The sequence below is a fragment of the Clavelina lepadiformis genome, chromosome 6 (genome assembly GCF_947623445.1).
Source record: "Clavelina lepadiformis chromosome 6, kaClaLepa1.1, whole genome shotgun sequence".
Lineage (NCBI taxonomy): Eukaryota > Metazoa > Chordata > Ascidiacea > Aplousobranchia > Clavelinidae > Clavelina > Clavelina lepadiformis.
The window spans coordinates 2,589,535-2,722,124 of NC_135245.1; the positions used below are offsets into that span (position 1 = coordinate 2,589,535).

The 132,590-nt window shown below is 37.1% G+C and overlaps 18 protein-coding genes across 20 annotated transcripts; 8 read left to right on the forward strand and 10 right to left on the reverse strand.

Moving 5' to 3' along the window:
* Positions 1-597: 597 nt before the first annotated feature.
* Positions 598-2,396, reverse strand: LOC143463344 (uncharacterized). Its single transcript, XM_076961812.1, has 2 exons — positions 1,600-2,396; positions 598-1,351 (listed from the first exon to the last, which is right to left on the reverse strand). Exons 1-2 carry the CDS (start codon positions 1,830-1,832, stop codon positions 964-966), a joined length of 621 nt encoding a protein of 206 aa, XP_076817927.1. The 5' UTR covers positions 1,833-2,396; the 3' UTR covers positions 598-963.
* Positions 2,397-4,362: 1,966 nt separating this feature from the next.
* Positions 4,363-5,614, reverse strand: LOC143462449 (uncharacterized). Its single transcript, XM_076960625.1, has 4 exons — positions 5,324-5,614; positions 5,016-5,159; positions 4,743-4,859; positions 4,363-4,593 (listed from the first exon to the last, which is right to left on the reverse strand). The coding sequence occupies exons 1-4, from the start codon at positions 5,391-5,393 to the stop codon at positions 4,490-4,492; spliced, it is 435 nt and encodes a 144-aa protein (XP_076816740.1). The 5' UTR covers positions 5,394-5,614; the 3' UTR covers positions 4,363-4,489.
* A 133-nt stretch (positions 5,615-5,747) lies between these two features.
* On the reverse strand, positions 5,748-7,966 carry LOC143462448 (uncharacterized). 2 transcript variants are annotated; one of them, XM_076960623.1, is made up of 5 exons: positions 7,948-7,966; positions 7,094-7,155; positions 6,683-6,820; positions 6,391-6,504; positions 5,748-6,053 (listed from the first exon to the last, which is right to left on the reverse strand). In XM_076960623.1, the coding sequence occupies exons 2-5, from the start codon at positions 7,140-7,142 to the stop codon at positions 5,857-5,859; spliced, it is 498 nt and encodes a 165-aa protein (XP_076816738.1). In that variant the 5' UTR covers positions 7,143-7,155; positions 7,948-7,966; the 3' UTR covers positions 5,748-5,856. The 2 variants fall into 2 exon arrangements, with proteins under 2 accessions (XP_076816738.1, XP_076816737.1); XM_076960622.1 differs by lacking the exon at positions 7,948-7,966 and having other exon boundaries at positions 7,094-7,244.
* A 1,430-nt stretch (positions 7,967-9,396) lies between these two features.
* Positions 9,397-19,988, forward strand: LOC143462447 (tenascin-N-like). Its single transcript, XM_076960621.1, has 29 exons — positions 9,397-9,578; positions 9,682-9,795; positions 10,047-10,150; positions 10,242-10,407; positions 10,549-10,671; positions 10,752-10,892; positions 12,193-12,364; positions 12,589-12,680; positions 12,885-12,933; positions 13,116-13,188; positions 13,460-13,593; positions 13,724-13,755; positions 13,842-13,958; positions 14,251-14,384; positions 14,518-14,682; positions 14,823-14,925; positions 15,022-15,142; positions 15,215-15,345; positions 15,438-15,608; positions 15,960-16,049; positions 16,164-16,240; positions 16,433-16,526; positions 17,141-17,342; positions 18,282-18,448; positions 18,583-18,715; positions 18,830-18,963; positions 19,034-19,127; positions 19,261-19,455; positions 19,885-19,988. Exons 2-29 carry the CDS (start codon positions 9,708-9,710, stop codon positions 19,949-19,951), a joined length of 3,369 nt encoding a protein of 1,122 aa, XP_076816736.1. The 5' UTR covers positions 9,397-9,578; positions 9,682-9,707; the 3' UTR covers positions 19,952-19,988.
* Positions 19,989-23,744: 3,756 nt separating this feature from the next.
* Positions 23,745-39,167, forward strand: LOC143462023 (TOG array regulator of axonemal microtubules protein 1-like). Its single transcript, XM_076960019.1, has 24 exons — positions 23,745-25,980; positions 26,366-26,510; positions 26,697-26,786; positions 27,187-27,402; positions 27,562-27,683; positions 27,848-28,300; positions 28,493-28,623; positions 30,286-30,439; positions 30,576-30,759; positions 30,839-30,895; positions 31,602-31,730; positions 31,865-32,044; positions 33,226-33,307; positions 33,381-33,493; positions 33,696-33,898; positions 34,019-34,117; positions 34,383-34,522; positions 34,689-34,809; positions 35,018-35,182; positions 36,532-36,702; positions 36,844-36,975; positions 37,228-37,438; positions 37,741-37,827; positions 38,277-39,167. The coding sequence occupies exons 1-24, from the start codon at positions 23,857-23,859 to the stop codon at positions 38,492-38,494; spliced, it is 5,727 nt and encodes a 1,908-aa protein (XP_076816134.1). The 5' UTR covers positions 23,745-23,856; the 3' UTR covers positions 38,495-39,167.
* Positions 39,168-39,227: 60 nt separating this feature from the next.
* On the reverse strand, positions 39,228-43,480 carry LOC143462024 (TNF receptor-associated factor 4-like). The gene is made up of 9 exons (XM_076960020.1): positions 43,171-43,480; positions 42,684-42,831; positions 42,437-42,541; positions 41,944-42,165; positions 40,808-40,903; positions 40,519-40,674; positions 40,204-40,381; positions 39,849-40,015; positions 39,228-39,651 (listed from the first exon to the last, which is right to left on the reverse strand). The coding sequence occupies exons 1-9, from the start codon at positions 43,389-43,391 to the stop codon at positions 39,502-39,504; spliced, it is 1,443 nt and encodes a 480-aa protein (XP_076816135.1). The 5' UTR covers positions 43,392-43,480; the 3' UTR covers positions 39,228-39,501.
* A 1,493-nt stretch (positions 43,481-44,973) lies between these two features.
* On the forward strand, positions 44,974-52,454 carry LOC143463140 (coiled-coil domain-containing protein 170-like). The gene is made up of 17 exons (XM_076961524.1): positions 44,974-45,095; positions 46,005-46,155; positions 46,862-46,935; positions 47,107-47,146; positions 47,284-47,406; positions 47,495-47,605; positions 47,719-47,864; positions 47,976-48,126; positions 48,396-48,581; positions 48,648-48,776; positions 48,849-48,941; positions 49,021-49,116; positions 49,355-49,555; positions 49,828-50,001; positions 50,463-50,705; positions 50,905-51,141; positions 51,256-52,454. Exons 2-17 carry the CDS (start codon positions 46,033-46,035, stop codon positions 51,577-51,579), a joined length of 2,451 nt encoding a protein of 816 aa, XP_076817639.1. The 5' UTR covers positions 44,974-45,095; positions 46,005-46,032; the 3' UTR covers positions 51,580-52,454.
* Positions 52,455-54,140: 1,686 nt separating this feature from the next.
* On the forward strand, positions 54,141-55,987 carry LOC143463335 (equilibrative nucleobase transporter 1-like). Its single transcript, XM_076961802.1, has 2 exons — positions 54,141-54,513; positions 54,583-55,987. The coding sequence occupies exons 1-2, from the start codon at positions 54,324-54,326 to the stop codon at positions 55,731-55,733; spliced, it is 1,341 nt and encodes a 446-aa protein (XP_076817917.1). The 5' UTR covers positions 54,141-54,323; the 3' UTR covers positions 55,734-55,987.
* A 3,017-nt stretch (positions 55,988-59,004) lies between these two features.
* LOC143463336 (equilibrative nucleobase transporter 1-like) lies at positions 59,005-61,249 on the reverse strand. The gene has a single exon (XM_076961803.1). It carries the CDS (start codon positions 60,695-60,697, stop codon positions 59,294-59,296), a length of 1,404 nt encoding a protein of 467 aa, XP_076817918.1. The 5' UTR covers positions 60,698-61,249; the 3' UTR covers positions 59,005-59,293.
* A 1,976-nt stretch (positions 61,250-63,225) lies between these two features.
* LOC143463115 (WW domain-binding protein 11-like) lies at positions 63,226-66,827 on the forward strand. 2 transcript variants are annotated; one of them, XM_076961491.1, is made up of 5 exons: positions 63,226-63,560; positions 64,297-64,664; positions 65,087-65,145; positions 65,345-65,494; positions 65,682-66,827. In XM_076961491.1, the coding sequence occupies exons 1-5, from the start codon at positions 63,333-63,335 to the stop codon at positions 66,422-66,424; spliced, it is 1,548 nt and encodes a 515-aa protein (XP_076817606.1). In that variant the 5' UTR covers positions 63,226-63,332; the 3' UTR covers positions 66,425-66,827. The 2 variants fall into 2 exon arrangements, with proteins under 2 accessions (XP_076817606.1, XP_076817607.1); XM_076961492.1 differs by having other exon boundaries at positions 65,685-66,827.
* A 412-nt stretch (positions 66,828-67,239) lies between these two features.
* On the reverse strand, positions 67,240-71,055 carry LOC143462876 (dynein axonemal light chain 1). The gene is made up of 8 exons (XM_076961180.1): positions 70,930-71,055; positions 70,607-70,645; positions 68,787-68,896; positions 68,436-68,491; positions 68,233-68,288; positions 68,063-68,152; positions 67,720-67,810; positions 67,240-67,531 (listed from the first exon to the last, which is right to left on the reverse strand). The coding sequence occupies exons 1-8, from the start codon at positions 70,930-70,932 to the stop codon at positions 67,404-67,406; spliced, it is 573 nt and encodes a 190-aa protein (XP_076817295.1). The 5' UTR covers positions 70,933-71,055; the 3' UTR covers positions 67,240-67,403.
* Positions 71,056-73,267: 2,212 nt separating this feature from the next.
* Positions 73,268-81,507, forward strand: LOC143463574 (uncharacterized). The gene is made up of 2 exons (XM_076962095.1): positions 73,268-73,365; positions 74,077-81,507. Exon 2 carries the CDS (start codon positions 77,517-77,519, stop codon positions 80,667-80,669), a length of 3,153 nt encoding a protein of 1,050 aa, XP_076818210.1. The 5' UTR covers positions 73,268-73,365; positions 74,077-77,516; the 3' UTR covers positions 80,670-81,507.
* Positions 81,508-81,530: 23 nt separating this feature from the next.
* LOC143463575 (U5 small nuclear ribonucleoprotein 40 kDa protein-like) lies at positions 81,531-82,839 on the forward strand. The gene has a single exon (XM_076962096.1). It carries the CDS (start codon positions 81,531-81,533, stop codon positions 82,578-82,580), a length of 1,050 nt encoding a protein of 349 aa, XP_076818211.1. The 3' UTR covers positions 82,581-82,839.
* Positions 82,840-83,143: 304 nt separating this feature from the next.
* LOC143463576 (tropomyosin-like) lies at positions 83,144-85,774 on the reverse strand. The gene is made up of 8 exons (XM_076962097.1): positions 85,589-85,774; positions 85,109-85,234; positions 84,683-84,840; positions 84,318-84,411; positions 84,019-84,089; positions 83,760-83,898; positions 83,548-83,617; positions 83,144-83,456 (listed from the first exon to the last, which is right to left on the reverse strand). Exons 1-8 carry the CDS (start codon positions 85,700-85,702, stop codon positions 83,371-83,373), a joined length of 858 nt encoding a protein of 285 aa, XP_076818212.1. The 5' UTR covers positions 85,703-85,774; the 3' UTR covers positions 83,144-83,370.
* Positions 85,775-99,304: 13,530 nt separating this feature from the next.
* On the forward strand, positions 99,305-101,359 carry LOC143463119 (uncharacterized). The gene has a single exon (XM_076961495.1). It carries the CDS (start codon positions 100,135-100,137, stop codon positions 101,101-101,103), a length of 969 nt encoding a protein of 322 aa, XP_076817610.1. The 5' UTR covers positions 99,305-100,134; the 3' UTR covers positions 101,104-101,359.
* Positions 101,360-101,762: 403 nt separating this feature from the next.
* LOC143463118 (uncharacterized) lies at positions 101,763-103,334 on the reverse strand. The gene has a single exon (XM_076961494.1). The coding sequence runs from the start codon at positions 103,282-103,284 to the stop codon at positions 102,310-102,312; it is 975 nt and encodes a 324-aa protein (XP_076817609.1). The 5' UTR covers positions 103,285-103,334; the 3' UTR covers positions 101,763-102,309.
* A 15,637-nt stretch (positions 103,335-118,971) lies between these two features.
* Positions 118,972-120,365, reverse strand: LOC143462244 (uncharacterized). Its single transcript, XM_076960324.1, has one exon. It carries the CDS (start codon positions 120,316-120,318, stop codon positions 119,404-119,406), a length of 915 nt encoding a protein of 304 aa, XP_076816439.1. The 5' UTR covers positions 120,319-120,365; the 3' UTR covers positions 118,972-119,403.
* Positions 120,366-124,905: 4,540 nt separating this feature from the next.
* LOC143462527 (uncharacterized) lies at positions 124,906-126,197 on the reverse strand. The gene has a single exon (XM_076960731.1). It carries the CDS (start codon positions 126,053-126,055, stop codon positions 125,108-125,110), a length of 948 nt encoding a protein of 315 aa, XP_076816846.1. The 5' UTR covers positions 126,056-126,197; the 3' UTR covers positions 124,906-125,107.
* Between the last annotated feature and the right edge of the window lie 6,393 nt (positions 126,198-132,590).

Genomic DNA, 132,590 nt, shown 5'->3' on the forward strand with positions numbered 1-132,590 from the left:
GACAGTGTTTAATTACTGGGCTGCTGTCGTTCGCATAGGGTTGAAATTATTTTGGCATATAGATGCACTTATACTTACGGCTTCCCGCTGTCATCTAAATATAATTGAAAATTATAGCAACTTATGAATGAGTAGCCAGGCAAATTGAAATGGGATGCAATTGGGAGATTCTACTCGTGAAAATTACCAGCAAATGCGCCTCCATGACGTGTTTGGGTTTTGCGGAAATAATAAATTGAATATCATTAGGCCTATGGTTAACCCCGAACAGGAATGCAATACAGCATGTATACGATACAGCAATCATTAAAACAGTGCCAACTTCTTTGTTTCGTCATGTTAAAGTAAAATTAGCAAAAAGGGATCATCATTCAAACAAGTTTTTTGTATAGGTTATATAAAGTGATTTCACCAAATTTTAAGCCCTTTTTACCTACAATTTGCATGCAAGCTTTCGTATACAAAAGAACGTCAGCTGTTTACTCTTTTCAACCAAAAACGTTAAAAAAAGTATTGTATTTTAAACTAAAAGTATTTTAAACCAAGTATTTTAGTATTTTTAGTAAAGTATTTTAAACCAAAAAAAACTATGTTACATTCACGAGCAGGTGTTTTATTTTCTGAGACAAGAACTTTTACTTTTTACGAAAATTAAGAAAAGAACATATCAAGAACGTTAAAAAATATTTCCTATTCGACTTTTAAAACAAGCAATTTTTTTTAGATATAAAATTGCATCAAGTTTGTAAACAATGTGCATGGCATATCGTGCATAGATAATACAATAAGAAGGCGACATATGACACGAATCGCATAAGTAACAGGTTAAAATGTAATGAAGCAGCGTTGATTGAAGTGCTCGTGTGGATATATGATGACATATTTGTTTATGGCATTGATATATTACTATGACCCCTAAATCAGGGCGTTATAGCTTACTCTGTACGAAGGTGAAAACTCTTTTCAGTTGTCACCGACTTGATGATAAGCTGGTGGAAGATCATAATGGTCGTGAGAACAACTCGGACTTTCTCCGCTCGTGTCGTTCACGTGAACGTCAAACGTTGTCGAGTCTCGTTTTGTGTCTGAAATCACATCGGCTTTTAGTTCCACTTTCTTCGGCGATGGATGCTCGTTTTTTCCGGCAGAAACTCCCAACACTCCGGGAGCCTCTAAGGTGAGAGTTGTTTCTGCTGTCTTCGATGTGGTTGCCACCAAACTGTGATGGTTTCCAAAGTCTGCAATACCAGGCGCCGCCGCGCCAGTGACGGTTGACGTTAGGACGATTTCTTGAAATAGGGCCGAACTGTGGTTGTGAGGTTTCTTTTTTATGGTCAGACGCTTGCGGTAGCTAAAAACCAAAATAAATATTGTTTTACTATTGCTTCTTGAATGGAATGATAAGTATCTACAGCTTATAAATTAATAATTTATCTTTAAAAGTCCCACTTGCCGCAAAGTCAACCAAAACAACTAAAATATTTCAACATAACACAAATGGAAAAAATTCGAAAAGAAAAAAGAACCGAAAATCGAAAGAGTTTAAGGCTACACCAAGCAATGCCTATTACCTGGAGGCACTTATCACAAACCACTCACCATCTGTACACCACAAAGAAAATGTATCCAAACATCAATATGAAAAGTATCATGGCAAGAAAGGACATCCACGTGATCAGATGATGTGAGACGTGATGTTCATCCCCGTGATGAGTTGAATTGCCGTGATGAGTGGAGTTGCCGTGATGTGATGACTCCCCATGATGGGTGGAATTGTCATGATGTGATTCACTTTGACCCGTGATATGAGTAGCGTAGGTGGTGTTGGACATTTTTCCTATCAACTGGTATTAAGAAAATTTACCCTTCAAGCTTTGCTGAGCTTCGAGAAGTTCATTGAAGGCTGGTTTAATTTTAATGACACGTGATAAGGTCTTCGGTTCAGTAACAAGAGGGTCACTTGAAACATTTGGCAGCTGACTTGCCGGTATCATTCACCTATAACCTAAATGGTTAAAACAAACTGTGTTTAACACTCTTGGCGTTTGCTACAAAAACTGCATGAACCAGTGGAAGAGCCATAGCAGAAATTTCTAAAGAAAAATTGTGTGACGCTATAGTTGCCACACAAAATAGTTTTTCTATTAACTCAGGTTGACTAACGACATAAAAATCTTACTTCATGGGGCTCATGAAAAAATTCAATTTATGATAAAATTATCTTCATGCTTTTTTGACATGTACCTTCCGCTTACCCCCTTTAATTTTGCTCCATTTCGCTTTTATCAGGGAGCCATGACCCTGATTAGGAATCACTGCTCTATGCCAACTTACTGTAGATTAACAAATCTTATTTATATCTTATGCCTTCCTTTGTTCAACATTTTATCAACAAGCTACATTCAATCGCTGCTGATTGTATACAACATCAACAAAGCATGTCTGTGATTTAACCATCCTAATATCATCAATAACTATCGTTTTATTTGTAAACGAACGAACACGGGACATAATATAATGCAGTGTTGCGGACGAAATGAAAGTAATTGAAGCGTTAAAGCAGGGTGCTTGTTGGTGAAGTGAAGCGCAATGAGGTTAAGCTGATCATTGTGGCCGTTTTTAGACAACAATTGCAACGCTTTTTACGTCAGCAGTGACAAAGCATTATATTTCGATCCATTTCAAAGATAATTCTACTCAAGTCGCCAAAATTATTCCTTCTTGTTCGCCCTCTGTAAATAACATACCGTGCACAACAAAAGAACTAAACAAATTAAGTAAACATTTGTTGAACAGTCGCCACTTTGTTCACTAAGAAATGTCAGTCCCTGTTTTGTCAAGACATATTGTTAGAAGTAATTCCCTGAAGTTTGTTGTGGTACCACAAACAGTTGCGGTTGTATGATGCTTTCCAAATTTATTTACAGTGAGTTAATAGTCAGTAAAAGCCCAGAAGTGTTCTTTGCAAATTCTAGTTAAATTTGATTATTTTCAAATTTCAAGCTTTCCAAGCCCTTTTCGGGTTATCTCAGTACGGCTAATCGCCATGGAAGTTTACCAAAAACTTACCGGCGTAGAAGTATTAATACGTGGTAATGGGACTGTACGAAGCGACCTATGCGCATGTTTTCACGTCCTGAGCTTTCTCGAAAGTGGTGGAAGCAATTCGCTTGATGCGAAGTAATACCACGCGTTAACAATGTGTTGTTTAATATACAATATAACTTAGATAGTCTGTGCGACGGCGGATGTCTGTCAGTAACAGAGGCACAACCGTGACGTATTTAATGCCCTGTAATCGTGACATAACTAAATCATCATTCAAGACGTGACGTGATACGGCCTGCTACTTACATCTGCGAAACTGCTAAGTTGGTAAAAACGCTTTATTAAGCATGCTTATGTTCAACTAGTCTGATAGCAAGCCATGAACTAAACCTCACTTAGTTACAACCGTTATTTTTGTGCTCTAATAACACACCTGCATAAAAATAAAATAACCATACACAAGTTCCTGACTCACATCTTACTGCGGTAAACTTCAAAGTTAAACTAAGCTGCAAATTTACCAAGACATTTGTAGAAGCCGCTCTTACAAATCGAAAAGCGACTTGCAGCCTACCTTGTACATTGTTAAGTCGCAGCACGGCAACTGTCATACAATACAACACAAACTGTATCGCTCAAATTGACCAACATTCCCTTTTTCCATAGTTATCTGTCGATGTAAGTTTTTCAAGAAGGCTGCCAAGCTAATAGGTGGACTAAGAACAACCGCAATAAAAATACTATCCTAAAACTTCTTCCAAAGCTTACATGTTATGTCTAGTTTCTAACGTTTTCCGAAAGCCTACCATAGCTCTAGAAATGAGCTATAACGTATAATAATAGACACATATAGCTTCGTTATGTGCACAGGAAGCTTACAGGATTAGTCATGCAGAAAACGTACGAATCAGTCACGACTAAATTGGGAACAAAGCTAGTTGTTTAATGATTATTTCTACAACAAAAATTCACACAGTCTCAAATCAATACAATAGTCAACATTTCAAGAACTTTTTCATCCCGTTTGCAGCCTTTTCGTTGCAAAGTGGTCGCTGGTAACACAACAGCCCATCCATAGCCTACTGAATGAGCTATTTCATATTATACAAACTTATATGTAAATGCATTGCATTGCTATATGTCTGTGCTCTTTACTCAGGTCTGCAAACTACGAGACTGAATGAAGCCTTCAAAATCATGACTTTAACAGTTTTATTACCGCTCTGGCTTTAGAATATATGAGCCTTCTGGCAGTTTTCCTAGCACGTAAACCAGTGGTTTCAGTTGTCTAGAATTATACCATTCAGTCATGCGGCACATTTCAAAACGTTTTATTTGAAGCCAAGTTACAACAAAACGGTTGAGGGTACGCCAGGTAAAAACAACACCCAGTGTGAATCCAGACGTTATGTAAATGACCGAAAATCAGCAACGTGTAAAATTAACCCATGTTCTTCAACAAGAATTGACAGAAAATGGTCAAAACGACCAGCAGGGTTAAAGAAGATTTCAGCTTGGTTGTTCCTCCACCTCGGTTGCACCCGTCTGTATTTTAACAGGGAAGAAATATAACATACTATGTTTCTCAAATATTGCTAATCACAAAATTAACCAACTGCGGTTATAACCAGAATTATCAGCTGATAACATAACGTGATAACTAACTTACCATCCTACTAATAAAAACAGGTCACCTTTATTGCAAGTTGTCGTGAATGTTTCCAATCCTTGGTCGTCGGTCCCTTGTCCATCATTCGCTTTTGTGTCGGTACAGCCGTATTCGGTTCTAGTTGTCCGTCTCGTAAACACGACTGTGTATATATTGGGAAATCAAATAAATTTGTATTTCCTTCAACAGGTTTTGTCTTCCTGCGTTGCTATACACCGGTGCAGTGACTCCCGCTAACAAAACGCTAGGATAACAGTAGTTTATGATGCTGATGTAGGCTAGTAAAGGAATCACCTACCTTTCTTAGTGACCACGATGCTACAAAAAGTTTGGTCGAAGTTACAACGGGTTGCTCGCGTGGTTTTGCAAGTATTAGAAGTTATTTGCCCTTCACCACCCTCAACTATGCTGCATTTGTAGCAACTGATTGCTTTTCCCACGACTGTATAAGGAAAACTTAAGTAAGAAGTTGTAGTATAAACAAACGGAACTTTAAAAGAAAATAATAACAGTTGAAATTTGAAGAAATGCTCTTACAGACTTATACACCCACTTTATAAACGTTTGAAAATACCTGTAACCGTTAAGACAAGTTGTTTAACTTACCAACAAAGAAAAGCATAAACACCAGCAGAGTTAGCCCATGTTTGCTTATGTTCTTAATTTTACCTAGCATTTCAACTGCTGTGCAGATTAAAGGCTGCAGCTTTCCCCACTTAAACGAAATAGTTTAATAAACAACGATTATGCTTACAAATCTGGCCCTCTTCGCTATTTGCGCTTTTACCGAAACCGCCAAAAGAATTGCTAAAGGAAAGGGTAAGGTTTCTGCTCTTAGCTATTCTGTTTTCTAACAATATTTGGCTATAGCTGAAATACCATGCGGACAGTCTTAATATCAAACAGCCTGCTGCTGTTATATGAGCTTTGGTCACGTTTTGAATGTTTCAAGCCACGATTTATGTCGTTGGGCAGATTTCAGTGCATGAATTACTCTCAATATAAATCGAAAAAAATCAGACGTTGTATATCGTTTATGTGGCGTTATTTTATTGTTTATCAATTTAATCACATCGATAAGAAGACGAAGCATCAACTACACAAAGTTGGCATCGACAAAGCTTAAAGTAGTCTTTAACTTAAAAAAGAATGAAAGCCACTGATGACAACGTCGTGAAAACAACGGAAATCAAATGAATTCTTGCAGTTGAGTCCGCTCCTCCTCCATCTCCTCCGTCTCCTCCGCCTTCTCCGCCGACTCTGTTTCCGAATGGTCCGTTTTGGTTTTCAGGTCCGCTCTGTGGAAAGGTTTTAGGCCGTGGATCGTTGCAGCCATCTGCGAAAAAACAGTTTGAGTGGTTACAGCGGTTTCCGGTTTTACCATTGTAGTGGTAGAGATAGTTTTGCATTTGTAGCAACTGATTATTTTTTAAACTTTTTGTTGATTTGTTTATTTTTCATGCTCAAAGAAAAATATTACGTTATAATTGTTGTGGCCATATGAACTTTGATTAAAAACGCTTCTTTTCAGGTCGCCGGTATAACATTGTTCTAAGTGCATCGTACACTTTATTTAACACTAAATAACATTGTAACCCACGCACAAGTGCTTACGTGGACAAGCTCAAAAGTGAAAGACAGCTGTGTATGAGCGTACTTTATAAAAGACAAACCTGTTGTACAAGTTGTAAGGCATTCCTGGGTTCCTTGGTTCTCAACGCATTCCCCGTTGCCAGACCTTGAGGAACATTTTCTTGTTTCTGTGACGTAGGGAGACCCAACGAAGGCTGTGATGTACAAAAATAACACTTTTTCGTCTTTTCTAGTAGAAATTGTTTGTTTTCAGGTTCTTAGCTATAGGAGTTTTTATGTAGGCTAACAGTATACCGACTTAGTCTATTGGTCTTAATTGCATATTCGTTGAAATACAATAGCTCTTATAGACCAGCGTGTTATTTTCCTTACTGCTGGATTGAGTGAAAGTTTCACAAAATGTCTCCCCGAAACCGCAGAGAACTGGGGCGGTCACGTTCGTGCACTCGTCCGTCGTAATTGCGCCATCTACCGTGATCACATTGCATACGAAGCAATTGAGCGCATGAGCTTAAAGGAAGAAAAGAGTGATTAGACGTAAAAAACTACTTAAAGTTTAAAAAAATAGATTGACATAAGATTGTAGTCTATGCCACCTTGGCTATCTCTTTAGTTTTCAAAATATAAATCAAAGAAAGAAATGTTACTTTTCTGTAATTCACTTTCTACAAATCGTTAAACTGCATAAAATTGCAAAGACTCAGTTTATGATGAAAGAACTAATGTAAGTTTAACTAACAACACGTTCTGACTCAACTACTAAACCATAAGTAACAGAATTACCTTGAAAAGCAAGCAGCAAAACGAGGCCTCCAATTTGCAATCCGTTCATCTTATAAAGAACACTTAAACAACAATTGAAGTATAGGCTATAAAGTTACGATTTACCCGAAATAAATCTAAATTTAATAAAAAATTATGTCATTACTAAATGACATTAGTACAATGGTTTATTATACTGATATTGTTTTTAAATAAATTATTACCCATAATATTTTGATTTAATATTTTGAAGATTTTAGTTAATCAAATCATTTTCGATATATTGCTTTCCACTATTTTGCCTTTAGTCATCGATTTACTTTTCTATGCTATCTCTGTAATTTACAAGTTTCATCTCAGTTTATATAAAGTATCTACAATTCCTCTGCTTAAAAGTGCGAGTTCCTCGTAAAAACTACACGCTTTTAAAGTTATGATATTTCAAGGAAATGAGGTTTTATTGCGTAATCAAAAACTCCTTATTGCACTGCCTTGTGTTGGATGTCCCTATGACACGACTGCTTGTGTTAAATTAGGATAAAGCAATTAATCTTTTTTGCCCAGCGCTGTTCGGAAACGCGAAAGAAAAACGTGGTAGTTTAACAAGATCTCTTGTCTGCGGTTTTTTTTACCTTCGTTAACATTTTGTCGACTTGGAGATTGTTTTAATCTAAGTTTAGTTTATAGGAGTTTAAATATTTCTACATGTCTTCAAAAAAACAACTTCATTGCGTTATTTAGAAAATCTGTTTGTCGCTTTGAACAGTATTATAACTCACACTTTCCTAAATGAGTGTTCCAAACTAAAACGAAAATAAGAAGGAAAAAGATGAATTCTTGAAAAATCAGATACGAAACGATATTTTTTACTTTACCTACGTGACGTTTTTCACATCCGCTGTATCAATAGTGACGGATGGATTTTCCCATTCGTATGCAACTGTTATATTTGGAAACTTTTATATCCTACTGCATGCCTTACAATAAGCTGGTAAACATAGTCTGAGATTACCTAATAAGCCTCAAAGCTTTCGTAATCAGCCAACTTATTTCTAGATCTCAATTCTGTGAGATGTATGTTCGTGTTGTCTAAGATCTGAAAGGCGCCAAGAAAGCTCACGACACACTCAGACATGCTGATGAAATAGGTACAAAGAAAAATGCAAATTTTGTTTAATTATCTCATTTCAAAGTTCATTTTGCAATCTATGTCTTTGCAATCATTTGGCGTGTCACCACGAGGACAACTTTTACACGGAAAATATGAACAAAATTGCGAAATTTGATATAGGAAAGTGTTGCTATAAAAACTTTCGTGTACAAGTTACAAGTAGGTCAATTCAAGTATGAATTGGTTTAATTAAAAAAATCTAAATCTTCCTGCAATTTCAGACTTACTTACTAGGCTATAGGCTATTGAAATGTAAGAAAAAATTAACGCGGTTGTTATTAACCCTTAAGATTACTTGAGATTGTAAAGCGTTGCTAAAAGCACATTGGTATATGTCACAAGCAAACCTATATTCAGCTATTAGTTAATTTAATAAAAAACACTTTAACCCTTTTGCAATCACTTTAAGCTGACTTGCCAGTCTATTGAAATGTAACGAAAAACATTAATATGGTTGTCATGCTTCCACTTTCAATCCAAGAAAAAAATCAAACAGTTCAGCTTGTTCTCATCAATTAAAAGTAACGTCTCACGCAAACTTCGTCAGTCATTACACACAATACTTCCCGTGATTGCAAAAGTTCCCGAGCAAAATTATAAAAACCATGCCAATTTCGTGACAACGTTTCAAATGTTGTTGTCAGAACACCGTGTCTTGGAGCGGCATCTAGCGCTTGCAGTATATCACAAAAAAGTTTTTTTTTCAAAGGAGCATGTTTAAACTTTTGTGTTGAGCAAGTTCTCCAGGATAATATTTTATCTATGCGGCTCTTTAATTCAGCATGTATTTTTACCAAAACCAACTTAAGCTTTTAGTGATTATGTAAAAACCAGAAAAGCTAAATCCGTTTCTAAGTAGCTTATATAGAGGCAATTATTTCAACATACAGTATAACCTCCTTCTGCGTTGCTCGGTATGACAAGTAGCCACCTTACTGACGACATTACGGTTTTACGTATCCTGCTCACGCAGATGGATTGGGTACGTCGCGACGTCACAATTATAGTATCGATAGTTTGTAAACCTGTTTCTGTTGCTCGAGGCGGTTATGACGCGGTATGACGTTGTCCAATAAAAAGTCAGCTTTGATGAGTTTTGCCAAGACCGATTGAAATAAACTTCAATCTAATCGGCGTAGAGGAAGTAACTTTACAAGAAGCAGCATTAAGTATTTTTACAACGTTTCAGTCGTTAAATTGTTCTATTCGTGCCAAGCCAGGAATCAGTGAAATAAAATGAGGAACAATCAGTTGCTTCACTATCCCCAGTAACAAAACCATCAACTACTGTAGAAACGATGCTGCGTAGCATGTGCTAGGAAAAGAATAGCTACTGTAGGTGCCTTAAGAGAGATATAAGTAGGTCTGTGCAGTTTGATTTCGGATTATTTTAGGAATAACTAAAGAAGATTTTGTTTTCTGATAATGTTTGTCACAGATCACGTGTTTCTTTGATTATTCACAATGGATAGTTTGCAATCCAAAAGATATTGTTTTTTATCATTTTGGATATATACATTCTGGATGCTAGCAATCACAAAAGGCCAGTTCGGTAAGTGATACTTTCGTAGAATCTTAATTTGTAAAAAACTCGTTACTTTGACCATAGCAAACCCAAAAAAACAGAATAAACATAAAGATAAGAGTTTAAGTTTGTTTTAGGAATGTAGTAGACCTCACAGAATATAAGAAATTGCTTGAGTTATGGTGTTAAGATTATGGTAAGTATTATTACAGCGTTGGAATTAATGTAGGGAATCTTTATGAATGAAATAGACATTTTATATTTTTCCATTTTTGTAGTTGAACTGAAAAGTCCACAAAACGTAGAAGTATCGCCTGGTTCGGTAACTCACACTTCGATGATTGTTACATGGGACTTGGTTTCGAAAGCAAATTCTTACTCAGTAAGTTGAAGTTTTGTCTATACGAGCTGCGTTTGCTTGTCTCTTTGTCCCACCCATCACTTATCTCAAAAACCTTTGATAACTATTGTAGGTTTCATTAAAGCCTCCAACCATTTCAGCAACTGGCGTCGGAGTTGGAATTGAAGAAAAGTTCACTTTTATAGAAGGCTTACGGCCTGACACTGAGTATTTGATATCGATTACGGCTGTAAGGGGTGACATTTCTAGTAGTCCGTCGGTCATTGCTCAAAGGACAGGTCAGCTTGAGCGAGTCCATACCAAATTTTAAAATGTCACAAATAGACACAGTTTTCAACATTTTTGTCACATTTTAGCTATTTATTTCTTTATAGTTTTTAAACTAGATTCTAACAAGTGATTATAAAATTAATTTCTAGCTCTGCCTTCGCCGCAGAATGTTTGGGTTGTCCAGGAGTCAGTGTCCGCCGACTCGATGACTGTAGAATGGGCGCCGGTTAATGGGTCTCAATCTTATACCATTGACGTACTGCCAGCAGCTGGTGAGTAAACGATACACTTACGAGAAACCGAGGCTTAGAATGTTGAAGTCTTTTAAATCTAACAACATGGCTTGCTACAGGTGTAAGCGGCGCGGGAAAAGGAATTTACTCGAGATCCGTTCGACTGCAGGGCATGTCGGCAAACACACAATACACAATTTACGTTTTTGCAGTAAACTGGGTAGGAAAAGGAGCAAAAGCCGAAGTTAGGCAGTACACAAGTAAGGAACTATATAACTTTGACGACTTTTTAAAATGTTTTTTTTTTTAAAACCCATATTTTCATGACAATGTTTTCTCTCATATTTTACTTTTTACAAAGTAGAAGTGGTTATGCCGACAAAAATTATGGAAAATTAAAATATTTAGCTGTATAATTTGTAATAAAAAAGCCTAAGTACTGTCCAATGAGCCTATGCTTTGAACCATTTGCAAGTTCCTACTTCCTGCCAATGGTAACCTTCCAAGTAAAGAACTTTGATAAACCTGTCACCTTGCTTCTTGAAAAGATTTCAATGGGATTAGTCTGATAGCTTTCAAGCATTTAACTTAAATATTTAATTTTTAATCTCGCTTTCCTGTATGTGTATAGCAACCTGCGCGCAGTAAAAACTAAGTTAAAGTCTAAACAGAATTTCAACACCCAGAATTTTATCAGTTAACTGCTTTCTGTTTGGTGATAATTACGTTTATATAATCGACCTGATAAAAGATTTCAACGATGGCTTATTCTAAAGTTTAATTGCAGTGATAATTGTCTATTTTTATCCTTTGTTACTCGACTTTTTGTCGTTTTATCGGAAAAACTTTCACTGATCGTTCGCATACTTCTATACAACCGACTAGACTTCTGCTAATTTTCTTTGCAAAAACTCCTATTCGTGATGAAGAATTGACTAAATTTAGAAATGATGAGCTCAAAGAAAGTAATTAATTTTCTTAAATTAACAAAACATATGTCAGATCGTGAATTAACTTTTGACAAATCATGCCTTTCCACTACTGTATTTCCAGTACCAAGTAGGCTACTGATGACAAATATGCTGCTAGTTCTCAGTCCTAAAGCCTGACATGATTCATGAAATGTATCTGCTATAAATTGTTTTTTGGATTACTATTTTTACATGAAAGTAACACTAAGATGACGATGGTAATTAGCAAAAAGCAATTAAACTAATGTCCATATTCATATTCATACCTTCTCCACTTATTGTATATTATATTTTTCTGCAGTAGTATGAAATTAGGGGTTTCCCCACCAAGACGACTGCATTTCGTTTTTTTTATTTCTTTTTTGCCCGCCCTGCACTGCAAAACTTGTACAAACTACGAACTAGAAATAATATCGGCAGCGGTGGTTATTCTAGGAAGTCTTTAGCCTGATAATGTGGAAAAGTACCCCTCGAATACATCTTGATGTACACGTTGCAAGCATTCACAGGATAAGGATTTAAATGGAGTGACAGGGGAGCTTTAAAAATCTTATTTAAAGTTTTCTAAATTTTTGTTTTGGTACAACAGAACTAAGATCTCCTAGAAACTTGAGAATACTTCCAGCGACTATTACACCAACTACTATTGGAGTGAAATGGGATGAAGTGGTCGGCGCTATTAATTATATCTTCAGAATTACCCCAAGTTATGGAGGAACTGGCTTGCCACCAAGGACAAGCGAAACCCACTTGATATTAAGGTTGTTATACGTTCTAAAATATACTGGCATGTTAAATACTGATCAAATCATTAACAGTTTATTACGTTTACTTTACTTAGCTGTATAGGCCTTTTTCTGTACATATACACACCATGTTTATTATTTAAAATTATAATTTGAACAGGTTTCCAGTTAAAATTTTCAGGAGTCGTTCCTCCTTGATTTGTGAAAATCATTTTTAAACTGTATTTTATACTTTGCAGTAATTTGGAACCAGATTCGCTGTATAGGATTGAGGTTGCGGCAATGAACGCAGCTGGACCAAGCAGATATGCAGTGGTGCAGTCTAAAACATGTATGCTTCAAATTGTAAATTAAGTGCTGTTAATCTCCACGGGGAATTTTCCAGACTTCTATTTTGCTTGTTTGGAGAATATTCTGACCTCACAAAATTACTTGTTTTGTTTTTATTTATTTTTTATGCATCTCGTCTGAGCATCATACAAAAAATGCAGTTTAGGAAAATTGCAATAATACTTTTTTATTTTCTTTGTTTCAGTGTCTATGTGTTACGCTGTTGCAAATGACTTTACAGAAGACACTTTTGAGTGAGTTTGTAATATTTTTAAGATGACCTACTGTTATCGGCCAGTCTTGTATTAGCTTTATTTAAAAATTGAACAATAAACATTGTCGTAAATTTTGTTATTTTTTTGCAATCACTATCTGTCTATCTAACTCACACAAAAGGTATTTAAGATTTAGGTGAAAATACGAGTAATTTGTTTAGAGTCTTATGTCCTCCACAGTGTGGTGCAAGTATGTTTCAGGATCAAGTTTATGGAACACGAGAATACACATCTGTTAGTATTAATATAATTATACTTATGAAAAATGTTGCAGATGTGAAACACAACAAAAATTTGATATGACAACGACTGCATTTGTGACATGTGTCTTTTGTAATAGTACAGATTTTCAAAGGATTTAACTGATATGCATGTCTCTGTTGCATCAAGAAGTTTTCCAACTTCACATTCTATTGTCAAAACGCTTCAGTTAGCTTGTAGACAATATACAGTTTTGTAGTTTTCTTGTACTATTTTACACTTTTAAATGTAATTGTGTGTTCAGGATTCTCGAGTCTGTGTGGCTGCTATACATGATGGAAGGGTAACCAACAATGCTGGTGGAATTGTAAAGGTTAAAAAGAGGCCTGGGCTTGTAGATTTTGTGGGAACATCTAAGAATGGTGTTATCACAAAAGAGTAAGTTTTGCTTGTGATATCATTATAGTGTCATTATAGACCGAGTTTTGGCACAGTGACTACAATCCCTGCTTAATTTTTAACTGCGTTTATGTATAACTTTTCATTATCATTCTGTCTTTCGTTACAGTTACAAGACGTGGCATAGATCTTTTGTGTTTGGTAAGTTGTCACATAAACATAAATGAAAATTCAACATTGCTAGTTTGTATGGTTGTAATTTTGTAAAAGCTTTGTTTTTAATTTAGCTTTGCAAGCTCCACCTTCATTAATGGTTCAATCGGCAAAATTTAACCAGGCAACCATCACGTGGGGTGCAGTAAGCGGTGCTGAGGCTTACCATGTCAGCATCACACCCAGTCAAGGTTAATTAGAATCAGTTCTACTGTTCTTACCGTTTAGTTCATTGTAGCTTATTGTTGCTTGGTGCTTATTTGTACGATACCTGGTTCATGAACACATTCATGCACACTTTTATATCTGCATTATCAACAGTATTATTGTAACAGTAATAACAACTTTGTATGTTGTTAACTTGCAGAAAAAATATATATGATCTTAATATATTTATAAACGCTTTTGATTTAATTTATGTACATCACATATATATATAACAAATATTTATAGTCTAAAATAATGTTTTAATTTTCTATCTAGGTGTTACGGGCATTGACTCCAACATAGAAGATACAAGAATTACACTGAGTGGGTTACAACCAAAAACAGAATACCGGGTGTATGTCTCAGCTGTCAATCATGTTGAAAGGAGTGATGCAAGCACTATTCTACTTGTACGTGAGAAAATTGCTACTAAAAAAATATTTCCAGTAGTTGTTGTAATCTTATACTGTATCTGTAAAGTGTGTACTGTATCTCTATATATGCCATTATACCAAAAGCACACCAAATAATGTTAATTTACAGAGAACCACGTTGCCCGCACCAACTGATGTCCATGTTGTAGCCAATTCTGTCCTTTTTGATCGATTAACGGTAGCCTGGGATGCAATGTCTGGTGTGGCACATTACTTAGTTGTTGGAAGGACTGATGGACATATTGCTTTCAAGGAACAAACGGAATTTCTGAGGGTATGTGACAACTTCTGCAATAAGGAAAGAAATTTGAAGAATTACAAAGAGATTTGTTGTCGTAAAGTTTTAATAAATTTTTTGATAAATAATCTTATCGAAATTTTCCTAAACTATGTTTTACAATTTAATGTCCACAGATGACTCTGCGGAATCTTACCAGTGGTATTTTTTACAACATTTCTGTGCAAGCAGTTAACGAAATTGGCCAGGGCCAACCTGCCTATACATCACAATATACAAGTAATGCATTGTGCAGTAGTGGTTTGCAAATGTTTAAATTGGGACAGTCCTGAACCTGATGATGGTGACTCTTTTTTATTTCCACATTTTTTGTAGAACTTCATCCTCCACAGAATGCTGTGGTGCTTGGAGTAACAGAAAACTCCATAGAAATCACATGGGATCCCATACTCGGTGCAACGCGGTACAATGTGACAGTGTCGCCATGTTGTTATGCGTAAGTACGAAGAGAGGTCTAGTTGATTTTCCCTTAGACCTCAGTGTCATGTAACTACAATTGTCTTTTCAGAAATGTTATACAGACGGCTGGGTTTTCAAGAACAGTTAGAAATTTACAATCTAGCACTTTATACAACATTTCCATTTCCGCCATTAATGAAAACGAGCAAAGTTCCTCTGTCATAATTCAGCAAATGACAGGTAAGTTGATTTTTTCCGTTATTCAATGACCTAAGTTTCCACAGTGTCTTGATAAATGCTTGGCATGTCATTGATATGATCCATGCATTTAGTACCAGAAGCACCTAATCTTCAGTACGTTGCTGATTCTCTAACCCACGACAATGTCACCATGGCATGGGGCTCAGTGCCTGGTGCATTGAATTACAGTATTGAGGTTTTTGATATCAATCGTGGCAACAGCAAGAATTACTCAACTGATGAAAAGAGGTTTAAACTGACTGGTAAGTGGGTATATGCGCAAATTTTTTTTTGAAATAACCTAACGTAACATTGTCGTGGTTTATTAAGCTAATTCTTTTTCGCACTATTTTTTCAAGTTTATGATATCTGTATATTTATAAGTTTCATATTCCATGACGTTCTTGATTTTGCACCCATATATATCATATCCTGTTGCGTGGGAGCCTTTTTATTTGGTTTAGCTGTAATAAGTAATTTGTAGGGCTGCTTATTAGTAGTTATCACAATAAAGTGTTTTTCAATTGTGTATGGATATAAATTTGACATGTGTGCAATTCCCAAGGAACCATGTTGCATTCCATAATAAGGTGTTCAAGCATCCCCATTTGCAGGTTTAACACAGAGAACAACATATGGTGTGAATGTGGCAGCGTATAACAGAGCAGGATATGGAAAGAAGACCACATTATCATTTACTACCTGTAAGTTTATGCTTACTAGGTTTTTACTGCAATACTGTTGGAGAATTTTGTATATACCTAGAATTAAAATTTAACGACATGTTACCAATTGTTATATCATTTTTTGTTTTGAAGTGATTGCTCCACCAACGAATGCAAAGTATACGTCTGATGCGCTGAGATCAGACGTTGTCTTTATCACATGGGAAAAGGTGGAAAACTGTTTTTTAATGAAGTTTTTCCTTTTAAAATCCACCGGTCTTTCTACTCAAGCATTGCATTACAATATATAAGTATAAATATGCTTTAAGTGTTTTATAAAACTTTGCAAAGGAGATGCTGATATTGCAGACTTGCTAAGCTAATTTTCTTACCGGTGTGTAAAAATTCTACAAATTTCTAAGGTTACAGAAGCAAGGCAATATTATGTTGGTTGTGAACCATCAGAGGGCATAACCGGCTTTGGCGCTACTGATAAACTTGCTGCAACACTGCAAGGTAGATCAAATTGTTATCGATGGTAATAACTTAGGTTTCATTCTCAATGCAAATAAGATTACTTGTAGTGTATGTACAGTGGACTCCGCTTATTATGACCACCTTGGGACCAGACCATTCTGGTCAAAGTATCCGAATGTTTACAATAACCGAAGCTGCTACAGTACAGTTAAGCCACATCGGGATTAATACAGTTAGGTGCAAAGTGACAAAATATCAATTTCTTCATTTATTTCGCTAACGTTATACTTCGACATTAAAGTTAATGTTAGTTGATGAATCAAGAATATGCATGACAAAAGTGCCTCTGTCTCGTTGCATAATTAACACGAAAAATTTGAAAAAGATGGTAAAAGTTGTAATAATATTCAAAGACTCGTCATAGTAAAAACAGAATTTTATAGGGGCAAAATTCAGTCCTGTACTTAAATAGTCATATAAAACGGGTGGTCATATTATCTGTGTTCATGTTTGGTAGATTCTATTGCAACCGGCTCCGGTTAGTGATTTCTTATTGAAAAATATCATAGATACACAATAGAAGTATTTTGTAACAATTACTGCAACCGTTGACATTACTACTACACAGATTAACGATTGCAAACATACTTTAGGCTTACAAATGGGTGTACCTTATACTGTGAAAATAATGGCACAAATCGAAGAACACAAAGGAATGAATGCGACCCTTTTCTTGATACCTGTGCTCCCCGTTCCAAAACTTGTATCCTTTCATTCAGTTATATTCCACACGATAAAGATGACGTGGGATTCTTCAAATTTTAAAATTTCCAAAGTCGTTTATGATACCTTAAGGTATGATGATTTTAAGATTAGCGAACTATTTGTGTTGCTAGAATAGAATTGTTTCTTTCAGTTGGCAGTATATTGGTATATTTCGTTAATTTTGTGAATTCAGTAAACAACGCAATTGTGAGACAACTCGAATTTTAACCAAGTAAAATCATACTTTTGGGAAAAACAGCAACAAAGTTTTGTTGTACCATGAAAAAAATTACTGAAATGAGCTTGCACATTTCCATGATTTAAAGCAATATCTTAAGGATCACAATCTTATTCTTTTATTCGTTGAATGCCTTTACCCTCAAATATTTCATGTAATGTTTATACTAATGTCTGACAATGTCATGCTTATAATAATACAACAATGTTTTACCAAGATTTTACCCTCAAATGTGTGTCACTATAGAAGTAGAGGATAGAAGCTACTCTTAAGTTATTTTTTTACACCAGGTTTACTGGTGTAAAACGTAACGCTATCTTTAACTTCACTAGTAGCAATTTGATCCAATCTTGAATTATGATTTATTGAAACTAAGTGACTCAATTGTGCCTGATTTTGAAAAAAAATGTTGATTTTTACTGTTCGAAGGCAGTACTAAGTCCACTTGGGGCTCTAACTTTAGCAATTAAATTTTTTATTGGACCTAGTAAGTTTGGTAGCAGGTGTTGATTAGATCAGCATCATAAATTAGCGTCCTTCCTTTGGATAATGCTAAGATATTGCCAAAGTGGCACAAGTCAATGTCGGTCAGTATTGAAATATGTCCCATCATTGAAAATCCTTGCAACGCATGTAGTAATGTCTTTTCTACAGTGCTGAACTACAGTTTTGAGTTTAGCTATTTATACAACATCGTGATACCACTAATACCATCTTGATCATGAGACCATAACTTAGTTTTACCATTAATTACTGTGAGTAATTTATGTTTAACGTATTTTTACCATTAGCACCAGGGCAATGGAAATGGCTCCTTACAGCACAGACAACCAGTTGATATTTGACAATTTGAAACCTGATGAAGAATATCGGTTTAAAATTTTCTCAACTGACAGAGCGTTCCTGATCAACGATGGCCCACAAAACCAACCTCTTCTGACAGAATCTATGAGAACAGGTCGGTTATTTTGGACGCTATCACAGCTAAGTACATTATTTTAAAATACATTTATACGGTAGTTATAACTTGAGGTAATAAGTGAGATATTTTCTGAATTTTAGTGCAGTTTTTTAAGCCGACTGTAAATGCAGGTTCAAATATCACTACACGCAGCTTGTCAGTGTATGACGTTCAGCTCTTCTGGCCCCCTATCCCGGATGCAAGTAACTATCTTGTCATGGTCAACCCACACACGAGTGCAAATAAAAACACTTCAATGAATTCGTGAGTCCATGTTGCATCATACTTGAATTGGTTTAACTTTTTGGTAATTAATTTCATCATGAAAAGTGTAGCATTTTCTTTATCAACTCTCCGTAATTCGCTAATTACCTGCAGGTTGGTTTTGAATGACTTCAACGTTCCTTTAAAATATATGATATCAGTCACTGCTGAAGCTGCTACTCGGGGACTAAGCAGTGAAGATGCAAGTGTCATTATACAGGAACTCGGTGACGGTAGAATTGATGAAGGTAAGGCAATACACGTCACTGCCCTAGTACTAGTGCCAAAGGTAATGACTTTATGGTGAACCGTTTCAAGGTGGTGACTATGAAACCGATCACACCGGTCAAGGGGGAGACACATATTATCCGAATGTTGGCCCTCCGCAAAACAACAATGGAAATGAATACAGGTAAAGGGCAGGTAGTACTATTCAGTTAAAGTTGTCATCTCAGGCCATACTACGTGTTGTAATGGCAGTAGCGTTAACTATTGGTGATTGTTAAAAGGTTTGTGTGGTTTTCATTTTTTTCCGAAATGTTTAGCAATAACGGCGGCAATGAAAACAACTATCCTGGTGCAAACAGCGGTGGCGATGCTGACGTGATAGATGAGGAAAAACCGAACAACATGTGGATTGCCATTCTGATTGTTGCTGTCTGTCTTGTGGTTTTGTTGTTGGTAACATTTATCGTATGTTCATGCTGCTGTAAATGTTGTGGAAACAAGCCGTTGTTGAGGTGAGCATGTTATCGGAATAATTACCCTCAGATTGAGGTAAATCTTTGCACGATTTAAACTCAGCAATGATCGCTCGCCGCTCGAGCCCCGGTTACTGAGCTAGTCTGTGTACGTTTTCCCAAAGAAGTTATTGTATTTGAGGTTTTACATTTACTTTGTTCTTGTCCGCATTTGAAACTCTTCACCATTGGGCAGGAGCAAGCCTCGTTAGCACCTTGTCCAATGACATTACAACGGTAGAGAAGCTCAATATGGCTCTAAGCGCTCCATTACTGAGCTGACCGATGCATATCATTAAGTCATACATTTCCTGGGTATTTTGCTTATTGCTAGGCCCATACACTCGTATTAATTAACGCTCTTTGGATAAAGATAATCGTGTGAAAGGTTGTCCGATTTTTTAAACATTCTCGTTCATTTTGTTACAGGCATTATGGTTGCTGCCTATGCTGTCATAGATGCTGCCGTTCGGACAAATACTACGACGTGTATTAAGGAGTTTTGAACTACAATAAAGTTGCGTGGTTTTGTGCGCGTTGCCTCTTTTGTTAGGTTTTGTCAACTGGAGCTTCAAAACTAGTCCTGAAATTTCCTGGTGTATAATACTGTTAATTATTGTACTGAGACATAGCTTTTTGTGTAATTTATACTTAAGTTCATTTGCATACCGTTGTTTGAATCTATACCTGAATGGCAATGTTAAGAGCCATTGCAGATAGCTTTTAACTGAACCTTTAGAGCGCGAATGATCATATTCTTTAAAAAAATATTGGTTTGTCTCATTTATTGTTTTTGCTTTTATTCATCTTGTACATTTTAAGTGCAATAAATGCGAAATCTAAGTTATAATTACAAATTTATGAAGCGAACTTTAAGCATCTCTTCCAAAAGAAAAATTAGCACCTTTGAGAGGTTTAATTTTATGAACATGAGCATTAAATTTCAGTCAAGGATTAAACTTCGACTTTAAAGATTGCACAATGATCATAGATCTATATCATTCAACTTATCTCCGAGCGTACACTTTAATTCACGATTTAAACCTGGATGGGCCAATTCTACACCAGCATTTTTAAAATTCAGTCACCAGGAAAAAAAATTAAATTTCCTCAAATGATGCCCGCTTAATTTTGCTGATTTTACTTATAATTTTTCATCACATTACAAAAATGTAGTGATTAGGATATTAAATAACGATATTTCTTAGATTAACTGCAAAATATTATGGAGGTTATAAATATCTTGATTAGTTCAGGGCACAAAACGTTTCAGAACTGCTGATCTTGACTGACCGCTGAACCGCTAATTAAAACTGAGCAGGCTTATCCATTTAAATAGGAGTATCTTAACAAAGCTTAACTTCGGTTAGTCTGGGACATGACAGGATAAAGCAAGAATGATTGCTTACATGAAAAGGGTGTAAAGATGTCACACGCTTAGCGATTTGATAGCATCATCGTACGATTGCAATACGCTGATGAGCATTCATAGCATTTTTCGTATGAAATTTTCTAACACATTCTTTTTCCTCTAGGACGTCACCTAACCGCTAATGGAATTCGTAGATTGGGCTTGCTTAAAACGATCGTATATGGCTTTTTTGTGTACACGTTACAGTTTTTAAACGTGAAAATTGTTTTTAAAATTTGAAGAATATTTGTAGAACAAAAACCCAATAAGTTTTCATTAAATAAAAACAATAGCAAATTCCAGAGGAGTAATTCACATTTCTGCAGTTGCATTTCTCCTAAACATTATTTTTATGAGGATAATAATATATCATGTATTTGGTGTAAACATTTTGTTGCAACAAAATAAAAGAAGTTTTTTAAATTTTTTCTAAAGTAACGTAATAAAAAATCCATTTTTATTAAATATTTAATTAAAAATAAGTTTGTTACTTGCTGTTAAACACTGATGCAAATAAAGAAATAGGTTAAAGGTTTTACAAGTGCATGATTTATTTTGTGTTTATGCAACCTTATCTTCTTCTAGGTTACCTATGCAACAACCTAAACTAGCCTTCAAGAACGTTAATTCTAGTTTACGGGCCGGTCTGGTGCTTGGCAACTACCTCGCATTGCTGCAAGTTTGAAGCTTTTGATACAATTGCATCACGTTTGTGAATTCTGCGAATTAGCTATCAAACATTATTCGATTAAAAACTTTAAATTGTTAAATGAAAAATAAGCTAGGGCAAGGAGAGTTAGCTTAAGAATTTGCCAGTAGCCTAAACCGCCAGTAGCCTAATCGGTCAGCAGACAGTTGGTGCTCGGAAGGTGGGATATAGACCTAGGCTACATGCGCCGCTTGCTTAAGCTAGTTTTAGTGGTTGTAAAACAGTTAGTTGGTTGAATGAAAAAGTTGCACATTTCACACTATCACATGAAAGCACACATAATAGTGAACAAAACGGAAGGGTCTAGTATACAAGTACACAACCACAAGATACTTTGTATACTATAGTCCCCAGCTACTCAAATTGTGACACCATCTAATTGTGCACTTGTAAACTAGACCCATGTGCTAAGTGTACGGGAGGATTAAAATTAATCTATTGACTACTGTTCTATCTTGAGCATGGAAGACTTTTCACTTAAAAACATCAAACTTTCAAATCTGGCAACATACACACTTTCCAGTTGGGGATTGTTCTCTATTAACAAATGAATTTTTTGCTATCAGTTTTTGTATTTTTCAGGTTATGTTATTTTGGTCGCTTAGATTTTGCAAGTGATTTTAGCATCGAAGAGTGCTGGTACCATTAGAAATATTTGCTATTTTTGTTTTCAGTAATTACATGATGTTGGATACAATGCTAAATAATTTTGCGTATACTGCTATTTTTTTCTGGTACATAGTTGTCTTTCATGTCTGTATGATTTAAACATTAATGGTCTTAAGACCAGACTGCTATTTTTTGGAAATCATGTATGGTGAAGGCCTACCAGTTTTTTAATTAAAAGATTTTGCTCCTACACCAGGCTTGTATAGTCAGAACCCTGCACATGCCTGACTTATTCTGATGATAGACTCATAATTGTCTGACTGAGCTGTTTTCTTTACAGACTCGAATTACTTAATAGAAATATATACAGCACTGTTACCATGTGAACACATAAAGCTAAGTGTGGAAGATCTTTGGCTTACTATACAAATTTAACTGTTGTGTCTTAAGCCATAATCGAAAGTTTGCAATGTTCGCTTGATTTATCATCAGTTCTATTGCAAATATCCAAATATTAAAACCATCTCTCTGCACAGTTTGGACTAAATTGCATTAATCGCAATCGCATTTTGGAATGCGGCTTATCTATGTTTTTTATTTACAAAATGAACGGGATCTGCACATTTGACTGCGGTTATTCAAACCTCTTTTTCAAATAATCAACATCAATCGCTTGCTTAACCAAACTTTCCAGTTTGCGTATTGAGTTTAAGTAGTCACCCAATTGATATTTCGTAGTTATATTAAAAATGCACGATTCAAACTTTTTATTGTCTGAAGTTAGTGTCTATTTTTTCTGAACTTCAGACCTGTCACTTCAAAAGTTGGTTTAGTCAGTAATTGGTAGTTTAAATTAAAACTTAGTTAGCGCAATTTAAAATATTTAAGTTTTTTTCAAAGCTAAAATATTTGTGATAATGTTAAGTATGATTATTAGTTACTTATGGAAATTATGTTATTTTATTGAAAAAATATCTCCTTTAAGTTATTCCTTCATGGCAATGCAGATTATTGTTGCTAATAGAGGAGCTACTTTATAAATGTGTACAGTAAACTCCAACTTAAAATAACTTACAAGAAAATTGCGAATGTTAGTAAGTAGTTTATTTTTGGCTGTTTTTTACTCGCCACTGCCGCTTCTCACCATCACAACCCTAACATAGCAAATAAGTTTTGCAAAATTAGAGTCATAATACAATGTTTAGCCTTTTAATAACACGTGTCTTATATAAAAAAGGTTAATATTTATGTACATTATATGAACAACTTTTACTGGAATAAATGTATGGACTACCCCAAAAACGTGCACTTTGCTGTTAAATTTTACACACAGCTTAAAAAATGTTTTTTGTTTTTTATAACATGACACACTCCCCACCACAATCCCAGAAAATATTCTGAAGGCAAAAACCTGTATTCGTTGCCTGTATCCCACATGAACTTAACAAGCTTGGCAGTTTGGCCGAGATGTAGTCATCTTTAAATGCTTAATTTGTATGCAGTACAGCATTACAAGAATTAATTGTCATTTCAAAATTTATATAAACAATTTTAAGGTAAATACAGTAGATGGCCATTGTTATGCTTACGATAACATCAATTGAATTTTGATGGTGTTGAGACATTCCATGCTTCTTATTATGAAGCAATAGGAAAGTCTTAATGTAGACTAATGGCTGGTAAAATTGAAAGCTACATCTCTCCATTGATTGCTTTTGATATGAAACCAGCTCAAGCTTCACACTATCATGACAAGTCCCTGACAGGCAAAGGTCCTGTGAAAATTATGGAGGAATACCTTTGGAATCAGTTTGATGAGGACATTTTACTGGATCTTCTTTCAACTGAAGTAAAACGAGCAGAAGGCTTGTATTATCTTGAACAACATCTTCGTGAAAATAGTGTCTTGGCACTGAAAGAAAAACATAGTCTATTTAAAAAGTTTTCCCAGGCGTTATCCGATTCAGATCAAAAGATTTGTGCACAATGCACAAAGCTGATATCCAAACTAATTCCACAGCTCGGCAAAGACTTGGACAAGCACATGTACCAAGTTTTATCAAACATAATCGACAACATTGGAAGTCAAACGGTCAGCTTGCAAAAGGAGTCAATACAGGCTTTGCACGTCTACATGAAATTGTCAATTGACGTGGATAGAATTCTTCACATGATTGCCTTTCATGGCATAGAGCATAGTGACCATAGAAAGAGAAAACAAATTGTTCTTTCATTTCCGACATTGCTCTTTGCTGATTTCAAGCAGGAAGACTTTTTCGATGTCGTGCGCTGCTTAATGGTGAACCTATCAGCCGAAGTAGTTGATCATGATGTCATACTTCAAACCATTAAAAAGGTAAAGGAATTTGTTGGCAAAGAAAGGTTTAATGAGTATGTCAGTCGCCTATCAGCGCCATTGAGAGAAACTTACATACAAGCTCAGCACATCCTACATGATGCAAAGGCCGTCAGCAGGAGTTCTACTCAGTCTAAATATTCTCTGCCAGATGGCAACCATGATGATATTGTGTTTTCTCAGAAAACTTCACCTTTGTTAGAACGGTTCCCAAATGACCAGAACATCACAAACTTTTCAAAAAGTGGTAATTTTGATACTACCGGGCGAAGGCGGCAGAACAACATGTACACCAGTGTTTCAACACTGCCAAGCTATGGCTCTTCTAGTCCTGTTTTAAGTAATCAGACTGCCATGGTCAATGACAACTCTAATTCAAGTGAAATTGGTTTTATTTCAAAAAGTATCATTGCACGTTTATCCAGCACTGAGCTTCCAGTACGACTCCAGGCTGTTGACGAGCTGAAAAGAACATTATCGGGTATGCAAGACTTTTCAGTTTTGAAACAAAATATCATTCCTTTGATCAGTCTTCTGCAGCCAATGGTTGATGATAAAAATTATCGTGTTGCGTGCAGTGCCTTACAAGCTTTCAACATCATCTTAACGAAAATAGGATCATCCTTAAAGAACTATTTAAAGCTATTTATTTTTGCTGTCTCGAAAAAGCTTGGTCATCAAAAAGATGCAGTTCGTTCAGAATGCATGAAAATTATATTACATGCAATGGAAGTGGTGGAGCCGCAAGTTGTGCTGGATTTATTTTGGCAGAAAGCCAGTCACAAGCAGTGTAAGGTCCGTGAAGATTTTATCAACCTTGTGATTGCCGCCTTGTTGAAGTTTTGCTTAAACTCAGACAACAATGTTAAGCCATTAGACCTTGAAAAATTGTGCAGTCACGTTGCCCCTCTGCTGGTAGATACAAAGCAATCAATCCGAAGGGCAGTTTTAGATTGTTTTGCTGTGGTCGGACATCTGCTGGGGCCAGGGCCTGCATCTCTTCGGCCAATATCGAATGCAATAAACGAGGTTGAACTACAGTATGACAGCGCAAGTGGAGTTATGTCAGCAATACACGCACGACTCGTTCGAAAGCAATTGCCGCGTCTTAACGAGAACATGTTGGTGGAATATGCAATTTTCCTGCCTTCCACAGCTCCAGTTACTTCTCCACAAGGAGCAGATTTACAATGGATACTTGCAGCTGACAATGGTAAACATGGAATCAACACCAAAACCTTGTACAGTGTCCAGGATAATGGAGTAAAGCGCTCTTTAAAGCATTCAAAGACATCACCACAAGTTAACGCTGAAACGAATTCGCAAGCTCAGCCACGCAGATATGTTAGTGCAGGAAAACAACGACAATTTCCTTGGTCAAACCAAGATGATTTGGCAAATTCGAAACATCCCAGCAGCGCACCTGTCAACAGCACGAAGGTTATTTGATTGTATTCTCACTGTTTTTATATCGACATGTTTTTGTATGTTTCTTATACATGTAATTGTATACAGTTATTATATGTTCCTAATACTCAGATATCCATTGCTAGTTGGTGGATTTATAAAACGATGTATGGGTATAATACATTTCGGGCCTTAACTTATCCAGTAATCAATGTCATATTAGACTAAGGCGTTTCTATTATTTCTGTAAACTGGTATTGTACGTAGGATATATATTCGTATTGTTGTAGGTATAAGTGAATTTTTGTTAGGCTATTTTTGGGATTATTGTGTTGATGCTGTAGCTTATTATTTGTACATATTTTGTAGACCTAGCTTAAGTAACTCTCTATACTTTATGTTTTGTTTCATGTCATAGACACAACATAATATGACCGAAAAACGTCCCCCGTTCCCGATTCGAAATACCTGGGGCCCAGAATCTGAGTTGTCTCCAAGATATCACAGCCGCTCAACTAAGAATGCAGATGGAAATGAAACAATCGTTAGACCTCCTGATAATGGTATAAAACGCACAGAGCATATGCGGAGCTTCAGATATATTGCTTGTTTTCTCAGTTGTTATATTTGCTTTGTTGTTGTACTGTACTTTGAAGTTCCCATACTCAGTTTGGAACGCGTTCAATTCTGAGTGTTTGCATTTCTGTGATACAAGTGCCTGCACTTTATTATTATGAACACTTGTACAGGACCATCTTATCAAGAGCTGTATAAACGAAAGAAAGAAGCTCAGTCACATAAATCCTCTGTTTCCTCTACTTTGTCAGCTGGAAGTTCCCGTAAGTATTCCATTGATTTACCACCTGCCAATTTGTATAAGTAAATTATGCATATGTATATGTATGTGCTGTTGATATAGATTTGCATTCAAAAGATAAATAGCAGTATTTCATATTTTACTTACACAACATCGATGTTATGTATTAAAATATATATAGAGAGAGCGTGTCTTCCAATAGCTAAGCAATGTGATATTTAATAGTATTAAAATCATGTACGAGTTATCAAACTTATCACATATTAAGTATATTATGGACTTACGGAGTATTTATTGGTTTAATTCTCAAATGTGTTTTCTTAGACATGTTTATACTGCGCTCATTCCTTATGCAAACTGGTGTCTATGTTGTATTTGCACAATAAACAACAGTCAGTCTTTAACACTTCAGTATACAATAGGGACTGATTCTGGTTACAAACCATCGTTTGCTTCAAGTGGTCATTCTGGGTCTCCAACATCAGCACCAAACAGCAATGCCTCTGGACCCACCACTTTGTCTAGTTCCTGCCCATCATCATTCTTTGAAAAGAATGCAATTTCTCGGCCACCTTTTCAAAGAGGTCGCCGAACGCAACGAGCAGATATTTTAAATTCATCTGCGTCATCGGCTTACGGTATAAAGTTTATTTTGTCCTTTAATAAAGTTTTAACTTTTGTACTTTTGGTTGTGGAAATTTTAATGTTAATTTTTGGAATGTCAGCCGTTTGAATACGATGGCGCGTGAACTTGATGATATGTTATTCGGTGGTAATGTGATTTCTAATGACTTTAGAATCAGATGAACCCCTGGCAGATTCCCCGATAATCCAGAAGCCCACCCTGGCCCGATCAGCTTCAAAAAGAAGGGAGCTTGCTGTAAGAGATTCTTTAAAAGTGGACGATCCTGTTGAAAAAGTACGATGAAATTGTTAAAAATTACTGTAAAAATAATTGCGGTGTGATTGAGTACTTCATATTTTAACGTGAAAAATAGACAATCATTTATAATGTTTGAAATTGTTTGATCATAGTTTTGTTATTAAGTGAAACAGCTGATTTAAAGTTTACCATTATTGCAGGTTCCTGGTAAGTTGAAGAACACTTCTGCATCTCCTCGTTTTGACCGTCTTGCTGCTGCTGCTGCAGACATTTCAGTTGGTCAAGTGCGCCCCTTACTAAAACAAAGTAATATCGCTTCAGCAATCAGTGATAAATTCCCAGGGCCAACGTTTAATGACATTCCGACAGCAAACAGCATGTCTACCGGTGGTTATTTACCATCTGGAATGCAGAGGAACAAGGATGGGATAAGAAATGAAAACAGTTTTAATAAAGGCACTTTGTATGGGACGTCTGATCCTTTAAGTCAACATGCTCAAGTGAAGAATGACCTGTTGACTAACGGGAATAATAACTCAAACAAACCAGTCGAAGTACCAAAACACAAGACACATGGCAACGCTCATCCAATTGTACCGTCTCACTTCTCTCCATCTAGGCACCAAAAGTCATCTACTGATTCAAATGATGACGTACGTGTTGCTTTTCAGGCTGAAATTATTAAATGCTTTTTGCGATGATACTTCTTTATAAAGACTTTCACACACAAGCACACAATCTCCAAGTTAAAACGGAGTTATTACGTACTGTGATTTATACATATCTCTGTTTAAGCCATTCTTTAAAAATCCTGTTGTAAATGTCCGGCATGTTTTACTTTACAGATCCAAGACCAAGTGAGTGCAATTAGACGAAGTGCACAGAACAGACGAGATCGAATGCGGAGCCAGCCTACCGGGGAAGATTCCTTTAACATGTCTTCGCCTGACCCAACTATGCCATCTAAACCATTAAGGTATCGTGTTTATAAGTATAAAGCAGTATGAACCTGTACATCTGCATATAATCAACTTTTAACGTATTCCGATACATCTGTTGTACAGCACCAAGCATAAAATAATTGTACGTCACCATTAAGAAAATTTTAATTTATATGCTATAGTCAAAATAAGTAATTAAATATCATGTTGCAGTAAAAGCAAAACCAAGTATTCCAGATACATATTTTTATGAGTGATATATGAGTAGAACAACGATATTTTTGTATCATGTCACAAAAAATTGGGCTTATATTGTTGCTTACAATGCGTTGCTTTTTGTCGGATAGTAGCCGGCTTCTATCAGTTGCAGTCAAAAAGCTTTGTTTGCAGAAGAAAACCAGTGGAAGATTGTTTACCACTTTCATTGTTATGGTTCGTTGGAAATAGGTCATGCAATACATCAAGTCTGTCCATGCTAGTCATGTAAAGACAAAGAACATAGCTTTGCCTTAAAATACACACAAGCTCAATCATTTTGGCTACTTGATGGTGGCCTAATACTGTCAGCTTATGTTGATTGATTTTGCAATAAACAACACTGGCCATATGTAATGGTCACATTTTCAGATTGATTTCATTCTTTTGTCTACCGGCCTTGCAATCATTTCAAAGAACTTTAAGGTTTTGCACAGTGGAGGTCTTTTTTGGAATGTAGCATCTAAGTTATTCCACGTTGATTGTTCTCTGCAAAACATTATCTTGCGTACATAAAGCAACTATCCGGGTCTTGTTTTTGTGTTGTGTTATTTAATACCTTCGGCTCGCGAACAATTACCCACAGCGTGTAGAGCGGTTACTCGTTGTTTTAAAAGAATAGCCGGCTAACTTTTTTAACGAATGACTATCAAAGGAAAGTAGCGTTATATATCGCAAATAGAGCTTCACAGTAGAGTTTGAAATTACTCATTTTTGGCCTTATTTAATCAACAAAGGCTGTTGATTTTAATATTTGCTTTCCTTCATACTTATGCTCTTGTCTGGAGTCGACCGACAAAAGGTTAGCGAAACACTGTCCTTTATTATCCATAAATAGAACTCTTTTGTTACCTCTGCTTGCTTGGATATGTGCTATGCTCTATACTCCATGTTTGCTACCTTTTCAAAGACGTAAGGTGAGCTTAAGGCGTAAGCTAATTGACTTGCCACTCCTATCCTAGGCCATTGCTTGGACATTTATGTGTGCTTTGATGCTCTGATTTTCAAACTTTAAAATATAAAATGAATTGCATCACATATTGGTGATCTCTTGATTTTTTGCACTCACCGATACCTCACTTTTAATCTTTATGAAGATCAGTTGCAGCGGTGATAAAGTCGTGGAGATATTTTCATGTAAGAACAAGATTTCATAGCAAACTGTAGTCACAATTCACGTGCTATGATATCTGGAAAATCATGCCATGGCTGAATCTGTTATTTTACAGTGATTTCAAAATTGTCACATACCAGTCATAGTACTCGGTTATGAATGGTTGTGGTTTGCATCAGACAAACTTCTCTTTAACTGTACAAGAAGATTGTTTAAATAAAAATTGTATAACGTTACTTAACTATTGTTTTTAATTCATTGCATTGTTTTTCTTCTGTATTTATACCATAATCTTTGAAAACTTATTATGTGTTTTTCTTAATCACAGTCCACTTGACAAGACTTCGGATTCTATCATCTCAGTAGTGCGTTCTTCCTCCCAGTCTGCCTTGTCAGACACAGTGAGCATCTCTTCTTCAAAAACTGAGGTTCCTTCATTCAAGTACAACCCTAATATGGGTGTGACCTTTGACCCAAAAAATGTAAGAAATTTTTGACAATTACTTAACCTATATAGCGTTTTACAGTAGAATACAATTTACAGAAAAAGCAGTTTTTGGCTGAATAACGCAAATACTTTGGTTTTCATGAATGTAACAATGCATATTTCACCCTCAGGTTGATTCAAGTGTGTCTGTGGTGGGGGTAGGATATAGTTCAAGCAGCACTGACTTGAAGGCCACTCTTCCATCTCCCATTTCCACACCATCAACTATGAGCATATCTTCTCCATCGATGACTGGATTCAGCAACAAATACTCGCCAAGTAACACAGTCAACGAACGACATAGAACTCATCGAGGTTGGTCATCAGATGCACTCTACGTTGGTGTTTGTTGTGGGATATAACATGATTACCATGATTTTTGCGTCTTCTTTAGGAATGGCTTCAGTATCTCCGGATTCTACGAGTACTTCGTTCAACATCCAGGGCAAAGGTAGGTTTTGTGTCATCATTTTGTTAACAAACTTTTCTTTGAATTGGCGTGTATAAAAGTATGATCAAGTCTTTATTTCATGCACATGGTGTAATTGCAGTGAGTTTATGAACTTCGCTTTAATTTATTTAATGTTTTGATGGCACTGATACATATCGCTTTCCTTGGAGTTCGCTGTGTAAGTAATATGTGCAAATTGTTGTGTCCTGTTATCTCTTGTTCTTCTTTAACCCTTGACCTGATTTATGACTCTTTAAGACGATTTTATGGGCCATTGCCATGTCATACTGCCTCTTTATTATGAAATAAAGCAAACATTTTCTTTTCCATTATAAGCCAATGTTCCCTTTCTCTTAACTCTGTGTCAATGTTGAAAATGTTTTGTTAAAACGCTCGCTTATAATCCATCACTGTTTCATGTTGGTATTGTTGGCGTCTTGGGGTTTTTTTGTTGGGAAATTTTAAATGTCTTTAAACACATTTTTGACCAAGATACTAATAACAGCTTGTATTTTTGCCTGTGGTGAACAAGGGTTTCATACCAAGGTGTGTTTCTTCGTTTGTGGTTACATTAGCTTTGGTTTGTCTTGCTAAATCATTTCACAAATGTCAGTTAAAGTGGTGTTTGTCAGAGTTGACTTGTACCATCATGTATGCAAAATAAGGGAAAAACATAGATTACATGGGTTCATTTTTTTCTTTTAAGGTGTGTTTATGGCCCCATCGACGTCATCACTGTTATTAGCTGATGAATCCAACGAGTCTTCACCTGTTCCAGCAAAAGAAGATCACCGGATGCGATCTTCGACAAATATTGGATCGACTAAACCCCTGGGTACATTTAACCTCAAAACAGAAGTCTTGTTGCCTTGAGTTTAAGTTACGGCTTCTGTGCTCTTTGCTGTGTTAAGTTATGCCTCCCGCATAACATAATTCGCAAAGCAATTACAACATTGAATTTTATTCAAGATGGGGTGTGTGGTGTTGCTGTTCGACAACCGATCCTCACCAACGATTCCGGTCAATTTTCGTTGAAGCAATTAAGTGAAACTGAAGTTTCCCTGGCTGCTTCTCTAAGGCAAAAACAGTTCGAAAAGAAAGAAGTCTCCAAGTTTAACTCTTTATCAAGAAAAAGCAAGCTCTCACATGGTAATGTGTTGTCATTTAATTAAAATTGTAACACTTGCGTAGTGTAGATTAAATTGTATTGATTGTAAAAGTGTAAGTACTTTTAATAATTAATAAGGTTTTACGATAGCTTATTGTTGAAAGTAGCATTTGTAGTTAAGATCTTGTGCTTTTTGTTGTCTTGCTTGTTTGTGTAAATTATCCCCAGAAATAGAACACCCGTGTAAGTATTAATAATTTAAGCCTTTTGGCTTATTGCAAGTTTTTGGTATGCACGGGTTGATGTTTGCAAGCCTATAAAATTTTCATGGGCTTAAATTGAAATTGGATTATCTTCATGCACAGTCTATTTAACAGGAATGTTTATTAGACCATTTAAAGCAATTTTCCTTTTCACTATTTTAACACGGTTATGTGCACATGTATGGCCTACCAAAGCTCAAGTGTTTGACTGTCAAAACATAAACATTTTATGTGAACTTAAACGTTTCAAGCCAAGACTGTCTGGCTAATATCTTGTGGGTAACACTTCAATGCATTTGGATGAGTGACAATAATGCGGTAACATTTTCTGTTGTCTTCTTTATCTAATTTTGTCTCCCATGAATTTTCAAGCCTTTTTGAAAATGAATTGGCCCCTGTATAAATTGTGCCAGCTTATAGAAACACTTCTTTCCGCCATAATTCCTGTCAATGTACAGAGGAATTAAGGTGTGAAGTGGCTTCCCTTTTAAGGCATTAATGCCTTGAAAAATAAGTGATTTGCAAATACTTTTAAGTCATATGTTCAGTTGTTCACCTTTTTTTTGCTTTGGTTCTATTGAAATTCAAAACCTTTACTTGACACTGAGTTGAGATGAGTTTTGATTATTTCATAAAGTTGGTACGAGAGAAATTCTTGATATGAAGTGGTGAAGGTGTGCGCTTGGACAGTCTGCGTATAATTTTAATTTATTTAACTTTTCTCTGTAACACAGCACTGGTTAATGCTAATGTTTGTCTTGCTATGATGCATTTTTTAATGCAAAATAAAAATAAATATAATTTTCTAATCTTTTTAGACACCATAAATGTGTGTACCGTAATAACATTATGATGTAACTTAGCTGTATTCGAGTGATATTGTTTCATATATACTGTTGCTATTTTGCACTGTATCATACTTTGTGCAAAATTTGCATTGAAGCTTTGTTGTTTTTTAGATGCCGATATGGAGATATTACCTCAGACCTGGAAGTCTGATAAAACTAATGATACTTTCAACCTATCAGCTGATTCCACATTGTAAGTAACTTGTAAACCCTTGTTCTATTCATGCCAAGATTACCTATCTTCCTAACAGGGGTAATATTTACAGTTTGAGCCGAAAAAGTGTTTCCCCAAAGAATTTTATTTCCACATCACACGGTAGTTCACTGGGAAGGGAACATCAAATGCCAAAAACTACTTCACCCAAGTCCGGCTCAACAGGTATAAAATCTCTTTTGTCATGATAAAATTGACTGTAACATGACGTGGTCGGCCTCACAAATAATAAAGCATTTTACATTGAACTTGTCAATTCATTAATAACCGCAAAATGTTGGGTTGCTTTTTTACCAAATTTAAACGTTCTTTATGTAGTCAGTGAGACATTTCTGATCCAAGTTTTTCGCTCCTTTATTATCTCCAGTATCATCCTTATCAACTGCGAGCATAAATCCTCTGGATAATCCGGAGCGTGCCCTGGCTGAAGCGATTACTTCGATCGAGACGGACTCGGAAGAATGGGAAATTGTAACTCGCGGCTTGTTTCTCATTCGTAGATTGGCTGCCCATCACCCAACTGTCTTGACGACAAGATTTCGTGAAGTTATTGCGTTACTGAGCAAAAATGTAGGAATGCCACTGTAATCAACCATTAATTCTGAAAACCAATATAATTCATTTGCTCTGCTAGCAATTACATTGACTTTGAGATGCCCAGATCTCATGTCTTTGTTTAAACTTGTTTAGGTGCATAATCTGAGATCTCAGGTGTCGAGGACTAGTGTTGTCACGTTAGCAGATGTCTATGCCAATCTGAAGAAACCGACCGTCGATGGTGATATTGAGGTAATGGTTGCCATAATTTCGTGATAACTACATTTTTGTACTCCCTTCCAGTAATTGTAAATTCATGGTCGCTTTTGAATTTTACTCTGGTTTATCGGCCATCTCTCTGTCTTAAGACTCTCTGCAATTTTCATCTAAGCTGCTTTTGAGGTCAATGTTACATAAATAGAATGGGAAGGAACGGGCATAGCCGTATATAACTCCCATATGTATTCCAGTGAAAACTGTCAGACTGCGCTTATTATTTAAAAAAATTCTTATTCAGACAACTGTCCGTGCTCTTCTCACCGAACATGGAAAGAACAACAGTTTCATCAAAGATGAAATTAACAAAGCTTTACAGAGCATTGTGGGCAGTGCCACATCCAGCAAAATCTTAAACGCTTTGCTAAACACTGGCTTTAAGTAAGTATTCTAGACTTAGGCAAAATCAAACAGCAGTGAAAAATAACACGGTATGTCACCCTTAGAATAATTCTATACGCCGGTTGTTTTAGCTTGTTGAATGAATAGACAGCTGAGACAAATTTTTTGCTGATTTTGTCCGACCAGTAGATTGTTTACAATGCAGGCATATAAACAAGAAAGTACGGAATACAACTGCACGATTTTGCGCCGACCTTGTGGATAAGATGGGTCCGGGAAAGTCCCTCAGTGGCATTAAGGACACAACAGATCGGCTTCTTGAAGCTGTAAGTATTTGTAGAACGTTTCTTTTAACAGAACACTTTGTACAACTCAATTTCTTTACTTTTTTTCTCTCTGCTTTACTTACCTGAAGATATTTAACCAACAAAATGAAATCAGGGTTGCTTTTCAAATAAAAATTTCTCTGTAACTGATAAAGAAAGCGTTGAAACGGCACATTCCCCTCTTTAAACATTATCCGTTTTTTAAAAGATTGCCACTTTCATCACGGATAGCTCCCCTGATGTCCGGTATTATGGTCGCTACATCGTGAACGAACTGATGGTACACGACGACTTCAATCATTGTCTTGATCGATTCCTTTCAGCCAAGAATGCCCATGATTTGAAGGAATGCGCCAACACCATCAAACAGAGGGTTAGTTTTGCCCCGGTTAATTTTCTGCTTGTTTGCTTTGCTTTTTGCAGGTTCCTGTTCTTGATTATCAGTTTTTGAAGAATCAGTGTCGATTACTTTCCGATAAATCTGTGGTGGAACTACAATACTTGAATTTTTATTGTATCACTTACAGCTCTTTATTAAGTATCGAACTATCCATAAATCCACAAAAAATCCCACAAAATCTTAAATGTTGACAACTTAACAGTGAATAACATTTGAAGTAAAGTTAATGCTTCCATCGCTCATGAAGTCCTACACTCTAGACTCTACAATCTAGACCAGTGTTTCTCAACCTTTTTAGCCCGCGGACTATTTTCCCATTAGCATAAGTATTCGCGGACTCAGGTAATAGGAACAAAAATAAGTTAGTTCAACACTAAACAGTAAGATAAAAAAGCAGAAGCGATTTGTATATTGGGCACGTATGCACGTACACGTATATAAATCTTGTTCTTGAAGTTAAACTTGTGAAAACAAGTTTGTCGAAATCAAGAATTATGGTCGTCAATGCACATATTATATCATCTTCCGGTTGAATTCGGTTCCGATACTTGCATGGTTTTAAACACTGCCAATGTTGAAAATCCAACTTCACACAAGTATGTAGTCGGAAAAGGCAAAAGAGCTGTTGTTGCTTGTTTGCAGAGGTCAGAAAGATTAGTCTCCTTCGACAGAACATTCGCCCAAAATTGAGTCAGAGAAACAATTTTGAACTTGTCTCTCCACATCTGTCGACTTTTTTAAAACCCTTTTTACTTCCCATCATGGACGGAGCGCCATCAGCGCAAACAGACACACAGTCAGACCACTCAAGCTGATGTTCTTTAAAGAACGAATCCACTTTCTTAAATATTTGTTCTCCAGTGGTATTTTTGGCAAGTGCACAGCAAAGCAAAACTGCTTCTCATAGCCATTTGTGTCAACATTTATCACAAAAACCAATATCTCGAAAGAAACAAAAAAGGCGACGACTTCTTTTAAAAAAGAGAAAAAAGAAGTTGATTCGCGCGAAAGTAGTTGGAAGGAGAAGAGAACAAAACAATTAAGGATTTGGATTGCCACCAGCGTAACAAGAGAAATAAGCAAGGCTCTTCTTTGTCAGACTATTCTAAATTATCCAACACACCAAGGTATCTCTTGCGACCCCTACTTTTTGAGGCGAAAAGCCGTCGCGAAAATTATGACCTATGCTTAATTATATAGGGTAATTAATGGGCTTGCGGACTCACAAAAACCTTATGCGGACTCAAATGAGTCCGCGGACTCGGGGTTGAGAAACACTGATCTAGACTCTAGAGTACTGGCATGGCTTGTCTCTCATTTAGGGTCTCGGCTCCATCAGTTCAATCGGATCACGGAAACCTCCTGGCAGTATCAGGAAGAGGAATGGATCAGCATCCAACACAGTGAAATCAGTGGAACAGTTCTCTCCGTCCTCATCATCAAGTGCGCACAACAGGAGAAAAATGGCTGGATCCAAAGCGTTCAACGAAATGGTCTGAAACTTATTGATTGAGATGAAGTTTGAATAAAAGTTTTTTTGCTGCAGATTTTCTTTACTACACAGAACAATGCTTTTGTTATTTTGTGAAATTTAATGGCACGTTTTTGTATGTGTTGCGTTGTTACTCCAATAGGAGCAGGAGGAGGTGAAACAACTGTGTAATGAACTCGCGAAAGGGAATCTTCTGGAAAGGAAGTCGGCCGTGAAGTCGCTCTGTGAAAAGATTTATTCTGAAAGGAGATTCATTGATGATAACATTGTGAAGGTAATTATTTCTAGGCAATTTCTTCACTCACGAAACTAAAGTATTTTTCGCAATTAATATTTTAATTTTCGATTTCTTTCCATTTGATTATTATCATATTTATTTTACAAAGAATGGTTGATTTAAATTGTCTGTTTGTAGTCGTAATTTTCGTTACATTTCATTTTGCCTGTTTCCCATTGCTTCTTAATTACGTAAAAACATATTTATTTCAAAACTATCTGCTTATAGTCTCACATTTCGTTTTCCCAGCTTATGGATTCATTTGCTGCTCTCCTAACCACTTCAAATACCAAACTGAACGGGATTGGCCTCGAGGCTTTTCCGGATATTATCAAGGAATTAGGGGATTCCCTTCGTGACGTCCTCCCCTCTCTCGTGTCGGCTGTCTTCAAATTAGTTTTAAACAAGCAACACAGCGACCTTGCACAGAAGAACGTGGATGCCCTCGTTCGATATATCGGTATTTTACGGAGAAAACTTTCGTCCTTTGGAATGTTTTAAGTTTATTTAGATTGGCCAATCAGAGCACTGGTTAGCAGACGTTAGCAATCCCATTTTTTTTGTCATCTCATGCTGTGGCCTGGGAAAATTTTATAAGCATTTATATGTAAAAATCCTTTTTCCACTGCCATGTACTTGTAAACCCGATATATGCGTTCAACAAGATGACACCCTTTAAAAAGGAACTATCGGCCAAGTCCAGAGCTTCTTTGAGACTTGCATGTCCTTAGTCAAGTATTCAACCATTTTTTCTTCATCTAGATCCGATGCTTCTACTTCAACCAGTGGCAAACGCGGCTCAATTTGGAACAGCCAGATCGAAGCAGATCGCCATCCTTAAGCTGATTCGTAAGTATTTGACTTTCTCTTGTCAACAAGCCGCCATTAACTAGCGCTACGTTGTCGAAGTCGATTTTCCAGTAGACAATATATGTTGATCCGTTCCGTTGATATTTAAATCAAATTGGTGTAGATTTGCACCGATTCCAGTAATGAATAATCTTACTTTGGCTACGTTGTTTCCTTGGTGTTCACAATAGCGTCCAAACAATGTATCTGGGTATAACAGTGGTCGGATAGGGCTTCATGCGTAACTTGGCGTTGTAAAGTTGTTGGTTGAAGTTAGCCATGCATCCAATTATGTACTGGTAGACCTGTGTATGCTTTGTGTACCATGGAAATGCGTTTGCTGTTTAGAATCCGACAGCATAGAATTAGCGCTAACCGGTTGAAGCATGCTGTTAGTACGCACGTAACCGTACTTGGGTATCACTCAAATGAAACTATATTAATCATAGAACTGACCGAGAGCATATCACGGCGCAAAGCACAGACGATTGAGAGACACGTCTTGCCTGTGCTTTGGAGTCTAATGGACGCCCCGTCTGGCCTTCAACTTCGCAAGGAGATGGCACAGCTGGCGTCCACATTATATAATGTTTTGGGAACGCGCTTGTTGGAAATTGCTGAGGCGAATCGCATGCAAGGCAAAGTAAAGGATATGCTAGGTGTGTGAGGTGAACCTAGTTACTCGTGTGTTTGAAGAAGACCAGTAAGTGTTCCTTGCAGAACATCTAGCATTGTGCGAAAAAACACTGTGAAACGACGTTACTATTCCCTACTGAACTCTTCCATAGAACAAATGTGTGTGACGTAGTGAAAATTTTATGAGAACTTTTCTGATTTTTGTTATTTCTTGTGAAAATTTACTTGTTCGTAAAATTTAATTTTGTACGTTTCTATCTTTCGCGCTCGTTAAGTGGCGAAAATCTTGATTTAGCGCGCATTTCGCCCGGTTTGTATAACCACGCTTTCAGGTTCATATATTTTTTTGTACAAAATAGCTTTAGCTTGGCTGAAGACGAAACCACGTGACAGATAAGTAATGTGTTGGTAGTCAATGACTTGACTTGACTGCTTACCCAAAAATTTTATTTCATTAGCTAAATTTTCAACTTTTTTTCTGTTTTCCGAATTCAACTCTGAATAGTCTTGTTACCTTGTAGAGACATCCTCTACCGCTTTTTGTTCAGGCATTTTGCCTTTCATACTCTGTGTTTACAATTAATACTTAATTTTAATACTTCTTGAATTTGCACTACGACTAGTACGCCTGTGATATAACATAATACTTGTTACAAATGGTCCACCTTTTATCAGTATATAATATACATACATATATATATCTATATTTGTCGAGTTGCGATTGAGCTCTGTAAAAATAAAGTAACAAAGATACACTACAGTGATATTGACAAGTCCCTCAGGAAACTACTATTCAGTTTATCTCTCCGAAAAAAACGCAACAAAAGCACAATTGAAAATACTCATGGATTCCCACGATATAAATACTTGACCGAGGCAGGTTGTAAGATGGTGACAGTCACTCCGCGAAGCTCGTATTCCGGCAAATGTACACATTATCATCAAACACTAGTGACGTAGGAAAAATTAGCGCAGTCGAGGAAAGAGGCAAAAAATTTTCACGGCTAAAGAAATTGATTCCTTTGAAAAACGTCCCCTTTACATTTCGGAATTTACGCAAACTTTGATGAATACGACGTCATCCCGCACGTAGTCACGTGAGTTCAGCAAAGCGTGAGAGACAAACCGTTGCGGCCCAAAAGCAGGATTAGCTCGCGATGTAGGCCTGCCCAGGAACGGCAGGTTTTCCTGCAATTTACAAAAATCGACTAGAAACGTACTTAACGACAAGTCATAAAACAATGACGCGTTTGACTACATGTTTGGAATTTCAATCGAATATCATCAGTTTGTAATGCATCGTATACGTCTTCAAAACTATCAAAAGTTACTTAAATTCACGCTGTATATATCGAAACCGTGCTTTTAAATATATGAAACCTCACCTTGCATGGGTTTGGACGCAAATTGTAAATGAAATCAGTCTTAGCCCGTGGGTCTTGACTCTGGTCGACGAGAATCAAATCCAGGCCGTGAGAGAAAGGCCACTTAAGGAGAGAGTCGTAATCGCCGGTGCACACACGAACGTAAAGAGACACAAACTCGCCTTTTGCTGGTGATGCAAAACATTTTGTTATCACGGCCGTTGGTTTTTAGAAGATAATGTCGGCTGCATCGCACTGCTAACGTTATTAACACAAAAAGACTCGTGAAAACAATTCTGTTTTTGAGATACAGCAAGTTGTTTATATGACGATTAAATCTTCTGTATAAAGAAGTCAACGCAACTTTCGATACAACCTTTGTTGTCCCCATTCGGCAGCAAAGACAGTGATAGTTTGTATTGATGACGTGCTGTATAAAATGGTGGGCTGTGGATGGCGATTTTTTTTCCAGATACAGCTTGGGCCATCTTGTTTTCCCATTCATCCACTTTCCATATCATTTCGGCTCCGAGTTTGTCCGAAATGGCCGACAACTTTTAATGCACAAATTCTTAACTTAATATTTTTCAGTACAGTAACGAAAAAATATATGCCTGTAGGCAGACATCAACCACCATAAACTGAAAGTTACTATCATAATTCTCGCTTGGAAATATTAGTACACCCATGCCTTGTTTTCGTGCTCAGCAATGACTTGCATGGAATTGGTCAAATTCGTTTCGTGCGTGGACAAGAGACTGCTATGATTTAGCACCCCTTCACAAAGAAGTTTGATATGTTGCTTCAAACATTCCTCCACGTGATCATTCAAAGCAGGTCTCCCGCCCTGGAATAGTTACAATGAAATCTTCGTCAAAAAATGATGAACAGCAACCTTTTTTGACACAAGAGAAAACTGAACGGGGAACAGAAACTAAATAACATTGGAACCGTTGATGGTAATGCTTGCGATTGATTACTTTGAATGTGCAACCAAGCTGGTTATAAGGGCAAGGTACATCAGCCATACTGCACTCTTCCGAAAGATGGCGCCCGATCTCCTCACGCGCTATATCCTGTCGAACGATAAATTGACTGTTAATAGGAGAATAAATAATTAATTAGACTACGTCATGATAAGTAACTTGGGGGTAATAAATGAACGAATTCAGCAATTTAACATGGTAGTAAACAACTCGTGTAAAGCTGTATTAGGCTTGTGCGTTATTGTTAATGCTTTTTTGGCAGTAAGATTGGTTTTAGCAAAGTTTCAGACAACACACTTTTCTAGCTTTATCCAGGTCGTTTTTTTCGCGCGGTTGACGGAAAATGGAATTCTTATCGTTTAAGTCATACGTGTCAAACTCCCGGCCCGCGGGCCACATCCGGCCCGCTTTACAATAAAACTTGGCCCGCAATGTTATTTTATACAATGAACTATTTCCGGCCCACGAGATCATTGTACAGTATAATTTACTTTTTTCAAGCAAGAACAAGATTATAACAAATCGCACAATACAGCAGTTGCCCCATCATACAATAGAATAAATCGATCTATTCCAACGCTCGTAATTTAGGCTGTTTTTTTCTTTATTGTTTCTTAATTCGTTAATTCTTTTGCTAGGAGATGAATGAAACATAATGATGTAAGATAAGAATAATCAAAAATAGCCCTGTCAAAAATCGTCAAAAACATCAAAAATTTGGTGTTGTATCGCTGCCTGTTTCCAATTCATGCACTCTTGTCACGAAACGTTCAATCAACTTTTATCCTTACGGCCCGCGGCGTTAAATAAGTTTTGAGTTTTGGCCCCTGTAACGATTGAGTTTGACACCCCTGGTTTAAGTGAATTGCCTTGATAGCACTTGACACGTAACAAAGTATGTCACGTGACCAAATTACAACAATATGTCTCTTGGCAACTGCCATCAAATACAATCGACTTTACCGCAACCTTTAATATGGCGTTTCTCTTGCTGATTTTCTGTTATAACAGCTTGAATCGGCGAGCGCACTTTAAACCAAAACTGGAATTACGGGATTATTTGTCTGAATGGCGCGTTTCACCGCAAAGGGCGATTTCTATGTAATACACACGCCTTGAAAACTACTCACCCTTTTACCACACGCTTTCGGGCAAGCTATGGGGAAGCGGGGGCAATTTTTCAAGTGTTCAATTTCCATTTCGGCTCGGACGTGACGTTTGCAAAACTCGCACGTGACCAACCGTTGCGGACAATCCACGCTGAGGTGGGCGTCCATGCTTCTCTTGGGACCACGGAAGTTGCATCCAAAGGCGCAAAGTTGTTCCACGTGATCACATACGTCATAATGATCCTGTTCAAAGAAAAATATTGTTTAAGCGATTTCTTTCAGGCGACGTTCGTGTAGTGCTTGTAAGATAATTTTATTCAGAATTCGCCACGAAAGCTTGCAGTGACGGTTTTCGCCTTGTTTTTATCATTATGGTTAACCAATTCAACCCTTGGTTAATTCGGCGGAGTCAATAACACTTTTCGTTACGATTACGCGATAACTGAGAGATTAAATGGACTAGCGCTGAAGTGACGTGGAACCACGTTTCAGCTATCTGTCCCGGCCTTCTTGCCTTGAAGTTTTGTAACCGTCCACTCCAAATACAGCCGCTATCCTTATATGGGCATACAAGTTCTAGATTATTGAGGTCAAATTGCAGTTTTTCATCAACCATCGCCTGCAATGTAAACGTTAAAGTTTATTGTTTTTTTTTCTTTGAAAAAGATGACTTGATATCGTTACGAAATTATGAAAAATTGGCTTAGATATGCAGAATTCTGTGAGGTCTTTTGCCGGAAAGTATAGAACAGCAAACACACCTCATCCCGAGTAAATCGCTTTCCGTCGGCAGGACAGACTCGCTTTCCACGGCATAAGTCAGCCAGGCAGCTGCTACAAACATGGTGGTCGCACTTTGGCAACGACACAGGATAGGAAAGAACCTTCAAGCAGGATGCACATAGAAATCTTAAAAAACAAGACTCGACATTAAATATGATTTTAACGTCAAGAAAAAGATTAAGAGAGTAGTTAAAGTTAAATTAGCTTTTAGTTAAAGTTTGATAATAATCATGAAGGTCAGTTAGCATATGTAGCGTTACGTCTAAACGTGTTTAAACACGCGTAGGCTATATAAAGAAACATGTTATCCTACAGTACAAGAAGGTCCTATTATAACTAATATTGAAAGAGAAGATTAAGCATGTTGAGGAAAAACTTTTTTTCAAAACTTTTATTGTTTTATTAACAACGTATAGAAAAAAAGTAAAATATTTTCTTTTCAGCCGTCTAAATGAAATGACTGACCTATTTTCTAAAGGAGTTGTAAATAGCTTCGCTGTAATAACTCCCTTCCACTCTTCATCTACATCAGCTTCATACGAAGAATTGATGGAGAATGGAATGGACAACTGACTCCCGCATATGCTAGAGTCTCTGGAATCACTGCTGCAAGTTCCACTGGAAACTGATCTACTCTTCTTGAATTGGAACCTTTTGCTTATGCTGGATGCGCGAGACGAAGTCATTCTTACGGGAAAGCGACCAAAACTCTGAGTTATCAAATCCCAAAGCCGCCTTCTCCACTTATGCGAACTTAGTGGTCGTGGACAGCAAAGTAAATGTTAAACGACTTTGGAATCACTTTAAGTTCCTATTAAATTCAAAGTGACAGTGGAATTAATATCCTTCAGTTTAACTAAAAGTACAAGAAAGGTTATGAATAATTTACAAGCCTTTGGTTCTGTTGCTTTTATTTCTTGTTTCTTGACGACAAGAGAATGCGGTTAATGTTATGAGCCAAACATTTCCAGATGGTATATAATTTAAGAGAAAAGAGTTATTTTATTTCATGAATTATTAAGCAGACATTACTGAGCCAGAAATTCAGATGAAGAAATTATTTTCAAGTTTGTGTTATAAACTACTTGTCACAGGAAATTGGAAAAACATCACGATAGCAAAGTTTCTGACTGTTTTTTCATTTATTTCCCGGCACCACCATTTTTTTCATTATCCTTGACACTTATTGAAATAGCTGCAATTTAAACTTTTCATTGTACAATGAAATGTAATAAGATTTTTATGTACTGTAGATCAAACAGTTTTGTGTTTTGATAAAATCGCCAGGGTCAAAAATCGATCAGTAACAGACTGTAAATAAATAGGTTTATACTCTACTTGTATTAAATTTGTTTTGATTGAAAATAGTTTACGTGTGGAATTTTTAAACCTTTCACGAGCATCTTTCACCTTACGTTCAGCTCAAACTTTTTTTGTTGAAATATGGTAATTTACCCAATTTTGAAGTATGAAATTATGTTACATATAGCTGCTACATATACTGTATTACGCCGTACAAAAGGCAAATGTCTATTGTGTTTATATATCAAGATAGCTTATTTGCGCAATGATCTGAAAAACGACTTCAAACATAAACTATCCACAGCCATCACTGAATGCTTTAATGCTCGATAAGATAGATTTGTGTTATTCGTTATTGGAAAATAGATTTTTCTTTCGTTAACTGTTATCAGTGTCATAACATCATGAATTCAAGAGCATTCAAGGAAATTCCATCTAGTTTTGTAATATTAACAGTTCTGTATGGTAGGTTACAAGTGTAACAAAGCCCTTGGTTGTTATTTTACAAGTTATAACTTATAACTGATTTCCATGTGATTATGTAAAGTAATTCGGGAAGGTAAACCGCACACTAAATATTGTTATCGTTTATTATAACCAACATTTTTTTGCTCCAAAATTAACACTTTTACTGGGTTGATTTTATGAAACCACAAAATGAAGTTTACTTAAACTTTTTAAAGTACATTGCAATCCCGTAACTTGCGTGGTGATGTCATAATACGGCTTAGTCTTTAAATTATATCTTTACAGTGGTTAAGTACGTTATGTTGTGATATCATCACGCGTATTGTGCTTAATATTTTCAAAGCTTACGACTTAAAAACGTGTTAGCCTAACAAAAAGAGCTAACTAAACTGTAAATACCAAAATTTGGATTAATTTTAAAGCATAGACATCACATTCTTTTCTTTGCGTCGTGCGATGAAGAAAAGACTCGAGGTGGCGCATCGAGTCGATGGTCACTAGGCAACAAGTTTGCTTTGGCAAATGTTTGTTTTGTTGGTCATTGTCAGTTGTCACACTTTCATGGGATACCGTTGTTATACGGACGCTATCAAACAGAAGAAAAGGTGTAAAAGCAGATGGTAATAATATTTATTTGTAGTGACGGTTTCTATTTGATTACTTGGTATTATCTTGTCGGAAGCCGTAGCTTGTTGGTTATTCTGTATTTACCAGTACGGTCACCTACCGTTTATTCTGATTTGAAACAGACTTTAGGTCATCAGGCTAATGTATGTCATGTCTTTTTGTACATACCGGTTGGCTTTATTTATGGCATAAGCATAGCTGCCGTTTGGGTAAGAAATTTTAGACTAGCACTTTACGATAGCCCGGACTACAACGTATGGCCGTTTTCAGCGAGACCTTGCGTGTGTCGTACAACCAAAAATGACAACTGAACGTGCGCAAAAATGCTCAAACGTACTTGATGTGCGCACTTAGATGTGCAGTTTACACATTTCCACTAATTCAGTCTTGAAATGAATTGAAAATTGGGTGAGTATAAGCTCTATGTCCAAGTCAATAAGTGCACCTAAAGTGTGCCATTGTAGCTCATGGAAAACAATATTGAGCGCACCCATGCCAAACTTTGCAGTCCAGAGTCTGTAGCCTAGCAAAATATTTTCCATTTTTCTTACAGTTCTTAATAACCTAATTTGTGTCGTCGCACGCTTCTTGTCTTTCATAACACTGATGTATCACTACAGCGCTTTTGTACCAAAAATAAGAAATCAAACCACATTGTCAATTTCTAAACACGACAAACCTTGAGTACAATAGTGAGTTAGCTAGTACTCTTTCAGTTGTAGCTAACTTGCAGAGAAAATATAAATATCACTGCAGTTTTATATTTATTGTGTCCCATTAAACATGTTAGGAAATTTCATACTTTCTATATTTGTATAGAAATATATATTTAGTTTTAGCTATATAGCTGGTTTCCGTATTTTTCGGGCCAAATTCATAAGTTTAATTTTACCAATTCACAGGTGTATGTGAACTTGTGAATTAAAAAAAATGAGTTCCCCGTCAAAGGGCATGAGAAGTAGTCACCTGATTGATGTCAATCAAAACTTAGGGCTTCTTTCCTCATCATATCGTCCGGGTGGAGACTTAACACAATGTCCGCAAGCAGTTGAGGTGCGCTCATATGAGAAGAAGTTGTTGCTTTAATAATTGACTTGTTAATAACTATTTGTACATATACATGACCTATAGACAATGTATATAACTTCTAAATGTAATGTATTTGAAATGTATATATGTATAAATATGGCAGCGAAGGAAATGTTAACTGCACTTTCTTTGCGTATTGCAACAAACATTCCACTGGTCGCTCACTAGCTTCTGCTTGATGCTAATCTACCTCATCTAAGGGTGTGATTATTGTTGATTAGTTATTGTCGTATAAATGACTTACATATTGCCAGACAAACACATGTATCAATCTTCCAGATTATTTTATTGATTTGACTGTCAAGGGCTATGGAAAGCCAAACATATGGGCATGGTCAATATAGCAGTAGTACGTTACTAATGCTTGACTTGTCAGTAAAAGATGAGGGTGAGAAAAGATTACATTTGCTTTTATTTTGGGCACAGTGACAAAGCATTTCTAGTAAAAATACGTTGTTCTAGTAAATGCTGAGCACGACCTACCTCGGGGTTTAATGTTAAGTTGTGCAACGGTTAATAATGATGTCACGAAATCACTGCTCAGTCAGCCGAGCTGATTAAATATCAAATCAGACACATTCATCGCATAAGTAATTGAACCATTGTGACGCAATTATCACACATGTATGTACTTCACAAGTTTATCAGAATTTTTATTGACTTTTTGTAGCTACAAGAACAAGTAAAGGCCTACAGGCGTGAACTGGCAAAAAAAGACGACCTCATTGCTGAACTTTCAACAGCGTATGCTCTTGTTTTCTTCCATTTCGTTTAAAAAATAAACTTAAATTGGAAGGATTAATTACTTTTAGTTATTCAACTGGGAATTATTCATTTAACACATGTATTTGACCTTCATAAGCAAAATAAAACTTCTTTTACTCTAACTCAAAGTTTTTACTTCTTTTGTTTTAGATCACCAAGAGGAGACAACAAAGATCTTTTAGATGTAATGGTAAGTGAAATTAAAGTTTGAGTCATTGAAAATTAAAGTTTCTGTTTTGAAAAACATTTTTATGCTTTCTTTCTGCAATGTAGTAGTGGTATAGTTGTGAGCCAGATAATTTTATCCATTGCTTGGTTTATACTCAGATGGATGCAACAACAAGGAATGATCGAACTACTCTTAACTTTGATAGACCTTGCTTATACATGGACCATCCACCTGCTGAACTCGCAGGCGCAAGGATGAAAATTGAAAATCTTACCTTTGAGGTATAAAGACAAACACCACCCTTCAATTTACCACCAAACAATAAATACCTGTTTAACTCCGTATGTTTACTTTGAAATCCATGCATAGTTGCGGGAACTTCAGTCAAAATTAGAATTGAAAGACAATTTCATTCATGAACTGAGATCTAAACTTAAACTGATGAAAGAAGACAATGCGAGGCAAACCGCTTTAATTCAGGTATGGTTGCAATACTAGGATGGAGCCCAATTTTCACAGTTGATGTTCAGCAAACTCTCTATATTCCAAAGAAAGCGCTGACTAAAACACAAATTAATTTTCTTCTTTTTCAGACTTTACGTGAACACGTCCACCAAGCTGAACACCAGTCAGGCACGCTGGAACATATCACTTCAAAAGGATCTGCTACAATTCAGACTTTGCAGCGAGAAAACAGAGAAGCTCAGGAGAAAATACTGGACTTGGAAGCTAGGCTTAGGTATTAACATTTGTATCATAATTAACAGACTTGTAATTCAGCATTTTGATGCTTTTTCTTCCATACGACTACATAAGCTTCAACATTTTTTGTATGATCTACGTCTGGCAGAAATCATGCGCTTGTTAAAGAAGGAACCGAGCAGGAAGTGGAAACTTACAAGCGGAAATATCATGATGCAGTCTGCCACATTGGTGATGCCCTTAACACAGATACCAGCGCTGGATGCTTGGAAAATGCCGTCGAAATTCTCGTTGAAAAGGTTTTATGATTAATAGTGATATTTGTTTTTTTCTTGACTTGGCACTTGTATGACTAAGCTCATATACGACAGTGTCTATAACAGATGGACTAGGTAAAGTAGTAAAGTAAAGTAAAGTAGTCCATATCTGATAATATAACAATCTTGGGTAACATAGATTTTTAAGGTAAGTCTTGGCCTTGAGTGTTTAACTTGGAATAAATGCTTTGTTGGTGTAATAATTTTACTTACAAAGTGTACAAATTTTCCAACGCACTACGTGTACACAGGGTAGAACCTTGTGTCAAGACAATCTGCTCTTCGAAAGCAAGATTAAGACCTTGGAAGACGCCTTAAATGCTCACAACCTTGAAACTAAGGCCAGCCGCGAAACCATTATGAGGCTGGTGTCTGAAGTGGGAAAAGAACAGAAGAATATTTCCGAGGCATCAAACACGCTGGAAAGATTTAGAAAGGTGGCACTCAGTCAGTTATGTAACGGTTTATGACTTAAAGGTGTATAACTGTGGTTTCTGTTGTAGGAGAGAGATGATGCATTGCTTGATAAAGACAGCATGTCTCGTGAGCTTGATATTCTGAAGGAAAGAATCCTTGCAAATGACAAAACATGGGCTTCATCTCGCGAAGAGCTTACTCAAACTGCGACAAAGGTGCCAAATAAAACATGTTTAATTCTTTTAAATCTGCCTGTTTTATAAGTGCAATTTTCTTTTTTCGTAAAGGCAAGCATGCTTTCAGAAGATCTAAAACGGCTGGAATACGAAAGAAATCTTGCAACTAACGAATTCAGAACTTTCCGAGAATCAATGGCAAAGGTGAAGTTTTTTTTAAATCGCGCTAGGTGTGAAGATTGGATTCAACGTCTTTCTACCATTTTTATATTTACGTTTTCAGATCTTGAGTGATCCTTATGTTGAAGTTGAGGCGAGGGAAGACGCCATCAAAGATCGCATCAGAGAGTTGGCAGCCAGTGAAAGAGAAAGAAAATCGGTCCAATTTTAAAATCTATGTTCATTATCATTTATATACTGTAATTATAATGGCGGTTAAATTGTATTTAACAAAACGGTACCTAGCACATTACCAACTGGCAACTAAGCAACAAAATATTTCATAAAACTTGTGTTGTTAGTTATTGCACATTTAAAACTGCCCTAGTTAGTTAACAAGTTAATTAGTGACTAAACAGCGTATGTCACCTTATTAAATGCAATGTCATTGTCAACAGCAAGTTGATATTTTGGAGGAAAAAGTGACACATTTAAATAATCAGCTGGAGAGACAATGTGAGCTGCATCATGACTCGATAAGAAGAGCAAAGAATGCCGAGCGATCCACCTTCAGCAACGAGGATCGACTTCGGGAGCTGGAGAATGAACTCGCTTCAGCCGATGTGATCCGCGATACTTTGCGAAGAGATAAAGAAAAGGTTAGTCAGTTAAAGCTCTTTAAATATTGACGAGTCTAAGATTGTTAATCACCACATGACTGGTTGCCATTGACTTGCTCATTTGCTTTTCATAAAATATCTTGTTTTAAATAGAAAAACTAAATTTCAAACTTAATAAAAGGTATTAGTAAGAAAAAAACTGTACACAAAAGCAAAGCATGGAAATTGTGATGTCTACCGTGCTCGAATAAACTTGTGGCGTAGACTAACCCAGAATCTATTAGTTTTACTCCAATCGTCTATTTCAACAGTACTTGGCATTCCTGCAACAAATGGCATTGGCAATGCGTATGGACGAGGTAGCTGCCGACCTCGGCTACGATTTCAACACGGACGTGCTCATCGCAAGAGCTAGTCAACTGTCGAAACTGGAATCAGACGCACTGGTTGAAAAGACTTCGTCAAATTATAATCTTCATAGAAAGGTAAAGTAACAATTGTCTGATTGCTTCACAATAGGTATCCTTTTACAGCCATCCTCTATTTCGTTTCATCTTGTTCAATTGAAGGAAATCTATTGTCTCCGGGCGTGTTTCACATAACTGTAGTTCAACAAACATTTGTATGTACAGTTTATACAAAACCGAGCCAGCATTTTTGCGCTTCAACGCACCGAATCGATAGATTTGAACAGATTGGTGAATTTCTCAATGCGTTACAAATATCTCAGTCAAATTTAATTTTAGTATTGGTGCGTTTTCAACTCAAAAAGGCATTTTTAATCAAAGTTGTACGGACTTTTAACACATGTTAATGACAGGGATAAAGTGTTAATGACTGGGATAAAGTCTCGAACACCGCAAACTTACAGGCATAAAAACAATTGTGTTAATGGTTAGCAAACTCATGAAGTCTTTAAAGAGTAAGGGAAAATATCTTTGCCTAGGTAAAGGCACTCAAGGAGCAGTTGAAGAGCAAGGAGCTACACATGGAATTGATCCGAAAGAAGATCGGGCAAATGGAGGAGAAGAATCAAACCCGAACCGCTTTGGCAATCGATCGTGATGATGCGATCGTCACGGTTCAGAAGTTACAACGCAAGGTGGAACGGCTCAAACATGCGCTGGGCGACGAAAGGGTCAACGTTACCCAGCTGAAAGCCCAGCTGGCAGAAACCCATCAACTCAAAGTGAGCATCCGCTGGAAGTTTTGTTTTTTATATCTATTGATTTAGTTTTACGGCGTTCTTATCAACTTTTGAATTGAAAGGTTGTCAGTCTTTGCCTGCATTTTATTCCGCGAGCAATGTTTATCGCTGAGCTTGTTTCAGTGCTCGATGATTCCAGGTGACTATTTTCAACTTCTAAATTTAATCTTGCTGCTTGTAGACGGTCACGCTTGAACAACGCCGTAAAATCGACGAGCTTGTCAACAACGTTGGAAAGTTATCGACGACAAAAGAGCGTCAGCGCCATAAGCTGTCGACTTTGAAACGGGATCTTTCGCTGACCGAGACGAGTGCCGGTCAGAACAGTACCAGGTTAAGGTCCCAGTTGGACGCAGTAACCGATGATTTGAAGTCAACCAAAACTCTATTGGATGAAGTCACACGTCGAGAGAAACAGGTTTACTTGATCCTTTGACTTTTTGAATTTAATTTTCTTGGTAAAAAAAACTACCGTATTATTTGGCTATTTTAGGTGGTTTTGCTTATTTTTCTGTTTTTGGGATTTTTCAAGCTCGTCGATTTCCGGGAGGTAGTAGCCCGGATGTTGGGTCTTGACGTCACCACGCTGGCAATACCCGATTACGAGGTCATCTCGCGCCTCGAAAAGCTCATCCGAAATCACCACATCGGAACGGCAGCTAACACTGCGTTGGATCGCTCGCTAGATGCCATGAGCACAAGGTTCAGAGCTGGATACGAATACGACAACAGGTACAACACGAGTCCACATCCACCGCCCGTGGATGCCAGATATGGAAGAGAGAGGAGCTCCAGCCCAAGAAGACATCATCATCATCATCCCAGATCCCGGTCTCCTTCGCCGAAGAGATATTAAAAATCTTCTGACCCTCAATCCTCTTCTGTCATTTGCTGGAGATGCTTAGCGCGTAGTTTTCTGCGTTTCAGGGTAACAACTAAATGAACACAATCGCATGTTTTCACACTCGCATTTTTATACGGTTGTTATAGAGAATCGGCGGCTCGATTTCGCACAAGAAAAAAATTTATTTCCAAATCTACTTCGATCCTCTCGCAGAAGCATTTACCAGATAATTATCTTTGCCTAATCATTTTTACTAAGCGCGCTTTTACTTTATTAAATTCTTGTTGTAGGATATAATGGCTTCCTATAGTCACCATTTACTGAGTGTTTGTTTTCAGTATGGTGTGTAGATAAATAGAATATAGTCACTGTACAAATTTGCACGCTTACTGATTTATTTGAAGTACTGTATTTGCGTAGTTTTCAGTATTCAATCCTTCATCACACAGTTGCTTGTATACACACTATAGTTTTGGTTGAAATATGCCTACATCAATCGTATTGTTTTTTTTTAACTTTATGGCATTTTTGTATGAAATTTTGTTCAAGTTGCTGAATTGGAAATTTAATCGCGTTTGAACGCACAACCACACGATTTCTTTTTTTAATATTTTTTTATTTTTTGTAAAACTGTAGGTTTATTAACCGATAATCATGCACAAGAGGATGGTTTAATTTTAAATCTTGGAAAAGTTATTTCGTAAAATTCTCAGACATTTGAATTTTCACTGATGCTGCTATCAAAAAAATCTTGCAGCAAGACGTTTTCGTTTTATGCATTGTTTCCAAATTAATTCCCTGAGAGCGTGCACTTATATCTTGTTCTTGTAGCGATTAATGTGCTTGTAGCGTTTTGTACAGCTGTCTTTAAACGTCTGTTAGCTTCACTGAATAGTCCTTACTCAATTGAGTGAAATAATTAAAATAGAACAATAGATCATTAAAAATATAAAACTACAATCAATCGTTATGAAGAAAAAGCACGGTTCAGTTTTAGTCCTTTCAGGATTCCAGGTCGATTCAAACCATTACGACGAAATCTAAGACGACCCAACCAACGTCTGACGGCTGTGAGTTGAAAGGTGCTAGGGTTGGAATATCGTTTGGTCCAATTGTCTTCAGTTGATTTGATCGACCACCTCCTTTCAAAATGCCAGGCCATTGGACCGTTCCAATCTTTCACGAACTCTCGGTGAAGTACGACGTCGGTGTCCTGATGACTACTGTATATACTGGTTCTACGTCTGCTAAGAAAGCAGTGTTAATGTAGCCTTCAGCATACTCGAGGAAATTCGACGATTAAACAAAACTTAAATTAAATATGGAGATCTTCTGTCACTTTTATCAACTACAAATATTTAGAAAAACTTAATTTGGAAACACTCTCAACATAGGCCTAACAGCATCAGACCTCAGCTATACCTCAAGGCAAGATGCAAAACAAAAGCCTTGGCTACAGTTATTTGATATAAATTATAAAGCATGTAGTTTGATTGTATAACAATATCTAATATTGCTGAAAGCGTTGTCAAATTCGAAAGTGGTTGGGCTTACACTATGATGGTTAGCATTATATTTTCGCTCTACGACAAGCAATGAAAGGTTGAAAGTAACGTACCGCTGGTTCAACTGATACAAAGACGAGTAGGCTACTTGCGAAAGCTTATCCTTAAAAACACAAGCCTGTTTGTAAATGCAGTGTTTGAAGTCTACATACTAAAAATTCAGTCGATTGCCTCACTGAGGTTGTTACGGTCACGGTCAAAGCCACACAATTTGCGCTCAAACCCCATATTCATTTAAAAAACGATTTTAATTCTCTTTTTGGTACATTTTTCTTTAATTTTTAACACGATTTTATTTTCGCAATCTCGATTCTCATCGGTCAGTTTTGCTTCGCACGTGCTTGCGATCAAATTGCTTTTGAAGTTTTGCATTTTAGTTTCCACCAAACGCTAAAAATGAAATTTTTTTGGTATTTTCATTTCGCGCTCTCTGGAAAGAACACACCAACCTTCGTCAGGAGTCGGAGCGACATATCCGATGAGTCATTTGTACAGCTTGCTATGTATGAAGGTGCTATGCTATGTATGAAGGTATGCGTGTAGCGAAAAACAAATCGACGATAGAACAAACACTAATTGAAATTATGTAACCTTAAAAAATGTTCCACCTAATGATGTGTACGGTTTCTTTTATACAGAATATGTAGAAGCGTTCACTTGTGTATAATTTGAATTATCAACAGTTTGATATTCAAGCTTAGTTCTCGCCATGTTACTGTATCCTAATCTTTAGTAAAGTTGGAATATATTACGATGTCAATGCAGACCGGATTTTATAATTTGCAACATCAAGCTCGTACTATCGCACTGTCTCTGCGACCAGGGTGTTATTCATAAGCATGTTTGGAAATGTGAGAGGTTCCGCAAAATCATTTTGCAGTTACCTACAGGTAGTCGTTTATCATAAACCTACACTTCCTGCGTGTTAGCAATGCGGGGTTTTCAGTTGCTGTGCTTTAACAAATTTCGTGTTGTAATGAGAGCAGGCAGGATGCTGATGTATACTACAGACGTTTTGTGGAGACTGGTAATTTGGTTAACTTATGGGAAAGAAGAATTCTAGGTGCATTCTAGGCCAATTTCAATATAACCAATCACATTATACCAGCTGATGGTTTTGTTAACTTCTTAGGCATTTTGTATTTAGCCTAGCACGTTTAAACGAAACTGCTTATTGAGCTTGAAGGAAATATGCAATTACAAAGCGCTTTAACTCTGTTTTCGGGTTTATTGGAAAACTTAGTTTTCTCTGGAATATCACTTGGTTGGCCGTCGTTGCAGTATGTACTTCAACAAGAAGGTTATTTTAGCTACCTTTGCGACGAGACAAACAATAACCACACAATAATCCGAAACAATACAAAAAGAGGCTGTAGTGAAAGTGAGGCAAGTTTTAATTTGGTTTTCACTTTATTTGTATTCTGTCTCTTTATGTCCAGTTTCTTGGCAGGCTATTTGCTCGATCGTTTTGGGACTTGGATCGAACGTAGTTTTGGTACTTTCTTACTCACTTTGGGTTGTTTATTGCTGGCCGTATCAACACCTGCTACTTCCTGGCTGCTTTATCCAGCTATGATATCGATTGCAATTTCTGGCTATACTTTGTTAATAAGTAATACTCAAATAGCAAATCTGGTTGATGTTAAAGCAAGAGGTTTTGTCATAACTCTCCTGGCTGGCATGTTTGATTCCGGTGCCGTCGTATTTTCAGTGATGAAACTAGCTTATGAAGCCGGCTACAGTTTAAAAGCCATCCTCCATATTTACATTTGGTGTACGTTTTGCACCTGGTTTAGAACGTTTGCTTTGATGCCTAAACAACATATTCCATTCCCATTGCCAAAAGCGAAACTGCGTTATGGCTGGGAGGAATGGATTTGTTTTAAAAAGTCGTACGACAAAAGCGAAACTGATCCAATCCTTGACACACCTACAATAAATGACGACTCAGCCGCAACCAACATCACTCAGATTGATACGGCATTTAGTGACTGTTTGAAAAACTTGCTTCTCTGGACCAACGCTTTTCACATTTGCATCATCTCGTTTAGGGTAAATTTTTACTTCGGGACATTTTTAACTTTGATTGAGATCTCAGAGGACCCCAGCAACATTAGCAACCTCACAAATATATTCGGAATTATGCTGTTCTGCGGGTTTATAGTTGCTCCTTTAAACGGTCTATTGGTTGATGGTGTCATCAAGCATTCAAAAGCAAGAAATGTTCCTGACAAGATAAGCTTACTCCGGGCTTCCTTTGCTTCAATGTTGACAACAAGCTCTTTGGCAATAACTCTATCCGTTTTTATTGTCGTTGCTAACTCGATCCTTTCGTTTGTGTTCCAACTTTTAACGCGGTCTTTCGTTTACGGAGGCACCACAACGTTTTTAGCAATGCACTTTCCACAAAAACACTTTGGAAAACTGTTTGGATTAACGTATTTCATCGTTGGCACAGTAACCTTGTTGCAATATGCCTTGTTTAAATTAGCAACCGCTGTCGATCCAACGTTCTACTTTATCAACGTTGGACTTCTGGTTGTTGTTTGCCTTACTTTGGTTCATCCGTTGATGTTGTTTTTCCTGCAACAGAATAAATAAATGTGTGCGAGGATTTTACGATAATGTTGATAAATTAACGTTTAGCGCATGTGGTCGACAAATAGCGCTATTTGCAAATCGTCAGGTTTTTGAAGATCTTTTCTTACATCAATAAAAACGATAGAGATCAGTTTCATTAATTGTTCTTTAAGAAACTTATGGATTGTTATGTTAGGATTTCCGCATAGCTCAGTGGCAGTCTTGCGTTGACTCGTTAAATTCGCATACAAATAAATTAACCAATCTTGCTCACTATTTTCAATATGTCGTGGCAAAGTTTTAGTCTATCTTGTGTAAATAAAAGACAACATAAAGAAATGCAACATGAATATTATAGGATCAGAATCTAAGTTACATTTTCAGATGAAGGAAATCCTTCATTTGCACGACCTAAAACTCGGCAAGAATTCTTCATTGCTCAAGTCCCATCTATTGAACTGGGTGTTTGTGCATTTTCCAATCGAGACATTGTTTAAAATTTTTAGTGGTTTTACGGGAATATGTGGGATTGTTCACCAGGACCACGCGTCGATGCCACTGGTCAAAACTGAATATGTCGCCGACCAACATTCGGCTCTCGTCGTCCAATTTTTACCTGCGGCGGTGATTGAATGAGTGTTCGTAAGCCTTGACCCCGGATGTCATCCTGGGCCATGCACCAGTTCCCTTCTCCCAGTCTGTAGCCTTATTACTTTAATTGCCGCTATGTTGAATCGATCGCAACTACTCCAACAGTGAACCCATAGCCACCTTCTTTTCCGGACATTTGGAAACAGGAAAAACCCCGGCTTGACATTCGCCAGCATCGATGCTGACAACCAACTACCGATTGGGTGTGTCACTTAAAGGTTGCCACGGTCCCAACACCGACCTTCGCTTATGACTGTTTACGAATTCATGAAAGCACTTCCATAGACTCCCCTGCAGAGTCAGGGGAAAACCTAAAAATCTCCAGTGAGACGAAATTACGAATTAGTGCGGTAACACCAATTAGCTGATACCAATTAAGAACTAAGTTTCGTAGCAAAATCGGGGAAAAGCCTTTACCCTACAGTGGGTACATTGGCTGAAAATGATGATGATTAACGGATTGTAAGTTAAATGCAACAACAAGGGTTTAATTTTAAAACCTTCAATAATTTCAGAAACCACATCATTATCTGAAACTGAAAAGAGTGAAAATAGAACAAAGTTTGTAACAATTTTGATGTTAGAAGTATCCCATGAAACATGATGTTAATAACTATCGTTATTACACATAATGAAATGGAAAAGTTTTACGAACATATATATCCGTACGTTACCATAAATCACACCATCTCTTACGCATAATGTAGGCCTACCAGAATAATTTGAAAACGGAACATATAGAGTTACTATTACAATAAAAACTTTTGACTCCGCGTAATGCTTCTTACAAGAAAATGTGAAAGATATGGAAGTTCCGGAAATCTCTTTGCAGTAACGAATGAGACAATCGTTCGTGACTCTTGCTTGCTTCCTATATGTTAACTTTAGCAATGCGGTGTTCTCGGTCTCAGGCAATCTTATGCTCTAACACACATTTCACTTTGTAACGCGAGCAGACAGTTCATTGATAATTTCAGCAGGAAGGCCTATGAGTTTCGTGGATGAGTGTTTTGGGTTAGGATTTGTGGAAAAGCAAAGATTATTAAAACTGATAACAGCTTGAATATTCGTAAAATCCCAGCAGCCGGGCGTAAATAAATTTCGTATACTTTTGTAGATGGCATTTTTAAAATGAAACTGCCTTGCACATTAAGGAAATATGAAAATACAAAGCGCTTTAACGCTAATCACTGGTTTGTTGGAAAGTTAGTTTTTTTCTAGAATATTACTGGGTTGGCCATCACTGCGGTATGTTCTTCAAGTGGAAGGTTATTTGTCCTATCTTTGCCAGGAAACAAACAAAAATTTCACTGCCCACAACCGTTCTGCGAAAGCGTGTAATGAAAGTAAAGCAAGTTTTAATTTGATATTCACCTTATCATCATTCCTTCTTCATTTGTGCAGTATATTGGTAGGCTATTTACTAGATCGTTTTGGGACCTGTATCGAAATTGTGTTATGGCTGGGAGGAATGGATTTGTTTTAAAAAACCGCACGACGAAACCGAAACTGATCTAGATGCGCTGACCATAAATGATGAGTCACCCCTTACTGACTATCAGGAAGTTGACATGGGATTTAGTGACTGCTTAAAAAACTTGCTTCTCTGGACCAACATATTTCATATTTGCATCATCTCGTTTAGTGGGAATTTTTACTTCGAGACATTTATAGCTTTGATTGAGATCTCAGAGGACCCCAGCAACATTAGCAACCTCACAAATATATTCAGTAACATGTTACTTTGTGGATTTGTGACTGCTCCTTTGAACGGTCTATTGGTTGATGGTGTCAATAGGTGTACAAAAGCAAAGTATGTTCCGAAAAAATAGGCTTGCTGCGGGCTTCTTTTGCTTCAATGTTGACGACAAGCGCTTTCGCAATATTACTTTCGGCCTCCATCATTATTCCAAGCTCATACGCTTCGTTGGTATTCGAAGTTTTAACTCAGGTTTTTGTGAACGGAGACATTCCAACGTTTTTAGCAATGGACTTTCCACAAAAACACTTTGGAAAATTGTTTGGCTTAACGCTTTCCATCGTGGGCGCAGTGAGCTTGTTACAATATGCCTTGTTTAAACTGGCAATTGCTGTCGATCCAACATTTTATCATATCAACGTTGGACTTTTGGTTGCAGTTTGCCTTACTTTGGTTCATCCGTTGATGTTGTTTGTGAAACAGAAGAATTAAGGGTATGAGGTAGCATTTTACGATTATGTTGTAAACTAGCTGGAACATTTAACCGAAACATATCGCTTGTTTCAAAATAACAGCTTCTTAATTGTTCTTGTCAACACTCACTTATTAAGGTTTTTAAATAAAGTCCGTGAAAGCATATCACGATAGAAATTTACATTAAGATGAAAGATTTATTTTATTGGCATTGATTTTACTGATATTTACTTCAGTTTTCAAGGTGCTATTTAGCTATTTAAAACTGACAAGGAATCCGCGCTTGCTTAACTGAAGAACTTAGTTTTTGTATTAAGTGTAGAGTAATTGTCATGTGTTTTTTTTTGCAATTTAGGTTGCAGCTATAAAACCTGTCCTTTATTTATTGAATACGAGACCTTTAATTTCCAATCCAAATTGAATCGCCATTAAAATATGACTGTGGAGAACGACCTCAGATGAAATTCAATGAACTAATAACGGATTCTACATATAGGCATTGTTTTCAATAAGCATCAAAACCTTGATATAATGACCAGTGTTTATGCATAAAGTTTAATGACATTTGATTTCAGTGAACACATAACACAATATTCACGTCACGATGACACATAAATTTGGTGACAGTCATTTCATATAACGTTGTCGATAAATTTCGCTAATATCATGCCAGGAGTTGTGACAATCACCTGAAGTCAACATATATATGCAAAAAAACTTTATGAGCGATTAAACACAAACCAGATGCAAGTTAAGATCAACACAATTTTATTCCTTCTTGTAAGGACAACAACAATGGATGAACTAAAGTAAGGCAGGCTACAACCAGAAAAGAATAATTGATGAAGTAAAACGTCGGGTCGACTGAGCTTGCCAGTTGGAATAGGGCATATTGCAAAGAGCTAGCTGTACCAGCAATGGCAGTGGTAAGTCCATATAACTTTCCAAAGTGTTTTTCTGGGAAGTGCATTGCCAAAAATGTGGTGTTGCCACCATACACAAAAGCCCTGGTAATAACTAAAAAGGCAAACGAAGCGTATGAGCTTTGAGTGATGACTGAGACCGATAGCAGTATTGCCAAAACACTGGTCATTAGCATTGAAGCAAAAGCAGCCCTAAGCAAGCCTACTTTGGTAGGAAGACTCTTTATTTTAGAAAACTTGATGACACCATCAACCAATAGACCGTTCAACGGAGCAGCTATAAACCCACAGAGTAGCATAATTCCGAATACATTTGTGAGATGACTACTGTTACTAGGAGATTCAAAGCTATCAATCCAAGTTATAAATGATCCGAAGTAAAAATTAATTCTTAGCGATGTAGTGCTTAGGTGAAACGCGTTGGACCAAAAAAGTACTTTTCTCAAGCAATCTCCAAACGTTGTTCCAACTTCTTGAATGTTGGCAGCGGCTGATTCGTCGTCTGTTGTGAAAATGTCAGGGTCTTCAGTCTTATCGTACCGCTTCTTAAAACACACCCATTCTTTCCAACCATAAAAGAAATTTTTGGTCGTTACTGAAAACGGAATTCTTTGGCTTGGCATTAGAGCAAATGTCCTTAACCAGGTAAAAAGCGTACACCAGGCGTAGACATGAAAAACATGTTTCAAATCGTAACCAAAGTCATAAGCTGACTTTATTATTAAAAACACAACAGCACCGGAATCAAATATACCATTTAAGAAAGTAATAATTAAGCCCCTTGTCTGAGAACCAGCCAAATTTGCTACTGGCATATTGCTGATCAGAAAGGTAGATCCAGAGATTCCCATGAATATCATTGCTGGATAAAGTAGCCAGGAAGTAGCAGGTGTTGATACGGCGATCAATATACAGCCCAAAGTGAGCAAAAAAGTACCAAAACTTCGCACGATCCAAGTCCCAAAACGGTCGAGTAAATGTCCCTCAAAAACGGCAAATATGCATAAAGAAAATAACGATAAGGTAAAGACCAAATTAAAGCTTTCTTCACTTTCTTCACAAACTTTTTCTGTACGGTTTTGGAGAGTGTGATTACCGGTTGTTTCATCGCAAAGGTAGCTAAAATAACCTTCCCGTTGAAGAACATACTGCAGTGATGGCCAACCGAATATTATTCCTGCAAAAAACAGATTTTCCAAAAAAGCCGTAACCAAGGTCAGAGCGCTTTGAATTTCCATAGCCTACTCCTTCAATCTATAGCTGTGTATAAAAATAGCATTTCTTGTAATGTATAAAACTCAGAATGGCTTTTGGAGTCGCGGCCAGCACGCATTAAAACCTATCATACTTTTTTAACTGTCTATGTACTGCTTGTGAACTGAAGTGCGAAGTTTGGTTTATATCTTTATAGTTTCAAAAAAGAAAGTTTACTCACACAAGTTTACATTCAAGAAGCTTGCGGCCAATGCTACGTGCTAAAACCAAGTCTTTACACTTCCCAGCGCGGCGAAAACGGTTGTATTTCGTTTACACTAATCGTTAAATGTAAACTAGCCTGTACAGTGTACAATTGGACTTGCTCTGGAACCTTTAATCCGTATAAAATTTATGTTATCTTTCAAAACAGAGTGATGTAAACAGCAAGGCATTCAGAAAACGAACACTACATATAGAGCAAAGAAACTGGCGATAATTTCATATTCACACTTTTCGAGTTATCCTTAATTGTTAAATTATTAGAACTGGGGATCCAGATGAAATTTCCCAACACTATGAATCTGATATCTGCCTTATCATTTGGTACAAACTATACACAGCGTCGCTTTAGAATGAGATACCGGTAAATCAGCCACTTTTATATAACTGTGTGCGGGTGTGACACGCATTGTGCCATTGGTTTGTTTGCAACAAAAGATTAATATGAAGTCAACCATTGGCACAATGCCATGGATTTTACGTTTTATTTGACTCGAATTCCGACGTAATCATGTGATAAAAAGTTGAATGAAACGTGAGCTACAATAATGAAATTTCAATAAAATGTCTTATCTAACGTGGCATATAATGTTTGTTGTTTTCGTGAAGTAATTTCGCTCTCACGATTATTACTTTGCAAATACCAGCAGTAACTTTTTGCTTAAGCTTATGTAACTGTGGTGATTGTTTTGCTATCTTCAAGTTAACCACATCTGTGGGCCCAAGGCCTAGCCTAGCCTACGTGGTATTTCTAGCGCCCATGGACTAATTCAATTTGTCTTGTCACAATACTACTGTCATTATAGTTATTATTGAAGAGTACAATTAAGCGTCGTATTTATTTTGCGCCAATGGGAAAGCCTAAATTACGTAAACGTTCCTTGAGATCTAAAGTTTGGCGTTTTTGCCCTAAAGGTATTGCTTAAAATCGCCTCCATGGTTTTAGCTATGAACAGAAAATTTTCAATCAAACGTTTTATTTAATAACACACAATTCAAAAACCTGTTTATTTTAAATTTGTGGGTGGTCTTCTTTCATTTATTATCGCTTAAAATTGTTTGTATAGAATTTGAAATATTGTATTTGTATTTACAGACTGTAGGCTATTGTGGAGCAAATGGAATCACAAAAATAGTTATCCTCGTTTATCTGGTGTCAAAATGCCACTTTGCATTAGATTCTATAAAGTGGACTCGGCTTGCGTTTTTATATCTTCGTATTTGAGTGTGGCGATTGAATTCACGACGTTGATCAACCAAAAACTTCTGGAAGGTATGAATTAAACTACTTTAATAATAGGAATTGCGCGATAAAAAAGATGATAAAAATTTCTCTGTGCATTACAGCTTGCGTTACCGCGTCTGCCAACAAGGGAAGAAAGAAATGTAGGCTAATAGCCTAGAATACAAGAGATTACTGTAACAACCTAGGTTCGGTGTCTACGCGAACTACAACACATAAAAGTAAGATAAGGATTTTTATTAAACGCAGCAGGTAACTAGCCAGACCTACGTAACTGAATGCTGTTTTGTAAAATCATTTTGCATAGCTGGCATACAATTTAAACAATACGCAGTTTACGTGTTTTGCACATCGCCTGCCAGTTAATAATAGAATTTCCTTAACCGGCGGAATTTATGGATTACGACCTGATCTAAAATCGATTTACATATCTTTAATGCGGCTTGACATTACACTCCGAATTCACAGAAAAAGTCAATTTATGTAATTCTTGGCCTGTGCTGAGGTTTAACACACTGGTATTGAACCTTAATCAAACTCATATGTAGGTCTAATGAGCTACGGCTTCACAGGGATAATGGGCTACGGCTACCTTGAAAAGCTTTATCTCTTTCTCAGTAGTACTCTGTTGACAAAATAAACCAACACGTATATTTAAAAGTGAACATTTATTGTGGACAGATGAGTAACTGAAATACTTTATCACTGATGAATGCCAAGGTAATGAGGAACAAAGTTATAAAGAAAAACATGGAATTTCCTTTTCCAACCTTTGCTACGGCTTCCGGTGCTTCGTCGAAAAATCAACTAAAATTACAAAATAAAAAGTGGCTATACATGAAAACTTTATAGCGACGTTATAAACTTAAAAAACGTGTAATATCAACAATTTTAATTTATTAAAGAGTTAAAGCAGACGAAATAATCTGGTTGCATTGCAAAATAGTGTCCAAGATTTCTACAACTTTTTTGTAAGTTTGGTTTGGGCAACACTGAAATGGCGAGTGATAAGTTTTCAATTATCCAACCTTCAGTTCTTGTTTGGAATCAACTTGTTCGAAGTTATTCTTGGTAAAAACGTTTCTTGCATTTTGCTGGCACTTAGGGCAACGTTTAGGTTTTCTGTCGGTAAGTGAAAATATTTTGCCTCAGTCATGGGCAGAAGAACGACAAGTACCACCAAGGGTGGTAAATTTATGAACCCCACAGATCAAGCGCGTAAGGAGGCTCGTCGCCGTGAACTGAAGAAAAACAAGAAGCAGCGCATTGCAGTTAGACAGGCGGTTATTAAGACTAAAGACCCTAACCAAATGATAAAGGAGTTGGAGGATCTTGATAATATGGAATTGGATCCAACAAGTGAAAATCAATACAATGAAAAGGTATGTACCGTAGCTTTTAGGCTGATAAATAGGCTCTTTTCGAGTTGCCGCCGCCATTCTTTTGGGTTGCAAGATTTTTTCAATTTCATGTAGTTAACGGTGGAAATTGTCGACCTACTTTGATTCTTTTTTAAATTACAAACGCTCAGGGCATTAGATTGTAAAAACATCCTTTTCACTGCAGGTGAATTGCATATGAATTTCTTTGAGTTTAAAAAAAAAGTGAAAATATGCTGCCTAATTCTTATTTTACAGTGCTTTGAATTTTATGCACTGGACTTATCCGATATGATGTCTATTTGGTCAGCGAAAAATGTGACATAAAATGTTTAAGAGTTTGCATGTAATCTGCGGCGCTTTATGCAGACTAATTTTGTTTGGTATGTCACGCAAAGTTTAAAATAATAAACTAGAAGTAAATACAAATCGAATTATTACATTCAAATGTGCCGCAGATACAACGCAAGCTTTTACGCATTTTACATCACATGCTATGCCTGACCACGCAACGTGACTTCATATTGAACTAGTCCATATTAAACGTTCCTACCATACTAAAATTAAGCACTTTTCAAGTGCACATTTCCGAAAACAATAGACTGTATGTTGGCCAATGCAATTACTAAATTACTTATAAAGTTGTGTAAGCATTTTGGCCATTGGGTTCATGTACATATTCTTCTGTAACTTATACCCACATTGCTTACATTAAATTCAATCATTCAATCTTGTTTAGGTAATTAAAGAAAAACGAAGAAAGCTTCTAGAAACTTTGATTCGTATTGTGGACTTCTACTTCAAAGAAGATGCAAACCGTGGCCGGGAATTTAAAGTCATGATCGAAAATTACAAACTGAAGCGTGCTAAGAAAGAAATGTACTACGAGTCTGTCAAAAATGCTCAAAAAGTTGAAATAAACACGATTCCCTTGCCTGAGACACCATTTGAAACACCACATCTCAGTGATATTCCACTCCCTGGCATTCAACCGCAAAGCATTTTGAAAAAAGCACCCCCAGGTCCTCCTATTGGTGTACCACCCAGCCTTCAAACAGAAAAAACTCCACCAGGACCTCCACCCGGCCCACCACCGGCAAAGAAAGTGTAAGTTTTGTTGTGCTGGTCTTGCTTAAAAGTCGTGTGTCAGTTAGGATTTAACAAAAATATATACTACATCTAAATTTTCTAATGTTGCCCTGTTATATATATGTACTTTAAATATACTGTCTATATACATAAATATAATGGTTTAGTTTTGGTGTTTTTGGCCATCATTCAATGTGTTAATCATTGTAATAATCACTCACCGCTCATTATGCCTAAACTTGGTGTGTGGGTCCAAGGTGGATTTGTTAAGTGGATTCTACTTTTTAAGAGAAATGATTACAAATAATTTTTATTCTTGAAGTGAAGAATATAAAATGTGGGACTGTCAGTTGTAATTATCTAGTGCTTGTCTACCTCAGAAGACAATTTTGTTACAAATATGTGGAATATTTGTAAATATACATTAAACAAACTTTTAGGTTTGGAAGAAGTGCCAGACCTGGTATCCCAAGTACATCACACCGTCCAACATCCAGAGGTGTGCATTTACCAGTGTATAGCTTTTATACCATAGTCAAACAAATCTGATACATTGTATTTTCATTTTGTAGCCAACATTATTTACTTCTGGTTTATGAGTTACAACAATAAAACTACTACAGAGAATAGTTCAGTAAGTTGCCTATTGTAAGAGATCATAAAGATCGCAATTTTTATGAAACAATGAATGTGAGTAGGATCCAAAACTGTTCGTTTGGAAGACCAAGATGCCTATGAACGTAAAGAAGGACCAGAGTCTGAGAATAAAGAAGGACACTTTGCAGAAATGGAAGAGGATGATGAAGAATTTCACCACAGAGATGATGATGATGGCTTAATTGCGCCTGGTAAAACCTCTATTTTTTTGGAAATAAAATAACATGCACAACATAAACATAAGCCATATTTACAAGTTAAGGTAGTTGTTCGTGAAAGATTTGTTATAATAAGATTATTTGTTCCCTAATCTTGCTAGTTTTTTCTAAGGGCTTTGTAAACATGCTTTAATCAGACAATATTTTATCACCATTCTAGCAGGTGATCCAGACAAAGAAGATGAGTTCGGAAGGAAACATTCCGTGAGATTTGCAGAAGAAGACGAAGAAGATGGATTACTATCACACATAACTCCTCTACAGGCTATGATGTTGAAAATGGCAGGGCAGTCCATACCTGCTCCTCCTGAACAAAATGATCCAGACATTGATGAGGAGGAAGAAATGGATCGTGATGAGGAAGACAAACAAATCGAAGATGATGATGTAGAAGTGAATCATCGCCCAAAACCTCCAGGTCCACCACCAGGACTCCCCCCGGGTCCCCCTCCTGGAATGCCACCAGGAATGATTCGTCCAGGGATGTTGCCACCTGGCCCTCCTCCCGGAAGACCCCCGACTATGCCTCCTCGTTTGGGAGGTCCGAGGCCAGATATGAGGTTGATGAATCGCCCAGACATGATGCAGACTCCTAACATCCTGAGTGCTCCTCCCAGTCTTATCCACCGCCCTACCGATAACGATATAGAAGAGCCAAAAGCTGCCACCATCACCGCCAAACCAAAACTAACGACTAATCTGAAAGTGGAAAGCACTCGTTTCATGCCCACCTCTCTTCGAGTGAGGAGAGAGACCAAGGGTAAGACAAGTAGGCCGGCAAGCGAACCTTCCACTTCCGGTTATCCTGAAAAGCACAAATTTGAGAAGAAAAAGAAACAAGGCGCCACCACTGCGGATGCGGCCTATGACTCCTTCATGAAAGAGATGCAGGGCTTGCTTTAGGCTTTTTAATTTGAAGGGTAGCCCTGCTGGAGTAATGCAGTCTCAACCTGAACATGGCTTCTTAACTGCTTAATAAGATTGGAAAACCACTGATACTGAATAGAAACTTGCATTGGGTAACTTTGTTGTTATTTTTGCAAGAAATTCTAATTTTGGCTTGCAGTTGGCTAAGAGCAGTTTTGACAATATCTTGAGAAGCATTGTTATACGTTCATGGTCTTTCAGCTAAGGCAGTTGATAGCTATCGTTTATTGTGAAATATTTTAATCAAAGTGGGTTGTCTGTTTTTGAAAAGGTCAATTGTTTCATGAATAAATCATTTATATTGTAAGGCGATTTTAGAAATGTTTAAAACAAAAGTATAACTGAAAGTTTAACAATAATAAAATGAATTTCAAAGCTGTCTGTAATGTGAGTACTTTTGCCATGAATAAGCTGGGTCATGGGCTTTTGTAAAGTGATTTATCTTAAGACAGCCATTACCCCTTAGCAGAGCTAAAAGTTTAGCAAAATGTGATTTTGGATGTTGCCTATCTTTTTATAAGGCTGTCGGAGAACTTTATTGGTGTTAAAATCTGCTTTAGGACAATTTTTTAAAATTATTACCTTTATGGCATCTCAATCTTCAACACAGGTTCAGCACGTAATCAAATTTTTTTTTCTTAAGTTTCATGATCAAAAGTATTCATAATTTGGAACAAGTGTGATACACACTGTTGCATTTTTGCATGTTCCAAGTGGACCTAGCGTTTTTATGAACCTTGTTTATAAGACTGCGTCGTTCCTAGTGACTGCAGCTGCAGATGAATTCCAAATAACAAAAATAGAAAAAGGTATATTTTAAATTAAAAACAAAGACATTTCAAAAAACATTGCAATGCATTTGAAATAGGGTGCACAGCAGATCAAGAGTATATGGATTTATATACACAGTGATGTGCCAGATCTCTCCTGTGCAACAGTGCTGGATGTCTAATGATTAATCATCATCCTCTTCTTCATTCTTGATAATCGGATTTCCGTCAAGTTTTCTGAGTGCCTTAAGCGACTTTGTCACGCGATCTAACCAGTCTCCGTCGGCAGAATGCTTCTCTTCTAATGGATTACCTGAATGTAGAAAAATTATTTGGTATTACTGTATTTTCTTTCGTGGAACTCCCTGGAGACATCAGAAAATTATTGGATGACTTACAAGTCAGGTTATAAACAGTATAAACACACTTTGTGAATGGGTCTGTGCTTGGATTGATAAAACTTCACTATTTGCGATAGTTTGCAGAATATTTTAAGCTCACCAACAAAAACAAGCTCCACTAAATTACTGAGTTCTTGAAGCTTGTTGAATTCGCCCCAGTCTTTGACTTGATTGTTGCTCATCAGTAACACCTGGTAAAGTAGCCATCGAGGTTTAATACAGAAAAAGGTGAACAAAGCAGAAGAGTTAAATTATGGAGCCAGTGGTAGGAAAATGTAATAAAAGTACAACTGCAAGTTTTGCAAAAACTGTTTTGTGTGGTGGTATCTGTTACCGTGCAACTAGCTGCGAACTTTACCATTAAAGTTCAAAAGATGTATAAAATGTAATTCTTTTCTCTGCAACCTATCAAATATTGCCATTTTTGATGTAGTAAGTGGCACCTTTAACTTTTTAAGCACATGGATTCCTTTTAGTTTTTCTATAAGGTTGTAAGATATCCACAGTTCTTCTAATGTGTCACCAACCGCTTCCTGTTAAAGTAACAAATGTTTTGATTTGTCATATTTTGTTACTTGGTATGCAAAAACATGTATGTGAATTGTCTACTTACCAAACCATTTAAATTTTTGATATTATTTCTTCCCAGTGATAAGACCTTCAAGTTTTCTAACAAAACATTACAAAATCTCGGTTAATACACTTGGGCTTAAAGCATGCCTTAAACGCTTCTGCAATTTTTTGCAACTCCCAATCGTGACGTAATGTTGACGCTAAACTAATAATGCAAAGTATATGAAAAACAGTTTTGCTTACTTAATCCATTCAAGTTAGCAATCTTCTCAATACAGTTGGTCGATATTGAAAGTTTCCTAAAAATAAATCATTAACTGTGCAATGTTGTAATAAATTGTTCCTAATATCATTTTTAACATTTTGCTCGACTTGACTTGGCTTGACTGGAGTAAGAATTAGAAGTAAATGGCTAAGTCTTGACCACAATATCTTTATAAAATGGAAACATAGTTTCCAACATGATTTCTTAGTTTCCTTCTCCACATATGTTGGGCAAAAAGTGGTTTGTTGGTATTTGGGGTAGGGGCCATAGCTTCGTAAACAATTCACAACAAGACATGTCACACTGTTAGCGTCTGGTTACAAACTTACTCGCATTTTGATAGAGTTGAAAGTGATGCGTCCATTTTCTCTATTGGTGGCAATTGCTGGTAAAGTTTCACTTCAGTTGCTTCGGTTGCTTTTTGGCCACTTTTCTCTTCCTAAGTTTCAACAAGAAAAACATAATTAACGCTCGCATTATTTTATTTATGAATTTCTCAAATAACCAGATCAGCTTCATTCAAATATAATATAATATCATCTTCTTCCATTCTTCAAGTTCAAAATCATTCAAATAGTTTTGATCGTCTATAACTCTATATCGTTTATAAGTTACGTGTTATGCGTTTTCATCTGTGTCCTGCATTATGTATATGCTTTATATTAATATATTGACAGGACCAAACAAGGGATCCAGAAATTCTGGCAGTTTTTTGTCTGGAAATCATGTGCACAAGGTATAAAACTATTGTATACAAAACTGTAACGCATAAAATTAATAAATTGTTTCTTTATTACAAAGGACACACACATTGGAAAGAAATGCTGAAGAAAATTAGCTTAACGATGGTGGAAATTTAGGTTTTGTCAACTGACATATAAACTGTTAAAAGTTTAATGAAAATACAGGCACACGCACACCAGAAGCTTGCTAACATGAAAACAAATTATCGAAATTGACAGACTAAGCCAATTAGAATGTAAATTTATAATGAATAATAATTAATTGAGTTTTCAGTGCATGCTATTACACCATGACCTCTTTCTCAATCACAACAATATTTCCTAGATTACAATCCAGAACAGGTCTAAAATGAGCCAACTGTGCTTTGTTTGCAAGGTTTACTCATCACATAGCATCAAGGTTCATCCCATCTTAACTTTATCTATGCTAGCCTGCCTTGCAAAGATTCTATGCTGAGTAATTTCATTACTTCTGTATTCATTACTACATTTCATTGTTTTATCCACATACAAAAACTGCATTAATAGCCAATGTTTGTAGGGTGTAAGCACACTATTCACAATAAAATGTGGTATGCAAGGACTGAGACGCTGACATGTCTCGAACATGTCAGTAGGCATACAGATGTTTATACGGAATCATACTAGCCTGGGTTATACCCAAGTACAAATGAATAAATGTAAGGTAAAACTTTGCAAAATCTATGATATAAAGAAAGTATTGAGCCACAGTACGTGATGATACACCTGTATGGAAAGTTTGCATGATATGCCGGAGAATAGAGATAGAGATGTCCGGCGTGGTGAAGTAGCAGCAAATATCATTACACCACTGGCATAAATATCATCTTCAACCTTTCTGGTGTGGCGTCTTAATATCTTGTCACAAATTTTCAAAAGAAACACACATACAAAATTTACAAAGTGTAACTTAGTAGTAGCAGTGGTAAGGATAAGCAGCGCAGAGCCAATGGCCTTAGAATTGGCTCCATTTATTAAAACAGGAATTGATTGCGGTGAAAAATTCCTAGTTTTAATACTGGCATAGCGTAAAAGACAGACTTGAATTTCTTGGGCATAAATCTTTCTGTGCTAAAATGCAAACTTTTCATGCAGGATGATACATCTCATTGGGTAAGTGGAGTATCTCGAATAGAACCTTTGCATGGTACTACTCAGATAACGATGAATTGAGCCTACATTCAAACTATATGACAAACGAACTAGAATTTTGTTTGCTTATATTTCAGTTGAAAAATTTTCACTGTGAGCATTGGTCTGTCTCATAAAAATATGCATTTGACACAAATTTTTTGCTAACATAACACAAAGTATCGCTCTGATAATTTAATTAGAAATGGTTGTAATTCACTCATTGTATGTGGTTTTAAATTAATTTGCCTTACCCATTTTGCCAGTGCTTCTTTTATGCTTGTTCCCTTTGACTAAAAACAAATATTCAGAAGTCATACAAAATGTTTTGACTTGCTACAGTTTTTAACGCAGTAAATTTTTAGCTATAATTTTAATTATAGCAGGAAAATTAGTCTTATACCGTATCACTTACTACTTCACTGCTAAAAACCTATGGTAGCTTTTCCAAATCTAGTACAAGTAACAATCAAGAAAAAGAACGAACAAATATTGTACAAACATACTATAAAATATAACATGAAGATAAACATAAACATTATGCTTAAGATAATTATCTAATAAAGAACAAACTCACCATTCTAAACTTTTATCGCAGGAAGTTACTTTTAAGCTAAAAAAGGTACGAAAATTCAGCCTTTACCGTATTCTTCATTCATGAATTGGAAATCGTTGGTTGTTGTTGTTGCTATTAACAACGGCGGTTTTTCCTAAAATGCTCATGTTTTTAATAAACGAAAGGGTTGCTGATATTTCCTCAATCTTTACCAAATTTTTCCTTTTGATGAAAATACTGTCAGTTACACTTCAATAATAAATCATACATGTTGCATTAATTTTCTGTAAAAAAGTAAAGATTTAGTATTTCACAATTTTTCAATTACAAGTTTAAATTATTGTCTGGCGATAAAGTATTCATAAAATATTGCGCGTAATTAAGCGACTATGACAAAGAAATAATTCGCTTGTGCACTACTCGTGTGAAGTATTACACAAGGAACAAATCTGTCATAAAGACCGCGAATGCTGGCGGTAATTGTTTGAATATGAGCGAGGACGATAGATGGTTGATAACTTGTTTTACTTCTGCTTCGATGAATGAGTTTTCATTTCTCAAATTTGCGTGACTATGCTGTTAGTTGCTTGATTCTGTCTATACAAATTACTAAATTATAAAGTTCCCATTTTATTTATTATAACACAAAGGTTTTCACCTTCGGGCAAAGCTTACTGAATGTTACATAGCGCTGTAGTAACCAGTGAAATCGATCACACGAAAAGGGAAGATTGCAAACATTACATCAGTATTTATATGTGACACACCAGTTCAAGCGAGGAAATTATCTGACGTCATTAAGGAAAACTCAAGTCTGGTAAACACTGAATTCCAATATCCCAAATTAAATTCCAAACATCTCAAAACAACTCGTGAGTCGTGACGTAATCGTCACATAGCCTTCCTACCCAGAGTAAAGCTTGCCTGAAATGAAATTGAAGGCAACCTTTACTCGACAAAATTATGTCTGTGGTATAATATTCATCACAGTTATTAAAACAAGAATTTGGTACAGTACAATGACAGAGCTCGGTAAATATAACAAATATCGATACACCGTTTCACTTGAAATACAAAACATGAGACATAAGCTTACAGAAGTGTCGCATTCCCTTGCGTGTCGAAGGTAAAAAAATGAGCGATCTCGTCTGCGTGTGTCGTTCCGCGGCTGTAGCAAGCCATGTTCGCGGTAGAGAGATGCAGTTTGTTGCGATGTCCAGTGGACTTTGTTTCTTGATGCGTAAAAAATATATACAATAGTTTGCTCATGCTCTTGGAGATGTATAACACGTTAGTTAGGCGATCAAAACTTCATCACATCAACCAGGTATCAATGTCATTAGTTCTGTTGTTTCCGAATTGATCTCGTTGCTGATATTGTAGATGGAATGTCCTGAAAACTTCCTCGTTGACTAGCGTTCGTAGTTGGCTGATCTTGCTGTTGAAACTTGGTCATCAAAACTTCATAAATAGCTGGTAACATTCCTTCTCGCTCAATGTGCAACTAACTCAGCAATTTCGAACTTATCAGGGCACCAATTTATGACAACGAAATTAAAGCGAGGATGGTTGAAGATGATAGATTGTTTTTCTTCTGACTCGATGAGATGGTTGTCATTTCTCGAACGGTTTGCTTCTGCTATTTGTTTAATTTCTGTCTATATAAATTGCTAACTGATAATGTTGCCATTTTATTTATTATAAGATACAAAGGTTTTCACCTTCGGGCAAAGCTTACTGAATGTTACATAGCGCTGTAGTACCAGTGAAATCGATCACACGAAAAGGGAAGATTGAAAACATTACATCAGTATTTATATGTGACACACCAGTTCAAGCGAGGAAATTATCTGACGTCATTAAGGAAAACTCAAGTCTGGTAAACACTGAATTCTAATATCCCAAATTAAATTCCAAACATCTCAAAACAACTCGTGAGTCGTGAAGTAATCGTCACACGACTTGCTCTATACTTATGCGAAATGGATAATGTTTGTACTACTGTTGTGTAAACAGTAAAGTTACAAAAAATAGCTCATCATGAAATAAACATTTAACAGATATCACTAAACCTTTGGTTTCGATTATAAAATTTTTCCTTGAAAAGATACAGGCATCATCGAACAATTCTCTTTAGTTTTCGACGTATGAAATCATTCTTACTTTTTCAATTTTTTTGGTGAATATTATTTAGCATCTATAATTCTACAAAGTAAATGATTTGGAAACACGTTTGTTAATGTTTTTAATCTTTTGGTTAAAAAATCGTTTTAAATTTAGCTGATTGGACACTATGCTACGCATCAATGCACGTAATATTGGTATTTCGATGGGCAAACGTGTCTTGAACGATTTTATTGAAAACTTATAATTACCAGAAGTTCTTTTCATTTTTTTGTGAAGTTTTCGGACTGTAGGCTTAGAGCGACGGTCACTATATTGGAGTAACTTTAAAGCGTAAGTTAATTAGCGATTCAACAGTATGTTTAGTAAAGACTGCTGTAGAAGTTTATAGGATTCAACCGCAACTGTTTGGTTACCACATGTAGCGGATCAGCGGAGTAGCCTAAGTAAAACCGGTGTAGTGCCGAATATTGACCCCCCTTTTTGACGTAATAAATTCATTGTCTGATAAAGGATTTGATTCAGCAGAAAACATCCGCCTATTCAGTAGCTGAATAGTATCATACCGTAACTTTTGCGAATGCATGTATAATGGCAAACAAAATACTAGGCCTATAATACCGCAGGTCACAGGTGTTGGCTTACTTTGTCTGTACGTTCTGTAGGCTACTCGTGTATAAAAATTATTGCGTATTGAATGAATGAGTTTATTACGTCACAAAAGGGGGTTAATATTTGGCAGGGGGTCACTATTTGACACCGAATCTAGAGCAGATGTGCACTACCAAATAACGTCATAATTTGGGAAGTGGGGTTATAGTATAATAATGCATGACGTGGTTGTGCATTTTTGCACTAGATTTGTAAAACCTTTGTTTTTCCTATTGTTTATAGTGGTGTTGGTAACGTTATGTAGCCTATATGAAATAGAATGGGGGCATACTTCATCTATTCATCGATGTACAAAATGAGGGTTTACCAGAATTGAAGATTTTTACTGAGAGGCCAGCCATAAAAATTAAATTAACTTGTATCATTGTTTAGGTCAACGAAGTGGCTATTTTACCGGTGTTCGTTAACCGAAGTTGCTGAATCGCAATACGGACACAGTAACCGGCAGGTTTTTGCTGATGGGTTCATCACTCTCATTTTGTATGAGGTTATTTTAGGTTGAAAATTATCATACATTTCAATTCACTGACTAGCATAATTGCTGTATTTCGTATTTGTCTACTTCACAGGCCGCTGTTTACCAAAGTACCCAGAATGGAATGTAAGTTTTTTGTGCACCAGACAGCGTAATTTTCAAAGATTGGTGAGGCAACAAAAAGTGTGCACCAAATATCGCTGTTTGGAATTTAGTTAGCTTACAAAGTATGTTTTTTGACCCATTTTGTGCACATGTTCGGTGTACAATGATTTCTTTTCGTACGAGCAAAGTTCTGAAGAAAGAAAAAAACGGCTAGCTGTTCACCGAGGTAGTTTTTCCAAATTCGGTAACAGCAGCCAATGAAATCGATGCTGCCTTAAGCGAATTCAGCAATTTGTGCTAATACTTACAGACTTATTACAGTGTTAGGGTTGGAAAGCCACTCTAGGAAAGCACCCAGTGTTCGAATTTTACCAAAAAGTTGTAATTTTAATATTAATTTTTGGTTAAATATCATTGGGTTTTTGCAGGTAGTAAACACAATTCTTCTAACTGTAGGCCAAATTTCAAGTCTCTGACTACAATACATTTTAAACTCACCAACCTCATTTTCAAGCCTAAAATGAAACTTTGATGTCCTGTACCTGTAATATCTCTTAACAAGAAACAAGCTAGATGGCCTTTTTTGCACAATTTTGCATCAATTCCTCTGTTTCTTTAAATTTTCACGGAGCTACATGTTCTGTAAGTTTCTTTTTTAACCACTTTTCTCTGCTTGGGTCTACATTTTGTAGCAGAGCCAGTTTATAACAAAGACCTACAGTGGTAAAATGCATTGTTATCGATAACAAGTCACTTAACTTGATGTCTTTGGAGAAGTAGGCTGTGGCATAGGATACGTTTGAAAACATATTTGCATACCAATTTAAATAGAATATATTAAATAAGATATTTAACAAGCACATTTAGCTCTCTACTGTTATTTACCTTTGCGTTGTGAAATAACTGAGACGATATGCTTGTGACGTAAAAGGATCTTTTCCATTTAAAATAAATCTTCATTGTCGGTACGGAAACAGGCAAAGAACCATGCTCAGCTGGTCAGCATGTACTAAGTCACCATTGGTTTTTAATTATTTCCAATCAAATTTAGCCTAGACACAGTTATTCTGTTTAGCTTGTTCAAAGCAACCCTTAACTTCGCTGTAATTGCTCGTTTTCGCAAATCTGCTATTTATCGGAAGCTGAGTCTTAAACCACTGCATGAATGCAACAATTTGCTTAAGTTTACCTGACATTTTTGTGTGTAATTTTCCAGAATAGGGTTGAATTTATTAATAAAAAATTGTCCAAAAATTTAATACTAAAACATCTTGATGTCTGTGTTCAAAAATCAGCTCCAGTATGTGTGAAACTGAAAAGTTTTTTTTTTGTTTTCACTTCTCTCGGTGTGCAATATCGTTTCTGCCAAAAATTGTCTCGGGTGTGCTTTTGCCATGCTCTGCAGTCTGAGTGTTAAGGATTGAATTTTGTTTATAAGATTTAGAAACAGTCTTAACATTGTGATAGCCGATAATGGAAAGTTTTGTACCTGCACACATGAGGTTCATCGACGTATGTATCAAACTTGGTTATCTTCGCGCCAATTTATAATAAATAAATAAAGAATTGAGGCAAAATTTGCTTCTTTGTAAGCACGATTTCGCGTCAAAAACTGCCTTACATTTCAGTCTGGGAATAGCTGATATACAGATGGTGGCGTACGTTACTGACATATACATTGACAGGTTACATCAACTAGCAAGAATTCCTTCACCCCCATTTTGTACGTAACGTTACTGTGGATTGAAATAAATGCTAAAACTAAAATGACTTATCGGTGCTATCTTTTTCAAACTCTAAATTAACCTACTGTTTGAGAACACTAGATCAAAACGGCAAAATTGGTGCAATATATTCCTCGGCAAAAAACAAAAATTTTCACCTCATCAACTAGAAATCGGTTGAAGCAACCAGAACATATTCTCAAGTATTCTGTCTAAGGCCAAAATGTTGTACTCTTACGTTGTTTGTATTTAAAATATTTTATTTTGTCCTTGGGAACATATGGCAGGTAAAAAGGCCAAAAATTTGCGCCAAAGAATCGTCGCATAGCACTCTGCAGATTTTTCATCTCCAGCGCACTGAGTAAACGTTCCAATCTGGTTAAGATTTTATCAGCTGCCTGTACCTGGAAAGGCTGCCCAAGTAGGTTACAGCTATCCATCAAGTGGTTAGAGGCCAACAGCTTATGCAGTGAACATTTCATATAAAATAAGGTTTGCTTGTTTGTTTTAACTTCGTTCTCAGCTGATCATAATTTGCAGAAATTGTTCATTGTGATATATCTGTAGCGTTCACCAGCCATCCACTAGGTAGTGGCAGACACTAGCTCCATTTGCTGTTAAAGTTATTTTGTTTTTCCTCACAGTTCGCAACTTCGAGTCAGTTGACTTTAAGACAAGGTGGCACACAGACGTTGTTTTGAGACGTTTGTCCACATCAAATTTTGTCTGTGCTTTGGTACATGTTATTTGCCAATAGATTGATATCAAGTTAGATGCAGTCGTTGATCAGGAACAGCTCAACAACATATATTTAGCGTATTGTCTTTCGTTGTGCTCATATATGTTATAACCTTGGTGAGGTTGAAACAGAACATTTGATTGGAGTCAGCTTAGCAAAGCAACCGTTGAGCTCTGCAGTGCAGTGTACTCAAATGTACGATGTGTGAGGGAGTGTGCAGCTGACGATTTGTTGCGCTACTGTTACTGTTGTTTTATCCCAACATGGGAATGTCGCTTGTTGCTGTGACAAGTCACATTTTTTCAAGGACAATCAACATCGTTCTGCCTAGGAGTCGCATTGAATGGATATGACTTTTAAGTCGTTTTGTCCATTCGGCCGAATTTTTTGGCATGGACCAATCTTTTGAAGTATTGCTTTATATTATGTACAGTTTTGTGTAGATTAAGTTTCTTGCAACTGTCATGATAGCATACTCGGTGAGATAACAGCTGGATGAAGGTGTGTGTAACACAAACCTACTGGCCGAGTTACATGAGCATAATGTAGAAGAAGTCAAAAAAGTACTTATTATCACCACGTTCAAATAAGAAATTTAGTGGATTGATTAATGTTATTTGCTTTGTATGCATATAGAGTTTAAAGTAGATAGTCCTGAAATGGTTCTTTAGTACCACGAGCTTGCTATGCTACCTGCAGTTGCTATTAACAAGCTTGTGGTGTATATATGTTCATAATCATATAAACGTTATTTGCACTTTCTTACTCGATGAAAGTATTAATAATTTACATTATTTTGGACAGTATTCAGCATCTGTTATTTAGGTGTTTGATAAATTACACATTTGCAATGGATGCTGGATTTTTTCGTGGAACAAGTACAGACCAGGACAATCGTTTTGTAAATAAACAGAAGAAACTTTTGAAATCTATGAAGTTCGCCAATGGATTGGAAACAAAAATTAACATGAAAAAGATTAACATGGAAACAATAAAACCATGGATTTCAAAGCGTGTTACAGAGTTGTTGGGCTTTGAGGATGATGTTGTCATTGAGTATGTGTTCAACAGCTTGGAAGAACAACATCCTGATCCCAAGGTTTTGCAGATAAACCTCACAGGATTTTTGAATGGCAAAAATGCCAGACTCTTTCTGGGAGAACTGTGGCCCCTGCTTGTCTCTGCGCAGGAGACCGTAACTGGCATTCCTGAAGTATTTTTGGAACAAAAGAAAGAAGAAATTTTGCAGAGACAACTTGAAGCAGAAAGTATCGCTGCATTGAAACTGAAAGTGGATGAAGTGAGAAAATCAAGTGACAAAAAGGAGCGTGAGGAGAAAGAACGAAAAAGAAGAGAAAGAAGACGCTCAAGAAGCAGATCTTATGATCGACATAAACACCGTAGTCGAAGATCACGTTCGCGATCTCCTAGGAGACGTCAGAGATGGGATAGATCTCCAGAGAAGCGAAGAGAACGAGAAAAGGACTTGAAAGGAGAAGAGAGAAGGCCCAGGTTTAGAGAAGAAAAACCTCAGGAAAGTGTTAAAGTGGAAGAAATCAAGCCCATTCCACAACCAGTTCCACCACCAGCAATAAGACACTCCCCTGCCCCAGTTCAGCAAAGTGATAATCATGAGGAAGTCAAAACTGATGCCATTGACAAAGCAGACGTACAAGACACAAATTTGTCTTTGCCACTTGCATCAAATGAAGATCAAAGCAGTGAAAGTGGCATAAAAGATCCGGAAGAAAACTCGGGTGATGTTCGTGTTGATTCGGCAACAACTGCCATTGTAAAGCCAATAATAAGATCCATGCCAGAACAAGAAGACCACTCCTCTTCTGATTTGGATGATTCTAGCAGCAGCAGCAGCAGTGGTAATAGTTCATCTGATGAATCTGTCAAGCAAGATAAAGACAAAGGTTCCAGAGGACGTGATAATAGGCCACATAGCAATTCCAGAAGGCACGAAAGGTCACCGCGTGAATCATGGAGAGAGAGGTCCCCACAAGATTCAAGGAAGTATGACAGATCAACATACGACTCCCGAAGAAGAAACAGGTCACCTTACGATTCTAGGAGACGTGCTAGGTCTCCTCCTGAATCCAGGAGACGGGACAGATCACGTCATGAATCCAGGAGACGTGACAGGTCCCCTTACGATTCACGAAGGCATTCACCACATGATTTCAGAAGACGTGATAGGTCTCCAGTTCGTGGACGTTCACCTCACGACTCTCGGAGACGCGATCGGTCATTAATGGATGGTAGGCGACGTGAACGGTCACCTCTTGGCTCTAGGAGACAAACATCGTCATCTAGTAGATATCCTAAGGAGAAAGCGCAACGTGTGCGCAAGCCATCTTCATCTTCAAGCTCTTCCTCCAGTGAAGAAGAATTGCCTCAAAAACAGAAGGGCTCACCCCAGAAAGAAGTCGGAAAGTTCCACAAGCAACGTGGATCCAGTAGTGACAGTGCTTCCTCAGATAGTAGCGTAAGCCCAACTAAGAAAAAACAATATCGGAAGCAAAGATCACCAAGCGAGTCTGAATCTTCCCCGGAAGTTCAAAAGCAGAAAACTAAAGCTCCTCCAGACCCATGGGCCAGGGCTCCACGAAGGGACTCCTCAAGCCCTGAGGTTGAAGCAAGAAGGAGTCGTATGGCACGAAGTCAACCAGCTGAAAAACGCTCCACTTCATCAAAACGACCTCAGCAAGACAGTAGTGATGAATCTCCGCAGAGGCCTAGTGTTAAACTGCGTGACGTTGATAAAAAAGAAAAGAAGTTAGAAAAGGAGACTTCTAACAAAGACAAAAAGAAGAAGAAGAAGCAGAAAAAGAAGGAAGAAAAGAAACAGAAGTCAAAGAAGGAAAAGAAAAAAAAGAAGAAACACAACAAATCGAAAGATGAGTCATCATCTCTGAAGGAAAAGAGTTTCAAACGTAAAAAATCCTCATCACCAGAAATAAGAAGGAAACTGACAGCATCTGACAGCTCGTCAGACAGCGAAGCAGAAGTAACAACCCGTAAACCCATTGCAGCAATGAAACGAAAAGCCAGCCAACCAGAAAAAGATGCAAGGCATTTCGGAGTACGATCTGCAAAGCAAACTAAGACAAGGGACAGTTTCTCTGATAGTGAAAGTGACATTGCCATCCAAAAAGGAGATAAGCGACCACGATCAGCCGGCCGAAAAAGTTCATCGATTGGTCAAATGGAACAAGCTTCAAAAATAGACAGAAGACACAGAAGAACACGAGATTCATCTGAAAGTGATGAAGAAACAGATCCTCCCCAAAAAGTAGACAGACGGCGACAGAAGCCACAGCGAAGCTCGTCTGAAAGTGAACAAGAAAGACCCACCAAAAAAACTACCAAACCCTTGAGGCAAAAACAAAGTTCTCAAAGTGAAATGGAACAAGCTCCTAGAAAGGAAAAGCGTTTCAGAAGACCATCAAGCTCATCAGAAAGCGATTCGTCTCCACAACAGGAGACTGAGAAACGACGACCCAAACCTCAGGAGAGCTGCTCAGAAAGTGAAGAGGAACCATCTCCTGTGAAAAGATTGGACAAGCGTTCAAGGCAGAAGCGTGAAGCATCTCCTAGTGATGAAGTTCGTCCTTCCAAACAAAAGAAGGCTTCCAGACAAAAGTCGAAACCTGCAGCATCCGTCTCATCAAAAAATGTCAGCAAAACCTCCAAAAAAAGCCGTGAGCCTCCATCTTCATCAGAGAGCAGTGAATCAAGCTCAGAATCAAGTGAACCCACTCCTCCACCAGTCATCGTTAGAAAAAACAAGGGAAGACCAAAGAAGAATATCCCACCACCAAGCTCTTCCTCCTCATCCGATAGCAGCTCTTCCGAATCAAATGATGAGAAGAATCTTCGAAAAAGAGCGCTTGCCTCGCTGCAGAAGAAATAATTTTGTACCTGCTGGAAGGTTCTCGCCAGAAAATATGTTGGTTGTCTGTTTTGTTCATCCAAACATAATTAAAATCATGGTTTGAATTCTGTATATTTACAGTACCGTATGCAAATTCACTGCCCTTGTCATCATAATTGTGCTAATGAATCACTTCAGTTTTGTAGAGTGGAGTTTTTCTGATTCTCGATGGCAGTTCTAACTCCTTTGGTTTTCTTGTATTTTAGCAGAACTTAAATGAACAGGACTTAATTTAGTGCTGCATCATTATCTACAAACAAGTGAAGTTTGACTCATACTTTGCTGTGTCTGTTTGAGTGCTTTCATTTTTTGACGTTACAATGCTTTGTGCTGTTAATTCGGACCCAAAATATGATGGTTGTGGCTACTTTTAAAAACACTACAGTGGAAGCGTATTAATTCAGCTTTGCTTAAGTAAGCATCTTCTTCCATCAAAATACCTACTTACGGTAAAATTATTTACACCGAATTCAAATGACTTCTAAAAACAATTAAATCATGTTTTTCAGCTTCGACTTAACAGCTTCTGTTGTAATGTATTGTTATGCTAAACTCTATACGATATCTGGCTTTGTCAGTAGTATTTTATTGCGGTTGTTAATGCATTGAGCTATTTAACATGCCCACAATATAACAAACTACCGTATGTAATTAGTGGCTGTTAGGAGATTGACTTCTACTGAATTCTCATAAAATCTGTTTTTGCTCATACGACTGTGACTATTAAGTCTGTGGTGGTTTTGTTGCAATGATGTGTTCATCTGCATAATATCGCAGTCAAAAAACATTATTTGTGCTTTGTTTTTGACTTTTACAGGATTAGGAGCATATATAATTGTTATGGCTGCTTTGTCTGACATTCGAGCAGCACAGTTAGGTGCCGTGGTGCCTTCACAACGAAACGATTCCACTGTTGAAGTATATAATCAACATGCAGTCGCGATACATGAAGGCCCTCCGCGAACTTCAAATCTATTTTCACCGATCATGCTTTTAACCGGTCACGGTGGCGACATTCACAGTGCCAAGTTCCATCCTAGTGGCGGTGCCATTGCTTCGACCGGCTTTGATCGCGAGATTTTTTTCTGGAAAGTCTACGGTGAATGCGACAACTACCACGTGATAAAAGGCGGTCACGCCGGTGCTGTACTGGACCTTCAATTCAACACTGACGGCTCAAGTTTTTTCACAGTGAGCACGGACAAAACTGTTGGTATGTTCGACTTTGAAACCGGGGAAAGGGTAAAAAGAATGAAAGGACACAACGCCATTGTCAACGCTTGCTCCGTGTCGAGGCGAGGTGACCAAATTGTGGCGTCTTGCAGTGACGATTGCACTGTTAAGGTCTGGGATGTTCGCTATCGAGGTGCTGCTAAAACCTTACAGCTCAACTACCAAGTGACATCAATTGCTTTTGATGATTCTTCGCAGAGCGTTGTTACTGGTGGCATCGACAACGATCTGAAAGTGTGGGATTTAAGGAACGAAAAGGTTTCCATGGAATTGCATGGACATACCGACACCATCACTGGCTTGGCTTTAAACAAAGAAGGATCACATATTCTTTCCAACGCAATGGATTCAACACTAAGGATGTGGGACATACGTCCATATGCACCGACTGAAAGATGCACTCAAATATTCACTGGCCATTCTCACGGCTTTGAGAAAAATCTTTTAAGGTGCAGCTGGTCCCCTGGTGGCGATAAAGTAGCTGCTGGATCAGCTGATCGTGACGTTTGTATATGGGATGTGGCCAGCGGACAACTCCTTTATAAGCTTCCTGGGCATGCTGGTTCTGTAAATGATGTACAGTTTCATCCTATAGAACCCATTGTCATGTCTTGTTCAAGCGATAAGCAAATATACCTCGGCGAAATTAGACCATGATGACAGTTTGATTTGTGCTTGCAATCTCACAACTTTCATAGGTTAAAGCGACTTCGCCTTTCTATTTGTTATGTTCTATGCCTACTATTCAAAGACCTGAGTTCAGCATTGGTTGTGCTGTCAACTTACAGCTAGATAATGATTGGGCTATTCAAATACCTACAATCATACTTTGTATCTACAATTGAGTGTATATAGCTTTTGTATGGACTTTATTGTCGAGAATGATGTTTTATAGTATACTAGACAATTCCAAAAGGCATTTTGTTTATTTATGTCACTATATTAGCTTCCAGTCGAGTTGAAATTGGCAACTAGAAGTAAACACAGAGATTTGCCTAATGAGAAATAAACTGCCCCCCCCCCCCCCCCCCGTAGTATTTCATGTGTTTTGAATCCTCTTTTGTAAAACTTGAAGTTTTGGAGTTTTTGCTTCTGCAATATTCCGGGTTGGTTCAAAATTTGCTGTGTACCGCGACACAAACCAAACCATTGAGACAAACCCCACTATTGAATAAAAACAACTATTCCTGTCATGCATCGCAATCAACGACTAAAAACAATTAAAACAACCACGGCTTTTATAACAAGGTGTAAGTGACTAATATAACCCTGGCAGAGTGTAAAACTGATAGAAGGCTCAAGGAACGAAGCGTGGTGTGAAAATAACTAAAACAAAAATGTGAACAGCTTCTAAATGCAAATTATAATGACGTGATTACAATATACACGTTACAGGTTGTTGCCACGCAGACAAAGGCACTGATAGACAGATTACCACATCGATTGTTTAGTTGAGGTTGATCATATCCCCCAGGGTCTTGTCTAGCTTTTCGCTGATCCCCTTGTAGGACAACTTTTCAGCGAAGAGTTGATCTGTGAGTTAATGTTTCAGTAATTTCAATCGCGGTCACCAAGTTACAGCTAGACTAAAAACTCAATTTTCAGAAATCTGTGAGCTTCATACCTTCCAAATAGTCGATAGTTTTCTCCAATTTGTCGACAGTTCTTTCCGCGAATTCAGCTCTTGTCTCTGCCTGTACAAACAATATAATCTTTTTGTTCTAAAGTGTTCAAAATTTCAAACACCCGTCGGATTTAACTCCTTAGACCAGTCCGGATTAAGTTGCACTTATCAGATCATTAGCAATGGTCCGGGACTTTTATTTTATCACTTACGTTCTTAAGATTCTCGGTGAGCGCGTGGATGTCCTTTTCGAACTGATCCTCTTTTTCCGAGTTCTGTGTCGAGATTTGCTCCAGTTCTCTCAAATTGTCCTGTAGTTGCTTCAGGTGGTCATCAGCTTTTTTTACTTTGCTGAAAAAAATATGAAATCAGTTATGTGACCCGTAAAAGTACATTGTGTTGTACTTTTAGTCAGAACCTAGGCTAGGTTATGAGTGCATTACCAGTAATAATTTTTCGCTGCGTACATACCCTTCGTATTCTTCGGCTCTGTCCAAAACTCGTTCCAAGTCGTTTTCAACCATACGTAGTTTGCGACTGACCTAATGTAGAGAAACAATTTTACAACTGCCTGGCTTAATACCGGTAGCCCTGTGTTATCACTTATGAGATATCTATGAAAAAACTGACAAGCTTATTGTTGTCCGTTGTCGTCCTCCATTACCTCATGTTACTGTGTTCGTGGCAAGTTATCCCAGTATCACCACCATGTCTTAGTCTGGACTCTGAGCCATAGTGATTCTGTAGAGGCGTCAGTATAGAGAACTTACCTCTTCGTACTTACGATCGGCATCCTCAGCGATCCCTTTGGCATCACGGAGCTGTATCTCTTGTAGTTCGAGTGTCTCTTCGTCTTTGAACGATCTGACAAAGCATTTTCTTTAAAAGTAATTTTACGATATGTGATGTAAATTTGAAAGACGTTTGCGAACTTTGGAACGCGATTTAGCCAAAACATTTCGCATGAAATACATCTTAGTTTGCGTTCAAATAAAATGTTATAGACTAATCATGCATTTTGTCACATTTTGGCAATTATCACATTTTGTGCCAGTCCAGGCTGATACAACGTGCAAGGGTCGTGGGGAATATAGGGGACATTGCATCACAGAAGACATTATGTGAGCCGACTCACCGGCTTTCAATTACTTTTCGTCCTCTTTCGCTTTCCTCGGCCGCTTTTTCAGCAACCTCGAGCTTTGCGACTGTCTCGTCCAATCTCTCAGTTACGCGTTGCATTTCTTCTTCCAGAAGCTGCATACGACGGGTTTGGGCGTTGACCTCCAATTCTGACTGTTGGGAATGGTGTGCATTGATAAAATGATGCATGCGTAAGAAAATCTCTAAGGAGAATGTTATTTCTTTGCCAAAAAAACTAAGAATGTATTCTTTATTCGTTTATTTTTGCGTCGTTGTTTTGCAGCGATGCTTTCATTTTCCGTTATAGCTATGAATTAAACGTTGCTTTTCAGTGTTCCAGAGGTTATTGTTGCTGTGATGCAGTAGTCGCAATTGCTGTTATTTTTACCAAAAACAACTAATAATCAAGCAAAGAACTTACGTCGGTTGCAACTTTCTCTGCTACATCGAGTTTTTCGATGGAAAGTCGATGTTGTTCGATAACTTTGTCCAATTCATCTTCGAGATTTACGATGTTTCGTGAGCACTGAGCATTCTCGTTTTCAAGCTATGCAATGAAAGTTGACAGTTTCAAGCAATGGGGTCTGATACGTTTTTATTTGGCCGCACGACGGCGCCCAAGAAAAGATTTCCCAATCTTTGCAGTTTTAGCACTACTACTATATTTACAGTTTTAAAGATCGCCAACTTTTGAAGCCAAGCGATGTGGCTGTTCTTTTGATCAACCACGTAACTTTTGGACTCCGGAAATTAACTACAGTTTTTAACGTTGCTTTATTTCGTTGGAATTGTATGAGTGAAGTGCTGTATATTCAAACTAAGTCAATAAAGAAGAAGCTTAGTTATTTACAACTGCCCCGGCTTTGCTTTACTTACTGAGTTGCGTTTGTACAATACAGACCTCTTTTGCTTTGTCTTCCAGCTCTTTCTTGTCGTTTTCAAGACCTACAGCCTTTTCAATTGCTTCTTCCTTTTCCTTAATTAGTCCTACCATCTTGTGCTTTATCGACTCCATGATGATGAAATGCTTGTCAAAGTCAGCAACTAGAGTAACGTTCAACACAGAATAACTTACGGTGTTGTCACACTTACGTTTCTAGCTTTATAAATTGTTGCCTCGGCGATGCAAGAAGAAGGTATCTTAGCTCACTTCTGGTTTAATCGTTACATTTAAAGGTGACATCGCCATTAGCTGTGTTTTGTATATCTATAGCCGTACATGTAACGTTTTAATTACATTTTAATAACAATCCAGAAACGACTATGCTACACTTGCCCCAAAACGTGTCTTATTAAATACATTATTTACATCTCAAAAAAAACTTGGACAAGTTTTCTTTAAACATTTTTATCGTTAAGCATCTTTATCGGCCGTGACGTCTGTTCTTTTTTGTCGCCCTGTCATATCCCAGTGATGATGGCCTGCTGCTTGAGTGTGCTGAAAATACTATCATCACCAACGCTACCAATTAGGGTCCCTTGTTTGGCATGAGAAGTAATACTGTACAAGAATTGAAATAAAACGCTGATGGCGATTTCGATTTGAGTTCTACAATTATTGTTAAATACATCGTAACTATTATTACACTCTCTATTACGTCACTTGCATGACTGTTACAGTATCTTAGGAAGAAAATTTTGTGTAAGCTTTCCATTAGAGTGTACAGGCGGTATATTATTAATTGCAACAGCACTTTACCATTTCTTCACAAAATGAACATCAATTTCTTAAGATAGCACGCAAGGGTGTCTTTCATACGGAATTGTATATTTCGGTGAATAAACAGACGTGTAGCTTGCATTGCTTCTCACGTGTTATACGAGGGCCATTCAATATACAAGTTGAATTTTTCCATAAAAATTTTTCTAGTGGGGATAAAAGCCCGTACAAACGCTTACGTTAAAAATAACACGTCATTGTTAGTTAGTAGGCCTATAGGTGAGAAGGCCTGATTAAGCCGGTTGTTTTTCACGTATCCTCAAAGATAGCAGTATTACCACTAGATTGGTATTTACTATGATTCCAGAAAACGTCAGTGGGTCAGGTCGGTGCCTTTTATATTTGTCGTGATTTGATATGACCCAGACGTGCGTCCAAACAGCAGACGCATGTACAGGTCGACATGAGACATTTAAAAAACGATGCATCATGCAGTTCTTTGTCGTATGTGCTGTCATATGTCACACAAAAACCGTGTGTAGTAATCACTTCGAAAGAGTTGCAACTGCTAGTAGCTTATAAACGGCGAATTGATTGCTTCGTTTTTAGTGTAGAACTTATCTTAATTTGAAATGAATAAATGGCAACTACTTTCCTAATTTAACTACAAAAAAGCAGCGCTTGTTGCAAATTTAGAAAACGCTTGTTCACAGCGACATATATAGGCTTCGGGCCTGTACGCAAAGCGTCATTTTAAATAAAGTAAGAATCGTTTCGGTTCAATGCGCATGTGACGTCGATGCAAAGTGTTATGTCGGTGTTATGCTGATTGCAGGTTCAGGCAAAAGTTTGGAATTGCTGTTGGTTAAAACTTTGGGTCTTTAGAACTTTAGTGTTAAAATTTGTTGTATAATTTTAGAGGTTAGTTTTGTGACTGTAGAAGGACAACCTTGTTGCAGATTTTATTAAGGCCGTTTCACCTCAGCTTCTATTTATAAGTAAAATTTCAGCTAGATTCACAATGTGGTTTACCAGTAAATGCTAGCTAAATTGCTGAGCGTGAAGTTTAAAGTTTATCTTTGCATAAGCGTTAGAGTTTTTAACCAAGCCAACCAACTCGAGCCGCAAGTGAAGTTAAGTCATTTACTTTTTAAGACTCTAATCAAGTGAGTCTTTTGAAAGTATTGACTCAAGGCAAGTCAGGTCAATTGATATCTAAAACCAAGTCATACAGAACGTTAAAACATTGTTTCTGTCAGCAGGAAATGTTTAGATGTTTTTCAGAATTTGTTTAATTTGTTGCTCAGTTCGCTTTTTGTCGACAACCACACATCATTTTTAGTTATAATTTTTGTTAGAATTGCAGTTATTACGTTGTTATTGCGCAGTTACTACGTTACTTAAATGCTGAAACCTAATCAACAAGAAGCGACTCAAACCAAGTCAAGTCAAACTTTTTTTTCAAAAAAAGTGACCGGAGCAGGAATTCGTGTAATGTCACCGACACAACTCATTAAGACGTTTGGGGAAACACGAGTTTAAAGCTTCGTATTGCGTTTGTAAGAATTAGTGATATATGATGTTTTTAACACATGTTTTTATATGATGTTTGATGATAAACATATAGTTTAGTAACGAATGACAAAATGTTTTCTGACAGTACCCGTTCCACAGGAAACGAAACGAATTGTTTAGATATGGCGAGACACGTTTTTGATTGGATGGCTTTTCTGAATAGCAAAGCTTATAGATTTTTTGGTATCATGTGAAGAAGATTTACAGCTGTTTAAAGTATCCTATAGTATACCGGGACGTTTTACATTTTGTATTACAGAGTGTTTGTAAGCCCAGTTACCAAGAGTTGTTGTTGCTTTATTAAAATGAATGCCATTGACAATTGACATCATATTATAGTGTACATATAAGCTCTATGTATTTAAAAAGCTGTACAGTTTTATCATCTTGTAAAAATATTTTTCAAGTTGCTTGAAAATAACAAACTTTTAACCTAAAGTCGTCAGCAACAAAGCACGTTAAAGCGCAAAAACGTTATTAAATACTTTCCAGCCGTTCTAAAAATGTGAAAACTGAACACAGTTTTTATTCGGTGTTGTTAAGCAAGTGACTGCTAAGCAGTGAAAAGCAACATATCACTTTTCCACTGAGATTAATGGTATTTTAAGGTTATAACTTATTTCCTGTTACGTGTCTTGCAGTAATAAGTCACAATATTTTTAGCTTTTGCGCCGTCATTTGTAAATGTACGGCAATGGATAGAAATATTAATACATTTAATAATGGGAGAAATGACCATAAGGAACCTGTCTCAAATGGCTTTAATACTTCGAAAGACTTCAATGTGACTGACATCGATAGCGCCACCACGCAGATGTTTCATTTTACAGTATCACGCTCATTTGTAATAGCTTTGACTGCGATCGCTTTTTATATAGTCATTGCCTTGGGACTGCATAAATGGAATAACCGCCATCGCCGCAACATCCCGAAAGTCAATCATCTTTGCTTTCTGTGCGCTGCAATTGCATTTCTTCTTTGCTTGACCAAGCTAGCAGAACTTTGGATTGGCGGGATTTCATGCTACATATATCACTGGCTTGCTGCCTCGCTGTACGCCATCGGGAACGCCTTTATTTATACGGTATTATGGGCGAGGCAACGCAAACTCCATTCCAACCAACTTGTGAGCAACAATACGAGTGAAACGTGGAAGAAAATGAGCGCTCTTACTATTATCTTAATATATGTTTTTGTGTTAGCAACGTGCTTTGCATTTCCAGCAAGCATGTATTTCAAATCTGAACATTTTCCGTGCAAAGCGAGGTGGAAGATACGATCTTTAGACGCCCTTTTACCGGTATCGATTGTGTTTGTATCCGTCTGTTTTACGTCGCAATTTCTGTTATTTTATTTGATAGTGAACCCTCTCATAAAACAAAAAAATGTTCGCTTTGCAACTGTCATCTGCGCGACATTGGAACAAGACATACAGAAGTTGATTCTACGCCTTGCATTTAGCGCGTTTGCTTGCGGTATATCGTCGATCCTTCTGTCTGTCTTCATCATACTTGACGTTGTGGGGTTAATCCACGTAGATGGAAGTCTCAGTATTGGTATCTGCATGGACCTCATCGTTAGCACGTTGGCCATCGTATGGACATTTGCGGATTGGAGACAACGCCTTTTTCCCATGCTCGCTTTCAAACTGAAGCACACCACTAATGTTTTCTTGTTAACTGTAAGACATCGTGTTTAGTCGCGCTCTTCATTAAAATTCTCTATGACTGGTGCCTGCAGGTCGGTGCTGCTGTGTGCTGGTTGTCATAAATCTTCCTTAAAATCCTCAATGAATTGCTGCGTGATTAAATTGTTTTCTGTGATGTGTAGGTTAGTTTTGGTAACCAAGCCAACTCTTTGCAAAACCGAGCGTTGCGCTGTTGGTTCAGTAACGATCATTCTCTGGACAGCAGCGGTATTTTGAACTCGGTACCTTGTGTGGTTTGAGTCATTACAATACTCTGTATATGATGAATGCTTTATAAGACTGACTTGTAATACTGTAAAACAGTAAAGTATGCGCAATAGAGTCAGATATTTAAGTAACTTATAACCACTGAGAAACAAAGTATGCTTAGTTTTTTGTAGTGCATGATATAGGAAGGTAAATTATATTTTATGTTTTGTATTAGATACAAATCGTTTTTATATAAGTCCCAACCAAACCTCCGTCTCAGACAGGTTGGTGAAAAATGATCTGTCGTTCTCCAGTCTACGTAATCTGTTGTGAGGTCATATAAAGAAATATTTTCCACAACATAATTTATATCATATCACTAATTTCAATTAGATATAGATTCGGTAGCAAAGCAGATGCAAAGGCATAAATTTGGAATACAAGTATCTACGAAACACATAATACCGATTCTCTGAATGTACAGTTGCTCACAATTTCGTCCCAAAATACTTCAATACTGTAGTGACAGCAATACCCCTCCCATATTAAAAGCACACGACTTCATTAGCTTTTCCGCCAACGGAATTCCCAGTATATAATCTCAGCACATACCATGTTTTGACGTGGTCAAAACCAAAGATCCTGCAGAAATGCTGTAATGTTCATCATCAATCAAACATGGAGTCGCATACTGAAGCCAAACGTATATTGACTCGATTATTAATGAAAATAAAGGAAATACTATTGCACCAAAGGAAGAACTCTGGACCTTGTCAAACCACGATGTACGATTATTTTTGGCAGTTTTCGTCAAAAGTTAATTATAATTTACACAAGTAAAGTATTTCATGAAAATCTTAAGAATTACATGCAGTGATACGACTACAGCCTTCCTTGAACGATAATTATTAAACCTGCTGTGACTAAGAGATCATGCTATGAGAGTTCGAAAAAAAAACCGCCTTAGTATGATATATATTGACAGTTTCTACGCACAGACTTTGGGTCAGGAAGCTTATTTTTACACTTTAGAGCAATTTGTTATCTGCTGGGAGAGAATTAACGAATTATGAACTTATGATTCCAGAGAGAGTTTTGAGATGAACGAGGTATAAGTAGCTTATACATAAAAATAAAAAACAGGTCAATAAGCATGGTTTTTGATAAGAAACGCGTTTAAAATGGTCCAATTTCGTTTTCGTTCATTTATTTTTATTATGGTTTAATTCACGTTATTAGCAGATTCATATTGACATCTATAGACGGCTTGGTTGTATTGTTATTTCATATATACTTCTTCATGACAAAGGCATTTTAATAATTAGACCTAAACATATTTACACGGTACCTACCGTCAGGGTTTGAATAGAGAATACAAATAATAGTAGCAGGTGGGATATAGGTTCGGTTAGTACAGAAACCCTGTTCTCTATTCCCTGTTGAAAGTAATCTTTGTATGCACGGAAGTGACGTTTTCTAAAAACATGTGAGGGGGAGATAGTTTAGTCTTTATAGAGGGATATTCAATGATAACAATCCTGTAAAGTTTAGTATGGCGTGGTGTCAAAATTACAAAGCAACATCAAAGTTAAGGTCCGTGTAAATTGATCAAAAAGTACATAGTCATTTGTTAAGTCGGATATCAGGAAACAGTTGTTTTTGCCAAAAAGTGATTTTGTACTGAGGGAGTCCACGAGAAGATAAAAGTGTGATTAAGCATTTTTTAAACAAAATTATTCCTCTTATCTGTATAGGAAAAATGTTCTGTGTTGTGAAAACGTAAGATTCATCCCAGTAATGTATAACAACTTGCGGTTAGTCAAATCAGTATCAGTTATGACGTCACTCTTTTCTGCTTTTTTGTTTTAGCAAGCAAATAAGGAAATCAGCTTAGCCTGCATGTCGCAACTGCATACCAACTTGCCCTATTATAGCAAAATTCCTCTGAACAGCAAAGTAGTATATGCTGCTGCAAAAAGGTGAACAAGGCACTGTTATAGGCGTCGCACATGAAGAATCACTGCAAAGAGAACAACTATTATGTCAATAACTTTATTATTAAATTTGCATCGAAACGAGACTATCTCTGAGGTTTTGCGTTCTTTGGACATTAAAACTTATTGAAACGGTCCAGGAACAGATCAGTTTATCGCCGCTTTTTGCTGAAGATTACTATCAAAGCTATGCAAGCCACCACTGCCCAAAACCCAGTCTACCCTCATATGGGCCCAGAAAACCATACTCAACGGCCATTTAACCTTTCTTCAACTGCCAGTACTACAACGAATTTGAAATTACGATTGACTGTATCACGGTATGTTGCCGTCGCTACCACTGTAGTATCTTTTTATATAACGTTTGCTCTGGCAATGTATACGTGGAAAAAACGACGCCGGCGCGGTATACCCAAGGTGAATTATTTGCCATTTCTCGCTAGCATCATATGCTTAACGCAAAACCTTGCCGGACTTTTGGAAACTTGGGTCGTCGGACTGAATTGTAAAGCGTATGTAATTGCAAGTTGTGTGTTTTACGGGGCGGAAGCGGCGGTGGTGTACACTCTCTTCTGGGCTAGGCAACGTCGCCTTTATAATGACAAACTGCTCGCCCATAGAGTGGGAAAGTGTTTGAAGGTACTTAGTTCGTCCATCATAATAGTGATATACATTTTCATTGCCGGGGTTTGTATTGCCATAATAGGCGTAACGGATCATGCAAACACTCTGTCGCCATGTCATTCAGTCTGGAACAAAGAGAATATCAAATCCCAGCTGCTTATTACAGTCATTTACATACCCGTTTGCCTGGGTTTTCAATTAATCCTTTTTTTCCTGGTCGTCAGCCCACTTTTGCACAAGAAGCGTTGCAAAGCCAACTGCTGTTTCAGGGTGTCTTTGAAACGAGACAAGGAGATTCACAGACTTGTTATGCGACTTGCTGTCTGCACAACTGCATGCGGCATCTTTTCCGTTTTATTGCCGACAATAGTGATACTCGACAACAATGAAGTCATAGTGGCGCCCGAAGTAAATATTATTGCCATCAACTCGATCGTTTGTATTTTAGCCATGATGTGCACATTTGCAGACTGGCGTTTGAGAATTTTTCCTTTTCTTTTTCGAAACCACAAAGGAGGAAGTTCAACATTCAACCAACCGCTTAATACGACTTCAGCAAGTGTTGGAATTTCTTCAATGAATAATTGTGCAATTCCCGCTTAATCGTTTCTTTTGCGGTTGTAGTTGTTTACTTTAGAAAACTTGTCATACAATATTCAAAAGAGTTGTTTTGGTGACCGGTGATTTGTCTTCAGGCCCCGACGGGCGACTGACAATTCGTTCAAAATGATTGATGTCACGTACGTAGCTTAGTCACTTCGTTTCAGACAGTGTCATGTGACCTTTGCGTCCCATGATCAGCGATGCATGATTTAATTATGTGATAATTAGGCTTTAATTAAGAAACCGATTTGATCAACCGATTTGGGTCCACCAAGAACTCCACCATACATAACTAGCAAAAATTTTTATTAAAGATTGCATAAAAATTGCTTCAAAGCACGTTAAAGTCATAGCCATTAAAGAATATAAATATGTGACAGATGTATAAAGCACTCGACAAAGCAAAACCTTCAATCCAGAAACGTTGTGCAAATACCTCCACGCAATTAAACTTTTACTTATACATTATAAGCATTTGTGGTTGTAGAAATACGCGATAGTTTGGCAAACTGGTTATGACAACAGAAAGGTAGAAGTTTTTTCCACCAGTCGACAAATGTCAGAATAGTAAAAACGTTACTAATAATTAAATCTAGCGTCGCTAAATTGCTCCAGAATATGTTTATGACACCGATGACATTAAGTATGATCACCAAATTAGTTAAAACGGTTGAAAAAACGCAAGCGACGGTACAAAGAGCAAGGCGAACCAGCATTCTGTGAATGTCCTTTTGTAACTTTGACCGCACGATGTCGCACTTGTTGAGATTTCGGTCTCCAAGTAGGGGAAATAAAATTAGGAGAAATAACACAAACTGTAATATGAACACGGCGGCTATGCATAACGCGCAAGCGAATATCGCCTGCTTTGCGTTGTCTGTCTCCCAAACAACCTCTGAATCGTTGAACCTCAACGCGGCTTGAAAATTGACGGCAATCGCAGATCCACAGGCAAAGATTATGAAAATAACGATCGTGCTCGCTATTTTTACTTTATTGTTTGTTGCGCTGGCCAGAAGCTCGTTCGAGTACAAGCTTCTTTGTCTTGCCCAAACAAGGGTAAATATACAGGCAAAACCAGCAAAATAAATTGCCCCGGCGGCTTTATTTAAAGACGAAAAAGAAATTAATCCAAAGCAAAGATGTAGCATCTTCAGAAGAGCAGATACGACTCCGGCCACAGCGGCAAGCGTACACAAGTGGTTGGCGATTGGTGTGACTTTAAGACGACCTCTTATCTTCCAAGTGTACATCCCGAGAGCAAGTAATATGTAGAGCGATATCACCAAATTAAAAACCGAGAAACACTTTGCGAATATTCCGTAACTTGCTGCAACGGTTTTCGTAGTTTCGTTGTTTGTAGAATCTGATTGTGTCGTAAGTTGCCAGTTTTCGACGAAACTGCTCGTGCTGGTAACAATCCCAGATTCCATTTCATTCATGTTGTTTACTTTTGTTTATCTTAGCATTCACTTATAGATATGTTTACCAACCTTACAAAAACTACCTGGAAAACAATCACAAGTACTGCGTCCATTAGAGTTGGGCCGTATCATTTTTACACCAATTTTTAAAACAGCAACAATCCTTTACTTTATAGTCACTCTTTTAAACTCTACCTGGCTGCTGTTCCCGCTTAAAACCGGTAGATTATGAAAGAATGCAGAATTACGACCATTCTTTTGTCGCACGCGCAGCTGCAACGCGGGACAACAGTGTGAGCTATTGCTGTTATTTAATTCAATTAGAAATAAATCGTTATATTTAGCAAAGAATTTTTCCAGTTATTCCCTTTCTAATCCGACTAGTCACGTCTCTATATTTTTCTTATTGCAGACGTAAACTAACAGGAAGTAATGACCGATAAACGCGCTTTGGTTTGCAGTGGTAAACACCTCGCTCAGTTACGAATATCAAATTTCCGCCACGTTTCACATGAAAACGTGCAGAAAAATATCTTCTTTGTGGCGCTTGTCTCGTTTTACGACACTGAACTAGATAACAGGCCATTTCCCATTATCAGAATAAAAGCCCATTAGAACCAAATCGCATGCGCTTAACACATTTGAAAAGAAACATTTTACGCTACGTTAAATTGACGTAGTTTAGCTTCAATTTTACGTGGATAACTTCGTTTTTACATTACATTACACAGCTATTTGGGTGGTTTTGACATTTTTCTGGTTAAAAAACGCAAAAACGTTAAATAGAATTGTCACGACCGCTAAAACTATAGTTTTCAAACCTCTATGACCTTCAATCTTTTTTCAAATCACACTTCACTGCTTAAAACCAAGTATGACGAGGACGACTATATATAAACCTAGACAAGAAAATTATCCAATTGTCAGTTTTGAGTGCGTGTTTGCATATAGTGTACTTTGCTATTTTCACATTCTTCTATGCTACAACTTTACGTTCTGAAGCGGTTTAAGTCGAATTATACCCACCGCTTTATGACAACATTTAGATTTTAGAGTGTGTGTTGGTAAGAACATTTGTCATTGCTTATAACTTCTCCTTTTAAATAATTTTTTCAGATCATTCTGATTAAGATTGTCCGACCACATGGTGCACTTATGCAATTTATGATTCCCAGTGGACATGGATAAATTTGTTCACTATAATTGAATTTAGTCTGTACTGTAATTGCCTATCATTTCACCATTTTACTGCCCACAGCTGCGTTAAGTTCAGGCTGAATTGAATTTTAACCGCCTTTCTGGACACCTTTTACGTGTCAAATGATGATTTAACAGTTGCCATCATATTGACTTAACTGTTATTAGGTGTACAATTATTCGCTTATGCACACAACGTTTCGCTAATATATATTACACCAACTTGTTGGGTGTGAAATACCATAAAAATGAATTTATCTATAATTATAGATAATATAATATAATGTAATACAGACAATAGTTATACCTATTGAGGTTTAAGGTTTGCTGACGTTGTAAGACCAAACGAATTAAACTTTTCAATCAATGTTTTTTGCTGACATCATGAAAATTGAAGATTACATACTTGCTTCTGAGTAGTCAATGAGACATCAGGAAAGCCTTATTGACCAAGCCAAGCTTATTGATATTGGACGGGTACGTGCTAATGTGAGGGTGGCTAATTAGCCCGGTAAAATACTCATTTCTACTGCATTCATTTCGCTTTACTGGTTACGTTTTCATGTTAGCTTTTTCCAAGTTATTGTTGATTTTTTGTTTCCGTCTTCTAGTTACCTAGCAACGTCTGTCCACAATGTCCTGGTATATTTTGCAGTCTGTAGCATAATTGCTGATAAAGCAAGTAACAAACTTACAGCGTATATTAGTCTATCGCAGTGGTTCACAACCTTTCATGGTTTGTGGCTTCCTCACAGTAGCTCCTTGCTCATCAATCAGAAATGTAGATTGTTGATTTTAAAACACATTTTACTTCATAATTGCGTGTGCAGTGGTCTTCCCGCCACTAATTCTGCACAGAAAGCACAAGCACAAAAACGTGAGAAACTTGTGTCCCGCTTTGTTTCGTCTTCTCCTACTACTACACTACAGCTCACTGATGAGGTAACTGTTCATGACTCCCAGAGAACGCCCCCATTTCATCCAGCTGAGAAACCCTGGTCTATAGCCTATGTACAACAGGCAGTTATCGAGTGGATTGCACAGTAAGAAAACAAACAACTTTTTTTGGGTATTAGGCAGTTCTCGTTCTCTGCAATATATTTTACACCGATATGAAAATCTACAGAAACAGTGACAGACTCTGTTTCCTTTTGCCAAAAAAGTGACGTCAGACATGAACATATAATTTTATTGCGCAAGCCTTAGACTCGTTTTTGAGTTTATATGGATGTACGGTTTTTTCCTCACATTAAAATGACGTCTTACTTAAATGGTTTTATGACCTTGCTTTGATAACTTTTGAACACCGATGGCGATTGCAGCAGACAAAGTAAAGAAACAATGGCCTACCTTAGAGCTAACAAGTAAGAGCAAATTTTAAAAAAAACGAAAGAACTTGTTTACTTAATCTCCATTCGCTCACAGCAAGGTGCATTCTAATCGCATTTTCTGATACACCACTTTCTGTGTGCAATTTATATTTGCTGTATTTAGCAAAATAGTTGATAATTTTTTTATTTACAAACATTTTTTAAACCTGTATATATACAACACTTACAGACCCTAGCCTGGGCAAGAATCTATAGGGCTTGGTAACTTAATGTTTACTCTGCCAGTTGGTAAAGAATACCTGCTATAGATGATCATACAATGTTTAGTGAAGTGAATGTACAGAGTTTTTTGTGATGTTTATCTTTCGCACGTTATTTCTTTACCTCGAAAATTAAATAGATTAATTATACGGAAAAGTCAATTTAATACAATGTACGTTAAAGTTACAGCAAGTTTTTAGAGCATTATTATAACACTAGTTTGCAATTAACCATAAAACAAGACCAATCATAGAATAGGGTTTTAGAAATATTGCTATGAAATTAACGGCGTTAATATCTCTTCTACGATTTATCTCAACCACTTGCATAAATTTTTGTGCCAATGCCAGAAAATAGCTCTCCACGGCGGAAGAAATTGGAATGCCTTTAAGCACCTGCTATATGACATCCAAGGTCTATCTACCACTCAATGAAAACAGCTATGAACGTACGTATACTAATGACAAAGGTAGAAACACAACAAGCGTGAGAGATAAACTACAAAAAAGATTTTTTCGTACTTCCGTTTCCAGAGCACGCCATTTCTTGGCCTGAGGTTAAGTTAAAACTAACAACAACTGAGAACCAGTCCCATTGTGTGATAAAAACCGCATAAATTTTACTTGGATTCGTTCCAATTTATAAACAACACGTCATGTCACAATTATAGTTTGAAGCTTCATCATAGCAATCACGTATTGCCACCTCGTAGAAGCCGCGTATTATATACATTTTTACCCCGCAGAAACTATGGACTGGTGCTTCAGAACAGGAAATCACTAAAAAATAATACAGTGATTGGTTTAAATATTTATAGGAGTTTATTGGGTTGGATTAAACAAACTTAAATTAATCATAGTTGGGCTAAGACTTATAGTTTGAGGTGTCAGACATTATGGTGTTGGGCATGTTGCAGATTTCTACTGTCAGTCAGCCAGTCAGTTAGCCAGTCAGTCAGCATCACAATTGTCACGAAGCCATAGTCTGTTCGCCATTTTCTCAAATTTATCTCAGTTCCGGGCGGAAAGTTTTAACTGTACAGGAATTGTTAACTTCTACACGTACAGTCGTACAACCATCAAGCGTTCTAGACTATTTTTGATGGTTGTCAGCCAAGTAAGCATTTTGCAATGCTTTTTGCCAGGGGTAGAAGAATTTTTGATGAGATATCATCCTATTTTGAACTACCTTGCGTAGCTGCACCTAAAAGAAATGAAACGTTCTCAAATATTTAAAACCAATGCTGTGGCTTACAAAGACTATCATCTTAATTTCATCAAAGTAAAATATGATTACCACGGGAAAAAAAATAAATATTGGAATAAAACCATGACCAGATGGAATAAGACATTGTTTAGAATGAAAAGTTTACGGAAACTTATTGCCTTGATAAAATTTTTCCAGTCATTTTGAACTTATTACGGTGATGATACTATTCTGTTATTGATATCAAAACGTGTACACATCCACTTCCGTATACACGTCACGTGTACACGTGAGGACGTCATCAGGCATAACTGCGTTCATACATTAACTGCGTCAAGTAACGTAGCTTATACTAAGCACTGCAGGTAATCACTGTTTTTAAAAAATTGAAGTATACAGTAAAATTGACAACAGACGTTTTGTACTATCTGGGAATATTCTGCCTCCTGTCTTCATTTTATCTTTTCACCTTAAATTTCCATCCTCCAAGTATTTTTAAATGAATTACATGGCATTAAAAATTGTTAATAGCAGTCCCTAGTTTACCACCTCAAGAACTTACCTACGTTTACTCAAATAGATTTCGACAGATCCTGCTTTTCTGACGCTAACCTGGTTTTGCCTTCGTCCTTCGCTCGCTTGCTCAAGGAGAGAGAATTACGAAATAACTTGCAAATCGTGATTTCAATCATCAAATTTATCAAGATCGTTAGAGATTTTCAAGATATCATGATGTCATGCAATATTACGCAATAGTCTCGTGCGAATTTACCGGCAATACTGCATTATGCAAGATTACTTTCATTCATAGTGGTAATAAAAAAGGGGAAGTCTCTATTTTTACCGTGTGTGGCGTATGCTGTGTGCCTTGGGAAACCTTATGTTTACACTAATCTTGATAGTAAAGACGTCTGTTTTAGCCTATTTAGAGTTAAATATAAAGTAAACTAGAAAAATTTTTCAGAATCCAACTTGTTCTTTACTGTAGAATTTCTTTCTTTTTATCAAAAGTTTCCCCGTTTTGCTTTTGTTAGTCACAATGCGTTCTAGGAATTTTTGAACGATTTCGACGGATGTTGCTTGTCACGTAATATTTTTATTGACATCATTAACGTGGTTTGCCATAAAATGATCTTTAGTCGTCCCAGCAGCTGCCAGTCACTTATTTCTCTATAGTCGCAGTTAATATTTATACAGGAAATAATATTTATATCATGACAAACAGATTTTGCTAACGTCATTCTACAAATAGCATTCTCACGAAATGGTGTTTGTTGTTTGCTTTTTCTATTTCGCAAATAATATTTTTGCCATTTCTCATTTCAAGGTCTACTGAGGTTAGATAAGATTGTCTTCTACGTAACACGTGAGATAGATCAACGGTCTTTTTTACATTAATTACTTAAGCTGCATTAAATGTGTAGACATTTCTTTTAGGTGTTTGTTATATTTTCTATTGATTTTATACCTAATAGAAGCCGGTTGCCACAATATTGCACTTATGTGCATAATTTGTTGTGATGTTGCTCTTTTCAGCTGATTCAGTCCTATTGTTACTGTTTTTTCAACAGAGTTACAAGACAAGAATGCGTACAGATATTTTTATTATAAATGCTTACCTTTGTTGAACATAAAATTTGCACATAGTTGTAGCAAAAAATTGGCAAGCTTCACAATGCAAAAAGCTACGACTGTCGGAATATTCGTTCGCAACAAAACGTCATATCCATTCAACTCTGCAACAGTTGTCAACGATATGCTCAACGACACACTAGAGGGAGCACGTGACAACCGTGTTAGAGTCATGGAAAATGACGAAAGGAACTTTGCCATTGCACTGTTGGTACTTTCATCTTATTTCCTGCTCGCCCTTTTAATATACACTTGGAAGAAGCGCAACATACGACGTGACGCTCCGTGGGTGAATAACCTGTGTGTGTTAGCTGCTGTAATGGCTTTTGTTTCCACCTTCACAAAGGTCTTAACATACAGCTTTGGTCTGTTGACATGCGAAGCAGCCTTTAGGATTGGAGGGGCTATGCATTGGATAAACTCCAGTCTAACATACACGATACTTTGGGCGCGACAAAAGAATCTCCACTCCAACCACTTGCTTGCTGGAGGAGTCAGCAATCGACATCGTATCTTCAGCACATCGCTCATATTTGTGATTTATATTCTCAGTGCGGCGGTAGCTCTAGGATTCCAGGCTGTGGTGCATTACAAGGACAGAAGTCGTTGCGTTGCCACCTTGGGAGACAACATTAATATTATCCAAGCACTGACAGTTACCTCTATTGTATTAACATTTCTCTTTCAATTTCTACTTTTTTATCTTATTGTAACCCCGCTTCTGTGTTCCGACGATTTCAAACGATGTGACATTCTTCGATGGAATTTGGAAAAGGATATCCACAGGCTGGTGGTGAGACTTGCCTATTGTGCTTTAGGCTGCGTCACATCAACTATACTGTTCAACCTGGTGGTTCTTTTCAACGCTATTGGGATAATTAAAACACTTTGGAACAATGTGGCTGCGCTGGATCTTATACTGAACAATTTATTCATGGTGCTAACCTTTGCCGATTGGAAAGCGCGACTCTTTCCATTTTGTTTTTGTGACGTCCAAGAACAAGATCCCTGACAACTTCTTCACGTTTCAAAGATAACTTAATACGGCGACGTGTTTTTTACTCTTAATGTTATTGGTATTGTATTACATTTGCATATACGTTTTATCGTTCAATGTTTGTAAGAGTGGGTCTATCGTTGAAGGTATAGATCACCAACGTGAACAGGATATCATGCAAGACAGCAAACTTGATGTTTACAGATAGGTGAAGAAAAAAGTCTGGAGAAACATCACCTTGATGTACGAAAGACACATAAACGGTTTAATACAAGTGAAATGCCAGGACGTCTGGTACACTTTCTATTAAGAATGACAGTTTGGATAAAAAACAACATCGCTTTGCCATGATCCTTATTTAGTTTGAAAGTTCCCCTGTCCCAATATCTGGCAAGCTGTAAGAAGAATGCTCGGGATTTGCTAAAAATAGTTCCCAAAAATACCACTACGCGGCATTTTTTAGCCTATTTGTATCCGTAACGTTGAGTAACTTCCAAAAAATCAGTAGTTATCTTGTGACATCATAGAAGGACATCAGCACAATTATAACAAAGTGTTGAACCAGTTTTCACTTCAAAACTTTGAAGAAAAAAGTATGGGTTAAGCTCTAATTAACCAAATTTACTACGACTGACCAGGAAGTTGAGCCTATGTTTAAAAGTGATGGCGTTGCAAACCGCGTACAGTTGTATTTCTGACACAACTACAGTATAGTCAATTTGCATAACTATGCATTCACGTTATCTACATACTATATGGTCAAGGAAATAACCAGGAATATTCCCTCATCCAAGACGCACTTTTGACGGGGCAAGCTACGATTGCGGGTTTCTCAATTAATCTAAACAATATCGAAATCATTATGAGAGCATCAATAGCATGAAACCCAGAAACCACCTCGGCACGTTTATTTACGTCATTCACTTATGTGAAAACTCGGTGATCCTTATCATGTCACGTGCTGGTAGGAATCTTTCCATCTTGGAAAATCAAGCAACGAAGACGACAATAAGAAAACGCAACTAGCAGAACTGGCATAAGTAAAAAACAGGAAGCACTGAACAAACACTTCAGACTCCCAAGTAAAAAAGGACAATGGCATAGTACGATGCATATAGTTTTGAACAGTGATTTGGTATTCTGATGTGAGCACATCTCAGTTACAAAATTATCTCAAAAGCAACTGCAAACACAAGCACCTATTAGTTTTCACATGCAGCACTAAGCTGTACTGACATCAACTGTATTGTTCGTATCACCAACGATTTGTTTGGATTCAGCAGTTTCACAAAAGGGGAACAACCTGCATTTCCAATCTTTGAAGCTACAAACTATAGACATCGCGTTGATGATGAGATCAAGTGCAAGTAGATTGCCCCAGTATGTTGTAATAAGATTTGCAGAGTTCAATAAAATAATGACGCATGTGAGTAAGGTAGTAAAAACGCAAGCCATTGCACAAAAAGCCAAACGTACAACCATTTTGTAAATGTCCAGCTTCAACCTACAACATAGGATATCTGAAAGTTTTGTACCTCCGTCTTCTCTTAGTGGGTTAATGAGAAGATAAAATAACGATACTTGAAACGCAAAACATACCACTAAAAACGAAAGAGTAGTTGGTAAAATTTCATTGAAGTTGCCCAAATTTACACATGAATTGGTTTTGAGTTTTCTTTGGAACGTGATTATAAGTGCGGCCAAGAATAGATATATCCCAATGATGACGACACTGCTCCAAACTTTGTGAAACTTGCCCACTTTGCTCGACAACAACTCATCAGAATAAAACCTTCTTTGTCTAGCCCACAGTATGGTATAAGTCAGAGAAATTCCAATCCAATAAAAAGCCGCTTGCAGCCAAACCAGAACGGAATTTGGTAAATCCGTCCAAATGATAAACAAAGTTACTGAGCAAAACAATAAAGCAAAGACTGCTGAAAGTAAGCTTAAATGATTTGTTCTCGGTACGTTCTTGCATTTTCGCTTTTTCCAGGTGTATAATATCAAAACAACAACAGAATATGACGTTATAACTGCTAGTACGATGGCAAAAATCTTGGTAAAATTCGTATACGATGTGCAGTCGTCGAACGGTCCTGGCGATTGTGCGCTAGTTCCTGTTATGCTAGCTACAGTGGATGTCTGATTCCATAGCAGTTGAGTGTACATTTCAGTAACGGTGCAATATTTCATATAAGTACAAAACCTGACAAAATGGCAAATCCTGCACAAGAAAACAGAGCTTTTAAAAGAATATTCTTATATATACTGTTGGTTGCAGACAATTCGATATTACTGTCAACAATCGCTGTGAGACTGCTACGCCTAGCTATTATTTAGTATGTTGCGTAGTAAAAAGCGATTGAGAACTGATAGTAGCTAAAGCACTGAGCTTCCATAGCTTTTGGTGGGTTGTAACCGACGTTATATGACACTTTGCATGTTCCTTTTTGCTGCTCAATATACATGAAACGCAATGAATTATGGATAAGCCTTCACTGTTAAACGGTGTAAGGTTCCCGGCTTATAATACCTGGCTGTTTATTTAAAGACAAAAATAACAACCAATTAATAATTCAGGATATTCTCCGCTTGCCATTTGTATAAACTGATCTGTATAAAGTCTTAAACTGCTCCACAATTATATCTCACGACTTATTCAACCAGGAATTTACACACCTACTGTATATATGAGCTAGCCTACTCTATACGGAAGTTTAGGTGCCGGTGGTCATGCCACTTTTAAATTATGCACTTCCTTCTATGAAAACATTCATAGAATAAGACCAGATTAAATTTGGTAAGGTGATTCGTTGTATCTCTTCCTTCCTCGTAATTCTGTTTTTTTTTTCGTTAACTTTTGTCTTGTTGTCAGCTAGGTAGTTCGATTGGGTTGGAGAAGTTTTCATAAATCAGGGAGGGTAAAGGTTTCAGAATTCTGACATTAAGGATTAGTTTTCGATGGCCCCAGATAAGTGAAAATAAAGCTCAAAATAAAATAGAATCCTTTTCTATAAATAGCTGGCTTCCTGTAGCCTATGACTTTAAAAGATAATTATACCGCAATACGTGGTTTATATTGATCGCGTCAAGCTTCACAAACACGCAGTTAAAACTTGTTTGGATTTCTAGCTTTCCTGCAATAGCTGGTGGTGTCATGCGTACCAGAAATCCACACCAATCTCATGTTTTTGTACGTAATACACCTTTTCTTACTACCTCAGTCAGAAATATCTACAACCTATGCATTGTAAACACGTGATTAAACAATTCTATCTTCACTATACATTCCGACTCTGTTAGCATTGAATCATGTTATAGCTTACGTATTCTTAAGCGTTTAGCTCATACAGCGACCGAGTCAGTAGACTGATACACGTGACTATAACCAGAAAAAAATTTCATCAGCTGCTTAATCACCTGCGAAACATCACGTGGGGCTTAACACAAACACATTTAAACATTTGAGTGCACTTTCAGATCTTTTCCGTACTTCGGTTTTTTAGACTTCACGAAATGAAAATTCTAAGTACATTTTGCTAACTATATAGTTGACGTCAGTTGCGGTTTGGCTTTTCAGTCTAAACGCAATCGTGCGTTTAAAATTACCACAGCCTCGTTGCTTCCGCTTAACTGGACCTACTCAACGGTAACTTGTAAACAATTGCTACAACCACTATCAGTCTGAGTTGCAAGTGAACTCATGTTAACATGAAACGGAGCACGCCTGCGACCATTTGCTATTTAGAGAGTTATCTTGTGACTTCTGGCTATGATGGTTTATTAAAAAGAACGTTGTAAATACCCCACACATTGCGTTTGAAGGCAACCATAGAACACGTTGGCGTAAGGTCACAAAGTTAATGGTTTAAATTATTCAATAACTTTATGTTTGCTGGCTTAAATCTTAAGCAATTCTATCAACGTACTTAAAATGTCAATTTTTCGGTTCCAGATCGATTCAAACCAGAACGAATAAACCCAGGATAAAAAAAACCCAGAACAACCCAAGCAACATCGGTGGGTTGCATAGCCCTTGAGTTAAAATGTCCTGGGTATATTTGTGCGCGGGTTTTAATCGACCGGGATTAAATTGACCGACCACCCAATTTCTCCGTTTCGATAATGAAGTAGCTTTTTGATTGGTTTGTTTGCACGATACACAAATAAATTGATTTAAGAATAGGCCATATTTTAATCACATTGTCGTGTAACAACATATAACAGTACATGTTCTTAGGTTCGCGTTTTGAGGTGAATTGAAATTCAACGCAGCAAAATTTTAACGACACAGCCATTCGACAACTAAATAGTTTCATAGAAAGCAAAGGTATGAAACTAAACCATAGTTTCGCTACACGTCGGAAAGAGGAAGTGAAGTCGTTGTGTTTCTTGCCTCTCTTTGCTGATGAACGGTTTCAGAGGTCCCTCCAAATGGTAACAACCTTTTTTTCCAGTCTTTGAAGCTGCACATGATAGAGACCGTGTTGACAATTAAGTCGAGCGAAATCACATTGACCCAGCTGATACGAAGTACTTTTGCTGATGCCATTAGTATCATGACACACATAAGTATGGTAGTAAATATGCAAATCGTGGCGCAAAACGCCAAACGGACAACCATTTTGTAAAGGTCATTCTTAAGTCTACAACAAAATATGTCAGCTAGTTTTATATCTTTCTCACATCTCATTGGGTTAATGAGAAGATAAAACAATAATATTTGGAAGGCAACGACTGCTATTATGAATGTGATTACTAACGGCAAAGTTATGTTAATGCTATCCAAATACAGGCATTTATTTGGATTAAGCATATTTTGGAAGCTAAACACGAGCACAGCCAAAGAGATGTAAATCCCAACGATGACAGCACTGCTCAGAATTCGGTGGCATTTCCCCACTTTATTGGCCAGTAGTTCATCCGAATAAAATCTTCTTTGCCTTGCCCATAGAATTGTGTAAGTTACAGAAATACCGGTCCAATAAAATGCTGCCAGAATCCAAATCATGATATAGTTTGGAAATTGGGGTAACAATGAAAGCAGGGTTGTGGTGCAGAATAGAAAGGCAAGTAATGTTGAAATCAAGCATAACCGGTTTACTTTCGACACGTTTCTTTGGTATCTCGCGGTGCAGGAGAAAATTGCATGCGCTATCAAAACGTAGAGTGAAACAGCTTCGAGCATAGATGCAATGATTACACTGGACAACAATTTACAACTTATTTTTTATTCCTCGCTCATTTCAAGTTTACCTAGACTAATTTTGCAATGCTGAATCCAAATCTGGTCTTAGATTTTTTCTAACACGTCACGTTTTTGAGATATGATATATGCTCACGACAACCCATAACTGTGATTTTGGCTAATTTTGGCTGAGCGGAACAAAACATTACATGTAATCAACCCAGTAATTTCTATTGAAAATAACAGCATTATCATACTGCACAATTTAACACAACCCAGGATAATTAAATCAGACAAAAATAACATTATATTCCCTCAAAAGTGCTTTATACACTTGCTCTTTCGAGTATGTTCAGTGTCAGTTTCACGCTGAAGAAACCAGCAGTAGTCCCCCATCATGTTTGGGTTAAATCGACCTCTATACCGCGATTCCATCACAGAGATGTCTTGGTGAAATCTTTCCCCATGCTCGTCGCTCACATCACCCAGGTTTGGCGGGAAAAATTCCAAGTGTGAATGAAGAAAATGCAGTTTAACCGACATTCTGCAGCCCATTTCGCGGTATGATTCCAGCAAATTGTCCACTAGTTCCGAGTAATTTTCTGCCCTGTACTTCCCAAGAAAATTTTGTACAATCTGTACAAATGCATTCCAGGCTTTTAATTCAATTGAATTAAGCTTGGATGGAAATACTGGGTCACGGATCAAATCACGTATTTGGGGGCCAACAAATATTCCAGCTCTCAGTTTAGCATCACTTGGTATTGCACCAAATTTTTCTTTTATATGCAGAAATCCATCTCCATTGAAATCCATTGCCTTCACAAATTGTTTGATCAGGCCCAGTTTAATGTGAAGTGGTGGCAAGTACACTTTGCTCGGATCAATTAGGGGTTGGCACTTAACATTATATCTTCCAACAATGTAGTCCGTTCTCATTGGCCATTCAGTTGTGTCATAGTGGTTTGCATCGTCTCGACTGTCCCACAAACAGAGAAAGCACGTATGCTTGGTGTAACCCAACTGCAATCCGAGCAAAAGTGACACAACTTTAAGGTCTCCACATATGTTCCCCCCCTACCCCTACCCCCCACCCCCTCTATAGTCATGGCCAAGAACATTCAAGAATGCATTAATTGTGAAAAGATAGAACATTGCATTTACAAAATAATGTCAATATTAATCTTACATAACATGCATTGTGACATAATATGACCAACAATTCGCTGGGAAAGAAAATTGCACAATACCTTGTACTGTAGAACGTTATAATATAGTGCCAATCAATGCAAAATCCGAATTTCGTGAATTTTCATATCTTGAAAACCTGACGTGATAGACCAATTCTGATTTCAGATTTGGAATCAGCGTCCCAAAGTTAGTCTAGGCAGTTTATTTTCATTTGAGGAATAATTTTGCTGTTGTCCAGTGTTATTGATGACATAAAATACCGTCCGCACGTTGCACCTTGCAGCGGAGTTGTTGAAGCGGTCGTGGCTGACACGTTTGTCACGGATGACTGATTCCAAACCGGGGTTTCTATTTTCAGCATGTTTGCATAATCCAGCAATTCAATGAACAAGCTTGGCGTAACATTTAAAATCCTTCATTTAGTAAGAACCAAGTCCATAAATATATTCCAGAACTAAATTTATACTACAGTATATCAATATACTGCTGTAAGTATGGTACTAAACTAAATCGTTCGACAACTAAAAGTCATGATTTTATATTTTTTAACTTACGACACCGCCCAAATATCTTTATTCTTACGTCAATCCACTATCTTAACTCTTTCTAAAATATAAATGTGGCTCAGGTGTAATTGCTTGATTTGAAGTTGTGCACAAATTACGGAAGCCTTGATACTTTTTTAGTCTTCTGATATCATCTATATAGATTCGTTGCATGTTACTTGGTCAAAGTTTATACCTCAAATAATTTTTGCGTAACTAACGCTTTTTGTAACGTACATCCTGACGTTCGACCAGTTTGACAGCTATAATGCGACTAAAGAGTTAGGAGAAGGCAAGACAAAGCGGATGTTTATGCTCCACTAAGATACCGGTTTTTGCCTTACGTACACAATGACCAAAAACTGAGAGCATGTTTGAGAAGAATCGAGTCTTTTAATAATCGAGCAATATTTTACCCAATTCGTGTTAGTCATATTGTTCAAATCAAGCACAAGTTGTAATTCAGACCAGGTTGCAACAATTTCACTCTTTGCGATTGATGCAAGCTTCTTTTGCATGAAGTCAGCAATCCATTTCACTTGGCGTTTTTAGGCGAGTTTTTCTGTTTTCTTATTCATGCGTTTTTCTCTCCAATCAAAAATTAGATAAAAGCGAAGCGACACCCTGCATTTGGGACGCGTTTTAACGTGATTCGAATTCGATAAATGAAGTGGTTGACGCTTGACACGTTTAGAACCTATCTGAGATATTTTAAGCCAATACCAAAAACAAAGATGATCTGTTTTAATTCTTAAACAACTAGGGCAAATTTGGGTATTCATACATAGGCTTATGTGCTAACTTGAGTTTGCAAAGACCTGTTTGGTGACCGTAGGCTTATTTTCGCATTGCCGGTAGTCTATTCATTTTTGCTCTCGTCATTTTTCGAACAGCTAACTTTTTAAAGAAAGAGGTTTTTGACGTTTGAAAGTTGTATTTCTCATCCCTGTGTTGGATTTTGCCACTGATCGTAGCTCTATCCGGCTACACCAGCGGTTCCCAAACTTTTCTAAAAATTTTGCCTGGCGTAGGGATGGGCCGATACGAACCCAAACCCGAATAGATTCGCCGAATATCGTCTTTATGGAAGATTCGGGCGAATACGAATACCAACAATGGCGAACCCGAATACAATATTACTTATAAATTTGCTGACTTTTGGTAAAAATGATGATCTAGTTTCCCGACAAAGCTAAACTAGAGTCAGTAGTACTTACAATGAAGGTCGTTTTCCTAACGATTTTGCTTTTTAAATCGTTTTTTAAACACTATTATTCAAAAGGAATCGATTTGTTTATCGATTACATCATGTTACAAGCAAGACTTGACAACTTTTAGATGAAATTTTATTGTTTGGTGCTAATACGAATAGATTCGGGATTCGTTCGTGTCGACCTTCATGATATTCGGGTTCGCCCGAATAGTTTGGAAACCGCTTGGCTACACGATTGCCATATTGCTTTTGGTTGAAGCAAATAACTTTGAAATTGCCTTTTTTCAGTTTTATTGACGCCCAAAAACTTGCTTGCTTGGCTTTTTGACAGTTTCTTATTGTTCTCATAAACTATTCTTAACATTGGAACTAAAGTATTTATATTAATTTTACAGCTATAAACGCATTTCAGATACTTCCATCAAATTTTGAGATGATACACTCGGCCAATTTGTACAGCAAAAACTACTTACCCAACCAATTACATTAAATGCATTATAACGCGCTAATGAGTCGATGACTTCACTTCAGTAACGTTTCGCTTGAAAGATTTGAGAGATTTGGGAATACGCAGTGCAATATATGCAATATATATATTGTATATATTGTCATAAGATTGCATAAGAAATTGCCAAAAAAGTTCAGTTAAAACAATTAGTACGGATTTTGAGTTATTCTGGCGTTTATGCAAATTACCTATTACTTGATGAAATTGTATGCTGATACTTCATTTACAGTAGTACAACAAGTTTTCGCACACCTTGCTTATTATACTTGTTCCTTGGCTTTCTGAACTATGCTTTTTCAGCTTTACCTAGTAACCAATCTTTTTTATTTTTGTTGGAACTCACTCTTAAAAACTCTACATTATTTGTGCGCTGTTGACATTAGCACCATCTCAAACATGTCTGCAATGACACGTATGCCCTATAGGCCTATACCCTGAAAAAGTTAAATTCCGTGTTGCAGGCATGATCTGGTTTTTATTCTTAGTTTATATAAGTTATACATTGCTGTGAGTCAATCTTTGAAAATGTGATATGAGTAGTTAGAATACAGCAAAGTTTTTTTAAAAGGAATGTGTTGAATTTGATGATCTCTTCCAGCAGTTTCACAAAAGGGTAACAACCTCGTTTTCCAATACTGGGTAGGCCTACTATACACTAATAAGATCGTGTTTACAATTAAGCAGACTTGCATCTGCCCAACTGGTTTTAAATGCTTCCGTTTATGTTGTCAACACATTGACACACATCAGTATGCTTGTAAATATACACACCATGTTATGAATCGCTAAACGAACGACAATTTTATGTTAATATCTTTCTTAGCCTGGTAGTGTGTCGGATGCGCTTGTGTCATCCACGCTTTTGACAGAACAAAATAGCAGATAAAACAATAAACATTTAAAAGGTAATTATTAAGGGAGACATTTTAAGACTGTTACATATATTGCGCCAAACTTGTAGTATTCATTCCATTTTATAATCCATTCCGTCAGTATTTGTGCTTGTATGAAGTATTGCATCTTTACAGAAATGTACAATATTTTACAATTCTTTGAAAACTTAGGAGGCCATGTTGAGTAACTTATATGATGCGACGGGGTATACAAAGACTAAAATTGATCTTTATCTCAGTTGTTTGCTTGAACAAATAAGGCAGGAAAATATTTCATTTAGCATATTTCATTCATTCATTATTTCAGTATAGCATATATAACAAACACAGAATTTTTATTATTGTCAAAAACTCTACATGGTGCAGCGTTGCATTCTGTACGTGTGTAGTCAATAAATATTCCTTATATAATGAACGAACATGCAAGCATCATTCATAAAAAAAGAGACGGATATCAGACATGTAGGCTTGTCAAGTGTCTAAGAAACGAGAAGAAATTTGGTCGTTTTCCCCTTCGCTGTTCCGATGTTCAACACCACTAGTTTCACAGAAGGGGAATAACCTAGTTTTCCAGCTTTTAAAGCTGCACACCACAGATATTGTGTTCATAATTAAGTCAAGCGTGACCATATTAAACCAGCTGGTTTGAAGAGTTCCCATTGTTATCAGCAAAGTCATGCCAGATGTCAGCATCGTCGCAACTATACACATGGTGGCACAAAACGCCAAGCGGACGACCATTTTATGAATGTCTTTCTTTAGCTTAAAGCATAGTATATCGGATACTTTTACACCATCCTCACTTCTCAATGAATTAACTAGTAGATAAAATAATAAAATTTGAAAGGCAAAAGCTGCTGTTATAAACCCGACTAATATCAGCAAAATATCGTTGATATCGTACGAAGTCGCACAAGTTTTGCCATCAATTTTAGATACAAAAGTGAACACAAGTGCACCCAAACAAACACAAATTGCAATGATAACAGCACTACTCAAAATCCTGTGGCATTTTACAACTTTATTTGCCAGCAATTTATTGGAATAAAATCGTCTTTGCCTTGCCCATAAGATAGTGTAAGTTAAAGACATACCGGCCCAATAACATGCAGCATTTATGTAATTCATTGTAGAGTAGGGAAATCTAGGTAACAGCGAAAACAGAATACTTGTACAAAACAGAAAGGCAAGTATTGCTGAAAGCAAGCATACGTTGTTTAGTTTGGAAACATTTTTTCGGTTTCTCGTTTTCCAGGAAAAAATTGCAAGTGTCGTTACAATGTAGAGTGAAACCATTTCGAGCAGAACCGCTAAGATTTTTGACGAAAGCAAATGGTTTTGACATACGTACATTGCTATTCGTTCAGTGGTCGTTGACGAACTTGTTACGGACGAGTGATTCCAAACCAACAATGAAGGCATTTTGATTAGACCACGACAAACAGCATTTTGATCAGGTTATAATTACGTGCAGTAAAAAATAACATAACTAAATCTGGCTGATAAACGACACAAGTGTTAGCTTAATCGATAATCGGTAAAAAGACACAGGCTAAAAGATCACAATCAATTTTGACGGTCAATGTGTCACGGAAACTGTTACAGAAGTAATGTTTACAGTTCTGGCTTTCAACTGAATTATTCAAGTGTAACCATTCCAAAAATATACCAAATATTCGGTTAAGAGTGCAAGACACTGTTATTATCTAGGGTAGCGTGACGCCTACCCTTTGCTGAAGGCAGTTTAGCAACAGCTCGTAGAATAACGTGATTAACCGTATATTTTGTGACATTTTTTTTCTGTGACGTTTTTCCTGCATTTGCTAAATGAACAATTTTTTAAATCCTACTCAAACATGTATAAACATCATGCTACAGGTCGTTACTTCACTTTCAATTTTCTTTGTGCACTCAATAACCAAAATCGCTGGAAACAATCAACTTGGCGCGGGCGAAGATATTTCGGGAGGAACGTAATTTTAAGATTACGGGAAATTCAACTTTGAATTTACGAAGATAAGTATACGCGGTGAAAAAAAGAGCGAATGGGTAAAAAAAGGGTTTTAATTATTTTACTAAACGGCATGGCAAAACATAAAATGACAGTTTTAGAATGCAAAAACACGGGAGGGACAATTATCCTCGCTGCCTTATGCTTCCTGTGTTACTGTCAGTAATAGCTACCGTATTTTCTTGAATAAAATCCGCCGCTACTATTTTTTGTTTTTGAACGTTTTGTGCGGCTTCTATTCGAAGGCGGCTTCTATTTTTATTACATGAAGTACAGGTAGTGTTGATTAGGTGACAATAAAATTCTGCGCTCTCTTTTGACAAAAAGGTTTTATTCTATTACTATCCGATCACTACTGTAATGTGACAACTGCAGTTTTTCGCATGTGCAAGCTCTCAATGACAGCCTTTATATTACACCGGACTCAACACTCTATTGAAAGACGCTGTTTCCATTGCCTTCCAAGTTGTGTCGTTATACTTATATTTCTGCTACGGTATTTATCGCGCTATTACATAACGTCATACTTGCCATAAGTTCAATCTCAGTTCACGGTATAATTGCAGACTTATCGAAGAATAGTTGATTGACAATCAGTTCCGTAAACATGCTATCTACATTGCACTTTTGAACTTATTGTACTAAGATAACCCCATACTTGCCATCCTATTTTGTAAACATGCTATTTACATTGCATTTACATAGATATGTTTGCTTTGTTTTTTTTTGTATGTAAAGAAGCGATTTCATCATTGTCTTCTGCGGCTTCTATGCGAGGGCGGCTTCTATTGTTTATTTTTAATCAAATCGTGCGGTTTCTATTCGAGGGCGGTTTCTATTCAAGAAAATACGGTACTCACTTTTTAAAGCTGGTAAAAACTTTTTTGTTAAATCAAAAAACGTTGTATATCAATCTATCCACTTTCAAATACTTATTTCCGACTCTTGAAAGGAAACACTGCTTTTGGCTGTTGATGGACAAGTCATACAAATACTTTTCATCCCTTTCTGTTGGATCTAATCATACTGTTGTGTAATAAAAATACGTATATATCTTCTCGAATGGGTTACCTGTTTTTAAATTTAACTTTTAATGATTCTTTACAAAATTGTTCCGTTTTCATGCGATCTTTTAATGTATTTAAAAACACCAACTAAATTCCTGAGAGCGCATTGTAGCAAATGCCACTGTTTGACAGGAAACTGTGAGATGATGCCGATTTGTCCTTAAATATTTTAGGGATGACGTCACACTGACAGTTCACAGTGTTTTCCTGTTGCTGTAATCAAGCGTGTATTGATCGAACACACAGTCATTTACTTACCGGTGCTTGACACTTTGGGCATGAAGATTAGTAATTTTTTTGTTAAGAAAATCCTTTTCTAAGGAAAGCTAAGAAGCTCTACACTATGAAGCCAACTTAAGATTAAGAAATCTTTTCTGTTTACTGGTATGCATAATTATTGAGCTGTTTTTAAAAGCAACACGTATAAATTTACATGACTGTACTCAAAAGTTTGTAGTAAACTCCAATTCCGTTGTTTTCTTAAGTGAAAGTTTCAGTTACTTTCGTTCGGCCTTGGCTCTCTGAACTTAAGTTAGAAACTCTGTAGGCTTAGAATACTCTAAAATTGTGCCAGAACTTCAAAACTAAACTCCAAGCTACTAAAAGGCCCAACCCAACCATAAAGCTTCTTATTCAAATAAGGTTCAAGGGAAGGACCAAGATATATTGACCTTTCTTGTTAATGAAAATAGTCATGTACTTTTCAATCTTCAATTTTAACACGTTTATACAAAATCAAATCAATCAATTTGTATATTGTATATATACATTTTTTGCAACTCACCCTTTACCCTTTTTGCAGCTTACTCCAGCGTTTTTCAACTCGCGACCCACCATTGCTGACATTTTTTGAGGTCCGCTAACTTAGATGACTAAATTTTATTGACGATGCCTTTCAGTCACGTAACCGAAACGTCACAAATCAAGAGCGATCTTTTTCAAAAAATGCGTTTATATTAGCCCCCATGGGTTCACAATGGTCCCACTTGAGGGTATTTGCTTTTAGTACTACTGTCACATTTTGGCATCCTTCGCGGATCCCCTGAAATAACTTCGCGGCCTACCTGTTAAAAACATCGCTCTGTTGGCAACCATGTCTGCCGAAAATAAACAATTTACTACTGTGAGTTTTTGTCATGCATGACCTCCCAAAGGGGAAAGTAATTTTGACAACAGTATAGGAAAGCGATGACCCAATGCAAAATATTTGGAATTTTGTATCGCATCGTTTTCTTCGCCACTGACTGTGGGAACCGAAAAATATGTGCCAGCGTTGTTATAGCTTATTGCTAAGACAAGAGTGATAACCTCACAAACAACCAACGAGCAGTACAAAGCGGCAAAACCCAGGTGCTTAAAACGTGCTGCAAAATGTTAACTGCAGTGAGGGTTTTTCGACGACAGGTTAGCACGGCCACAAACCCAGAAAGTCTCTACGCTAACAAAATAAATGAATTAACTAAAAAAAGAATAAACGATAAAAGCACAAACAAAACAAACGGAACTTTCAATACATAACAAAAAATACACGAGGATACGAAGAAATACTTGCAGAGTTGCTGAAGTGCACGTGGACGATAAAGTTTTCGTGAATACAAATTAAACGGAGTGGTTATTTCACCGTATGTAGGTCATGCAGTCTGTTGTTAAGGTAGACCTAGGTTAAGGTAAGTTAGGAGAATGCAAAAAGACGATTTTAGCTATTTGAGGTTTTGTTGGAGTTAGATTTAGGTTAGAACGGGGTTTCTCAACCTGTGGGCTATCGCCTACTGGTGGACCATAGCAAATTTCTTATTCAGCCACACAGACACGGATGAAAAATGTGTTGAAATATTGTATTTGATACGGTTAAAAGTAATTTCTGTTGCATTACTTTGCCTACTCTAATTTAGTGACTGGAGTACACTGTAGTCACTCAGTTTCGAATTGCCAATAGTGATTCAACAATAGCGTTTATGATTTCATTTCGTAGAGTAAAGACGTGGTCTTGCGCTATTGAACTAAGTAGAGTTTCTCAAACTTCTTTGTTCAGCGATCCCATCACTGCAATCACGTCACTATAGGTCAGCTCGTTACAAGAATGATAATGCGCGGTTGAAATAATGCGTTTTGCAGTTTTCGTGTTTTTCAAACCTATTTTGTAGTTTTACTCTTGTACAATAAAGTTAATGATCCATAGGATTTTTTGTGCAACGAAAATGGGCCACATAAGCAAAAAGGTTGAGAAGTACTGGGTTAGAAGGTAGATTTAGGTTACTATGTCATATCATTTAAGTTAGGTTGACAATAAACTGTGAAAAATAGCTTTGAACGAACAATTTTTTTCGGTGAGATATAGTGGCAGCAGGATGAATTGAATGGGTTAAAAATTAAAGTGTGAATGAACACGCTGACTATTGTAACGTATATTGATGGTACAAGTTATTACGTTACAGTTACATAATAAATTAAAGTTATAGCCGTTGATGATGTCTATGCCTGAAGAATGTCATAAGCAAGTGAAGATATAATTTATAATTCATCGATTGAAAAGGATTTGTGAATTTCCAGAAGACGTATAGACGAAGATCGTAAATCCACTTTATGGTGATCGCTAACACTGTCCTTAAATTGACACTCACCTGGCTCTGTAGGTGATGGTCTGCCAAATGCGACAAAACGCAAGCAGCAGAGTGATAAATTGATTGCTGTTTATCAACAATTAAACTACTACGATTTAAGTTAAATTAAAATAATTAACTATATGCAAGTAATGTTACTCGGTAATAACAATTATTGGAACACTGATCAAAATAGATCGACAGGGTTTCGGGTTTAACTGAATGTTGATGACATTCAATTGACAATAAAGTTGGCGATTCTAATAACAAAATCTAGTTCTTTACATGATAGCTTTCCGTAATTAAGTAGGCTATATCCGTTTTTTTGGTTTCGTTTGGCCGATCACCATCTGGTCTTCTTTCTACTGACTGCTTCATACCAATTAAGCGCTCGAGTGATTCAACGCTTCTGCAAGCCAAGAAGAGTGAATTTCATCAAAGCATTGCAACCCTTTGAACGACTGAGCACAGACTCCGTTGTTATTAGTTTTATGAAACAAGTACTTACCATTACCGATGAATCCTCACGTTTCCCCCTACCGTAACATGGTGAATTGTTTGATAGAAAAAAGGAAACAAGCCAACCTCAGCAGTATCCTGTTACCACTCCGCCGTAACAAACGTGTGTAAATGATCTTCCCCATGCGGTTGCGCTAACCTACACGCACACGGCGCCCACCCTAAAGACGAATTACGAAACTTTTTGAAACTGCCTATAGCATAAATATTAGAAGGGAAGATTGTTATGTTACACTGGTCAACAATTTTTCAAAAATGTTTTGCTTCCGTTAAGAAAACAATTGATTCTTATGTATTTTTGGACGCTGAATCCAAAAATGTCGGTTAAAATTGCTGATTAGCTCTAGTTTAAAAGATAAAATTTTTTTTCATTTTTGTATCTTGATCTATATATGGCAAGCCTTGGTGCACTTTATTGAACACAACAGTAACAATCTACAAACAGTGTAATAATTGCATGCGTTTATATTTCAGCATAGCATATGCAACAAATAACTGCCACTTTCCAAATATAAATTTCTAATCTATTTTATCTGTTATATTCCTTTTGGCCTGTAACTCGTATACGGTTAATGGAGCATCCCTAGATATCATCCAGCAAAAGTGAGCAAGCATTGATTGATTCTGTTTTCCATGGTACCTCTTTTGCATTGAAGATATGCATTGGTGAAATCGCTCACCATGCTAATCACTAACATCTCCACAGTTTGGTGGAAAGATCCAGGTGCAAGTCCAAAAAGTGTATTTTCAGTGACATATTGCACTCCATGCATCTGTATGCTTTAATGAGATTTACACCAATTGCGTGTAGTTGTCAGCTCTTTTGTTCCCCAAGAATTTTGTGGCCAGCAACTTAAACGCTTCCCATGCAATTTTCTCTGTCAAATGACACTTGATCAAATTTACCGTCTTCGAAGATGATGATTCTGCCAGAAGATTCCATTGCTGTAGTCTAGAGCTAAAGTCTAGAGCTGAAGTCTAAATTTCTGATTTAACTTTTGGTAGTTCCAAATCCCGGATAAGATCGTGCAATTCATTTTGAGTTATAAGGTGTGGTTCTTTGGAAGATAGTGTTTCAACGTAACGTGAATTCTTTAGGTACCTCAGGAACAGGAAGTAATTCTCCATGCGGTACGGGACGAATTGCTGATGGAATATTTGTGTATTGAATACTTTGCTTCTTATTTCTCGACAAATCTTTACAAACCGGGGGGGGGGGGGGGGGGGGGTCGTGCAAAGGTAGTAATCGCTAATGTGGTCAGTAGGTTCTCTCAAAACCATTGGAACAGCAAAGGGCATACATTTTCTTTTTCCGTTTAGCCATTGCCAAAGATTTGCACCACAGGAGTTACAGCATATGTGAGGGGCCCAACTCTTGTCCTGATCACCAACTTTACATCCAAAATACAAGTTGAATACAAGGTTTGCTTTCCTGACCACAGCCGTTATACTTCGCTTTTGTGAAGAAAAAGTTATTTCACCACAAATCTAGTAGAAATTGTCTGCATTTTTTATGCATTTACGAGGCATCTGCAGAAAGAGCAGTTCAGACTACACACATGAAGCAAGCAAACAACCCAACTCAAACATACGTCAAAATAAAAATAATATGAATAGAAACGTCATCTACCTTCAAACAAATATATTAAGTGCCCAACTCTATCTGGCAGATGCTACAACAGATAAACGCACACTTCTTTCCGCGTTAGCAAGTAAAGCACATTTTGGCATGGTGCCATATCTCAAAAACTAGAGCTAATCAACAAATTTAAAGTTGATATTCGAGATCAGCGACCCCAAATTAGCCAAGATTGACCTCATTCGTTTCAGAAGCAAATTGGCTGTTGACCAGTGTTATTATTTCGTAAGGTGTTGCTTGGTTTCAAAATCTAATCGTGGCGAGCATAACTGTATTGTTACGTAGCCGTAAGTTATTGTCTGCATAGCCACTTGTATACGAATACTAGCTACAGACGCGTTAAAGCAATTATATCATGTGGAATTACCTTAAACTTTTTGTTGCAGGCCTACCTGTAGATACATGTTGAGGTTAATTAAAACCGAAATGCAGGTTTTTTCGTCAGCTTATTACAAGCATGGATTTTCGAATGGATTTTCATAACACAGAAGTAAAAAATTAACAAAAATGTTTTCAGCCAATTTAATTCGAAAACAAGCTTTAAAAGATTTTCAAAATCAAAATTCAACGAAACAAACAGAAATCGGGCAAAATCTGAGACTAAAATTCAAAAATTCCCTTTCAAGTCCAGCTCTGTATAGCAAGGTCGTCGTCTGGCAACCCTGGCTAGATGTCAGGGCACGTGCCGAGCAGTTATTGTGCCGAGCTGTCAACTAAAACACGAAGGCCAGGCTTTCCCTTGGAAATGCGGTAGATAGAAAAATCGGAAATGACAAAATATGCGATTTGCGATTTGCTCTTCCGCACCACTGTCACAAGAGAAGTAGAAAAGGTATAAAAAACAAATGCAATGCCTTTTGTGTCAAACAGCTAAGAAACAAAGTGAGTTTAGATTATTTTTAGCGTCACGACATAATACAAAACACAACAATTAATGTTTAGTATGCTGTGGTGTAATTCTCACTAAAATCGGTTTTAGCACTTTCACAAAAGGGGAATAACCTAGTTTTCCAACGTTTAAAAGTGCATACGACAGCAATCGTGTTTACAATCAAGTCAAGCGCCACCGCGTTAAGCCAGCTGGTTTGCAAAATTCGCTTTGATATCAGTATAATCACAATGCACATCAGTATGTTTGTAAATATACATATGGAGGTACATATCGCTAAACGGACGACCATCTTGTGAATGTCCTTCTTTAGCCTAAAGAATAATATGTCGGATACTTTCACACCGTCCTCGCTTCTCAATGGATGAACAAGGAGATAAAACAATAAAATTTGAAATGCAAAAATCGCAATTATAAACGTGATTAGTATCGGCAGAATGTCATTAATGTCACCCAAAGACGAACAATCACCAACTTTAGATTGAAATGCGCACATAAGCGCAGATAAACAGATGTAGATCCCAACAATGACGACACTACTCACAACCCTGTGGCATTTGCCTGATTTGTCGGCGAGCAGTTCGTCCGAATAGAACCTTCTTTGTCTCACCCACAAAATAGTATAAGTTAGAGAAAGGCCAACCCAGTAAAACGACCCACCGACCCACAACATGATCTTGTAAGGATAAGTGGGCAGTACTTTAAGCAGAATGGTGGTGCAGCATAAGCAGGTAAACAACGCCTCAACCAGGCATAGATGGTTTAATTTCGATATATTTTTCCGGTTTCTTGATTTCCAGAAGAAAATTGCAAGTGCGGTCAAAATGTAAATCGAAATGGCTTCGAGAACAGCTGCAATAACTAACGACCAAACCGACGAATAAAAATGGCATGTTGTTGATTTTATTGTTGCTGGTTGGCTCGTCAAGGATGACTGATTCCAATCCAACGACAGATTGTCCATTTTAATATATTTTCATTAACAAAACCATCCTGGTATAGATAAATACAACAACTTGTTGAATCGAAAGTCATTAACAAACAGCTAAGCTTATAAATTTCCAGGTGCTTATTCGCTGGGTTTTAAATTTGAGTTTTAAAGAAACAAAATAAAACATTTCAAAAAAAGTTGACAACAGAAAATGTTAGAAAAATATTTGAATCACTGAATTTATGGTTAATTTTAAATTCTCAAAAATAGAAGTACTTTGTCAATTAACATATGCACTGATCTATCAAATAAAGAGCAAAAGCACTTAGATTGAAATAACAATAACAAAAAAAAAAGACTTGACCATGTTATAGCCGGTTCGCAGTGTCACTGGGTCGTTTTATATATAATTAGATTAATTACCTAGTTCAGTGACGAAATAATCCAAACCCAGCGCCGCAAATAAAACGTTAGGCATCTTTTTCTAATTTCTTTAATAATAATGTCTTTGCTACAAACTCGCACAATGATCCAAAAATGTCAAAATTGTAGACAAACTCTATTCTGATGCTGCTATTTCCGGTATAGCGGAGTTATTTTTGTGAAAATAGTTGCTTCTTGCCACTGAGTCACGTCTACACAGTAAACCCCACTCAATGTCTATGCAATAAACCATCGGCAACCATAGCTAGCTGCTAGTCGCAGCAGTTGTCGCTGATACGGAGCGAACGATGATTTTCCTCATATAAATTCACCGCTTATTAAAACAACTTGACAGGAAAGCTGTCGAAAAGTGGCCCCTGCTGTTGGCATTCCTGAGCTTTATTAAGCGATGTTTACTTTAATGATCTGAGCGGTTTCTCCAGATTTATTTAATACTTCCCAAAACTGAAGGGCAAACTTTTAAAACTATCTTAAAATATTGGAATATCAGCAAATGTACTTTTTTGCGATGCTACCTTTTGGCATAGATATTGGCTATCTACGCTATCCTGTTTCCACTTACTACACAATGTTTCCTGTTCACAAATTGACGTGAATTTCCTGCGTTGAAGTTTGTTATATAGTTGAAGGACTTCTGGCTGATCTGTTCCCTGTGTGGCTAAAACGTAGTCTACAGAAAAACTATAAACAAGACGGTTGATAGTTAGGCAAGTACAGTCGCTATTTAGAAATTTTTACTCGTCAAAACACTAGACAACCCTCTAATTGTCATTCATGTCTTATTTAAAATAGGATTTAACATAATCGATCAAACTGCGATGGAAAACCATGTTGCTGAAACGTGCTGGGCACTTGCTCGCAAATACCAGTAACGATTTCTAATCAATTTGTGGAAAAAGGTGCCCAACAGGTTACGCAAAGTTAAAATCAATACTGAATTTAGCGTCTTTAAACTCCTGACAGCAAGTGCTAACCCATGCGATAGTAGCTAATTTGTGCACAAGCGAAAAAACTTAGCTTTCATGAAAGCAAATTTTGTACTCGTATAGGTATTCCTGATGGTTTTGTGCAGGAAGAAAATTATGTCTACACGTACTCAGTTTATGTACGCGTAGTCAGACTGCGTACACAGTTGTAAATATTTGGATAAATTTAAATGCAAATTTGATCTGTTGATAAATATTATAACCAGTTATTGCTAATTCTAAACATGCATGCGCAGAATTCGATTAACGCTTCTGAAGTGTAAAAACTATCGCTTGATTTAGAAATACTGTATAAACTGCCTTTTAATTTGGCTACTAACGATGAATTATTAGTCAGGGGGTCCAACGCATACGGCAAAAATTGTGTTCTCCTGAGGCCGAGCTTAACTTCCGGGTTAACTGGCAAATGCCAAAAGTTAGCCTTTTGTACTTCACATAACCCAGAAGAATTGCAGTTGATGGAGAACCATTTTCAAAGCGACGTAGATATTTACATGCCTTCGTAATATTCGATTTAATCATTAGAAGGTTAGTTATTTACACAACTTGCGAAACATGCTAGCTTTGCTTACTTGATACTTCAACCGGTTAATTTTTCTTATGCACTAAAAATAGACTAGAAGCGAAGAGTCATCATATTGTCATAAACAGAAAGTAACGTCGATATTACTTATTCCACAAAAGGAAAAATGGTTTAAAAAAATCTTTCATATTTCCACATCCAACTACCTAACCACTCAAACTATTATGAGACACGCAGTAGATTAAAAGAGTCTCCCGCTGAATTGAATTGAAAAACCGGCAATTCACATTACCCAGTACAGTACTTAGTTACCTTCGCTACCACCACCAGCGGCGTTTCCCTGAACGATTCACCCTCAGGTGATTATTATTCAAGTCCCAAGAGAGGAAAATATTTGCGTAAGCCCTGGAAGGACAAAAGTGCAGCTTAATCTGTGCCTTATTTCTTATGCTCACGACGCCATTAACTGATACAGCAGATATCAACGCGCGTTTAAAATTGTATACACTTATGCAACTTTACCTGGGTACTTTTTTGACTCCGATGGTCAGGCCAAAAAAAAATGATTAGCGCATACGGTATATACATGTAATTGCAAATACGTAGGTAAAGTTATGTGCATGTACGCGCTCAAAATCGCGGTTTTTGACTTTTATGCCCAATCGGGCAATCATAGACCGCTTTCTCGGAAATCGTTACCTCCCAATATGTCACAAGAACAACAGCTATTTCAACTTTGTTTTGAAAACCACTTCCTTGTTGTGTTGAGTTGCCGCCTGCGCTTGTAACGCAATCTACGTCGGCTGGTACATTTAAGCCGGGACATCTAGCGCCATGGATAACTTGAATCAATACTAAAATGCTGCTTTCAGCGCCACGAGTGCAGAAATAGACACTTTTATTTAGCCTACTAATAATTAAAATGTTTCGGACTATATTTCAGTTCCTCATTAAAACGAAATTGACTGAAAATAAACAGAATACACGAAAATAGGTCACGCGATGAACAATATGAGTAGCAGTTTTACTGGGTAGCCTACTCATAGTACAGCAGCACTTTTACTCACCTCTTTTTGTTTGATACCGTTATGTTTCAAAATCTTGATGCGGGATTGGAGTATAGTCCAAACCAAACTAGTTATTTCGTTTAGTAATTAGGTGTACCTATTTCTCCACTCGTTGTGTTGATAGCAACATTTTGGTATCGCAATGCTATTTTATCTCTTCTCAACTTATACCAACTCGAATATTGTAAAACATACACGCTCACGAGGAAGGTCCAAGCTTTGAGGGATTATTACAGCATATCTGCTTCCCATTCAAACCCATACATGGACGCGTATTTCTCCACCAGAGCACTCGACTCGACAACGCCCAGACTGTTCTATAGCCCTGTGTAATCTATTAAATTATCGAGGGCAAAGGGCAGGTGTTTAATCGTTATACCCCATCAATTTTTTTCTGCAATGGCAAAGGCTCTATTTATCTTTCGCACTCATTGTGCGTGTGTGCGCGCATGCGGCTGTTAATGGAAAACGGATAGGCTGAACAATTCTGTGCTGCTGTTCCCACCATTCTACAACATCTGAAGGTCTGAAGAAAGGCAACAAACGCGACTTGATACAACGAGATCATAGGATCTTTTCTGTTCTGGAGATATCTTCCGAGTTCAGTAACAAATTCGTCGATAAACTGTCTCTAGCGTTAACAGTTACTCTGAAACTGCTGTCAAAGACGATTGACTGGACACCACGAAGTAAAGCCCCTTGCCTTATTAATTTGAATTAAAACCGTTGCACACGTACGTGACATACCAAACACTAACAATTGTGACGCAATCATTAGTATGAAATCGACTGTAACGTGGCATCTCAGTCCGCTGCGGAGTCACGTTGTCGCATTACTAGGCATTAGACAGATATTCCACTTAATATCATGGTCCTGCTATTACTGTTCTTACTGTGCAGGAAAATAACAGAATGAGTCACCCACGTGAACTAAGTTGCTGTAAGGCAATGACGTAACAAGGGGAGGCGACAGGTGAAATACGATACACTCAATTCCTTTAAATGCAACGTCTGCCTGCTCAAATAACTCAGTCACGTGTTCAAAACTGCCACGATAAAAGAAAACAAAAGATTTTGGATCGTATTAGCAGCAAGTAACATTACACCATTTTAACATTCAGCTACACTAAACCAATTTTTGTACCTGTACGCGCTTTTATGCTGTAGACTAGTTTTCGCATAGTATTAGTAATGTATTTTACTATAACCCGTCATTTTGTAGGATATCAATCATTTTATTTTTCGTCATTAACGTGGTGGGGACGAAAAAAATCAATGCCTGTTGATACTAACATGCGCTAATGCATAGAAAGAATTTGTCAAAATAAAGCCTTAAAAAAGATGGATGAAAATAACAATGGAAATAACTTACTGATAACGACTAGCACGTTCACTAAACTCAACCAGGTATTTCGAAAACAACCAACGTTTTGGTGAATTTGTGCAAATAACTGGATTATTTGGCGTCAAAAACCTGGCCGCCGTACGTTCGTAAAAGGCACTTGCAGAAATACACAGTGAACCGAGAAGGAAAACTTTCATCTGTATTAAACAAAGTAATTAAATATAAAATGAAGTTTTAAAGTTATTCAACTAAAAAATGAAGTTTCAAGTTGTAAGCTAGATCTATGATTACAAGCGTATTTTGACGCAGCAACTTGCTGGCGTACAGTATCTAAGATCTTATAAATTTCTACGTCCAAGTCCTAGGACAAACAAAACCATATAATAAAGAAAATTTTAAATGGCATTTAATAAATAAATAGTCATAAAGAATAAGACGGATAAAATGCATTATGTCGTCAAACGTTTTCAGAACGAAAAGAGATTTGTTCGTTTTCTCCATCGCTATTCCCAAGTTTGAGGTCAATAGGTTTGCAAAAGGGGAATAACCTCGTTTTCCAGCTTTTAAAACTACACACCATAGATATTGTGTTTCCGATCAAATCGAGCGTGACCACGTTATACCAACTGGTTTCAACTATTTCCTTTAATACGAGAAATATCATGCCTGACGTCATTGTAGTCGTAATTATACACACGGCGGCACAAATCGCTAAACGTACAACCATTTTGTGAATATCTTTCTTTAACCTAAAACGCAATATGTCAGATGTTTTTACACCATCCTCACTTCTCAATGGATTCACTAGAAGATAAAACAATAGCATTTGGAAAACGAAAGCTGCTGCTATGTACGCGACTAATATCGGTAAAATATCGTTGATATCGTACGAAGTCGCACAAGTTCTGCCATACGTTTTAGATACAAAAGTGAACACAAGTGCACCCAAACAAACACAAATTGCAATGATAACAGCGCTACTCAAAATCCTGTGGCATTTCCCAACTTTATTTGCCAGCAATTTATTGGAATAAAATCGTCTTTGTCTAGCCCATAAAACAGTGTAGGTAAGACAAATGCCAAGCCAATAACACACTGCCTCGATGTAATCCAATGCATTAAATGTATCCTCCAGTAACAAGGCGTATAGATTGCTTGTGCAAAGCAGGAAAGCGATGAGTGCTGAAAGCGAGCATAAACGGTTTAATTTCGACACATCTCTTCGGTTTCTAGTCCTCCACGAAAATATTGCAAGTGTCGTCACCAAGTATATAGATAAAATCTCGAGCAGAACTGCAACAATCGCCGACGAAAGCATATAATTTAGGCACTTATGCGCCGGTCCAGTCGTTGCTGACATGTTTGTTACGAATGATTGATTCCAAGCTGACGACGGAGTCCCCATTACAGTTAGATGCCGTGTACTGACTTGCTTTATACACTGACATAACCAAGATGGCAAACAAAAGGCACCTCTACTGTTTCAGTCGATGAATGTTTCCATTAGAAAGTCACAAGCAAAAAAGTTACATCTTGTTTATAGTCATCGACAAACACCCTTGTCTAAGCCGGAACAACAAAAAAGTTAAGCTATGGTATTTAAATGATTTATTCAGATATCAAGATTTCACACTTATCCAGATGTTATCAATGTAACTGAGTAAGTAGCGTTGTCTGGGGTAGCGTCACGCTCTCGTCCCAAACGCAGGAATATCTCTACATGATTGCTAATTCGTTTTCTTTTCGTGAAACCCTGTAACATTTTTCTTACTTTTGTTTGATCAACAATCACCTTAGGTCTTAGTTCGTCACCGAATATCCTGCTACAAATCACCACTTTGTGCTCAACTTGCTACTCTCGGCAGCCAAGTAGCCATTTTCGTATTTAGGAAAACGATTGCATAGTTTGATTTAAATTAGATGACCTGTCAATCTTCAAATGTTTTGTCAACTTTTAGGGACTGAATGATTTAAACACGCGAGGGTTGCCTGCTGGTTTACAGTTTTCTCAAGAACTTGCGATACACATGCGTCGTTTTAACTTCACCAACTACCTACCAAAAACTTATTAAGAAAACACCCAGCAGTATATAACGACATAAAGCTATAAATGTTAGGGCATCAACGTTATGAGGAAGTTGTGGCATCTTGTGAGCTTTCGGTTTTCGGAAACTTTGGTTGACGTTTTTTTCTAACACTGTACAGTATATCATCTTCCGGCTGTTATTTTTACAGTTGTGGATCAACACCAAGACATGAGTCGTTACAAGAAAATTTTTGCTAAAGTCCACCAACTGTTACAGTTCCTGTTTTTTGGCAATATATTTTGTACTGCGTTTCAAAGCTATGCTCGAGGATGCTTCTTTAGTGACGTTTAGTGACTTGGAATTTGGCACTTATAAGAAGGGAAAGTTGCAAGCTATCCACCTATGGCAGGGGTTCCCAATCTTTTCACGATCTCGTACCACTTGGGCACCCTGTAATGTCAACAGGTACCACTTCTTGCAGATCAACCCATACGTGTCAAACTCCCGGCCCGCTTTACAAAAAAACTTGGCCCGCGTAGTTATTTCATACATTGAACTATTTCCGGCCCAAGAGATCATTGTGCAGTATAACTTACTTTTTTCAAGCAAGAAACAAAATTATAACAAATCGCACAATACAGTAGCACAGCAGTTGCCCCACCATACCATAGAATAAATAAATTTGTAACCTGGGTTACAACAGAAGAATAATTAAAAATAGCCCAGTCATAACTGTTCTTATTCAGCAACCTCAGTTTAATTTTGGCTAGTCTAATAGTACGGCACTTTTCAATATGGCCAAACTTTCGGATGCTATTTCTAATTTTAACTTTCAAATGCATGGTTTCATTTACATTTTTTATGCAGGCTACCTGTAGTACGGTTGCGTTTGACAGAATCTTATTACTGCATATCTGCGTATGAGCTTACAGTTATATAGTATACCGTAAGCCGCGTACATTCACTTTTTACATATTCATTTTATCGGTCTACTTTGAGAGACCTATAAATATTTGAGAGAATTATAGAAAATAAATTATTTAATTATTAATTATATTTAATAAATTATATCTATATTTGAGAGCGGCTTCTTTAAATATCCAACAATGCAGCTCAGACTTAATATAATATTTTTCAATTCATGTTGTTCCAACTGATTGCGCGTACAAATTTCCGTGAAATACACTGGTTTTGCCGAAGCCTTGTTTTCAATAATAAGCCTACTTCGTGGTAGGTATGCTTTTATTCTATTTCTTGTTAGGGTATATTACCGAGTGCGACGTATCTTTACTTTTTTTCGTCAATATTTGTTGGACTTGTATGCGAAGAAGAAGAATAATACACCGGGCTTTAAACATTAAAAACTTGGTGTTGTTTCGCTGCCTGTTCCAATTCATGTACTCCTGTAGCGAAACGGTCAATCAAGTCACGTCAAGTTACGAAACGTTCAATCAGTTATCATCCTTACGGCCCGCGGCGTTAAATAAGTTTTGAGATTTAGCCCCTGGTGCGATTGAGTTTGACACCCCTCAACTAAATTGATCGAATCTTAGTTTATTCAAAAGATTAATACAGTGGGACCTCGTTAATCCGGACCCCGAACAACCGGAATCCCCGCTATCCGACACAAAACTGCCGGGAACGGATTTCTTCCTATGCATTTTACCCCTTTAATCCGGAAACCCCGCTGTCCGACTCCGACACAAAAGTTTTGGAACAAATGTGCTAAATCAATAGCAATAAAATCCGATAAACCGGATTATTAACAGTTAAGCGAAAATGATTCACGATTGTCCTAATACACTATGTACAGTGGGTAGTTAGTTGACGAAACAATAGCCGATTATCTACGCATAATAACGTTGCGGTCTTTATTCATTCAAAAGTACAGTACTGTACAGCATTACGCTTTGTAAAAAATTTTAGCCGCACAGCTTTTTAGTCATACTATGAAATACTGTACTGTACAGTATTTTAGAAACGAAAAAATAAATTGTTCATCAACAGTAACAAACAACACTTCCGCGGTCGCAAAAAAATACGTACATTACATCGGTTGAGTGCGGCAATCTATTGAAGATATACTGCTGCAACTCAATCGTGCTATCAGCTTTTGATATCGCATTGCGCTAAGATTGGAAACAGGTCAAAGAAAGTTCAAGACTGCTGGTCCCGCCGGAATGCTTCTCCATGCAAGAGCGGTTGTCAAACCGATTTGCGGCCGAATGTTCGTCACTTGGAGAGCATTCGTCTTTAATACGGTGGTTCTGGGGTTCGATACTGGGTCGGATCATGCAAAAAATATAATTTTATTTTAGTTGCTGTCCAGCCAGAAAGTCGGTACTTAGAATTGGAGTAAGGTGCATACTGCGTTTTGAACACGGTGCTGCATTTGCAAGATTGATTGATTTTTTACTTTCCGATAATCCGGATACCCCGCTAAACCGACATTTTTTGACGAAACGAAGTGGTCCGGATTAACGAGGTCTCACTGTATACATTACCATAACCTGCATTATTTTACACCACATTACGCACCTACCTGCGTTACCACCAGTACTTTCATAGAATTACTATGAAGCTGTTAGAGAAGGAACGCTTATGAGCAATCATATGACTTAATATCTATAACGCTTATGAGAAGTAACTCTCTGTTTTGACATGGCCTGTATTTTAAGAACGTAATTTTACGAAACAATAGCAATTCATAGAACTATAGGGCTTCAGGAAAATTTATTGATTTCGAAACAAAACCCGGTAAGTAAAACACACGCGCCACAGATTGGGAATCCCTGACCTATGGCGACAAGGGTAAAACATGTATAACTACAAGGTTGACGAAAGACAAAAATGAAAAAAGAAGAAGACGAAACAATACTTATCACCCCGTAGTACAGCTTTCGACTGGAGGTCATCTAAGCTTAAGAATGTGGTCACCGCAATAGCGACACAACACTTAGGGTTCTTGCTATGGTAGCGATAGCAAACATGATAGCGTGACGTTAAGAATATAGGCTGTCACTAGTTCACCAGAACGAAACATACATTTAAACCGTGCTTTCACAGTTTCTTGTTCACCTAACTAAATATGATATTATATAGGTACCTAAACCTGACCTAAATATTTCTTCTGATTTAAATCTAACTTTATTTAAACTCTAAATAGCTTAGATTAACTTTTTGCATGCGCATTCTCCTTACTTAACCGCCTACTTCTACAAACGGGCTGCGTCACTTATACTTACTACGAAAGTTAGTCACTTTGAAGAAGTTATGAATACCTCTATGACACATGGTTTAACAGTTTTCAAAACAGCACAAGTACGCATGTAACTAATAGTATCCATCACGCGCCATACATGTATACCGTACCAACCGTTTTTGGACGAGATCAGCTTTCATGTAAATATGTAATCGACACCGCGTAATTGCTGCAGTAATTTGGGAGTCGTCAAGCAAAGCAAACGGTCTTTCACGACGAACTGACCAAAACATAGAGTGTAACCAATCATACATTCGGTATAATAAAGACATTGTGTTTGTATGTGTATATGCATTTATGTATTTACTACTATTATTATATAGGCTATTAGCATCATTGGTTTAACACGAAAGTGGGTATACAACTTTCATAGCAAAACCTGTTGTCCCAATCTGTCTATATCGCGATAGAGTATGTAATTATGACGAAATACTCATAAGTTGGTGGTGAACGTTAAAAGTGTTAAATACGATATACTAAATTTGGATGTTACACAAATCTTTTCAGCATAGAAATTAAATTAAAGTTAATAATATTCTTTTCCAAGTAACAAATATTTGAAGGAAGTCCTCGAAACACCAAGCTCAAGCTTTGTACCAAATTACAATAAGCTTGTTGCCAACAAACAATGCATCGTTTCTCATCGAGTTTTGTTGTTTCAATTTGCCTGTTGTGTTAATCTGCACTTCGTCGCAATTTCAGTTTCCGTAGCTTTGCTTGATGCGTGAAGTTGCTAGCTTGCTGCTGCCTGGCTGTTGCGGCCCTGTCGCGTTTTGAGCTGCACAAATCTGATTCAAGTTTCTCAAAACGTCGTTTGCGAATGAAGAAGAAAGCAGAATGTGACTTCAAAATGTCCAGCTCGAATAACTGCCGGATTTAGTGCTACTGGCTCCGCGCACAAACTGTCTTCATGTGAAAAGCGAATGGAAAAGAAGTCTTTGTGAAAAAATATGGTAGCATTGAAAGCGAAAGTCATTGTTATGGAATACTGAACAGTAGCACTCAATCTGGGCTTTGTGGAAAGATTTTAGAGAGTCGGTGAATGCCGTGATAATTTTCATCGAACAAGTTGGTAGAGCTGTACTCACTTTTATCCGTCGTCTCGGCAACCTGAGTAGCCTAGTTAAATCGCTGGGCTGGCTATAATGCGGCCGGTGTTCCACATTATATGACTCGATGTAGTGGCTTGCTAGACCAGTGTCGTTTCGTTTCTGAAACCGAGTTTTACAAAAATTTAAATTAGAGAAGTTAACAATGCATTAAACGCAAAACAATTGTTTATAGCATGATGGTTAAAATATTTCTTGTTCTAATTTTGCACCGTTTATAGCCAGCGAAGATGTGTAAGATTTGCAATCGATGCACAAGTCATGTTGAGCTCGATAATGTCACAGTTTTCTTTTCACATCTTGCAGTTTATAACATCAGTTTGCTAAATAGAGCCCTGCAGGCAAAGGCAAATGCACGTGACTTTCCTGCCAGCCTTTTTGAGTCTTGCGGGTTTAACCTCAATTTCCGTAGTTTATTTGCGGGCACCAGCATTTTAAGATAATGCAGTATTCAAGCATCCCCTTCGGCCTCACACGTTGGCATCCTTGCCAAACAAACTTTGAAGGGAGTTTGACATAGCATGAGGTTTTGATTAATTTTTAACTTTTAAAATATCCTCGGCACAGGGAATATCGGTCGCAGAAGCAGCATTTAAAACAAATGATTAATTTGCGATTGATAAATGATAAGCCATTAATATCGTAGCGTATATGACCCACTGAAATTAATTATAAACAGATAAATTTTTAGATCGTTACATACCGACAGAATTAAAAAGATGGTAAAAGGAATCGTGAATAAAAAAAAAAATTGGAAAACTCTGCTTCAGAAAATATGCTAAAACTGATTGTAAATCAAATCAAATAATCAGTTAATTTCTGTTTTTCGTTATTGGCGCGGTGGTAATGAAAGATAAAAGCCAGCTGTTATTAGCGTGGGTTAAAGTATACGAAGGAGTGTCAAAGCCGAAAAATGCCAATAATTATGGTAACAACCTGCTGATAATAACTAGCACGGTCACCTAACTCAAAATAACTTTAATAAAGTTTTCCAGGTTGATGTCAGAGCAATGCCATCGACGGCTTGACAATGATAAAAACGACGAAAAACAAACATGAACTTGGGATTGTTCAATCGGTATAGGTCTATATGCTGGACCATCAGGATACAGGTTTATGTGTCCAGTCGTTTTTACTATGGGCAAATAGAGGGCTAAGCCCAGAAGTAACTGAATCGTTGGCTTAGCGAAGGTGCCACAGCCATAGTCAAAGATGAAGATACTGCTGAGAACCAACCATCAAACCAGGTTCCCTAATTGCGCTTTTCCCGTTAAAGAAATCTCGAGCGAAAAAATATTGTTCTCGTTAATGCTTCCAACCATCAACATCACATAAATCCGTGATTGCTCATGAAGTCTGTTGTGTAGCATACCAACATAAAAGTTTATAGAATTTTAAACGTTGGTTTTCGGCACTGTATATTCAGCATGTAGTATTCAGATTATTTTATAAGTATTTTGGACCCCCAGAATTTAATACTACTGGCCCCGAACCAGCTTAATCCGGCCCTGGCAGGAAGGTCAATATTGCTCTACCTATACC

Bases quoted from the DNA above. Each gene is read 5' to 3' on its own strand.
- LOC143462448 (XM_076960623.1), bottom strand. From the start codon at position 7,142: ATGAACGGATTGCAAATTGGAGGCCTCGTTTTGCTGCTTGCTTTTCAA. The intron at 6,505-6,682 runs GTAAGGAAAATA...TGTACATCACAG, and splicing joins AACTTTCACTCAATCCAGCA to CCTTCGTTGGGTCTCCCTAC. The intron at 6,054-6,390 runs GTTTGTCTTTTA...GTTTTTTCGCAG, and splicing joins CCTTACAACTTGTACAACAG to ATGGCTGCAACGATCCACGG.
- LOC143463576 (XM_076962097.1), bottom strand. From the start codon at position 85,702: ATGGAGTCGATAAAGCACAAGATGGTAGGACTAATTAAGGAAAAGGAA. The intron at 84,412-84,682 runs GTGAGTCGGCTC...ATGCTTTGTCAG, and splicing joins CGAAAAGTAATTGAAAGCCG to ATCGTTCAAAGACGAAGAGA. The intron at 83,457-83,547 runs GTATGAAGCTCA...ATTAACTCACAG, and splicing joins AACTATCGACTATTTGGAAG to ATCAACTCTTCGCTGAAAAG.
- LOC143462876 (XM_076961180.1), bottom strand. The intron at 68,897-70,606 runs GTAAGGCAAATT...GTTGAAACTTAG, and splicing joins AAGAAGCACTGGCAAAATGG to GAAGAGAAAAGTGGCCAAAA. The intron at 67,811-68,062 runs GTGCCACTTACT...CTACTTTACCAG, and splicing joins ATGTGCTTAAAAAGTTAAAG to GTGTTACTGATGAGCAACAA.
- LOC143463119 (XM_076961495.1), top strand. From the start codon at position 100,135: ATGCAAAAAGCTACGACTGTCGGAATATTCGTTCGCAACAAAACGTCA.
- LOC143463344 (XM_076961812.1), bottom strand. From the start codon at position 1,832: ATGTCCAACACCACCTACGCTACTCATATCACGGGTCAAAGTGAATCA. The intron at 1,352-1,599 runs GTGAGTGGTTTG...TTTGGTTTTTAG, and splicing joins TTCTTTGTGGTGTACAGATG to CTACCGCAAGCGTCTGACCA.
- LOC143463336 (XM_076961803.1), bottom strand. From the start codon at position 60,697: ATGGAAATTCAAAGCGCTCTGACCTTGGTTACGGCTTTTTTGGAAAAT.
- LOC143462449 (XM_076960625.1), bottom strand. From the start codon at position 5,393: ATGCTAGGTAAAATTAAGAACATAAGCAAACATGGGCTAACTCTGCTG. The intron at 5,160-5,323 runs GTAAGTTAAACA...TTCCTTATACAG, and splicing joins GTTTATGCTTTTCTTTGTTG to TCGTGGGAAAAGCAATCAGT. The intron at 4,860-5,015 runs GTAGGTGATTCC...ATATATACACAG, and splicing joins CATCGTGGTCACTAAGAAAG to TCGTGTTTACGAGACGGACA.
- LOC143462024 (XM_076960020.1), bottom strand. From the start codon at position 43,391: ATGACTTCGTCTCGCGCATCCAGCATAAGCAAAAGGTTCCAATTCAAG. The intron at 42,166-42,436 runs GCAAGAAGGCCG...TTCTTTGAACAG, and splicing joins GACGGTTACAAAACTTCAAG to GATCATTATGACGTATGTGA. The intron at 40,382-40,518 runs GCATGGGTGTAC...GTGCATTAAAAG, and splicing joins TTGCTGAGCACGAAAACAAG to TTGTCGGCCATTTCGGACAA.
- LOC143462023 (XM_076960019.1), top strand. From the start codon at position 23,857: ATGGCTGGTAAAATTGAAAGCTACATCTCTCCATTGATTGCTTTTGAT. The intron at 33,494-33,695 runs GTATAAAATCTC...TATTATCTCCAG, and splicing joins ACCCAAGTCCGGCTCAACAG to TATCATCCTTATCAACTGCG. The intron at 34,523-34,688 runs GTAAGTATTCTA...TTTACAATGCAG, and splicing joins TTGCTAAACACTGGCTTTAA to GCATATAAACAAGAAAGTAC.
- LOC143463335 (XM_076961802.1), top strand. From the start codon at position 54,324: ATGCAATTACAAAGCGCTTTAACTCTGTTTTCGGGTTTATTGGAAAAC. The intron at 54,514-54,582 runs GTGAGGCAAGTT...GTTTCTTGGCAG, and splicing joins AAAAAGAGGCTGTAGTGAAA to GCTATTTGCTCGATCGTTTT.
- LOC143462527 (XM_076960731.1), bottom strand. From the start codon at position 126,055: ATGGGGACTCCGTCGTCAGCTTGGAATCAATCATTCGTAACAAACATG.
- LOC143462244 (XM_076960324.1), bottom strand. From the start codon at position 120,318: ATGGACAATCTGTCGTTGGATTGGAATCAGTCATCCTTGACGAGCCAA.
- LOC143463115 (XM_076961491.1), top strand. From the start codon at position 63,333: ATGGGCAGAAGAACGACAAGTACCACCAAGGGTGGTAAATTTATGAAC. The intron at 64,665-65,086 runs GTAAGTTTTGTT...ACAAACTTTTAG, and splicing joins CCACCACCGGCAAAGAAAGT to GTTTGGAAGAAGTGCCAGAC. The intron at 65,146-65,344 runs GTGTGCATTTAC...GAATGTGAGTAG, and splicing joins ACACCGTCCAACATCCAGAG to GATCCAAAACTGTTCGTTTG.
- LOC143463575 (XM_076962096.1), top strand. From the start codon at position 81,531: ATGGCTGCTTTGTCTGACATTCGAGCAGCACAGTTAGGTGCCGTGGTG.
- LOC143463118 (XM_076961494.1), bottom strand. From the start codon at position 103,284: ATGAAATATTGCACCGTTACTGAAATGTACACTCAACTGCTATGGAAT.
- LOC143463140 (XM_076961524.1), top strand. From the start codon at position 46,033: ATGAGTTCCCCGTCAAAGGGCATGAGAAGTAGTCACCTGATTGATGTC. The intron at 46,936-47,106 runs GTATGCTCTTGT...CTTTTGTTTTAG, and splicing joins ATTGCTGAACTTTCAACAGC to ATCACCAAGAGGAGACAACA. The intron at 48,127-48,395 runs GTTTTATGATTA...ACGTGTACACAG, and splicing joins TCGAAATTCTCGTTGAAAAG to GGTAGAACCTTGTGTCAAGA.
- LOC143462447 (XM_076960621.1), top strand. From the start codon at position 9,708: ATGGATAGTTTGCAATCCAAAAGATATTGTTTTTTATCATTTTGGATA. The intron at 13,594-13,723 runs GTAAGTTTTGCT...CTTTCGTTACAG, and splicing joins AATGGTGTTATCACAAAAGA to TTACAAGACGTGGCATAGAT. The intron at 16,050-16,163 runs GTAAGTTTATGC...TTTGTTTTGAAG, and splicing joins CACATTATCATTTACTACCT to TGATTGCTCCACCAACGAAT.
- LOC143463574 (XM_076962095.1), top strand. From the start codon at position 77,517: ATGAAAGTATTAATAATTTACATTATTTTGGACAGTATTCAGCATCTG.